The sequence below is a fragment of the Mesocricetus auratus genome, unplaced genomic scaffold, assembly GCF_017639785.1.
Source record: "Mesocricetus auratus isolate SY011 unplaced genomic scaffold, BCM_Maur_2.0 Super-Scaffold_6730, whole genome shotgun sequence".
In the NCBI taxonomy this organism is placed as follows: domain Eukaryota; kingdom Metazoa; phylum Chordata; class Mammalia; order Rodentia; family Cricetidae; genus Mesocricetus; species Mesocricetus auratus.
The window spans coordinates 110,060,455-110,204,633 of NW_024429184.1; the positions used below are offsets into that span (position 1 = coordinate 110,060,455).

Below are 144,179 nucleotides of genomic sequence, written 5' to 3' on the forward strand. Positions count from 1 at the left end.
ACTCAAGGAGATTCCTCTAAAATCAAGAACAAGACAAGGCTGTCCGCTTTCTTCATATCTCTTCAATACTGTACTTGAAGTCCTAGCTAGACCAATAAGTCAGGGGGATACACATTGGAAAGGAAGAAGTCAAACCTTCACTATTTGCAGATGATATGATAGTTTACATAAGTGACCCAAAAAACTCTACATGGGAACTCCTACAGATGATAAACACCTTCAGCAAAATAGCAGAATACTCAAAGATTAACTCAAAAAAACAAGTAGTCCAACTATATACAAATGATAAATGGGCTGAGAAAGAAATCAGAGAAACATCACCTTTTATAATAGCCACAAACAGAATAAAATATCTTGGGGTAACACTAACCAAACAAGTGAAAGATCTGTATAGCAAGAACTTTGAGTATTTAAAGAAAGAAATTAAAGAAGATACTAGAAAATGGAAAGATCCCCCATGCTCTTGGATCAACATAGTAAAAATGGCAATCTTACCAAAAACAATCTACAAATTCAATGGAATCTCCATCAAAATATCATCACAATTCTTCATAGACCCTGAAAGAAGAATAATTAACTTTATATGGAAAAGCAAAAGACCAAGGATAGCCAAAACAAACCTGTACAATAAAGGAGCTTCTGGAGGCATCATCCTCCCTGACTTCAAGCTCTATTATAGAGTTATAGTCCTGAAAACACCTTGATATTGGCACAAAAGTAGACAGGTAGACCAACAGAATTGAATTGAAAGCCCTAATATTAACCCACATGCCTACAAACATTTTTGACAAAGAAGCTAAAATTATACAATGGAGAAAAGAAATCATCTTCAACAAATATTACTGGCATAACTGGATGCTGGTGTGTAGAAGACTGGAGATAGATCCATATCTATCGCCATGAACAAATGGATCAAAGACCTCGACATCAATTCAGCCACACTGAACCTCTTAGAAGAGAAAGTAGGAGGTAACCTTGAATGAATTCATACAGGAGACTGCTTCCTGAACATAATACCAGTAGCACAGACACTGAGATCGACAATTAATAAATGGGACCTCCTGAAACCATGAAGGACACAGTCAACAAGACAAAAAAGCAGCCCACAGATTGGGAAAAGATATTCACTAACACCACATCTGACAGGGCGCTGATCTCCAAAATTTACAAAGAACTCAAGAAGCAAGTCTCCAAAACATCAAAGGATCCAATTAAAAAGTGGGGTACAGAACTAAATAGAAAATTCTCAGTAGAGGAGTCTAAAATGGCTGATAGACAATTAACAAAGTGTTTAGCATCCTTAGCCATCAGGGAAATGCAAATCAAAACAATTCAAATCAAAACAAAAATGGCAAGATCACCATTTTTACTATGTTGATCCTACCTATCCAAGAGCATGGGAAATCTTTTCATTTTCTGGTATCTTCCTTAATTTCTTTCTTGTTTCTCATTTGAATAAAAAGTTTTTAAAAGAAAGAGAAAAAAGGAAAACAAAACTGACAAAAACACATAGGAAGACACACAGAGATACATACAAAGAGAGACACACAGTAAAGACAACCAGGGGTGGCTATCACACATTCATACTCCTGAGCAGACAAGGAATCCAGTGACCTCCTATGTGTCCAAAAAGAATATACCTTAACCAGACTTACCTCCAGAGGTGACAGACCAGGTGACTTTCTAATTTGTTTCCTTTTTGGTGTGGTGGCGCCAGATCCCTTTGAAGTCTTAGGCAGCAGTTGACTATAGGACACCTTGGGAACCTGGAATATCTCATTTTGTGCACCTCCTAGGAGTCCCCTGACTACTGCATTCTTCCTTGATCCAAGGGGCTCTGTGGCATCCAGTGTCTGGTCTCTGGGATCTCAGCAGGGTCTCCAGAAATGTGGGTTATTCACTGGAGAAGACTGCTCAGACATAGGTTTAATGATAGAAAGTCTTCGTTGGCCAGCTGGCGACTACAGTGGGTGTTCAGGATCCCACTGTAACCCCAAAGCTTTCTCAAGATGAGCTTTTAACCACAAAAACCATGTCCTAGATAGACATACTCAAGTTAACAGGAACAGCTAACTGGCAGCCAGAAAGCAAGGTTAGTACATTCAGAGACTTTCCCAGAACTGTGGGCTTTGATGGATTAGGACTTTGTTTTAGATTTTGTTGTATACACATTTGAGTTTTGCAGCTTGAATAGTACTTCTATCCTGGAGTCAGTTGTGCTAAGGTCTCAGGCACTGCTAAGGTTTGAGGTCCTGTTACAGCCAACCAAGTATGAACATTGGGCATAATACAAGTAAATCTAAGCTGTATACCTTCAATAGGCTAAATAAAGAGACAAAGTAATAGTGAAAAGCATACAAGGAAATATATTCAATATGACTTCATTGACCAGAAGACTAAAGAGGTCCATCTTTAGGGTTTTCACATGAGAGGAAGGCTTAACTAGAGGACAAGTGTCTTAGTTGGGGTTTCTAATGCCATGAAGAGACACCATGACCATGGTAACTCTTGCAAAGAAAAAAATTTAATTGGGTGGCTTACATTTTCAGATGTTTAGTCCATTACTATCACGGTGTAATATGGCAGTGTGCAGGCAGACATGGTGCTGTAGAAGTAGCTGAGAGTCCTTACATCTTGACTTGCAGGCAACAGGAAGTGATCTGAGACACTGGGTATAGCTTGCGTATATGTGAGACCTCAAAGTCCTCCCCCACAATGACACACTTCCTCCAATAAAACCACACCTACTTCAGTAAAACCACACCTCCTAATATGGCACTCTCTTTGGGGTCATTTTCTTTCAAACCACAACAAGGATATAAATAACCAAACAGCCTTTTTAGAGGTCTAGTCCTACCAATCACTGTTGTCTCCACTGTAGTCTCTCCCTCTCTCCCGTAAGATATCTGTCAAACTGTCAGAACTGTGGGAACTCTGTTTCTGGACGATTGAAGACAACTCACTCCTTTGGCTGGCATTAGATTTCAGCCAATTCCTTCTCTCATTGTGGGATTCTTAGAAAATTCCAATATCTTGAGCTACATTGTCTGAATTGTCAGACAACCAAAGAGAGGAACCTATTTCAGAGAATTTCCCAATGGGGTGACAGGTTTCTAGGATGTGTGGAAAGAATGTTGAGAGACTTGAGAATGAATCATTTTTTTCTTCTGATTCTGCACAGTTATTGAAAGGAATCAATTCCCCATCTCTGTCTTTGCTTGAAGGTATTGTCACAGTTCTAGAAAAGGTGGGATCTGGGACAATGGAGCCAATGCATGAGGCCGACTAAAGTCTCATGTAATAACCAGTTTTAAAGCATCAGAAAATTTATGCTTTGAGAGTTAAGAAAGTACATATGAGTAAATTTCACATGAGTTCAGGCTGTAAACATTCTGAATAACAATAGCAAGCCTAAGTGGGTAATCTAAAGCAACCCCACTCCTACCTGCTACACCTGGGAGAGGCACAGAAACACATTCCAAGAACAAATTCGAGTTTGGGAGGAACTGAAGTCACAAGATTCTTTCCTTGTTTTCTTACAGTGTTCTCACTAGCACTCAGAATTCCCCTCACACAGCTCTATTCCTGGATCATGTTATGACGGTGACCAACCCAGTCCCTAGACCGCTTCTACCCCAGGATGAAGCTTAGTCCTCATGGATAACTGTCTTCCTCTAGGGCAGTTGCTTTCAACCTGTGGGTCATGACCCCACGAGGTGTCAAATGATCCTTTCACAGGGGTCATCTAAGACCTTCAGAAAACACAGATGTTTACATTATGATACACAACAGTAGCAAAATTAGTTATGAAGTAGCAATGAAAATAATTTTACGATTGGGGGTCATCACAACATGAGGAACTATATTAAAGGGTCGCAGAATTAGGAAGGTTGAGGACCTCTGGTTTAGAGGGTGGTATATTCTGGAGGCACTGCTGTTCTGAGACTCCAAGATGACTAAATAGGAAGCATTAAGGACAATAACTTGTCTGTTTCCTCGACCAAACTAAAAAAGACAGAAACAAGATGGAGGTAGTAATATCAGGCTCTCATTCTGCTTTTAGGTACTGTGTGGGTCCAAGTGAGGAGCCAATGTAGTTGTGCTAAGATAGCTTCCAAGCGCCTGATTCTGTCATTATGTCATGCTCATATCAGTTGAAACTTCTAAGTGTTGACATTATTCCAGATAGAAAATCAGCTCATCGGTACATCAAGGGTTGATTATCCGTGGTGCTGATAGCTATTGTCAACTAGACTAAGGCTCATTTGACATTAGCCTTCATTCACCACATTTGGGGAAATGATTCATATTTTCAAGAAGCAAACTTCCCATAAACTCAGTATGAAAGATGGACCAACGGTCTCTTCCCCTCAAACTCACTCATCCTGAACAACTGGAACCACTTGTGGGAACACCAGACCTTGAGCAGAGACCCACTTCCCCTTCTGCCTGGGAGTAGGCAGCTGTAAGACAATGTTTAGTAAAAACATGTTTACTAAAAATGATGCAATAAGTTCCTGGCCACTTCCCCTTCTGCCTGGGAGTAGGCAGCTGTAAGACAATGTTTAGTAAAAACATGTTTACTAAAAACGATACAATAAGTTCCTGGGAAAGGCCTTCCCACGGAAACCGCCCTGACCTCGACCTTGTCCAAAGACTAACTGCACCTTCAAAAACCCACACACATCCACCTCTGGGTCAGAGCAGAACCAGCCAGGGTAGAGGAGAGAGCAGAAGCTTCTCTGGTGGGAGCTTTTCTTAGGAGGTTTTCTTGAACCTTTTTGGAGCCTGTTTAAGGTTTTCTTTATATCATTGAACGAGTCTCTGTGTTTTCAATACCCGACACCCTCCGCACGTTCTCGGACACAGGCCGCGCAGCAGACGTGACAACCACTGAGTTCAGTCATGTTCTCCAGTCAGGTACACTGAGGGATGATGCTGAGGGTTTATACAACAAAACCTCATGATACCCAGCTGTACCTTCCAAAGGCACAGACAACACCAAAAGGCTGCTCTCTAACCACATGGGGGCTACAGATGTACTTAGCCTCCCTCAGTACTTTACTCCATGTGATTACCAAGGCTGTTTGGTGTTTTTAATTAGTTAAGAAGAAAACTGTTCAACCTGCCTTTAAGCTTTAAATAAATCCTCGTGGGGTGGGATCCTATTTAGTTCTCTTTCCTTTATTTCTTCTTCTCTTTCTTTTTCTAATTAACCATTTTTTTTAAATCTGCTTTTTCTTTCCAAAGGGATAGTTTGTCAATAAGCTTTGGGAGGAGACTCAAGGATTGGAGGGGACCTCTAAGGCTAATGTTTTCTAAGGACTTTTAAACACATGGTGGGGGAGAAGTCCCTGATAGCCTGGAGCTGTAGGATTAATTAGCTCAGGTGACGGGGTTTTCCCTCTGGCTGCCTGAATTCCATGCAGGAGACTGCCCTGTAATTACAGCCCTCTGATTTTCATCCAGAGATTCCCATCGATTTTCTAAAAGCTGAAATGCTAATTTTAGCACTTAGAAACAATTGTGTTAGAACATTTTATCCACAGGCAGGTAGGGGTGTAAGGTGAGGTGGGGGGTTCTTTCTCAGTTAATGTGCGTGCACACACACACACACACACACACACACACACACACACACACACACACCAGTAACAACAGAGAAACCAAGGTGGCTTTCCTGCAACAACAACAGCAAAATTAAGATAGCTCTCCTGAACCAGAAATAAAATAAAAATGGAAGTCTGTGGTTACCCTGGTTACCTGGCAACCCGGCCTATGGTTTGCTTCTGTTCACAACCTAATGTCCCCAGCATGAAAGAGCAATGAGAAGGGGTACCATTTATGTGAAGCCTCTTGACTCCTGTCCATTCATTCATTGCCAATTATCTGGTTTCCTGGTCGGTGACCCAGACTTCTACAAGCTGTAATTCTTGTCTCTGCAAGGGAAGGCAGCTTCCACTGGGGTATTTACTATAACATCTTGTATTAATCCATCCATATTTTGCAACCTCCCTGGGGAAAGTTGTGCAAAGAGAAAAGGAGCTAGGGAGAGCTCCTCAAGGCACCCTTCAGTCTTTCCCTATAGGCCCAGGAAATCTGCAATTCCATACATGTATCTCATGGCCTGAGGCTTCACAGGGAATTCATTGTTGGTCACACTGCAAATTCATCTACAGTCCTTCCAAACTGACAATTGACTGGAATAAGAGACAGAGACAGATGCTCCAGACCTTTGCTCCAGCATCCTGAGGCTCCAGCCCCACACTGCACACAAGGTCAGGCCACTCTTACTATTTTTAGTTCCTTATATTACTGGAACTAGAAATTGAATTCTAGGCTCTGTTGCTGCTGCTGCTGCTACTTCTGCTGCCATTTCAAATTGATGGCCTTTAGAAATGCCTTGAAAACCATGTAAGAACTAAGCACTCGATTCTGAACTAGAAACCCTTTTTCTCGATTTAACATGTTGTTCTTTGGAAGGAAATACTGTGTTTTTGCCATCGGTTTTTAGGTTTGAAAGACCCCAATAGGGATACTTTCACGGAAGGGAGACCCGAACCCAAGGAACAACGAGACCACGAGCTTGGATGCAACAGCAAGAGGCTTTATTGGTAACACACGGGTACCCGGGCGTCTCAGTCTCGGGAACTGAGAGCCCCGAGCTGGGGACTCAGGGGTTCTTTTATAGCAAAAAGCGCAGTACAGAAGTGAGAAGCCTAGTAACAGGACCCTGATTGGGCAATTTAAATGAGGCTAGGGCTCAGAGGGCGGGCAATTGAGGTTTTTCTTGGAACTCAAGTCTTGGCCTTGGCCCTATCTGAGGAACAATTGGTCTCTGTGTTTGCTCAACCCTGCTGAGCTAGCCATCCGGTCGCCTGCAGCCTGTGTCCTTGGGCTGAGCTCCCTTCTGATAGGCAATGACTATGCGGCTGTGGGGGAACGGAATTTTTCCATAAGCCTCAGCTGCCTGTTAGGCTGGGCCAGGGTCTTTCAGGTTAAAATATCAATGGTTCTTAATGGTGGTTCTATTCAAGCTTCACTAATGTGAATGAAAAGGAAGAAGAAGGAAAAGCAACATGGATGGTCCTGGGTTTCGGCACCAAATGAATGAAAAAAGAAGGGAAAAGGAAAGGACATGACTCTCCTAGGTATGGTGGAGGAGAGGGTTTATTATAGATACGTGGGAGAACACAGTCAGAGGCAAGGACGTCTGAGAGAGTTCAGAGTGGGCATGACCCTGAGCCATGAGAGGAGCTTGGGCATCAGAAGGGAGACACAAGAGAGGGGAGCCAGGTGCCACAGCCAGGAGGCCCAAGAGTAGATGAAAAAGGCCAGGTGACCAAGATGGTTGAATTGTATAGAGAAGGGCAGCTGGGAGAAGGGCTGGAGAAGTTTAGGGTGGGAGGCAGGGTATGCCAGCAAGGAGGGCCCTGCAACAGTTAGGGACTGTGGGATGTTGGGAGAACCTGGAGGCCAGGGCCCACTTTGATATCTTAAATGGGCATCTCAGCCATTTGTCCCAGGTTTGAAATCTAACATAACAAAAACAAGTTTTGCTGTTGTGTCTTTAAAAACTAATTTCTCAAGGATCTTGTCTCATTGCAATTCATTTGTATTTGCAATAGTCATTAGTGCCTCTGAAACTTCAATGACTATCAACTTTAAAAGTCTTTCCTATTTGGTAATCATTGTCAAAATGATTTGTGAATTTGTGAAGGATTTATAACATAGGAAGAAGAGTTAATTCCCTGTAAACTTCACCCACTCAGCAAATCAGATTGAGAAGCATATATATATATATTATATATATCTATATCATATACATATATATGATGTTCTACTTGTATATCTGTTCTTCTTCAGAAGAAAAAAATGTCTGAAGTGTCACACAACTCTGTACTGCTACCTGTAGCAGTCTAAGCTCTCTGTTCAGAGTGTCTACTCATGTGAAATTGTCATTCTTGACTACACAGGAAAGAATTTCAAGATGAGCTAATATGAAGCAAAATTGGAGCTTTTTTTAAAGGAAGATATTTTTCAACCCAGACTTGTATATGAGAGTCAATAGAAAGACAGGTATTCTTTGAAATGCTGACACACCCAAGAATGTAGCTTCCAGAGCCTTACTTGGGTTAAGTGCCTTAGCAGTAGCTTCATACAAGAGTCTGGAGACTTCTGGAATCTTGTTGCTTGGAGGATTTTTAAGGGACATTCCCCTTATCTCTTTTTACTTTTTCAATAAGGCAATTAAAGGGTGGTTCTTGAGGTTCCTGTATTGTAATCTGGTAAGATAAAACCAGGGGTAGTAAAGCTTACTGATGTGGTTAGGGCATGCCTTTCTTTTCCTTTACATAGGTGTTCCTATAACAGCCCTAGAAATCACAAATTTAGAAATAGGAAAGAAGAAAGGCTATATTCAAAGGTCATGTATGCTCACATTACTAGAGGGACCTTAGGGTATCCCATGATGTGGTGTCTGTCTTAGTTACTGTTCTAATTGCTGTGACAAAACACCATGACCAGGAAACAGTCTAGTGACAGATGGAAGCAGAGGCTGACACCCACAGCTAAACACTGAACTGAATTCCTGGAACCCAGTGACAGAGAGGTTGGACTGATGAGCAAAGGGGTCAAGACAGGGCTGGTTTAACCCACAGAAACAGCTGACCTGAACAAGGGGTAGCTCTTGAACCCCAGACTGATGCCTGGGAATCCAGCATGGCACTGATCCAGACCCACTGAATATGAATGTCAGTGAGAAGGCCTAGACAATCTATGGGGCCTTGGGTAGTAGATCAGTATTTATCCCTGGCATACAAATGGACTTTGGGTGCCCATCCCACAATGAGGAATGTTCTCTCAGCCTGGACTCTTGGGGAAGCGCCTAGGCCCTGCCCTGAATGAAATGACAGACTCTAGATATCCCCCATAGAGGGCCTCACCCTCCCTGGGGAACAGAATGGGGCTGGGGGGATCTAAGGGGGCTGGGGTGGGGGAGAAGGGGAGGGAGAGGGAGCTAGAATTGACATGTGAAGCAAGCATGTTTCCAATTCAAATAAAAAAATCTAAAAAAAAACAAAACAAAAACAAAAACACCATGACCAAGGCATATTATAAAAGAAAGCATTGAATTATGGGCTTGCTTACAATTTCAGAGGGTTAGTCCATGATCATCAGGGCAGGGAGCATGACCGCAGGTAGGCAGGCATGGTACTAGAATGGAAGCTAAGAGCTTACATCCTGATCCACAGGCAGTAGACAGAGAAAGAGATGGAGACAGCGTCAGAGATGGAGAAACCGGGTCTGATATGGGCTTTTGAATCCTCAAACGCACTTCCAGTGACATACCACCTTGTCTTAGGGTTTCTACTGCTGTGAAGAGACACCATGACCACAGCAACTCTCATAAAGAAAACATTTAATTGACATGGCTTGCTTACAGTTTGGAGGTTTAGTCCATTATCTTCATGAAGGGAAGCCTGGTGGCATACAGGCAGACAGAAATCGTGCTGGAATAATTACTGAAGTCCTGTATCTTGTAGGCAACATGAAGTTGACGAAGACACTGGTCGGTATCCTGAGAATAGGAAATCTCAAAGCCCACCCACACAGTGACACACTTCCTCCAATAAAGCCATACCCACTCCAGCAAAGCCATACCTCCTAATAGAATCATTCCCAATGAAATTATAAGGCCAAATCCATTCAAGCCACCACACACCTCTAACAAGGAAGTCACATCTCCTAACCCTTCCTAAAGAGACCGCCAAATTTATGAGCCCACAGGGGTCATTATCATTCAAATCACTACAGTGTCCAGATTCTTGGCACCTCAAACAACAGATTGGACAAGACCTAGAGTACTATTCACAGAATGAGAGTGAGCTTCAGAAAACAGGTGGCTCAAGCATCCTGAGTGCTGCGGGAATGGGGTCACCATGAGTTTATGTGGAGACGATACTGCCCAGAGACAGAAATGAGATGGTGTTTTACCCTGATTGACAGATGGAATATTACATAACTCTGGATGATCTATCTGTGTGTGCATAATGCTAAGCATATGTATACTCCACCATGCATACACATGAGATCGTAAATAGATGTTTTCCCCTGGCAGGTGGCTTCAAGGACAGATTTTCCCTCTGAGACAAGACAAATCTGTTGCACTTGTGCCCAGTACTGATTTAAGTCTCTACTAGGAAGTAAGGTTGACTTTTAAACTCCATGTGGATGTACAATACACGTGCACGCACACACACACACACCCCACATACACACCACACGCACACACACACACCCCACATACACACCACACACACACACACAATAAGCCTAAGTATGAGCTCCATAAAGAAGCAGCCAAGAGGACCACCAACCAGCGCCAGCCACACTGTGCTGCTTATCCTGAGACAGGGTGAGGGCTAGGAGTGCTTGCCCCTTCTGGAAGCATGCACTGGCAGAAGAGAAAGCTGGGGATACACACTGACTTAGCTGTGGAGAATACAACCAAATGATTGCATTCTGACAATAAAGTTTGTTTTGAATCAGAGGGTGGAGCTAGTCACTAGCTGAACCAAATTAACCATAGATGCTTGGGAGGACTAAGGGCAGATAGAGAGATAGGAAATAGTAAGGTGGGGGGCTTAGAGAGGGGACAGGGGCTCAGGGGCTCAGGGGTGGCTTCTCACCACTTCTCTGATCATCCAGGTTCTGCTATCTGACTCCCGATTTTTTATTGATAGAGAATAATTAGATAAACACATAAACCAAGTTTGGGATGCACCGTCTGAGGAAAGCTAGACACGGCCATGCAGGTAGGTGGCATAGAGGAAGACGTGTGGCACAGGAGCCTGAAGCTGAGATTCTATGCCGTGCCCAGGAATGAACGCCCTGAGGAAGCACCACCCCTACCACTGTTGGGTGATGGGCAGTAGGAAAACTGGAAAAGTGCAATGCTGAACGGACCTCAGTTTCCCCAAATGGTTAGGGCCACCCAGTAACAAAGGCAAACAAAAGCAGATGGTGGTCTTCCATAATCAATCACAGCCTCAGTCACGGGAAACCACAAATAAGGAAAGACTGATGTCCAAAACACCGGAGATGGTATTATAATTGATGGAATGGGGAGGAAGTGGATTCCCATGCTGAAATACTCCTCAGCAGGAAGGACATACTAACTTAACAAGATGAGTCACAGAGACTAGCAGATCTCTCCCAAGAGCTTCTCAAGAGAACCATGGTTTAGTGTCACGGCAGCAGCGCGATAGAGGATTTGCAAGACTTGCTTTACCACAAAAATCAGGCTTGGATATGTCAGTGCTACTGTAGCTCACTAAAAATGAGCCAAGTCAGAAGGCCACTGTGAAATACAATTAAGAATTCACAGGAGGAGGTCACCAGGGAATCCACATAAGCGCCTGAAAACTACCACAGCAGCAAAACTAGACAGAGGCACCAGGAGTCTGCACGAACTGGCTGGCTGCTGGAGAGCTTAGTCAAGGCGTATCCAAAAGTGAAATCATGTGGTCTGTTTCATTAAGAACCCAACAGAAGGTGAGGCTTGGATGCAAAAGGTATTTCTACCCAGATGGCTGGAAAACAGGTGTTGTTATTTTGTGACAGCTGTCACACAAACTCACTGCGGCTAACGTACTGACAGGAAGCCAGGACATCAGGTACCGCAATGACTCGCTAGGTGATCAGAATTGCTGAAAACCATTTGCCAAGCATTTTCCAATTTTGCTGGTCAAAGGGTCATTGAAGATAGGCAGAAGGCAAGCGTATTTAACTGCTGGCTCTTCACCAAGCACTTCACTGCCATTACACGTTAATTATGCTGTATCCAAAAGGCAGATGTACCTGAAGAGGTGTAGGCTTACATGCGATGTTTCTGGTGTTTCAATGTCATTACACACATGAGTTTCTCACTAGAAAGACTCCAACATTTCCCTGACTTTTAGTAGTTGAAGAGTTCAAGCCCTTACCCAGCCCCCTGCTTGACAGACATGACAGGCTGTAGAAAAGAACAAGCAAGATGTAGGCCCTGAGCCGCCCCAACACCTTGCCCAGCCTTGCCCTAATTACTGGGAAGAAACTGCCAGATACCCTCCATGTGGTAAAGAACCAATTAGAAGTTAGCTGGCTGACTTTGAATGTGTTTTACAGATAGTAGCAGAATGCAAAAAGTAAAAACAGCCCTGGGAGGGCCTCCAAGCACAGCAACCTTCCCTGCAGCTGCAGCTGACTAATCAACTCAGGGCAGGTTCCCCATCTGGGAGGTGCACCAATTCTGAGACTGTTACTATGTGGCTAGCAGGCCCCCTTGCTCTATCCCCAACATATGCCCTGCCCCACTGCTGCTTGGGATCCCTCCTACTCCACCCATTGTGTCGGACAGACAGAGGACCCAAGTTAACTTGTAAATAAACACTCCTTAGGATCCAGACTTTGGGCACAATACTAGTCATCTGCTAAGAAATATGGCAGAATTTTGGGAAAGACAGAATTGCAAGGATTTGGAACTTCTCCCGGGAGAAATTAAGAAAGAGGCTCACCAAAAATCATTACCAAGGACAAACAGAAAAGACTTAAGCAAATAAACATGGCATTGTGGTTTCTCTCCACAACTAATAAAAGCTTAGTTGCAGAATTCTTCTGTTTTCTCTGGGAGGAAAAAAGAGCTAAAACAATTACATATTAAACAAAATGCAAATGTAAGCCCCATGAATCAATGGCCTATCATTTTCAAATCCTCACAAATGGGACAAGAGGTCAAATTCACTTTGTGAAAGCTCCCTTTCTCAAGTTCACATCATTGGAATGCCAGTGTCCTATTTTACTTTTCTGTTGCTGTGATAAAACACTGAGAAAATGCAATGTCGGGAAGAAAAGGGTTTATTTGGCTTGTACATTATAGTTCATTATTTAGGGAAGCCAAGGCAGGAAGTCAAAGCAGAAGTCTGAAGCAGAAACACTGCTTACTAGATTAATCAGCTACTTTTCTTTATATGGCCCAGACCCAGCAGTCCTGTGAGACCACCCACAATGCAGGGCAGGCACTGCCTACATCAGTTAGCAACCAATAAAATACCCCTGCAGACCTGCCCACAGGCAAATGCGGCAGAGGCAATTCCTCAATTGTGGCTCCCTCTTTCCTGGTGTGTCAAGTTGATAACCAAGTTCAGCCATCACACCGACATATGGAAGTAGATTTCCTTGTGTAAAGAAACTAACAAAATGAAGATCTGGATTTCTTTTTTCAATAACTTAAAAAAACTCTCACCCTCTTTTATCTTTTTTTTAGCACTGTACTAATAAATACCTATAACCACCAACTCATGAAGAAACATTCATGTAGCTCAGTTTAAACTCTTGGTGCAAGATCGGTTGGCACTGTTGATTTGGGACCTGTCATGAGGCAAGGCACTGTGTCAGAAGTATTTGGTCCAGCAAGCCTGCTCACTTCATGGCCAGGTGTGAAAGAGAAAGGCAAGGAACAGATGTGGTTGCAGGGAGATAAGGACATTCAATCTTTATTTGGTCTGTGGGGTGGGAAATGTCAGGAAACACATTTCCCTTACGGTACACATTCTGGGACACTTAGAAATCATCAATCAAAACCCACAATATGGTTACTGTGCGAGCAGTTCCATAGTGGTAGCATGACAAGAATACGTTCATTTTAGCATAACAAGAATACGTACATGTTGATACTCCTGTTCCTTCATACCACACCCATGCACATATGGGCATAGTTGGACTCAATAGGTTATGAGAGAAAAAGAGGGGAGGGAGGCAGAGAGGAAGGGAGGGAAAGAGGGAGGGAGGGAGGGACGGACGGACAGAGGGAGGGAGGGAGGGAAGAAGAAAAAAAAGCATGAAGTTCTAGAAAAGTGGATGAGGGAGCCTGGAGGGATTTGGAGGCAGGGAATATGGATGGCTATGATCAAGATACATGGTGCACATGCATGAGATTTTCAAAGGCTAAAATTTTAAAAAGAAACACTAGCAGAATATGTAAGTTCTGTGTCTTTTCATCTTCCATCCAGGCCCAGAGTTTCTCTCCTTTAGAAAAGCTAAGTTACACACCTGGAGGATGTCGGCAGTACCTGTAGGAAGACCAACACCAGTTCTGCAGTCAGACTTTATCCATGAGAGACCATGGTTTCCCTCTGTGTGATTTTCAACAGAGAGTAGGGAGGAGACTTGCTGGAGAATGGCAGCAGTGTCCAGTCTACCCCGAAGCCTGTAAGCTGTGAATCCTCTAGGTCAAATGGGCTACATGGAAGTCGTCTAGGCTGAAGGTGTGAGGCTGGGGACTGACAACTGTGCAGTTGGAGAACTGGCATTACATGCCTGTCCTATAGAAGGTGTGGTCAGGAGTGGAAGAAATACAGCATTTTTATATAGGAGGTATCTGCCTTTCCCCTAACCACCCCAACCCTAATATAACTCCAAAAAGAAAACTCCCAAGGAACAGCAGGAAGGAAGAGAAACAGCGAGCGGGACTCCAGCCACCACAGTCGCTTCACAGCAGACACTTCCTCCACCACAGTCCCTCACAGATGCAGGTGCTGTGCACCCAGGCTTCCTGGGGAAAACCTTTTTTTCTATTGGATATGAAACAGTGCAGAATTTCATGACCCCAAATGTCCACAAAGCAGTGAAATTTGCCCAAAATATTCCCAAGGTACAAAATATTTGTCAAAAGTTCATAGTTACAAAAAAAAGAAAAATACACATATCTACTTTATATTTGTATCACCAAATTTTGTTTAGTAAGAAGCAAATAATTTCTCTGCATCAAATCATCAAGACAATTTCTATACATTGGTGGAAACACTTCAAAATTAACAAGCTAGTTAAAAAATACTTAGTACTTAAAGATATCTCCATGGTCAACAACTGGAAAAAACAAACAGATTTTAGCTCTTGCAAGCAAATAGTGAATTTACAGGAGAATATAGCAGGCTCATAGTGTTGGCTCATTCAGAAAGTACTTATCAAGTGTTCTTCTGGGTCAGGTATCAGGATGAACACGAGATAAATTAGCTTCTAAGCTCGTCACTTAATGAGAAAGTAGACAAAACCAAATAAGAAAAGTATACACTGCAGCAGATGCCATGCTTAAGGAAAAATCAAAGCATAAGAGTTGGGAAGACTGCAAAGAGCACTCTGTAAATAAGAATAACGAGGGAAGTTGGCATTTAAACACAGTCACAGAGATGGAAGTGTGGAGCAGTTCTGCCAGTACATGCTCTGTCTCCACCACTAAACCTGCTGCCTCTGCAGATAGTCACTGCAGAGGCCCATGACTCCAGCACAGGGAAACCCTGCTATCCTCATCTCCCTCCTCATACTTCAGAGAGAACATCTACATAGCCAAGCCAGGGTTACGTGTACTTCTGCCCTGATTCCTGAAAGTGGACCGAGGGAGTGATGCCTTGCAATTATACTTTCTGGGAGTTCTCTAAATAAGAAGGGGTGACTGCCTGTCTCACTGCTGTTTGAGGAAACTTTCTCTAAGGCTTTAACTCACCGAGGAGCAGTCCTGGCTTTGTGGGAGTAAACTGCTGATGTAACAATGCAGAGTGGAACTAGTCTCAGCTGTCTCCGAGTCAAAGAGATCTGTTTCCCTCTTGTTCAATTGCCAGTGTGCATTAGAGGAAGGCACGAATTGTCCCCACGTATCCTAGGTTGTTTTCTGTTGCTGTGATAAAACAAAGCAACTTGGGGGGAAAAGAGGCTAAGTGGCTTATACTTCCAGGTCACCATCTGTCTCTAAGGAAAGGCAGGGCAGGAGCCATGGAGGAGTGCAGCCTACAGGAGTGCTTTCTGTCTTCCTCAGCTAGGTTTCTTTATTTCTTTATTCATTTGTTGACTAATTTATTTATTATGTACACAACATTATGCCTCCACATATGCCTCATACTAGAAGAGAGCACCATTACAGATGGCTGTGAGCCACCATGTGCTTACTGGGAATTGAACTCAGAACCTCTGGAAGAGCAGTGAGCACTCTTAACCTCTGAGCCATCTCCCTAGCCTCCTCAGCTAGGTTGCTTATCTGCCTGTCTAGGGATGGTGCTGCCCACAGTGGACTGGGCCTTCTCATATCAATCACCAGTCAAGAAGGTTCCCCACAGTCATGGCCACAGTGTCAATGACCCCAGTTGAGACTCCCTCAGATGACTCTGGGCCAAGTCAAGCTGGCAGCTGAAACTAACTAGGACACTTAGGGCCCTGTCAACTACAGGCTCCTTGAGAGTATTTCACATTAAGTCTCCTGATCTTCTCTCTCACTGTAGGCATTCCCTTCAGCTTTCCTTCCGTGCTTGTCTGGCAAGCAGACATTTCCTAATCCAGCCCAGTGGGTACATTGGCCCTATAGGTTGGTGTTTCTCAAAATGTGGTCTTCAAATGATACATGAGCATCCCTGGGGACATGTTAGAAATGTAAAACCTCAAATTCCACACACACTAAATCAGGAAGTACAGGAAGAAAGTTTCCCCTAAGTAGGCCTCCCTCATAACTCTGATGAAGGCTTCTTTCTATTTGAGGATGCTGCTGTCAATTGTCCAGCTGTTCTGGATGCTATGCTGCCTCAACATGGTTCCAGACATCTGGAATTGCTATCATTTTGCCTCTTAGCAAACCCTAATCACATGCCATGGATAGCCCAGAGCCTTCAGGGTGTAATTTCAGTCCCTACACAGGGATAGCCCTGCCTTAAAAAACCTTTAAAAACCTGACTTTGCTTATGATGTTTGTATCAAAACTATAAAGCCATAAGAGAATGAAATAAACATGCTCACCAACGCAAAGTGCACATAAGTTCATAGGCATGTGGGTATACAGACACAAAGTGCACATAAGTTCATAGGCATGTGGGTATACAGACACGTTGTGTTTGACAACAAAAGGAGCAAGGCAGCCCACACCTGGATCTGTGAGGCAACAGAAGGAAACACAAGCCATTTCCTACAAGGCACTCAAGGTAATAGGCAGCAGCGGGTGCTTAAATGCTGTCCACTGTCAGGACAGCTGGATCCTGAGCTCTGTGTGTTACTGAGTAACTCCACACCGTGGGCTCTTGGGTTCAGAAGTGACCCACAGCACAATGAAAGCCGCAGGATGGCAAGATGTCTAGAAGTAACGCTTTGCTGACATTTTTATAAATGCAGATTCATGCCACTGGAAATGAACAAAGCTTCACATTGTTCTTTTTTTCCACCGAAGCAAAATGAGACTCCTCAGTTTCCATGGATTTATGATTCTCGTGGGTCCTGAAAAAAAATTCTAGTCTTCTTCCTCAAATTAGATTTTACCTCCTAATACTTAGTAATATAACTTTTTTTTTACTTTTCTCTGAATAGCTCCCCTGTGTCTTTTGATAGGTAACTTTCTTTATTAATAACATTAAATTTTTCTTATTATAAAAAGCATATATTAATTCTAAAACAACAAATTAAACTCGAGTATTTGGTATTTTCTTAATTTTATAATTAGTAGTATTTATCAAAATACTGGAGCCATTTTTACAGCTACAAGCAAGAAAGCACTTCTGGGCTCTCTCTAATGCTAAATAGTAGTGTCTATCAATCTGCTTAAAATATATTGACTACCAGTATTTGATACCAGTGTGTTTCAGTGAAAGAGGAGTAGACAACTTAAAACAGGTTGTTTTTCTTTTCATTAGAGATTCTGTGTAGCTCTCTGAGAGGCCATCTTCCTACTCACCACTTCCTTCTACTCCTGCAGTTTTCTTTCCTGCTAAGAGAACATCATCTCACTCCCTACAGGAGCCATAAGTACACTCACAATCTATTCTATACAACATAGCCAAGCCATAGGGTTTCTTATAGCTGTGTGTTTTGTATTCAGATAAAGAAAATGTATACATGAGATCACATAATCTAGGTAGGTCTAAACATGTTTTTGCTATGCATAGCATATCATAATTTATTGCATCATGAAGGTACCACTAAATTTCCAAGAAAGAAAAAAATTCCTTAAAGATTTTAAGTCTTTAAATAAATATTTGTATTAATTCTTTAAGAACTTTTTGTCTTGGATTTTAATCATATTCAAGCCCAACTTCTCTCCTTAGCTCCTTCTAAATAGACTCTACTCCTTTGCCCCCACAACTTTGTGGGTTTTTTTTTATTTAATTTAGTAACCCATCAACTCCAGTTTGTTCTGTTCATATATCTCTTGTTTTCAGGTCATCCACTGGAGTGTTGTCAACCTACTAGAGATCACACCTTTAAGAAAACCAACTCTCCCACCCCATCAACTATAGTTCCTCAATTAGGGTGGGGCTCATGAAGGCCCCCCTGCCTCCATTTATTTTTGGCAAGTACAGAATGTTTGCTGCAGAGAATATAATGAATAACCACGTATGTCAGCTAAAGGGTAGCTGGTGGGAGGCTGAGGCCACCTATGCCCAGAAGTCTCAGTCAGCTGCAGAGATTTCTCTGAAGTAATCTCAGGAGCACAAATGGGCCTTTAGTGACCAGCATGGCTTTGGGTGGAAAATACAATATGGAAAGGGGAGTTGCTCTTAATGATAACTTAGCAAATAGGGAGCTAGGGTTTTTACAGAAAATAATGGGTGTTTCATTTCCTGCTGTCAGCCATGGGGTGTGACCCACAACCCCCACTTCTCTGTGTTGACACTCTTGTGAAATGTCTTTGTGCATGGATGAGCCTTATGATGGGATGCCACCCCCACGGCTATGTTACATAACACTCCAGCTCAGCAAACAGAAGAGAGATAATGGTTGGCAGCATTTCAAGCCTAGTTAATATAGATTTTCTTATAAAATATACAGAAAATAAAATAGTTTAAAAAATAACCAAAAGCTAAGGGAGCAGTTCCTATTGTGAAAATGCTTTGTGATTCATTCATTTGAAAAGAAGTCAATGAATTCCTTTTACTACTATTGTTTCTTAAATAAATCCTCATGTGTTTATTTTATAGAACAGGCTAGAGAGTATGCCTGATTGCATTCAGTAACCTGAGTCTAGTCTTCTCATTATGATAAGTCAATCATGGGTCACTTTAAACCACTAAGTTGTGATAACTTGTTAAGCATGTTGGAAAGCTCACATATGGAATCAATAAATATACTGTAACAGCTAGAACATTTTTTCACTTTGAAACAATCAACAGTAAGGATGTGATGATTGCAGTTCCCCAATCTAAGAAACATGGTACTTCTGCCTAGGTTTCTTTCTTTCTTTTTTTCACTTTCAAAAAGCCCATAGTTTCAACTTAATTCCTGAAGATTCTTTTTTTTTTAAGATTTTTTAATTTAAATTGGAAACAAGGTTGTTTCACATATCAATCCCAGTTCCCTCTCCCTTCCCTCCTCCCATCCCCCCGCAAGCCCCCCCAGCCCCATCCCCCACCCCCCGCCCAATCTCCACTCTGTTCTCCAGGGAGAGTGAGGCCCTCCATGGGGGATATCCAGAGTCTGTCATTTCATTCAGGGCAGGGCCTAGGCCGAGCATCCCTCGTTGTGGAATGGGCACCCAAAGTCCATTTGTATGCCAGGGATAAATACTGTTCTACTACCCAAGGCCCCATAGATTGCCTAGGCCTCCTCACTGACACCCACATTCAGGGGGTCTGGATCAGTCCCAGTCTGGGGTCCAAGAGCTCCCCCTTGCTCAGGTCAGCTGTTTCTGTGGGTTAAACCAGCCCAGTCTTGACCCTTTGTTCATCATTCCTCCCTCTCTGTCACTGGGTTCCAGGAGTTCAGTTCAGTGTTTAGCTGTGGATGTCTGCGTCTGCTTTCATCAGTCATTGGTCTAGGATGGCATATAAGGAAGTAGTTGAACTCATTATCAGGTAGGGGCATTTAAGGTAGTCTCTCCACTATTGCTTAGTTTTCCAGTTAGTGTCATCCTTGTAGATCTCTGGAAATCTCACTAGTGCCAGATCTCTCCTCAAACCTATAACTCTTCAGTTGAGGGGCATCTAGGTTGCTTCCAGGTTCTGGCTATTACAAATAATGCTGCTATGAATATAGTATAACAGATGTCCTTGTTGTATGAATGGGCATCTTTTGGGTATATGCCTAAGAGTGGAATTGTTGAGTCTTGTGGTAGACTGATTCCCATTCTCCTGAGGAATCTCCATACTGATTTCCATAGTAGCTGTATGAGTTGGCACTCCCACCAGCAGTGGAGGGGTGTTCCCCTTTCTCTACGTCCTCGTTGGTGTTTTTGATTTTAACCATTCTGACAGGAGTAAGATGGTATCTCAGAGTTGTTTTGATTTGCATTTCCCTGATGGCTAGGGATATTGAGCACTTTCTTAAGTGTCTCTCTGCCATTTTAGACTCCTCTGTTGAGAATTCTCTAGTTCTGTACCCCACTTTTTAATTGGACCCTTTGGTGTTTTGGAGACTAGCTTCTTGAGTTCTTTGTAAATTTTGGAGATCAGCCCTCTGTCAGATGTGGAGTTAGTGAATATCTTTTCCCACTCTTTGGGCTGCCTGGTGATTCTTGTCCATCCTTTCAGACTAAAGACTAGTCATTGCGGAAAGATAATTAAAGTGAGTCGGTAAATACAACTCTACGTACATGGCAGCCTTGTGACTAAAAATCAAGAACTAGGAAAGGTATATTAGTTTCATGAATAATACGGGAAAGAAAACGAGTAAGGAAGGACGACTGAGCTTCTAACTCCTGGTGTGTGCGACTCTCTCTCTCTCTCTCTCTCTCTCTCTCTCTCTCTCTCTCTCTCTCTCTCTCTCTCTCTCTCTCTCTCTCTCTCTCTCTCTCCTCTCTCTGGTAAATAAATATATTGTTTTCCATATATAACATCAAATATCGTTATATATGTAGAGGGCCTAGGTCGGTCCCACGCAGGTTTCCTAGCTAGCACTCCAGAGCCTGTGATCTCCTATGAGCCCAGGTTAGTTGTTTCTGTGGATTTCCTTGTCATGATCTTGACACACACACCCCTCCCCCGCCGGCTCATATATTAATTTAATACAGCACAATCTAACGTTGACTAATGAATCATGTTAGAACTTGGTTCGGTCTCTGAAACATGTTGCTCTCTTTCCATTTAACATAGCTCCCACCCTGAGCATCCCTCAGTGTGCTACAGCATCAGAGGGATGCTGGTACAGATGAGGTCCTCTGACAGCACACGGAAAGCCTCTATCCTCTCCCAGGTCAAGCCTCCTCCATCCTTCCCAGTAGCTCCCCCTGGATTTCTTTTCAAAAGGAAACAGTCTTACTAAAGTTTAGGTACAAAGGTACTCACACAGAAGTACAGAGCGAAGGGTCTCATCACCGTGATGAATAGTAGTAGTTCAGGGGCCTACACCCTGGCCAAGGACTCATTTCCTTTCCTGTAGGTTCTTCAAAGGACTTAACCCCTTTGGAATGTTTTGAACACTGAGCAGATCAAAACATAGATTATTAAGATGAAATACTATATCACTTTACATTGCTATCTATGGAAGGCTGGGGAATTATTGCCTGTTCCCACAAAGACGATTCAAATTGCAATGAAAGTCAGTGGTCTCTTCTGCTAGAATTTACTGTGATCTATTACTTCAAGGCTTCAATGCCAAAGACTCTGGAAATCATCCAGTTTAAATAATTACAATTTTTTAAACGAGAGAACGCCCTTTAGTCATTACGGCAGCTTCCAGACACTGTGAGAAGCAGCAGCACCCTTTGATTTTAGTGTTTACTTTGTTCTATCATTTCACTTTGAGAAAGAAAGAAGCAGTGGCGTCGGAGGCAGGAGGACTGGAAAGCGCCTCCCTGTCATGAGAATGAACCACAGCCCCTTCTTCCTCCAAATCTCAGGTCACCTCTGACAGCTCCTGTGACACGGTGGTAGAAGGATTGCTGCCAGGGCCCATTACTAATGCCACACACTGTGAGACTGAGCTGCCTGCAGCCTGGCCTTCCCTCCTTCAAAGTGAGAATTAAATCAAATTGAACTTGCTTTCCGCAAGATAAAATAATACAGTAGGCCTCTGTCCCTCCTCCATTATTTTGGAAGGTCATGATTCTGTGTAAAGTATAATGAGAGGAAAATTACTTAAATTAAACCTCTGTTATCTACACTGTAGGCTAATTACAAAATTAGCGACCCCCACCCTCCGCCCCCTGCACTGCCAGCACCCTACAATCCTTACGGTGATAGAGCTCCATCTAGTGGTAACGTCCTCATGTGCATTCAAAAGCAGGTAAGCAGAACCTTAAAAGGAAAGGAGTCAAGTCAAATCAACCACTCCAAGTGTTCTCGGGCGGTGGTGGCGCATGCCTTTAATCCCAGCACTCGGGAGGCAGAGGCAGGCGGATCTCTGTGAGTTCGAGGCCAGCCTGGTCTACAGAGCGAGTTCCAGGACAGCCTCCAAAGCCACAGAGAAACCCTGTCTCGAAAAACCAAAAGAAAAAAAATACAAGTGTGTACTCAATAGCATTCGTCTAGCTTTCTTCCTAACTCTGGAGAAACCTTCCAAAACATGAAGTGCTCTAGGTTTGGAGGAAATCATCTTCATTGTCAGAGGAAGAAAGAAGCACTCTTTAGTTGGTTGGAAATTTTGCCAGTAACTTATGTGGGGCTATTTAGCATTTATATCACATTGGTTTTATCCAAACCACTTTGTAGAACCTTTCAGGCTAATTCCCCAGCATTTCTGCTGAGTAGTTATTATGTTGCCCTATGGCATTCATCATGAAAGTTATGATGGCCGCTGCCATTGATTGTGACTGAATGGAATTAGCTGGAGAAAATTCCCCCAAAGATCTGTGCCAGAACAACTACCTTAGTAAACCTTTATTCTCCTTTTACAAAGAAACAAAGGCTTATAATCAAATGGCAACACAACACCCCTTCCTATTTAAAGAGAAGAATGTCCACAAGGAAAATATTGTGGCATCAGTGCACGATGTTCCCTTATTCTCTGCTTACTGTTCCACACAAAACACTCTCCCCTGAAATCACAGTCCTGTGTCCTCAAAGTACAGAGAACCTAGGAGGTCAGTGAGACGGGAGGAACTCTTTAGAACTGGAGTGCATTTAGGAACTGATGCTATTTGAGCATCCATTGTGTCTAATTTAGGCAACTTTCACTAACTATATACTTATGCAACACTCATCTTAGTGAGTGAAAACAGTAGAGTGTCATTTCAGTAAGCCACATTCACATTGGCCCCTACACAATGTGAGTGTGAAGACTATGACTTGAGTCTCCTCTTTTTGAAAATAAAACAGTAGCCACATATGGTGATATGAACCTGTAACCTCAATACTTAGGAGGCTGAGGCAGGAGGACATCCATGAGTTCCAAGCCAGACTAAGCTACCAAAGCAAACCCTTTCTCAGCCAAAGAAAGAAAACAGTTTTAAAATGACATGTTCAGGCCATAAAGCTTGTTCACCATGCCATTCCCACACTCTCTGACAAGTTATGAGGGTGTCAACAGGAAAGAGCTACATCGAGATGTATCCTCTGGGGGAAAAGAGAAAAAGGAAGCCAAGCCGGCAGAAGAGGCTGGAACCTGAACAGAGTACAGCGGCCGGGCTGCACTGCAGCAAAGCACAGCCACACGGTGCTGGGGGCGGCTTTTCTACCATCTTTCTCTGGCGACATTAACAAGAGACACATGACAAGCATTTCATAATTGACATTTGATGACTGGGAAGAATTTTGACATTAGCGATAATCATCCGTTTTCTTCAGCTTTAAACATTTTTAAGGAATATTCCATGGCATGTGGGAAGCAACGAGTTGGAATTAATACTTCACACGTCATCTCCTAAGCCCTCTCTGCAGACCGAGATGTTTTTAGTGGTATTGCATTGCCAGCTTTTGAAAAAACAATCTCTAGTTATAGCCACTTTATATAAGGAGACTCATCAACATTCTGTTATCTAAAGTATTTTCATATATTTTAGGATTCAGGAAAAGAAGATATGTGAACTAAAAATACATACGTAATAAGCATATTCATTAGGCCCGATTATTTCAGAGCTTAAAAGAAATCCCACGGTGAGAACACTGAACCTTATAATTTCTATAAAAAATATTTTATTTTGGGTTGTTGTGGAAGTAAAGGTGGTTCCTGTTCTTGGAGCTGGGCTTTCAGGAGAACAAGGAGGTCTGTAATGGAGAAGGTGCCACTGACATTAGGAAACCTTCAAAAGCATCCGCTGCCTTGGAAATGAAAAGGAAACCCCTGGGCTGGGAGAGGGGCAGAGCCTCTCCTTAGACCACAGTCTGATGCGGCCAGGAAGCTGCATTTCCCTTAATCATCTTCCTCACGAAGTCCTGATAGTTTTGATTTGCAATTACTAGTATTTTCATCTTTTCTATTTAAGGCAGATTAAATGATGAGATAAATAAATAGATACTCTGTCTACTCGGAGTTAGCTTTATCTAGTATTTAGTTTTGGGACTCTCTTTGAGACGACTAGATGCTTTTTTGCCTATTGTTTAGTTTTTTTAATTTTGCTCTCTCAAAACCTACTTTCCCTGAACTATCCAGTGTCTCTGAAATGAAACTTACTCTGACATCCTGGACAAGGCAGAAGGAAGACCTTTGACCTTAATAGCACCCCCTGGCCACTGATGCTTGCTACAGAGCGACAAGACTGACTGAAGTACCAAGGCCCATGTCTGGCTCTTTGAAGGGGATGTGAGAATACCCCACTCTGGGACTGTGGTCCTATTCATTAGCTCCAAGGCTACAGAAGGCAGGGGTAACTCCAGCAAAAGTTTGTGTTCCAATTCAAGCCCACATCACAGTCGGCAACACAACACTTTCATGGAGCAAATGAGAATTACTCTTCATCACCCAAATCCATGACCAACCAGAAGGCTGCCACAGGGCTGTTTGCACAATTCTCCCTCTCCATGTTGTTGGTCACCACAGGTCGTTGTCATGTTAGTCAGGCACATGTATTCAGACAGCTCAAGTCCTACATTCCCTATTCTCACTAATCCCTGGAAATCCCCTGCCTCTGCTTCTCATCCTTATGGCAAACGTAAAATGTGATGATTATCCCACATAATTGGGTTAAACTTGAAAGTATGTTTGGACATCTTATACATGGCTTATTGAATAACTTACTAACTTATGTACAGCGTGAACTTATTGAAGGGACTCTGGCCAGACCGAGCATGGTGAACGTGGCTGTGGCAGGCCTTGCCCTTCCCCCAACCCCCTCTGCCTTACATTAGATTACACCCCTAAAGCTAGCCACCAAAGTCTATTCCATTATTTGGACACTTCTTCATTCTGGGGCTGACTACCAAGGTCCAGCTATCAAAGCTGTGAAGTCCAGCAATCAGAAGCCCCCTTTGGCTCACCTAAATAACATGTCCAATTAAAATTAAACAGCGCATCCTAACACAGGTCTTCCCATTGTACCTTTATAAACCACCATTTTGCTATGGGTCATATCTGTCCCCTCTCTATCCAGTGACAGTCCTTTGTCCTCCTAGACAAATACCCCTGCCCCTCTCCCTTGTTCCCTTCCCCTCCACCCTCATCCTCCTTCTCCTGACTTTTACCCTTATCCCTTATCTTGATGAGGGATGTCCTTCCGTATATATGTTTCTCTTATTGGTTGACGAATAAAACACTGATTTTCTAGTAGCCAGACAGGCAGTATATGTGGGGCTACCAGATGAGGAGAATTCTGAGGAGAGAAGACAGAGAGGAGCCGCCAGGGAGATGCCATGTAGCTACTGGAAAGATAGGATCCCCAGGCATCTTCAGTAAGCCCAGACCATGTAGAAATACTTAGATTAATAGAAATGGGTTAAAAATTAAGAGAGAGTTAGCCAATAAGAAGCCTAAGTCACTGGCCAAATAATTTATGATTAATATAAGCTTCAGTGTGTGTTTATTTAGGTCAAAACGGCTGAACGATGGGACCAGGCAGAGCAGAAACTGCCTACAAAATCTCCTTTGGTCTTAGAGGTCCTGAACTAATACTTTTCCCTTCATTTACAATAAATATGATGAGAACCACCACTTTCTGAATTTGGATAAAACATACAAGGTATATTTCATTCTTTCAGTCTTCAGTCTGCATTCTTAATGAATAAGCAGGGGCTAGAAATATGGTTCCATGGTTAAGATCGCCTGTTGTTCTTGGGGAGGACCCAGATTCAGTTTCCAGAACCCACAGGGTAGATCATAGCTGTGTGATGCCCTCTTTTGATCTCTGAGGGCATGAAGCATACAGGTGGTGCACAGACATACATGCAGGCAAAACACCTTTTCACACAAAATCTACAAGAAAATTTAAGTAGGCATAAGCAATTCCTAATTGTAATGGGTTTGCTTGTTGACACGGATTGGTTAAAACAATGTCTAGACAGTCTCTCCCAAGTATGTTGGGGGTACAGAAAACATAAATAGCACCAATAGCAAAGGGGTAGTGAACCTGCCTTTGTACTCTGAAGAATACCTAAGTATTAACCATCCTGCACCTGTGGTTATCAAGTAGACTACTGGAGTTTCATTCTAAGAAGTAGCCATAACCTAGCTCCCTGTAGTCTTCACACACAAATGTTGCCAATTTAAGCAATGTTCATTCATTGAGCAGACTTCATGCAGCCCCTTTGCTCTTGCCTGCCATTCTGCTTAGGAAACCCTTCCTTTCCTGTCTTCATATGCTCATTTTTAACTATGTATTTCTTTCCAAACACATCTCCTGCTGAGTCTCTTCATGGTATTTACTCACTCTCACTCCTCAAAATTCTTGGGGTATTTGCATAGCTCTTTTATACTGCTCTACCTTGTGAATCGTGAAGGTTTATCTTCTTTTTTGTTTTTGTTTTTTGAGACAGGGTTTCTCTGTGTAGTTTGGAGCCTGTCCCAGAACTTGCTCTGTAGACCAGACTGGCCTCCAACTCACAGAGATTTGCCTGCCTCTGCTTCCCAAGTGCTAGGATTAAAGATGGGCAACACCACCACCCAGCTAAGAGTTGTCTTCTTACATAGATTTTCATAAGCTGTTTGACCATAGGGACGACATCATATCCTGTTCACATGTATGCCCAGTCAATACTCACAGACTTGAGTTTAAAATAATAAGGGGCACCCCCTGAACTAGAAATAGGTTTAGTAACAGCAACATATACAACAAAGTAATAGTAATTGAAATACAAAACAAAATTAGCAGAGAGAAGCAGTTAGCACTACCATCTGCACCTCAAAGAGTTCTCGTTCTGCTTTGGGACCTTTACCCCAGAAGACTCAAAATCTTCAGTCATGGCAAAGAAAAGATTTTCCAAGTTGGTCATAGATGGCAAATCTATTTTCTTTAGATCTAGATTCAGAATTTAGTCCCTAATTCTATAGTTAACTGTTTTAACTTCCTCTTTATTTATTCTTTGTGTCTTTCACATCATGCATCTTGATCCTATTCATTTCCCCATCCCTTAATATCTGCCCTCTGCCCTTGCAACACCCACCCAACAGAATAAATTTTAAATGAAAAATCTTCATCACTGAAGCTGTAATATGACATAGTGAGTCCTGCAGTAAGTCCTTTTATCCATATATCTTTACTTGCAAGTGTTCATTGCAAAGAGTCATCTCTTATGATATGCCTGTTCACAGAATATAAACCATTCTGTCTCTCTCTCTCCCATTCACACCATACACTTAATCCATCTGCCTGGTACTGCAAGGTGGACATATTTTCTCTGTGGAGCACGAGCAGGACCACCCCAGGCCTGCTTGTCCTTCTCCTTGATCTGCTCAGTCCATCATTGCACTGGGAAAGATTATGCTTCCTCGTCACAAAGAGATCATAACAGTGCCCTACCTCTCTGTGCCTCTGGGTGGGCTCCTGGTTGGTGCAGAGATGTTGGTGGAGTCCTCTCATGGCCAGAGTCTAGAAAGTCCGGGCTGTCTTTGAGTTTCACTGCCCCAGTGTGCATGGTGAGGGTATGAGCTGTTGGTGAAGTTCGTTCACAGGTCTGGACTAGAAAAGTATAGTTAACTCCTATTGACTGCATTTTGGCTAGACTTGACTAAGATGAGAACCTGGAAGAATTTCTCTTATAAAAGACTCAATAACTCAACAATTCTGAATAAGAGGGAAGATTAGAAGCTGCATCTGTCACACTAGGTGAAGGTGAAGAATCAACATTACAAAACAATAATAATGTCTACCCCTACGAAAGAAATCATGACAAGAGAAGAAACATGGATAAAATTTCTACTAAGAAGGAGTTGATTTCTCTGAGTACCATCTCACTCCTCTCCTGTCAGAATGGCTAAAATCAAAAACACCAATGACAATTTATGCTGGAGAGGATGTGGTGAAAGGGGAACACTCCTCCACTGCTGGTGGGAGTGCCAACTGGTTCAGACACTTTGGAAATCAGTATGGAGATTCCTCAGAAAAATGGGAATAAACCTACCACAAGACCCAGCAACTCCACTCTTAGGCATATATCTAAAAGATGCACATTCGTACAACAAGGATGTCCGTTCCACTATGTTCATAGCAGCATTATTTGTAATAGCCAAAAACTGGAAGCAACCTAGATGCCCCTCAACTGAAGAGTGGATAGAGAAAATGTGGTACATTTACACAATCAAGTACTACTCAGCGGAAAAAAACAATGGAATCTTGAAATTTGCAGGTAAATGGATGGCACTAGAAGAAACCATCCTGAGCGAGGTAAACCAGTCACAAAAAGAGAAACATGGCATGTACTCTCTCATATATGGATTTTAGACATAGATCTGGGGAGTGCCAGCCTACAATCCCATGGCCAGAGAGTCTGGGAAACAGACCTTTCATTCAGTGGCTGATGGAAGCAGAGACAGACTCCCACGGCTAAGCACTGAGCTGAACTCAAGAAATCCAGTGACAGAGAAGAAGGACTGATGACCAAAGGGGTTAAGAGTGGGCTGGTTTAACCCCCAGAAACAGCTGACCTGACAAGGGTTAGCTCTTGAATCCCAGACTGATGGCTGGGAATCCAACATGGGACTGATCAAGACCCCTCGAATGCAGGTGTCAGTGAGGAGGCCTAGGGAATCTATTGAGCCTTGGGTAGTAGATCAGTATGTATCCTGGGTATACAAATGGACTTTGGACTCCCACAATGAGAGATGCACTCTCACCCTGAACTCTTGGGGGAGGGTCTAGGCCCTGCCCTGGATGAAATGACAGACTATGGACACCCCCATGGAGGGCCTCACCCTCCCTGGAGAAATGAGGGGATATTGGAGGGGTTGGTAGGAGAGCATGGGAGGAGGGGAGGGAAACGGAGAGGGACCTGGAATTGACATGTGAAGCAACCTTGTTTCTAATTTAAATTTAAATTTAAAAATAATATATATATATAAAGGGGTTGATTTGATTGCGAAAGTGGTATGTCCTTGAAAGTATGGGGGAGGGGGAACCTGTTTAGCCTCAGTGGATTGTAGGGCAAATTTTGTGGGCCAGAGTTACAGAAAAATTAATGGCTGTCAAAGATCTTTTCATAGCCTCTGAGTTCTTGATTTGAGAATTTGAAGAATGAAACTCATGGACCAGAGAATCCTGAGTTTGAGAAGAGAGCTTTGTTCTAGAATTATAGATAGGAACTTAAGAGACTGAGACAAATACCCCATATAGCAGGAGTGGGACCTTGGAAATGAGATGGCACTAAACTGTTACCCAGAGGTCTTTAGAAGACACAGAAACTGGGATGAGGCAAGCTATGGAGGTATGAGGTAGTATGTCCAGCTAGCCCACCATGAGGAACCCAGATGCTCAATGTCAATCAAATCTTCATGCATGGATTCATCAGTATGCATCTCTCCTTACATTGGCTCTAAGTTCCCTGCCGTAGTCCAAAGTCATTGCATAATCTAACAGACTGGGAAAATTAGAACACAGTAAATATTTACCTAAAGAACAATTTTCTATTGGTTATCAACTTCTCAAACTGATGTTTCCCTACAGTATAAGTCTGATACAAGTAGTGAGCTATTACAGGCATAGCTCATGTGAACATATATTATACTAGGCTGATGAGACTTTTTATAGTCTACTTTAAGATGTGCTGAGAACTTTAATAAACACCATAGAATTTGTTTACTGTGCTCCAAGAACTCACAGCCAAGGGACACAGGAAGCTCATTTTAAACATGAACACCCATTTTGTGTAATGCAGTTTTTTAGTAGTGGGATGTCAAGGAGATCAACATCGTTCATGGGTGGAGATTAACCAAGTCCTGAGAGATGGGCAAGGAAGTTTCTAACCAATAAAATCAGTCGGAGAAAAGAACACATATAAAAGTATTGCTGCAGCAGCATATATCTGCCAATTGTTTGCTTTGCTTTTTGGTAATCACATCTCAACTTCCTTTGGTAATCCATTCTTCTTTGTTCTTCACATGCTACAGCTTAGGGATCCTGAAAAAGACATTAAAATCCTGGGTTAATAGACAAACCAGTTCCTTATAGCAAGAGGTATTTCACAGAGTGCACATTTCCTTGTGCCAGTGCTAAACCCCACTTCCCCCCAAACGCAACAACAACAGAACCTAGTAGTACATGGTGTGTTACAAGAACCAAATATTTTACAGCGATCAGTGGGCATGGCTGGGAAAGAAGACCTGTTTGTGGATTATGCAATCAGCCACCTGGACCTGCATATACCAAAACAGCAATAACCATAAATAGGAAAAGTCAGATCTCTATCTGGTACTACATAACCATACCTTAGAAAGAAATCACAGGCACTTTGCTGAGAAGTTTTATCCTGAACTTTAAATCTGAGAAAGAGCCAGATCTCTGGAGAGGGAGCATTCATTTCAGCAATAAGCAGTCCTTCACTGGAGTAGAACGCACGATGTCTTCTGCCTGCTCTAAATCATTTATTCATGTGTCAGGTCACTTTCAAGCCATCTCACCTACAAGGTGAGTGTGCATCACCAGCATCAAAGTATCCTTTGCTTTATTTCCTGTGTCTGATTAAACAGCAAAGGGTAGCACTTGCATCTAAAAGGGGTACCTAAAGAATAAATAATACAATTTCTTGTTGGCAATGTGGACGACAAGTTGAGAGAGCTCATTACCTTTAGGAGATGAATCATTCGAGTGAAGTTTTTTCAAAGTCTTGGTCAAATTCATGAATGAGAAATGTCTCGGCCAAGGATACCATAAAAAAAGAAAAAGAAAAAGCCCAAGGCTGGGTAGCTTAAATGTCTGAAATGTAGCTCTCTCCATTCTTGACATTGGCAGTCTGAGACCAAAATGCCAGAGTGGTTAGGTTCTGACAACAGTCCATTTCCTGCCTTGCAGGTAGGTGACATCTTTTGCATGCTTATGTGATAGTAAACCCCTCACTCTTCCCCCAGACAGGTAGACAAAGCATATGTACAGATTGTTACAAGGTGTCTTACAACTCTTCTGGTCCTGTGCATAAGCACTGTCTTAGTCACTGTTCTATAGCTACAAAGAGACACCAGGACCAAGGTAATGCTTACAAAAGAGAGTATTTAACTGGGTGCTTGTTTACAGTTTCAGAGGGCCAGACTATTATTATCATGGTGGGGAGTATGGTGGCAAGAATGGCACTGGACAGTAGCTGAGAGCTACATCCTGCTCTGCCAGCAAGGGGGGGAGGGAGGGAGAGAGGAGGGGAGGGAGAGAGGGAGAGAGGGGGAGGGGGGAGGGAGGGAAAGAAAGAGAGGGGGAGGGAGAGAGAAGGGGAGGGAGAGAGAAGGGGGAGGGGGGAGAGAGGGGGAGAGGGGAAGGGAGGAGAGAGAGGGAGGGAGAGGAAGGGAGAGGGAGGGGGAGAGGGAGGGAGAGGAAGGGAGAGGGAGGGAGGGAGAGAGGGGGGAGAAGGAGGGAGGGAGAGAGGGGGAGAGGGAGGGAGGGAGAGAGGGGGAGGGAGGGAAAGAAAGAGACAGAAAGAGAGGGGGGAAGGAGGAAGAGAGGAGGGGAGGGAGGGAGGGAGAGGGAGGGAGGGGGAGGGAGAGAGAGAAAGAGGAGGGACGGGGAGGGAGGGAGAGAGAGGGAGGGAGAGAGAGAGAGAGAGAGAGAGAGAGAGAGAGAGAGAGAGAGAGAGAGAGAGAGAGAGACTGGGCTTGGCACTGAGCTTTTGAAACTTCAAAGCCCACTCCCAGTGACACGCTTTCTCCAACAAAGCCACGCCTCCTAGTTTTTTTAATCCTTTTTAAACAGTGTCACTCACTGATGACTAAGCATTCAAATATATGAGCCATGGGGGCCATTCTCATTCAAACCACCACAGACCCCCCACCAACTAGCTGCATTTAATTCAATCTACTGCTCTGTCTGCCATCAGACTTGTCTCTTTTTGAAGGCTGCAAGGCAGAGTTCCAAACAAATATCATATAAGAGACAGATGTAGCCAAATTCCTAAGAAGTGTTCAGAATATACACTGTACCCAGGATGTTCAGGCTCCTTCCCTTGCCCTCAGTGGCTAGATTAGTGTGGAACAGGAATAAGCTCATCGTAGAATGCTTGGAATCTGGTGAGTCCTCTGGTTTCTCTGACCTCTCCATCGATTTCTATGGAGCAGCTGGCTCTTTCTCCTTGTGCGAGTATTTACACTTACCCTTGCACTGTAAGCTGCATGTGGGCTTGAACTGGAGGCCTAGGAGCCCCATCAGCTTCCCCAATCCCAGTCCTTTGCAGCCTTAGATTCCACTGTGGATTTCCTCCTTCCAAACCCCACAGCCACAGCAAATGCCTCTGCTAATCCTTACCAAATGCTATGCTCTTCCTTAAAAGGACCCTGGAAAACGTTGACTCTTGTCTGGGCTACCAATTAACAGGCTGCATGTGTCTCTTAGATTAGAAAAGTAGAAAATACAGAATGCATAGAAAGTTAAATGAGAAAAGTACCTCAATTCTATTTGTATTTAACTTTGTACAAAGTATGTGACAATTATTTATTAACTGGGGGACAGAGAGGCATGTACATTCCACAGCACATGTGTGGATGTCAGAGGACAATGTGTGATAGTCAAGTCTCTCCTTCCACCATATGGGTCTCGAGGATCAAATGAGATCATCAGGCTTGGTGGAGTAATTTTACTCCCTGGACTATCTTACCAGCTCCTATTTAATATTTTTAACTTTGTTTTCCAATTCACTTTTCTTTTTAATTTTGACTGGCATATTAATATATAAAGAGTACCATGTGATGTTTCAACAAATGTATAGACTGTGTAATATTCAAATCAGAGTAAAGAATATCTGTCTTCAAACATCATTTCTCTTTTTTTTACCAAATGATTTATTTTATCTTTTAATTTAAATTAGAAACAATGTTGTTTCACATGTCAATCCCAGCTCCCTCTCCCTCCCCTCCTCCCATGCCACCAAGCTACCCCCCAGTCCCCCACCCAATCCCCGTAGATCAGTATTTATCCCTGGTCTACAAATGGACTTTGGGTGCCCATCACACAATGAGGGATGCTCTCTCAGTCTGGACTCTTGGCCTGGACCCTGCCCTGAATGAAATGATAAACATCATTTCTTTATGGTGAGAATTTCAAAATTCTTCCTTCTGGCCTTAAAAAAACTACATTATCATTATCCATCATCTGTGAAGTAGAACACAGAAGTTCTTGTGCCCATCTGATCTTAACTTAGTACTTTTTAAGTTGCCTTTCCCTATCTCTCTCTTCCCCAGTGATCACCTTAGCATCTGGTCATCAGTATTCTATCTGGCTGAAATGAACTGTTTTAAATGCCATGCAGGAGAGCATCCACTAAATTCTTCTATGCCTGACTTATTTAACTTACGCAGTGTATACCATCCCATCTGTGCTGTCAAGAACTGTGGGTAGAAGAGGAAGCCTTGAGTGAATGTATAAAGATTGGATGAAGTCATGAGTGAACAGGTATTGTTGACATGGGCACAGAATGTCAAAGACCAATGCTTCGGGCCATGGGAAATTGACAAAGGGTCAGGCTTGGCAAGGCAAAGTTGGGCTAGTCCAAGTATGAGGGCTATGAAAGATAGACCAGCAACTGCTGCTTCTTTTACATATACTCAATAAAACTTAATTAGCCATAAAGATGAATGAACTTACATAATTTTCAAGAAGAGGATATAACTGGAGATCATCGTGTTATGTGAAAACCAAGTCAGACTCAGAAAGACAAACGTCTCCTTTAATCCGTCATCTATATGGAGCCTAGATTTTAAAACATACATAAGAAATGAAGGCAGAAGAGACTATTTAGGAGAATAATTGGAGGGGACAGAAGACAAGAGAAATTAAATAAGGGTTAAGATGAGAACAGTATAGGCTGGACGTGGTGGCGCACACCTTTAACTCCAGCACTGGGAAGGCAGAGGCAGGCAGATCTCTGTGTGTTTGAGGTCAGTCTGGTCTACAAAGAGAGTTCCAAGACAGTTAGGGATGTCTCAGAAAGAAAAAAGATGCGAGCAGTATAATGTGTATGAAATGTTCTAACAAAACTCATCATTTTCATGGTGGTTTGAAAGAAAATGGCCCCCCAATGGAGTGGCACTATTAACTGTGGCCTTGTTGGAGTAGGTGTGGCCTTGTTGGAGGAAGTGTATCACTGTGGAGGTGGGCTTTGAGGTCTCATATATGCTCAAGCCACACCCAGTGAGATAGACCACTTCCTGTTGTCTGTGAGTCAAGATGTAGAACTCTCAGCTCCTTCTCCTGCACCATGTCTACCTGCATGCTGCCTTGCTTCTTGCCATGATGATAACGGATTAAACCTCTGAACTGTAAGCCAGTCCCAGTTAAATGTTTTTCATTATAGAGTTGACATGCTCATAGTGTCTATTCACAGCAATAGAAACCATAAGTCAATTTTGCAAACTAAAAAATTAACAAAAGTAAATGAGCAAATAAATAAAAGGCCTTTTCAGTACAAATCTTCCCTTAAATTTTAGGGACTTATGCTGTGGATCTGTAGAACAGATTTCTGAAAATTCTCTTATATCCAAAATGATATTAAGAATATGCCTTTCAAGGGAGCCTTTTCAATTCCTATCAAAAAAGCTAAGAGAATATATGAAAATGCATGCAACAGCACCATCTAGTGAGCAGAAGATGGTTACACTATCAACAATTAATCAAGGCAAATGCTAAGTTGAACTTCCCAAGTACTATTCTTCAACTTTTTATAAATTGTGAACTCAATGAAGAATCCCACAAATGTTATGGATCCTGTCATCTTCTGAACTGTCAAAGACACACAAACAATGTTTCTCCCCATGGTTTGGGAAATTACTGACCTGCACAGCTCCCCTTATGCAGCTGTGGGCCAATTAAAAACCTTCTGTGGAATACATGATTTCAATCACTGGGCAAATGAGAAGGATCCTAGAATCATGCACATCCTGTCTAATGCCTGTTTAAAGAAAGCTCACCAGAATCCAAAGCCTCTCTGTTTCAGGGTTACCACTGCATTAGAAAGGGTGCCAGCTTCCATGGCAGAAGAGGCCAGCTCCTGCTTTTCTAACTACTTGCAAATAAGGGTGCCAGCTTGATCGTACATTTATTCTTGTGAGCTGTTGTTTTTTAAGAAAGTGTGGCAAAGGCATATAAAAACAAGAAATGGTTGAACAGAGAGGAATAGCACTAGCAGGTATGGAGAAGATGCTGGGCTAACCCTCTATCACTTCAAATTCCATCTTCACAAACACCCATCCAGTTACTACCTGGCTGTGCAGTCTCACTCTGAACTGCTTAACGTGCTTCCAGTAGACCTCTCTACTGCTTAAATCAGAATGTGCAGTTACAACTGAACGACAGGAGAGCTACTGATTGGCATGTGCATCAAATATCTATTTGTTGTTTATTTATTTGCTAAGTTTTATTTTTTTATTATTTTTGACACAGGGTTTTTCTGTATAACCCCAGTTGTTGTGGAACTTGCTTGGTAGACCAGGCTGACATACAGAGATTCACCTGCCTCTGCCTTCTGAGTGCTAGGATTAAAGGCCCGCACCACCACACCTAGCTACTGTTCTAGTTTGCTTGCTGTTGCTGTGATGAAACACTGACCAAAAGCAACTGGTAGAGAGAGACGAAAGATTTACCCGGTCTACGGGTTATAGTCCTTCATGGGAGAATTCAGGGCAAGGAGCTGGGGGCAGGAGATGAAGTAGAGAGCATAGACGCATGCTGCTTGCCTCTCCCTCCCATCCTGATCTTGTTTAGCTTGCTTCCTTACACAGCCCATGCCTACCTGCCAGGAATGACATCAATTAGGGCCTCCTTCATCAGTCAGCAATCAAGAAAACACCCCCACCGACTCTCCCACATGCTAATATGATAGAAGCATTTCTTCAATCAAGGTTTGCTCCTTCCAGTGCTGTCAAATGGATAACCATCACAAAGAGATCTAATTGAATAAAACATACTTTATAGCTTAGAGAGATGTCTCAACAGTTAAGAACAACTATTGCCCTTGCAAGAAGACCTAGGCTCTATTTCCTACACTCACATAGTAGCTCAAAACCATTCATAACTCCAGTTCCTGGGGATCCATTCCTTCTCCTGACTAACCTGGGCAACAGGCACACATATGGCACATATACATATATGTGGGCAAAATACTCACACACAGAAAACAAATAAATCTAAAAGTACATGACATATTTTATCATTTACTTAAAAGCATGTTAGAGTAAACAATTAAAATCCCCAGAAGCCACTTGTCTGAAAATGAGAGCACAGGGGGCACACTGGCACAGAATCCGGCCTCCTTTTCCATGCTAAACTTATACCCCACATCTCAATGTCTAGAGATCCTTGTCTCATTATCTCCCCCTCCATATCACACCTGAATTATTCACTACAATCCCACCCTTCATGGAATGCAATACTTTATATTTGCATATCAGTATGGGGTCCAATTATTAACCAAGGTATATTATATAAATACATAAAACATGTCTTGTAAAAAGGAAGTTCTAGGACTGAGTAGATGGCTTGATGGATGAAAGTACTTACTAATAAGTCTGTAGCATGTGTACAAGCCACATACAGTAGGGATCACAACACTCCAATGGCGAGATGGGTGGAAGGGACAGGACAGTCTTTCAGAGACACAGTGGCCAGCTGTCCTTGCATGTAGAGCTAAGCAGCAAACATGGTGGAAAACAAAGGCTGACACAGAGGTTGTCCCCTCTCTTTGGCATGCATGCCATGTTGCCACGACTCCAATATGCACAGCAACATATACACACAACAACTAACTAGAAAAGTAAGTTCCTAAGCAAGATCAGTGCAATGCTAACACCAGTGAGCATGCCAACATAGATGGGGAAGTCTCACAACGATCTATCAATAGATGAGGAACCACAGGAAATGAATGAGTTTTGAGAGTCAGTCTTCTCCAGGTATGTGCCCCTTGATAGGCTTCCAGTCCCAAGTGGTTGTCCCTGAGCATATCTACATAAAAGCAACAGACTCAGCAAGTCATAGTCAAATACACATACACATATACTTGACAATAACAACTGAAGAACACAGCATGGATTTGCGAGGTATCTGAAGGAACACAGGAGGAGTTACAGGGGGAGAGGGAGAAATGGAAAGGATGTAAATACAGTACTCATGTATAAGTTCTCCAACAAACCTTATTAAATGAAATGAAAAATAAGTCTTTCTGGGTGGTGGTGGTGCAGGCCTTTAATCCCAGCACTCGGGAGGCAGAGACAAATGGATCTCTGTGAGTTTGAGGACACACTGATCTACAAAATGAGTTCCAGGACACTCAGAGGATACACAGAAAAATCCTATTTTGAAAAACCAAACAAAAAAAGAAGAAAGAAAGGAAAAGAATGAATGAAAAAGTCTTAACAGTAGGATTTTTAAAAGTGAATTACAATACGAAAGAAAAAAACCTTGAAACATGATGTCTGCCTTCCAGTGTCTGAGGACTGCCTGGGGACTGACACAGAGCCTCCCCTCCTGCCAGGAGTCTATGCACCCCAGAATCCTGGTTATCTTTTCCACCAAGGGGACCAGGAAATTCAGGGTTTGTTTCTGGGCCAGTGATCTACTGCCTGGAGACTGCCACTGAGTCTCCCCTCCCAGTGGGAGCCTATGAACCCCAGATACCCAGTCTTCTTCTCCACCCACAGGACCAGGACTAGGACCAGGAAGAGGATAAATATCAGAGTATTGGACTTGCATGCATCCACCGAAAGGTAATTCTGGTCCTCTAAAAATCAGGCCAGGAAGAGGCTCTTTCTGCACCCACTAGAAGAAGGGATGGGAAGGAGACAATACAAAAACACACCCAGCAACAGAAAAACAAATATGACACCGCCAGATTCTCAAGACTCCACACCAGCAAAACTCCAGCATTCCAATGCAAATGAAGCAGAAGAGAATGACCTTAAAAACAACTTCATGAAAATGATAGAAGCCCTCAAACAGGATATGGGAAAATCCCTCAAAGAAATGGAAGAAAAATCAAATTAAAAAAAAAAAACAAGAAATGGAAGAAAAAGCAAACCAAAAAACCAAAAAAAAATGCAACAAATGAAAGAAAAGACAAAGCAAAAATTGCAAGAAACAATACAAACAGTGCAAGGGTGGAAAACTGAAACAGAGACAATAAAAAAACCACAATCTGAAGGAATGCTGGAAATAGAAAAGCTGGACAAAGGTCAGGTACTACAGATGGAAGCATAACCAACAGAATACAGGAAATGGAAGAAAGAATCTTAGGTGTTGAAGATACACTAGAGGAAATAAATTCATCAACCAAAGAAAATCTTAAGTTTAACAAATACCTAACACAAAATGCCAGGAAATATGGGACACCATGAAAAGACCAAACCTAAGAATAATAGGTATAGAAGAAGGTGAAGAAAACCACCTCAAAGGGGCAGAAAATATACTCAACACAATCATAGAAGAAAACTTTCCCAACCTAAAGAAAGACATGCTAATGAAGGTACAAGAAGCTTACAGAACACCAAATAGAGTGGACCACAAAAAAGTCCCCTCACCACATAATAATCAAGACCCCAAATATACAGAATAAAGAAATAATATTAAGAGCAGCTAAGGAAAAAGGTCAAGTAGCATATAAAGGCAACCCTATCAGAATTACACCTGACTTCTCCATGGAAACTCTGAAAACCAGAAGGTCCTGGATAGATATTGTACCAATACTAAGAGACCATGAATGCCGGCCCAGACTACTATACCCAACAAAGCTTTCAATCAACATAGATGGAGAAAACAAGATATTCCATGACAAAACTAGATTCAAACAATACATATCCAGTACCCCAGCCCTACAGAAAATTCTGGAAGGAAAACTCCAACCCAAGGAAGTTAACTACAACCAGAAAAACATAAGCATTAGAGAATCCCTCTCTACCAACAGCCAAAAGAACAAAGGGGTGAAATTCCACACATAATTCCACCACCAACAACCATTCCAAATCAAAGATGAATGAGCAATCATTGGTCATTAATGTCCCTCAATATTAATGGTCTTAACTCACCCATAAAAAGACACAGGCTAACAGAATGGATTCCAAGACAGAACCCATCCTTCTGCTCCATACAAGAAACACACCTCACCCTCAAAGACAGATATTACCTCAGAATTAAATGTTGGGAGAAGATTTTCCAATCAAATGGATGCAAGAAACAAGTGGGGGTAGCAATCCTAATATCTAACAAATTAGACTTTAAAATAAAATCAATCAAAAGAGATGAAGGAGATCATTACATAGATGAAGTTCAATTCTGAACATCTATGCCCCAAATACAAAGGCATCCACGTTTGTAAAAGAAACATTACTAAAATTCAAATCACATACAAAGCCACACACACTTATAGTGGGAGAGTTTAAATCCTACTCTCATCACTATACAGGAATACCAGACAGAAACTTAACAAAGAAGCCAAGGGACTAATAGAAGTTATGACCCAATTGGCATTAACAGACATCTATAGAACATTCCATCCAAATAAAGAAGAATATACCTTCTTCTCAGTACCACATGGAACCTTCTCAAAAATCGACCACATGCTTTGCAACATATCAAACCTCAACAGGTACAAAAACATTGGAATAGCTCCATGCATCTTATCAGACCACCATGTGTTAAAATTAGAATTCAACAACAACACAAATTGCAGAAACCCTACAAACTCATGGAATTGAATAATGGACAACTGCACCATTCCTGGGGAAAAGAAGAAATAAAAAAAATTAAAGACTTCTTAGAATTCAATGAGAATGAAGACACAACATACCCAAGCCTATGGGCCACCTTGAAAGCAGTGCTATGAGGGAAATTCATAGCAATAAGTGCCCACATGAAGAAACTGGACAATAGTTACATTAGAGAATTAACAGCACAGCTGAAAGCTCTAGGACACAAAGAAGCAAACTTGCCCAGGAGGAGTAGACTGCAGGAAATAATCAAACTGAGGGCTGAAATCAATAAAGTAGAAACTAGGGAAACAATACAAAGAATCAATGCAACGAAGAGTTGATTCTTTGAGAAAATCAACAAGATAGACAAGCTTTATCCAAACATATCAAATGGCAGAGTGCGACCATGCAAATTAACAAAATCAGGAACACAAAGGGGGACATAACAACGGATACTGAGGAAATCCAGAGAATCATCAGGTCATACTTTGAAAACCTGTACTCCACAAAATTCGAAAATTTAAAGGAAATGGGCAATTTTCTGGACAGCTATCCCTTGCCAAAATTAAATCAAGAACAGATAAGCAATTTAAATAGACCTATAACACCTATGGAAATAGAAGCAGTCATCAAAAGTCTTCCAACCAAAAAAAGCCCAGGTCCAGAAGGCCTCAGTACAGAATTCTACCAGAAATTCAAAGAAAAGCTTATATCAATTCTTCTCAAAGCATTCCCCACAATAGAAGCAGAAGGGTCTTTGCCAAACTCTTTCTACGAGGCTTCAATAACCTTGATCCCCAAGCCACACAAAGACACAACTAAGAAAGAGAACTTCAGACCAATATCCCTCATGAACACTGATGCAAAAATACTCAGTAAAATACTGGCAAATCGGATCCAAGGACACATCAAAACAATTTTTCACCACGATCAAGTAGGTTTCATCCCAGGGATGCAAGGATGGTTCAACATGAAAATCCATCAATGTAATCCACCATATAAACAAGCTGAGAAACAAAAATCACATGATCATCTCACTAGATGCTGAAAAAGCCTTTGACAAATCCAACACCCTTTATGATAAAGGTCTTGGAGAGATCCAGGATAACAGGAACATAATAAAAGCTATATACAGCAAACCAACAGCCAACATCAAACTAACTGGATGAAAACTCAATGCGATTCTGCTAAAATCAGGAACAATACAAGGCTGTCCACTCTCTCTATACCTTTTCAATACTGTACTTGAAGTTCTAGCTAGAGCAATATGACAACAAAAGGAGATCAAGGGGATACAAATTGGAAAGGAAGAGGTCAAACTTTCACTATTTGCAGATGATATGATAGTTTACACAAGTGATCTAAAAAACTCTACCAGAGAACTCCTACAGCTGATAAATACTTTCAGCTAAGTGGCAGGATACATGATCAACTCAAGAAAATCAGTAGCCCTACTATATACAGATGATAAAAGGGCTGAGAAAGAAATCAGAGAAACATCACCCTTTACAATTGCCACAAACAACATAAAATGCCTTGTGGTAATGCTAACGAAACAAGTGAAAGACCCTCAGAAAATGGAAAGATTTTCCATGCTCTTGGATAAGTAGGATCAACATAGTAAAAATGGCAATCCTGCCAAAAGCAATCTACAGATTCAATGAAATCCCCATTAAAATACTGGCACAATTCTTCACAGACCTTGAAAGAACAATAATCAATTTTGTATGGAAAAACAAAAGTGCCAGGATAGCCAAAACAATCTTATTCAACAAAGCAACATCTGGAGGCATCACCATCCCTGACTTCAAGCTATATTATAGAGCTGTAGTCATGAAAACACTTGGTATTGGCACAAAAATAGACAGGAAGACCAATTGAATCAAATTGAACACCCTGATATTAACCCATACATGTATGAACATCTGATCTTCGACAATGAAGCCAAAAATATACAATGTAAAAAAGAAAGCATCTTCAACAAATGGTGCTGGCATAACTGGATGCTGGCAAGTAGAAGAATGCGGATAGATCCATGTCTATTGCCAAGCACAAAACTTAAGTCCAAATGGATCAAAGACCTCAACATAAATCCAGCCAAACTGAAACTCTTAGAAGAGAAAATGGGAGGTTCCCTTGAACGAATTGGTACAGGAGACTGCTTCCTGAACATAACACCACTAGCACAGACAGTGAGGTCAACAATTAATACATGGGACTTCCTGAAACTGAAAAACTTTTGTAAGGCAAAGGACACAGTCAACAAGACAAAAAGGCAGCCCACAGAATGGGAAAAGATATTCAATAACCCCACATCTGACATCTTTGTTAATCCAAAATTTACAAAAAACTCAAGAAGCAAGTCTCCAAAACACCAAAGGATCCAATTAAAAAGTGGGCTACAGAACTAAATACAGAATTCTCAATAGATGAGTCCAAAATGGCTGAGAGGTACTTGAGAAAGTGCTCAACATCCCTAGCCATCAGGGAAATGCAAATCAAAACAACTCTGAGATGCCATCTCACTCCTGTCAGAATGGCTAAAATCAAAAACACTAATGACAGTTTATGCTGGAGAAAATGTGGAGAAAGGGGAACACTCCTCCACTGCCGGTGGGAGTGCCAACTCGTACAGCCACTTTGGAAATCAGTATGGAGATTCCTCAGGAAAATGGGAATCAGTCTACCACAAGACCCAGCAATTCCACTCTTAGGCATATATCCAAAAGATGCCCATTCATACAAGGACATCTCTCCCACTATGTTCATAGCTGCATTATTTGTAATAGCCAGAACTTGGAAGCAACCTAGATGCCTCTCAACTGAAGAGTAGATAGAGAAAATGTGGTACATTTACACAATGGAGTACTATTCAGTGGAAAAAAAACAATGGAATTCTGAAATTTGCAGGCAAATGGATAGCACTGGAAGAAACCATCCTGAGTGAGTTAACCCAGTCACAAAAAGACAAACATCGTATGTACTCTCTCATATATGGATTTTAGACATAGATCTGGGGAGTAGCAGAGTACAATCACACAGCCAGAGAGTCTGGAAAACAGAACCTTTATCCAATGACTGATGGAAGCAGAGGAAGACTGCCACAGCTAAACACTGAGCTGAACTCAGGAATCCAGTAACATAGAGGGAGGACTGATGAGCAAAGGGGTTAAGACTGGGCTGGTTTGACCCCCAGAAACAGCTGACCTGAACAAGGGGTAGCTCTTAAATCCCAGACCGATGGCTGGGAATCCAGCATGGGACTGATCAAGACCCCCTGAATGCGGGTGTCAGTGAGGAGGCCTAGGCAATCTATGGGGCCTTGGGTAGTAGATCAGTATTCATCCGTGGCATACAAATGATCTTTGGGTGCCCATACCACAATGAGAGAGATGCATTCTCACCCTGGACTCTTGGGGGAGGATCTAGGCCATGCCCTGGATGAATGACATACTATGGACACCCCCATGGAGGGCCTCACCGTCCATGGGGAAAGGAGGGTGTATTGGGGGGGGTTGGTAGGAAGGTGTGGGGGGAGGGGAGGGAAATGGAGAGGGACCTGGGATTGACATGTGAAGCACCCTTGTTTCTAATTTAAATTTAAAATAAAAAAACATGATATCTTTTTTTAAAACCCAATTTCCCTGAACAAAAACCATTTCAGGATCTGAATCTTATGTCAAAGCTGAGAATGTTGATTGTACAGAAGAAAAATAGTAAAGATTAGAGACCAGGATAGAAATGAAAAGGGAGGCCTGCAAAGAAGTACTGACGCTGACTAGTGTTTCCCCAACTTGATATAAGCTAGAATCATCTGCCAAAAGAAAACCTCAATGTAGAAAAATGCCTCCATAGGATTGTCCTGTGGCAAGTAGGTGGGGACATGTTCTTCATGAATGAATGGTGTGGGATGGTCTGGCCCATTGCAGGTGATACCACTCCTGGGCAGACAGCTCTGGGTGCATGTAAAGCAAGCTAGTGAACCATGGGAGCAAGCCAGTGAGCAGCATTCATCTGTGGCCGCTGCCTGAGTCCCTATTTCCAGGTCTGTCCGAGTTCCTGCTGGACTTCTCTGAATGGTGGGTTATGATTAGGAAGCACAAGCCAAATAAGCCCTTTCCTCTCTGAACTACTTTAGGTCATTACTCTCATGGCAGAAATATAGAGCCATTAGGACAGCAACTTGTAACCAGTTCTTGAGTTGTTGCAATGACAGGCGTGACTATGTTGTGTTTGGGAGGACTGTGAAAGGATTTTGGAACTTTGGGCTGGGAAAGCCATCGAGTGCTCAAAGTTAAAGGGACTGCTAAGGGGAGATACAGATGCTGAGAACAATGCTCATGATCAAGGCCTGTGTTTCAGAAGAGAAGCAAAGAGCACACTTACATGGTTAAGAACTTGTGGGTTTGGGTTGCTGGGGTTGAACATTCAGTTGTAATTAATTGGTCTTGGCTTTTTTGGGGAGTGGAGTGGGGAGTTTGAGACAGTGTTTCTTTGAGTAACCTTGGCTCGCCTTGAACTCACAGAGATCTGCCTGCCTCTTTCCCTGAAGCACTGGGATTAAAGGCATGTGTCACCACTGCCCTGGCACAGGTTTTGGCTTTTGGATAGATCACTATCAGTACAGATTTTAAAAGAATGTAATTAAACCATACATGTAATTTTATATAGACTTATGTACACTGTAGTTTTTTGTTTGTTTGTTTGTTTTTGGTAGTTAATATGATTTCTAATGGCTTTTTCAGAAACCCTTGCTGTTATTTTACCCTCTTTCCTCTGTACTTGTCTCCATCCCCTCTCTAGTTAGAGCCCTCTTTCCCATTTCCCTGATCAGATCACTTATACCCTGCTGTTACCCTATTTATGGCTCCTCCACACCTTATCCTAGAAATGATCCCTTTTTAATTTCCTTGTTTCTACAGTTTCTCCAGGCTATGTACTCATATATAAAGATTTGGAGCTAGAAAAATCAAATGAACATGCAATATTTGTTTTTTGGCATGTGAATTATATTACTGGATATGACCTTTCCCTAGTTTCATCCATTTACCTGCAAAGTTTATGATTTAATTTTTCTTTACAGCTAAATAGTATTCTATAGTGTGTGTGCCATATTTCTTTATTTTAAGAACATTTAGGTTGTTCTCATTTCCTAGCTATTGTGAATATAGCAGGCTGAGCAAGTATCTGTGGAGTTGGATGACAAGTTATTTGGGTATATGCCAAGGAGTGATATAGCTGGGTCATGTGTAGATTTATTTTTAGCTTTTGGAGAATTCTTCACTCTGACTTCCATAGTGGCTCCACAATTTTTAATCCCCCCCATTGGTGACTAAATTTCAAAGTTGTTTTGATTTGCATTTTCCTAATTGCTAGAGATAATAAACATTTGTGTGTGTGTGTGAGAGAGATCCTTCTTAGCCATTTGTTTTCCTTCATTTTGGAAATCTCTGTTGAGTTCCTGAGTCCATTTTTAAAAATGGACTATCTGATTTTTAATTCTTTTTTGTTTTATATATATATATATTCTGATGCATTTTAATTTTATGTAGTCCTGCTTGTCAACCATTGGCCTTAATTCTTGTGCAAATGAGTCCTGTTGAGAGAGTCCTTTCCTATTGTATCAGGTAGGGTACTGCCTATGTTTTTTTCTAGCAGTTCGAGTGTTTCCCAATTCACATTTAGGTCTTTGGTGCATTTGTTGGAGCTGCTTTCTTTTCTCCAGCTTATGTTTTTGAAATATTTATGAAATATTAACTGGTTAAAGGTATGTGTACTCATGCTTACTTCTTCCGTTTTGGTTCATTGGTTTACACACCTGTTTTTGTGCCAGTACTATATTGTTTTTACTATTGCTCTGTAATATATCTTAGGATCTGGAATACTAACCCCTATAGCACTGTTCTTTCTGTCCAGGAGCCCCCCCCCACTTATCTGGAGTCTTTTGAGTTTCCATATGAATTTTAGGAGGATTTTTTTCTATTTTTGTGAAGAACAAGATGAGTATTTTGATTGGAATTGCACTGAATCTGTAAATAGATTTTGGTTAAATGGTCATTTTCACAATATAAATTCTGCCAATCCATGAGCACAGGCGGTCTTTCCATTTTCTTGTGTCTTTCTTTATCTCATTCTTCAGAAGTTTATTTTTCATGTTAGAGGCTCTTTACTTCCTTGGTTAGGGCTATTTCTATACATATACATACATACATACATACATACATACATACATACATACATACATACTTACATACACACACACATAATTTTCAGGCCTTTGTGAATGGGAGCATGTCCATGATCTTTCTCTGTAGGTTTTTGTTACTGTATAGACAAGCTTTTCATATGTAGCTTTTATTATATTGTGGTATGTTCCATTTGTCCTGCATTCTCTGGGACTTTCGTCATGGAAGCATGTTGGGATTTACTAAGGACTTTTTCTGCAGCTACAGAAATAATCATGCCATCTTATGTTTTCAAGTCAATTTGTGTGGTTTATTACATTTATTGACATGTGTATGTTAAACTATCTCTTAATTTGAGGGATAAAGCCAATTTGATCATCGTGCTTAACCTTTTTGATTTATGTATCTGTTCACAAGTATTTTACTGAGAGTTTTTGAGTCTATGTTCATCAGCAATATTGAACTCTAGTTTTCTTTTTATCTTTACCTAGTTTTTGGTATTAGAAGATACTGCCTTCTGGGAGTGCTCCTTCTGCTTCTATTTTATTTTGAATAGTTTAAGGAGGATTGGCTGCAAATCTTCATTGAAAGTTTGGTAGAATTCTGCTGTTAATCCATTTGGCCCTGGACTTTTTAGCTGGAAGGCTTTTAATTACCATTTCAATCCTAATTTGTTATGGATCTGTTTAGGTGGTTGACTTCTTGGGTTTTTTTTGTTTGTTTGTTTGTTTTGTTTTGTTTTTTGTTTTTTTGAGACAGGGTTTCTTTGTATTGTTTTGGAGGCTGTCCTGAAACTTGCTCTGTAGACAAGGCTGGCTTTGAACTCACAGAGATCCACCTGCCTCTGCCTCCGAGTGCTGGGACTAAAGGCTTGCCACCAACACCTGGCCTGACTTTTTGTTTTATTTATGGTTTGATTGAATCTAAAAATTCATCCCTCTTTTTTAGATTTCCCAGATTAATAGAGTGTAGGTTTAAAAGCATTTCCTTATAATAGTCTGATTTTCTTTGGCATCTGTTGGAATGCTTCCCTGTTAATTTCTGACACTGTTAATTTGGGTCACCTTGCTCTTTCTTTTGGTTAAGCCAAGAGACTGACAATTGTATTCATCTTCTAAAGATCCAACTTTTCGATTCATTGATTCTTCATATTGTTTTGTTTCTATTTCATTAACTTCTGCTCTGATTTTCACTATATTTTGCTGTTTGCTCTTTTTGTTGTTTTTAGATGGGGTCTCCCCTCATAGTTCTTGCTGTCTTGGAGTTCATTATATAGATCAGGCTGGCTTCCAACTCACAGAGGTCAGCCTGCCTCTGTCTCCTGAGTGCTGGAGTTAAAGACATGTACTATCACACCTGGCTTCAACCTGGGTTTGGATTTGGTTTAATTTTTTCATGGTAGCTCACATTTCTTGTATCATCCTTTCCTGTACATTGTTTCTTTCTTTTCTTTCTTTTTTTCCATATTATTTGGTTTAGATTCCCTATTTTCAAACCCTGATAGAATTCTGGTTGGTTCATTCGGCTTGTAAGCTTTAGGTTTCTAGTTATTAGATTTTTCAATTCCATCTTCATCTCAGCCTGAGTCCTGTTTGTAGAGTATAGCCTTCCCCGCCATCTGCCTGGGCCCTGCCACAGTTGCAGTCCCCAAATAACACAGGACACTATATTAATTATGAAGCTGTTGGCCGTTTGCTTGTTTCTTATTGGCCAGCTCTGACTTAAGTATTTAACCCATAATTGTTAATCTAAGTATTTCTCTTACCAGAGAAAAGGGTCCAGACCTCTTACTCCTCTGGAGGCTACATCGTAACTCTCTGTGTCTCTCTTTCCCAGAATCCTCCTCAACTCCTAGTCCCAACTATCTTGCTTCCCTATTGGTCAACAGTGCTTTTTTCAAACCAATCAGACACATTTTTACAGAATGACATCTCCCAACACCTCTTCAGTGTTTTTAATCTCCTTACTAAATTCTGTTCTCATGCCTTTATTTTCCTTAAGTTCTCTGTCCTTAATTTTACTGAGCTGTTTCTTTGTGTCTTCTTTAATTTCCTGCATTCTTATGTGTCCTGGGGTTCAGAGGGTTAGTTTTCTTTGGCAAATATTTTGACAGGACTGGTGGGTTTTAAAGAAGATACTGGCTCAGTCTTTAATATTATTTGTATTTTTGCAATGAGATTCGGACATGTGGACTTTTGTTAGTTCTAAGATTGATATTAATCAGGCAGGTTAGGGCAGGAGAGGATTTGTGGGTGGGTTGTTGGAAATGACTTGAGTGAAATAAAGTCATGTAGACAGAGGGAACTGGGATGGTGATGTATAGGATGTGTCTTCTGGTCTAAGCCAGAAAGGGTGCGGGTAGATTGGACTAGATAGTGAGATTGGATGTAGCACAGACAGGGACAGCAAGTCTAGGAAAAGGCAGGGGCATTAGATATGAGGCCAGAGCTACATTTGGTAAGTTGGGGGAGGGTCAGAGAGACTCACTGGTCTAGACCCTGGAAAAAGATGCAGGAGATCTGGCTAGAACGAGATACTGAATGTGGTATGGAAGGGCCTTGGAAGTTATGACAGATAAGGAGGATCTTGGCAAAAGCCTAGACTTTTTTTTTTCTTTTACAGCACAGGCAGGAATAGCCAAACAAAGCCAGGACAGGAATGTGGATAGAGTAAGATAGATGTGTTGGATTGGACAGGATGCAGGGAAGGGAGTGTCAGGGAAATTCACCAGTCTAGACCCTGGAGAAAGATATGGGAAATCTAGCTGGGTGAAGAGATTTCTTTGTATTGTGTTATTTTGTTTCATTGATCTCAGCCTTGAGTTTGATTATTTTGTCCAATCTACTATTTTTATTACTCCTTCTTTTCTAGGGTTTTCATGTATGTCAGTAAGTTACTAATGTGAGATCTCTCTAGTATTTTGTTGTTGTTGTTTTGATGCTGGCACTTAGTGCTATGAACTTGCATTTTATAAATGCCTTCATTGTGTCTCATAGGCTTGGGTATATTTCCATTTTCATTCAATTCTAAAATGTTTTTAAATTACTTCTTGATCTGTCATCATCCAGTTTTCACTCAGTAATGAGTTATTTTTCATGATTTTGTTTCTGCTGTTGGTATCCAGCCTTAACCCATGGTGATCAGATAGGATGCAGGGTGTTGTTTCAATTTTCTTGTATCTGTTAAGACTTGCTTTGTGCAACCAATATGTGATCAATGAGCTGCCGAGAAGAAAGTACATCATTTAATGTTTAGATGTAATGTTGTGTATAAGTCTACTAGGTCCATTTGTTATATATTTAACTTCATTTAGTTTTTGTCTGAATAACCTGTTGGTGGGATAGGGGTACTAAAGTCCTCCACCATCACTAAGTGAGGGTCAATATGTGACTTGGGTGACTTTGTGTTTGATGCATGTTTAGAATTATAACATCCTCTTGGTAGATTTTTCCCTTTAAGGAGTATGTAATGTCCCTATCTCTTTAAATTAGTTTAGAAGTCTACTTTGTTGGATACTAAAATAGCTACACTCACTTGCTTCTTGTGCCCAGTTTTTTTTAAGAATACTATTTTCCATTCTTTTACCCTCAAATGATGTCTGTCTTTGATGATGATTCCTGTTACACTTTTATGGTATGGACATGTCCCATCCCCTCTCTTTGATTGACTGGTATTATTTGTTCCTTGTGTCCTCTTGAGTGTAGTTAACATCTTCAAACTAAAGTTTGCCTCTCAGTGCCTTTTGTAAAGCAGAATTGGTGAACAGAAATTATATTTGGTGTTTTCACTTTTTTTGTCAATTGTGATTGATAATTTTGCTGTATATAGAAGTCTGTGCTCGCCATCTGTGGTCTCTCAAAGATTGTAGCACATCCATCCAGGATCTTCTGGTTTTCAGTCTCCATTGAGAAGTCAGGTGTTATTCTAAAGGGCCTGCCTTATATGTGACTTGCTCTTTTCCCTTGCAACTTTTAACACCTTTTCTTTGTTCTGTACATTTAGTGTCTTGACTATATATCCTAGAGAATTCTTTTTTGGTCCTGTCTATTTGGTGTTCTGTATGCTTTGTGTGCCCTGATAGACATCCCCGTTAGATTCAGAAAGTTTTCTTGTAGTTCTATTAAAAAATACTGTCTGTGCCTTTGACCTGTATTTATTTTCCTTACTCTATTCCTATTATTCATAGGTTTGGTCTTTTCCTGATATCTCATTTTTCCTCAATGTTTTATGCCTAGATATTTTTTAGATTTAATGTTTTCTTTGACTGAACCATCCTTCTTCTACTTTGCCTTCAAGAAAGACCTGAAACTATCCCTTTCAAGTCTTTTAATTGATTAGTGAGGCTTACCTATGAAGTTTTTGTTTGATATCCTGAAGTTTACATTTCCAGTTGGTTTTTTGTTTTTTTGTTTTGTTTTGTTTTGTTTTTGGTGTACGGGGGTACTTTAATGACTATTTTGTTGTTAAATTCTAGTTTCACATCATAAATTGCTTTCATTACTGCATTCCACTATAAGGTCCTTGAACACATTCTTAATTGCTGTTCTGTGTCAGAAGTCAAATTGCTTCTCTCAGGGCTTACTGCAAAATGTTAGCTGGCTTCAGGAGGTGACTTATTGTCTTGATTGTTAATGGTTGTTGTTTCTGCACTATTATTTAGGCACCTGGAGTAATATTTGGTCTTGTTTTGTTGGGTTCCATAGGGGATGGAGGAAAGCTAGTGTATTTATAGTTTTTTTAAAAGTGTCATTTGATCCTTCCTGTTCTCCTGTGAGATACTGGAAATGTTATTTTCATTCTTCACACATAAAAATCTGAGTCAAGAAACTTTAAACAATTTGCTGTTTTCATACTGTCTTGGTACCTGTCCTCAAATGCAAGCACTTTAATTCAAATCTAAAGTTCTTTTCTGATGTAAAATGGCACTTTTTCTATCAAGGTATTCATCAAATACCTTTAATGTGAATATTCCAGGCTGATGTCATACAAACTTTAAAGCATATATCCAAAAGAGTATCTTTGGCTGTACTGGTTTGATTCAGCAAAACACACAGTTTATCTGAATCAACAATGTCTGAGGCATCTACTGAAATTAAATTCTTGAGCTCTACTAAAAAACTATTGATCTTTGGTGCATGCCTTTAATCCCAGCACTCGGGAGGCAGAGGCAGGCAGACCTCTGTGAACTCGAGGCCAGCCTGGCCTACAGAGCGAGTTCCAGGACAACCTCCAAAACAATACAGAACAGAAAAACCCTGTCTCAAAAAACCAAAAAGTATATATATATATATATATATATATATATATATATATATATATATTGATCTGTCAACCAGAATCTGTGTGAAGGTCAAAAAAGTCTTTTTACAGGTATACAGGTATCTCTATTTGTATATCAAGTTCAAAATTTTCTAGGTTGATTTACCATTTCTCATCTTTTTTCTTTAAACAAACCTATTTCACCTAAAGTTCTTACCTAACATTTTAGCAGGTAGTAATTATAAGTTATAAACTCCCGAAAATACCTTGCTCTTTCCCAACTTACCACTACAGTTTCAATTATCTTTCCCAATTATTTTCAAAATCTATCAGTTCTTAAAAGGACTCAAATATAGGGAGCAGAGAAGTGGCTCAGAGGCCCGGAATGCTTTCTGATTTTCCTGAGGATCTGGATTTGCTTCCCACATCCCCACTGGATGTCTCACAACTGTCTGTAACTCCAACTCCAAGGAATATAATACCCTCCTCTGGACTTCACAGATATCTGCACTTACATGGCATACTAAAAATTTAAAAATAAAGACTTTAATAATTAATTTTTCTGTAGCCATCTTTCTGTAATGCCTTAACACTTTGTCTATATTAACTTAATTATGCTACACTACACAAAACAAAATTGCCACCTTCAAGCAATTTTTAGGCAGGAAGAACTGTAGCTGATGTATCTTAGTATTCCATTATACAGTATACTAAATATTATCAATAAACGCTCCTGAATTTGCTTCCAGTGAATCAGTAATAACAAATTTAAAATTCAAAGATTAAAGGACTGATAGAAGTCAAATTTCTCAGGTACTACTACTTTTCTACAAAGATATAGGCAAATGATGTCTAGCAAACAGCAAGTGTTCCTATTTGCTAGATAGAAAACTACTAGCATTTGAAGACAAGATACTCTTTGCAACGTGCAAAAAAATGTTTCAATGTGGTATAAATCCCCACTTTTCAACAGCTAATTAGTAGTTAACCGATTTCATGCTAAAGTATTTTTAAAGGTTTTATACTAAACACTTCTTGAGAATTTTGTCATTGGAAGAGGGTTGCTGATAGTATGAATCTTCTTCAAGGTAAATGAAATTCATTAATATCAGAAAGTATTATCAATTATGGCAACTTTAGTCTTAGTATCAGATATGTGTCTAAAGCAAGCTTCAAACAAAACAATAATAGATACATAATGACTGTGGTAAATGCTACATGGGAGAGAGGAAGGATATGGTACACAAGTTCTGAATAACTTCATAGAATTTCATTTAATAAGTATATTTAAAATTCATTTCTCCAAAAGAGAGCATTTTAATTACATTCAAATTATATTCACTACCAACAAACACATCATTTATTTACAAGGCTAGATATTACAAAACAGATGAAAATTTAAACAAGTTTTATGTTTTAAAAGTTCTTTCAAATTTGGAATCTTGAAAACGTCTACATATACACCTAAAAAAAGTATACATTATCAGGAAAACTATAATTTTTTGAATAGGAAAAGAAATGTAATACACATACAATGAAGCATAATTCACTTTGGCTCAGCTTACAGGTATGTCTCCAAGTGTGTGAGTGAGTGGGTGGATAAATGAGTGTGTGTGTGCACATGTATGCATTCATATATTACATATTCATCTATACATATCACAATTTCTAGTACAGGCAAGTCACATCGGATATCTTAAAGCAATGCACCAATACGTTTTCTCAGAGAAAGTAGAAGAGTTCTCAAGACTTCATGCTGATCCATGATTTTTCAAATCTTTGTTCTCAAATATAGAACCAGACTTTTGTTTTCTTTTCAACTTTAAATTCATTTTATAACAATGACTCAAATGCCATGAAAAGTACTGTCAAGTCTGCTCTATTTAAAGCTCAGTAACACAGACATGTCTATTGTTTCTGTCCTGTACTTCTACTCTCTAAAAAGTCTGTAAGGAAACCTTTAACTAGTGATGGGAAAGACATCAAACAGTTACTCTGAGATGGTAAAGAAACACGAGGCTTGGCATTCACACAGACTTACAAAGATAAATGCCCCATTTATATAAAACATAGGAAAGGAAAAAAGACTGAAAACTAAATGGAAGAAGACATTAAGAATTGTGGTTCTTGTGAGCTTTAGTTTCAAAGATAATACAGCAACCAAGCTACGATAACTGCTGAACATTAAAAAAAAACTGTATGAATTTCCATAAATTTCAGTGTTTCTAAATTAGGTTTCTATAACAAAACAAAGAGGTCATAATAGTAATAGCTATGTGAAGGTTGTCTCATGGGAATAAAAAAAGAATGGGTATAATGTACATCAGTTAAAAGAGGCAGGACCAGGAATAAAATTAAGCACTGGTCTGATCAAAGGCAGAGAGAAACTACCTTCCTTCAGATTTTATCTCATTCTGTAATCAGAGAAAAATAGCATTCCTTCTGTTTTTCTTTACTATGTCTCAGGTTAAAATAACAAAATGTACAGCCCTTATAAATACACTAATACACTAGTTCTTCAAGAGATAACTTAAACTTTTAGACTTTTAGGTTTTTGTTTGGTTTGGTTGCTTAATGATAAACCTAAAAGCAGACTCTTCTAGAATAGTGTTTAGATGTACTGATATATCCATGCCTTTCCCAAATTAAATAGTCAGCAATAAGAGTTTGGCATCACTGGGAGGTGGTGGCATAAGCCTTTAATCCCAGCATTCAGGGAGCAGCAGCAGGCGGATCTCTGAGTTCCAGGCCTGCTGGTCTACAGAGCTACTTCCAGGACAGCCAAGGCTACACAAAGAAATCCTGTCTGGAAAAGCAAAAACAAACAAAAAAACCAAACAAATCCAAAAAGTCTGTCATCATCAACAGAATGTTTTAAAGAAATGTTGCAAATTAAGTGCTGTTGTATCAAACATCAAAATTGCTATTTTGTCCATCAAAAACATATAATTAACATTATATAATCACTGCCTACAATCATTACAAAAATGTAAATGATCTTTTCCTCTATATGAAAATGATGATTCGGAAGTAACACTCTAAGATACAAAACCCACTCATGACACACAACACCTCACCAACGTTTAAACAAGTCAGTGCATTCAGTAGTTACAACACACATAATGCTCTTCCACAGCCAGGAGTTCTGAAAAAAAAAAAAAAAAGGTAAATAACCTGAAAGTCATTCCAATGAGAACAAATTATGTGAATAGTGCCCAAGTCAAATATTGTATAACCTGAATGTCAATGTCAATCAGCTGGAGTTTTTTCTCCCAATGGAAGGCGTTCCCATAATTGGAGCAACTGTTCACCAACCTGAGGCTCTAGCTCCTAGATAAGCCAAAAGATAAAATAAACATTAAAAAGACCTTGGCTGAATATTTTTTAATCATTAAAATATATGTGAAAAAAACACTTTAAATTTCACATTTAAAAAAATCAGATCATGCTAATATCAAATGGTATACACTATTTCTAATTTTCTGTTTTTATAGAGTTGACATTCAGATTTAAAATTCTACTTAGGGTGAATCTCTTGCACTTTTTGTGATGAACTGACAACAAATTTCCATGAAATAAATTGGTATTTTGTCTAGATGAAAATAATGCATTATTTTAAGTGGAGACTCAATAGAAACTTGATTTGGACTTCCGAAGTTTGAAACCTAGAAGCTTTGAGACTTTCTACCCAAGAAAGCATCTTTTTTTTTTTTTTTTTTTGGTTTTTACAAGACAGGGTTTCTCTGTATTGTTTTGGAGGCTGTCGGTCCAGCCTGGCCTCGAACTCACAGAGATCCGCCTGCCTCTGCCTCCCGAGTGCTGGGATTAAAGGTGTGCACCACCACCGCCCGGCCCAAGAAAGCATCTTAAGTGACTAATATTCTTACCTTAGAAATTACTTAATTTAAATCAAAATTAATGAATTAAAATGTCATGACATGAATAAAAAGAATGTCACCTTTCTGTCTTCCAGTGGCATGGATGATACTTCTAAAGAGTACATAGAAAGAACTTAACACTTTCCCCAGGGTGGTCTGAAGTAAGCCACAATGCTCCACATAAACTACTGGATGTAATTTTTGGTAAAAACTAACCTCTGAATCTACTTTTTCCCATGTAGGCCGGGACCAATAGCTCCCTATACTGTTAGTAATAAGAGATTACATGATGCAGCTAGCATAGTATTTTGCCACTATTCATTAATTCTCATCATGTTACTAACTTAAATGCACAGGGACAACATCAAAAAAAAAAAAAGGAAAGGAGACAGAATTAAAGTAAGCCACTAGAATTAAAAGGCTACAAAATGTGCTTAAACTACAAGGAAGCTGAGCTGACGGTGCTGTCAGCGTGAGACTTCAGTCACATTACCTCACGATGGTACTCTGCTTTGGTCACATGTCTCATTAATAAGACAATAGAAACCTCCAGGAAGTGACTTATGAAAGATTCCATATGGCAAGAAACAAGACTTAACAAAATGTTTTAAAGGATGTATAAGACATTTGTAAGCTTTTATACTCTTTTTCTTTTTCCCCCTTAAAAAGCTGTTTATTGGTAGTGGGTTGGGAGGGATGGCAGAATTAGCATTCACAAACAACACCACACTCCAGTCACAAGGGCAGCAAGAAAGATGGGACAGAGTCTGAAGGCCCCCTCTTGAATAGCAAGTGGGTAGGCCGGGGCCTGGAGTGTTGGTGGGGCAGCCAGCCTTAGATCACCTCTGGTTAGTAGGCATAGTTAGAGATGAAGAGAGATTCACTGGCTGCGGCTCCAGACTGACCCACTTGGGGCGTACTTTCCTTGACAAGCGAGGCTGTTGGTCAGGGCTTGCTTAATGTACTCCTCTTGGGCAGCCTTCAGGTTCTCCTTCTTCCCACCACAGGCCTTCAGAGCAGAGGTCTTCAGGGCTCAGCGATAAGAGAAAGGCAAGGCCCATGCTTCAGCATTGGGCACTTGTTGACAGCACTGGGGTTGATGGATGCCTCTTCCTCACTCTGTGCTCCAGACAGGAAAGTGACCCCAGGAACAGCAGAGGGCACTGTGCAATGAAGTGCTGTGACAGTTGCCATGGCAATCTCCTCATTGGAAAATTTCTGGGTACAGGCATGGCCCGGGGTGACCATGTTGGGCTTCAGCAATGTGCCTTCCAGATAGACATGGTGGTCACTCAGAGCCTTGTAGACAGCAGCCAGTACCTTCTCAGTTACATACTTGTAACACTTTAAAGTCATGGTTCCCATCAGGGAGGATTTCAGGCTCCACAATGGGTACAATACCATTCTTGTGGCAGATGCTTGCATAACTGGCCAGAACACTGGCATTTTCCATGATGGCAAGGACTGAGGGAATATGTTCCCCAATCTTCAGAACACAACACCACTTAGCAAAGTCAGTTCCATCCTTCCCATACTAGGCACATCATTCAGACAGCCCATCCAGCCCTTGAATGGTGGTCTCACCATTGGTTCCTGCCAGGGGCAGCACGCCTTTGTCTACCTTAATGCCCACAACACCGCCCTTGGACTTGATAACTTGGGGGAAGTGATGTCTATCATCCACCTTCTGGTACAGTGTTTCATGGAAGAGGATCACCCCCCCCCCCAAAGCAGGGGTTCACGCGGTCATCAGCAGTTACGCCTGTTCTCTTCGGTGTTCTCAGTGCCAATAAGACTGCAGGCACTTGGCAATGCTTCTAGGAAACTCACTCATCTGCAGCCAGGATGCCCTTTTCTGGGGCCACAATTCGATGAGCGATGTCAGATGGCAACTTTTTCAGCTCCAAGGTCAGTGCTGGATATAGGTAGGGCATGGTGCTGGTGACAGCATGTTCCTGGCACAGAAGGGGTGGGTCTGCCGGATAAGGAGGTGGTAGGAGAAAGGACAGAGGAACGAACACAGCTAGTCACCAGAACCCCATTCTGCAGGGCATTCCAAAAGAACTCAGCCTGTTCAACTGGGCAAGTTTTTATACTCTTTATAAGTCAAAACCACTGTTGTTCATGTGTATTCGGTATACGCAATTTTTATTTATACATCTTTTTCCTTTGAGCAGTAACAAAGAAAACAAAATCAAAAGAAAAAACTTAAGATGCCAATACATACCTGCCCGTCTCTGCTTATCTGTACTTTCTTGTTGTCATTCCAAGGATTGAGTAAATGGTGTGCAAACTGAAAGGGTAGGCTTTCTTTGCGTATCCACTCCACTTTAAATACTCCGCCTAGTCCAGCTGACCCCCAGTCCTGGCTCTTCTCCCTTCCTATCTCAGAAGACATCCTAGAGAATCCCTGTATAAAAAAAATTAAGGGAAGAGAAGGAAGCAAAGATGATATTAAAATTTCTATATCTATCCAATAGTTAATTACAATTTTATAGGAATTTTCAATAAAAAGATACAATATTAAAATAATATTAATTTATCAAGAACCAAAGTTTCTTTATCAAATTTTGAAAGATAAACCAATTCTAGCTTAACATAATTTCAAATATTAATAATTACTAAATAATGTATCAACAATTGTAAGTCAGCATTTATTACATAAAATAATCATCAAGCTTGTAATTTTTATCTATGAATACTATAAATATGAAATAATTCAATAGTTTAATTCAATGGTTTGAAAGTTAAGTCAAAGGCAGTTAAGAAACCATCTCAGAGATAGAGATGGCTTAATAGAGAAGTGCATTAGCTACTCTTCCAGAGGACCTGGGTTCGATTCCCACCACCCATTTGATGGCTCATGACCAACCTCTTCTGGCCACTACAGGTACTGTATGCATGTGGTGCACATACAGACATTCAGGCAAAACAACCATATAATATAACATAATTTTGAAATTTCTTTTAAAAAGAAGCATGGTCTATTAATTGTCAATAGCTTTTCCAGTCCACACAAACATTTTACACAGGCAAAGCTTCATGGTATTTCATCCATTAACAGATTCAAAGCTGCTGTCAGAAGAAAGAATGACTCATTCGAAACACTCTGGAAATTCAAGGTAAAAGCACAGTTCTACTACCCACTTGCAGAAATGTGAAATCTACTTCACTCCCAGGCACTACAGACAATTTTATTGCACCCAATACAATAAAAATTTAGGGCTTGGTTTTGTTTTTCTCTGAATTTGAGAGTGTAACCTACAGGCAAAACCAAGCCCATCTTATTGATTCAGGATGGCTCACCTGGAAATGTCCAGATCCTTGAACAGAAAATACCAAGTAAACCATGCTGCTCTCCCAAAAGGCTCGGTTTAGCTTCCGCTCATTACTAGGGGTTGTAGACCAGATACCCTTCTGTTGAGAAATTTCAAGGTTTCTCAGATTGCTACTCTTCATTATGAAGTATCGAATAGGCATGTTTGGTCTTGGTGAAGGAGATTTTGAGCCCTATGAAAGAATGCATATGTTCTTGAAAGGGAATTTGACCTTTCAACGCCAGCAGGCTCTCACAAACATCTTCAAAACCACATAAACTTTACCAAATATTCAACAAATGTAAACAGTTGTCATACATTGAAACCTTTACAATCCTTAATCAAAAAGCCAAAAAGTAGCACTTATTTCCAAAGAATTGAAAATGCCTTGGACCAAGAAAGGAACTTTATTAGTTTTAATTTACACTAGAATCAATTTTCAGAAAATGTTTTTAAAAACTTTCAATGATGGAAACAAAACCAAAATTGCTTCAGTTTACTACCTCGAGGCAGTTTCAAGATGACAAAGGAAACAGTCCAGCACTCTCACTGAAGCTCAGACACCAAGTGACTAAAAGGGGCACAGCAATGTAAAAAGGCATTGAACAAATATCTCCAGAGAAACTGCAGAAGGCCCCCCAAAAGTGGCTGGCTAGGCGCTGACCTGACCAAGAATTCAAACAAAGAATGTGCTGAGAGTAGGCAAAGGATGGAAGGAAAGCAGTACACTAAATAATTGCCATGTCTCCCGCACGGTTGGGAATCCTTGCTACCCTCAGCCAGAGCAGACAACTTGTCAAACACAGTGCACCTGCCCTTAGAGGGCTGAACCTAAATAATGGAAGGAAACTAAGACCAGAACAAAGACTGCTCAGGACCTACTGGAACACTTCTTTTAATCAAACCTCAAAAGGATTAAATTGGCAAGATAGCTCAGCAAGAAAACATGAAGACCTGAGTTTGATCTCTAGGGCCTGTGGTGGAAGAAGAGAACTGCCTCCTGAAAATTCTCTTGGCATGTGAATGCACACATGCACATATATTTACACGAACACATACATACACACAATTTTCATAAGTTAAAAAGTATTAAAGTAATTGTAACTTACCTAGATAACAGAACAAAATCTAACACTATTCAAGGGAACATAACAAAAATCTAGCAGTCAATCAAATTTACAAGAAATGCAAACAAAATAAAGGATCCATAACCAGGAAAAAAAATCAATACATGAAGACTCACATTGCAGATTTTAAAGATAGTAGACGAGAATGGTAAAGCACCTATTATAAATTGTGTGAATGATATTGAAGATTAAAAAAATTAATACTATAAAGAGGTATTTTTTAAAAGATTGTTTTTATTTAAATTAGAAACAAGCTTGCTTCACATGTCAATCCCAGCTCCCTCTCCCTCTTCTCCTCCCCCCCATGACTCCCCCCTCTCCTACCCCCTACCCAATCCCTACTCAGTTCCCCAGGGAGGGTGAGGCCCTCCATGGGGGATCTCCAGAGTCTGTCACTTTGTTCAGGGCAGGGCCTAGGACCTCCCCCAAGAGTCCAGGCTGAGAGAGCATCCCTCATTGTGGGATGGGCACCCAAAGTCCATTTGTGTGTCAGGGATAAATACTGATCCACTACCCAAGGCCCCATAGATTGCCTAGGACTCCTCACTGACACCCACATTCAGGGGGTCTGGATCAGTCCCATGCTAGCCTCCCAGCCATCAGCCTGGGGTCCAAGAGCTCCCTTAAAAGAGGTATTTTTAAATAGCAGGATATATTAAAGGCACACGGGGAACCCTGAGACAAAATAGTAACTGCAAATAATGACATTACAAAAAAAAAAACACAAATAGTTTATACTCAAATATGTCACCAAATGAAGAGATGGAAATAAAATTTTATAAAAATAAAGCCAAGAGGGAGAAATGATTAGAAAAAAAAGTATCACACTATGAAATATTGAGTGGTCTTATATATACAACACAGATATAAAATATACATACAGATATTTAGCAAGAATTCCAGAAAAGAGGGGAGAAAGGGTAGATAAGAGAAATAATAGAGATTATATAGACTTAGATTTTCTAAGAACTGATGAAATTATAGATATACAAATTGAAAAACAAAGAGGATCAGAGGAAGCACTATCAAAATTCAGTTCCTCAAAAACCAGTGATTGATGACTACCTTAATTGTTATAGAACCTTCATTCAGCAAATGATGGAAGTAGCTGCTAGATGAAGGAGAATCAGTTTTCTTCAAGGACCAAGTCCCTGATAGGTTATGTAATCCCAAGTGATGAAATTTAGCACAGTAATGTGTGTGTGTATGTGTGTGTGTGTGTAGGTAGGTATATGTGTTCATATGTGTATCAATAATCAGAGAAGCAAAGATCATGAATGTGAGAGAGAATAGGGTAGGCACAGGAATTGTCAGAGCAGGGAGTGTTAGGGGTAGAAATGATGTAAACAGAGTACTCATGTATGAAATTCTCAAAAATAATTATATTTTAAAATGGCTTTACTAGTGAGTTCTACCACAAACATATGCAAGAAACAATACCAACTCTAAACATGTATTTCAAAATGCTGAAAGTGAGTATTTCACAGCTAATCTCATAAGAACAGCATTAACCAGGTGTCTTATTATTTTTCTATTGCTGTGAATAGACACCATGACCAAGGCAAGTCTTACAAAAGAAAGCATTTAATTGGGGATTTACTTAAAATTCAGAGGGTTAGTCCTTTAAAATCATGGTGGGGAGCATGGTAACAGGCAGGCATGGTGATGAAGTAGAGGTTAACATCTTGACCCAAAGGGAGCAGGTGAAGGGGGAGGGAGGGGAGAGGGGTGGGAGGCATGGAGGGAGGGAGGGAGGGAGGAAGGGCAGGAAGGAAGGAGGGAGGGAGGGAGGACTGGGTTTGGTGTGGTCTTTTGCAATATCTGAGTCCACCCCCAAGAACACACTTCCTCCAATAAGGCCACACCAAGTATTCTTCTAATCTTTCTCAAACAGTCCACCAAGTGGTGCTAAGAATACAAAGATAAGAGCCTCCATGAGAGGTCATTCTCATTCAAAACATTACACCTGCTTTCAAAATTCTACAAAAATAACAAGAAAAAAAAAAGAGTACCGAACAATTACCCTCATGAACAGCACTGACAACAAAAATTTTGATTCAACAAAGTCAAATACAGCAATATACAAAAGGCTAGCATGCCTGAAGCACTGTGGTGGTTTGAATATGAGTGATCCCCATAGCTTCATAGGTTTGAATGCTTGGTCATTAGGGAAGAGAAACACTTGACAGTGATTAGGAGGTGTGACTTTGTTGGAGCAGGAGGAAGCATGTTACTAGGGGTGGGTGGGCTTTGGGGTTTCAAAACCTCAGGCCTGGCCCAGTGTGTATGTGTCTGTCTGCTGCCGGTGGATCCAGACGCAGAACTCTCAGGTACCATGTGGGCCTGTGTGCCACCATGCTCCCCACCATGAGGAAAATGTACTAACCCTCTGAACTGCAAGCCAGCTCCAATTAAATGCTTTCCTTTTATAAGACTTGCTATGGTTATGGTGTCTCTTCACAGCAAGAGAACAACTGACCAGGACAAGTAAAAGTGTCAGAAAATGAACAAAATCTATTATCTACAGACAAATAATTCAGACAGAATAGGTAGAAAGAACACTGAACTTAAATTCTGACTCATAATAAAGCCAAGAAATTAGATCCAAAGGAAATGTTTATAGTTACAGTACATCAAATGGTGAAACACTTGACAGCTTCCTGCTAAGGCCAAGGCAATGGTTACTTTTCTCAGTTTTCACACAGCATTTTACTAAAGGCCCTAGACAGAGAAAAAAAGGAGTAGAGGAATAAACAAAAATCAGATTGGGAAGGAAAAAATGTGGAAAGTAAAAGTAAGAATTAGTGGAAAGTATAATTACATGTATAGACAGAAGTCAAGAAAGGCATGGAGATGCACACCTATAGTTACAGCTGTTTAGAAGAAAAGGTGACAGGTCAGAAATCAAACACTGACTGCAAGTCTCATTATAGTCTATATAATCAAGTCAGTGTAATACTGACCAAAACAGAAAAACACTTATCAGTGAAACTCAATAGAGTCCAATAAAAAGATCAAACATTTATGATCAAAATATGCCAGAGTAAGTAATGGGAGGGCAATCTTTTTGGAAATTGATACTAGAACAATTGCATAGATAAGAAAAAAATTTTTATCTATACGATAAAAACTAATTTGAAATAGTATCACATACCTAAATGTAAGACCTCTAACTGTAAAATTTCTAGAAGAAATTTTATATTGGATTATGCAAAAATTTCTCAGTATACAAAACGTACACGTCATTAAGTGGAAAAGAAAACCTGATGAAATAGATCCAATCAAAACTAGATACAGATGGGAATGGTAACATATAACTTTAACCCCAATACTAGCAGTCTGATCTCTGTGAGATCAAGAACAGCCTAGTCTGCATAGCAACTTGAAGGCCAGCCAGGACTACAGTGAGAACCTATCTCAAAGCAAACCAAAAAAAGCTATAAAGAATTGTTCTTTAACTTCTTTTTTTAAGGACTCAAAGTTCTTGTTATATAGGTCTTTCACTTGTTTGGTTAGAGTTACCGCAAGATATTTTAGATCTTCCATGCTCTTGGATAGATAGGATCAACGCAATAAAAATGGCAATCTTAACAAAAGCAATCTCCAGATTCAATGCAATCCCTATCAAAATATCAGCACAATTTTTCACCAATCTCGAAAGGACAATCCTTAACTTTATATGGAAAAACAAAAGACCCAGGATAGCCAAGGCAACCCTATACAATAAAGGAACCTCCGGAGGCATCACCATCCCTGACTTCAAGCTCTATTATAGAGCTATAGTCCTGAAACAGCTTGGTATTGGCACAAAAGCAGACAGGTAGACCAATGGAATCGAATCAAAGACCCTGATGTCAATCCACACACCTTTGAACACCTGATCTTTGACAAAGAAGCTAAAATTATACAATGGAAAAAAGAAAGCATCTTCAACAAATGGTGCTGGAGTAACTGGATGCAGGCATGTAAAAGACAACAGATAGATCCATAGCTATCATCATGCACAAAACTTAAGTCTAAATGGATCAAAGACCTCAACATCAATCCAGCCACATTGAATCTTAGAGGAGAAAGTGGGAAGTACCATTGAACAAATTGGTACAGGAGACCGCTTCCTGAATATAATAACACCAGTAGCACAGACACTGAGATCGACAATTAATAAATGGGACCTCTTGAAACTGAGGAGCTTCTTCAGGGCAAATGACACAGTCAACAAGACAAAACGACAGTCCACAGAATGGGAAAAGATATTCACAAACCCCACATCTGACAGAGGGCTGATCTCCAAAATTTACAAAGAACTCAAGAAGCAAGACTCCAGAACACCAAATGATCCAATTAAAAAATGGGGTACAGAACTAAATAGAGAATTCTCAATAGAGGAGTCCAAAATGGCCAAGAGACACTTGAGAAAGTACTCAACATCTCTTTAGCCATTAGGGAAATGCAAATCAAAACAACTCTGAGATACCACCTCACTCCCATCAGAATGGGTAAAATCAAAAACACTAATGACAGTTTATGCTGGAGAGAATGTGGAGAAAGGGAAACACCTCTCCACTGCTGGTGGGAATGCCAACTAGTGCAGCCACTTTGGAGATCAGTATGAAGATTCCTCAGAAAAATGGAAATCAGTCTACCACAAGACCCAGAAATTACACTCTTAGGCATATACCCAAAAGATGTACCCTCATACAATATGGACATCTGCTCAACTATGTTCATAGCAACATTATTTGTAATTGCCAGAACCTGGAAAGAACCTAGATGCCCCTCAACTGAAGAGTGGATAGAGAAAATGTGATACATCTACACAATGGAGTACTACTCAGCAGAAAAAAAATAGAATCTTGAAATTTACAGGCAAATGGGTGGCACTGGAAGAAACCATCCTGAGTGAGGTAAACCAGTCACAAAAACTCAAGCATAGTATATACCCACTCATATATGGATTTTAGACATGGAGCAGGGAATTGCCAGCCCACAAGCCCACTGCCAGAGAGTCTGGGGTGCAGGGAGGACCCTAAAAGAGATATATATGGTAACCCGGAGAAGGGTTAGGGGATACGTTCTCCTAATTGGATTGGGGGGGTAGAAGGGAAGGGTAGAAGGAGATGGGAGAGAGAGAGAAAAGAGGAGGGGAGAGGAGGACAAGGGAGAGCAGGAAGGTTGAGCCAGGTTATAGGGGAGAAAAGGATGGGAGATACCAGAAAAGAGGGAGCCAGTATAAGTTGGAGGAGAGATCTGGCACTAGTGAAATTTTCACAGATCTACAAGAATGACACTAACTGGCATTAAGACTACTTTAAATGCCCTCCCATGATCATTAGAATGATGACCTTACATGCCATCCTAGAACTCTCATCCAATGGCTGATGGAGACAGAGGCAGATACCCAAAGCTGTGAACTTAATTGAACTCCTATAACCCAGTTGCAAAGAGGAGTGATAACCAAAGGAATCAAGATCAGGCTGGCAAAACCACAGAGGCAGCTGACCTAAACAAGGGGGGAAACACATGGACCTCAGACTGATGACTGAGGGGCCAGCATAGGACTGATCCAGACATCCTCCCACTGAACCTGGGTGACAGAGAGGAGGCCTTGGAAATCTGTGGGACCTGGGAGAGTGAAGCAGTATTTATTCCTGGCACACAGAAGGACTCTGGGAACCCATACCACATGGAGGGATGCTCTCTCAGCCTGGACACATGAGGAAGAATCTGGGCCCTTCCCGTGATGATGTGACACACCCTGAAAATTCCTCATGGAGGCTTTTGACCTTCCTGGGGAGTGGAGGGGGGGTGGAATGGGGATGATGGGTTGGGAAGATTGGGTATGGGGGAGGAGGGGAGGGAGAGAGAACTGAAAGTGACATGGGTATAAAGTTAAATCAAAAATATATGAAAAAATAGAGTTGTTCTTCAGAGGAAGGTTTAAAAAAAAACATACTGTAGGTTAGGGAAGAAAAGCTGCAAAGCATGTTAGAACAATTGCTCTAAGTATATAGAAAATTCTTGTAATTTATTTTTTAAAAGATATTCAATAAAGAACAGCATAAAATAAACAAAATTTGAATAGATAATTCACAAAAGACCATACACAGAATGGTATGTGAGCACAAGAAAAGATGCTGAATATCAACAGACACTAGGGAGATAAAAATTAAAACAATAAGGAACTATGAATATATAATCCACTAGAATGACTAAATTATAAAATGAAAAGTTTCATCAATATGGAACAAAACAAATTCTTACAGATTGTTGCAGAAAATCGGAACTAGTTCGGTCATTTTTAAAAGCAGTAGAGGAGTTTCTTTTAAAGCTAAACAAGCATTTACAATACGACCTACAATCCCACTCCTAGGTGTGTATCCAACACCAAATACAAAACATCTACATACAAAGGCTCCATTCATATATTATAGCACTTCTAGTACAAATACAAAGTAGAATAGCCCAAATGTCTACATCAACTGGTAAGTGGGTAAACAAACTATGGCATATCCATACAACGGAATACTATTCAGAGAAAGGTGTGAGTTGTTACATTCAGCAGCATAGGTGAATTTCAAACCAATGCATGAAGTAAAATAAACTAGACACAAAAATGCATGATTCTACTTATAAGACATTTAGGAAAAATAAGCAGTGCTTACTGGGGTACGAAGGTAAAAGAAATGTTCTGCCCAGCACTCGGGAAGCAGAGGCAGGCGGATCTCTGTGAGTTCGAGGCCGGGCTGGACCGACAGCCTCCAAAACAATACAGAGAAACCCTGTCTCGTAAACCCCCCCCAAAAAAAGTTCTGTATATGACTATGGTATCATAACAATTATATACATTTAACAAAATTCACCTAAGTTGTTCAGTTCAAGCTGCTAACCTTTCTGTTCATACATTTCTTTGTGTGTAGGGAGGGGTATGTTCATGACAGTACATTCATGTGGGAGTAGGAAGACAACCTTCAGGACTCCACTCTCTCCTTCCACCATCTGGGTTCCAAGAATCCAACTCAGGTCGTAGGGATTGGTAGAGAGCACTTTTACTCACTGAGCAATCTCAGTGGCCCATAGACTAGCAAGTTCTTTGAACAAAGTATACCTTAATAAAGGGGTTTAAAATAAGCCCCCAATAAAATGTAAGAATAAAAATGTATTCTCTTCTTACTTAGCAAATGTTCAGCAGACATTGTTCACCAAGCACAAGTAACTCACAATCAAATACTTCCTTATCCATGCACTAGTAACACAAGTAAAAAAAAATAACAATTTCTATATATGTGAAACCACTCACATTTTAAAGTTTTCAATTCTATATAAAAATTTCCATCTTACATTTTTAATTTTTATGTGTTTAAAACACTCATTGAGCCACAGAAAACACTTGAAAGAGTTATAAACCAAAATTATTATCAAGGTAGCAGTTTTGCTGCAACCAAAAAAGTTTTATAGAAATAAAGAAGAAAAAAATGAGCTGCATGGTTATCTGCCATCAATAAATAATCACATTTCGATTACACTAAATGGCAGTCATTAGAACACAGGCCAAAAGTACAAGTTAAATTGTATAACTACACACGAGATGTGCTGTGAATCCAGCTCCTTACTACACAGACTGGATGCCCTACCTTCCCTGAGGACGGAGGAGAGGGACTAGCACAAGGACTTGGGTAACTGCTGCTGTCTGTAGATTTCACAGATGATTGATCTGATCGGTCATCAGTGCTCCGTTTAGGATGTAAAATTCCTCTGTCTTTGTACTTCTGAGGTGGATGTAAGGCTGGAGATGGAGATTTCATCAGTACTCTTGAGCAAGAAGAAGCACAAGTCAGTTACACGTGAGTTTATAATACAAAGGGAATGCTATTTCATACCAAAATCTCAATGACATACAATGTATGGAATACTTTTAAGGGAATTTCATTTTTCTATTTACATTAGTAAAAAAGAAAGAATGGGCTGGAGGTGTACCTTACTTAGTGATATAAAACATACCTAGTATGCCTCAAGCTCTGGGTTTGATCCCCAGCACACCAACAAACAAGTAAGCAAATATGTAAGTAAATACACATATAAGAAACAGTTGAGGGGTGGAAGATGGCTCAGATAGTGAAGTGCTTACTGCATGCTGTGGTTTGAATGTAAAATGTCCCATAGGCTCTTCTGTCTGACTATTGGTACCCAGTCCTATTCAGGAAGATTATAGATACTTGAAGAGCTAAGCCTTACTACACTTCTTGTTCTTTGATGAAATAAGACCAGCTAACTTCCTGCTCCTAAGTCCATGCCTGCCATGCCTTTCCTCCCTGATGCCATGTCTTCCCCACCATGATGGACTCAATCCATCATGGAAATGTAAGTCAAAGTAAGCCCTTCCTCTCTAAGTTCTCCTTGTCAAGTATTTTATCACAGCAACACAAAAGAAACTAATGTAGCATGCAATTACGAGGATCTGATCTCAATCCCCAGTACAAACATAAAAGCTGTTTCTGTAATCTCAGAACTAGGGTGCCAAAGAGAGGCTAATCCCTGGATATCACTCCCCAGCCAGCCAAATCAATGAGGTCTAAGTTCATTGAGAGACCTTGTCTCAAAAGTGAAGGTGGAAAGTACTAAAGAAGACACCCAATATCAATTTCTGACATTGGCACACTCATATGCATTTGTGTGTATACAAACACATACACACACCAAAACAACAACAAACAACTGCAGACTGTAGGATACATTTAAAAATAGGTAAAACCACATTCAGAAAAATGAAGTGGTATTGTGTAAAATAGACTTAAAAATGATAGTATGCTAACATGGAAAGAATACTGCACTAGAGAGAGGAGACTGAAATCTATATACGAGAACAACATTAAATGAACATATATAACCCTAGCATGACACTGAACTTTAATTTGTTAAATTAAAGTTATCTTAATGAACTCTAAGAGTCTTCTAAAATTCTATAAATACTATGAACATATCATTTAAGATTTTTTTTAATTTTTAAAAAAATGTACTGCATGTACTCTGTGGTATAATCAGATAATATATTCTGGTTTCCAATACCATCTAAAAATAATCTTGCTAAAACAAGGGATATAAGCAAACCTTGAAAGCTAATCACTCATTTTCACAGAATAGAGTAGAAGATTTAATGATGTTAGCTGAAAACAGACAAGTTCAATATGTTGAGCATCTCATAGTAACACTGACCTAATTTCTTCCAAAAGGTAAGAGGAAATACTCCATATGTTAATATGTTAAAAAAATTTAACACCCTACCTCATACAAACCCTGAATTCAAATAAATCTATAATTTATAGCAAGTGGTAAATTTTCAATTTTGCTAGGATAGAGAAAAAATACTTTTTTTCACTGTTGTCCTCACCTCGAACAGGCGTCGTCCAGTGCATCACTGAACAGCAGCACGCTTTTCTGTGGCACTGCTACCCAGCAGTACTGATAGCAGGGGGTAGGATACGAAAACTGCTCCTTAAAGAGCACTGCCAGGGTGCCCTATGCAGTGTCTAAGAAAAATGTCATTTGACATGTATCCACTAAAATGGATCATTTTAGAATTTATTATCTTCCAAAGAGACCTTAAATTTATGAATTCTGGATATACAATATTCTCAGTTTTTTCTTGGAAGAATGGCCTTACTATATCATAAGCGCCCACCTTAAAAATCATTCATATTCCCTTAGTACTTACAAGAAATATCTTAAACAAACTCCGCTTTATTGTGGCCTTTTACATACACTCCATTACATGTGATTATGAAACAGTATAAACAGCTCACTGTCCTGGAGAAATTTTACCCATCTAAGTAAAATGCCAGATTCACCTTTCTGCAGTAGTGGATCCATCAGCAAACTCCGTGTCTGCTGAACTCTTCCTACTATTATTGGATCTCCAAGAGGAAGCCAAAGGAAGTTCTTCTGAAGACATGGGTCTTGGCCTCTGGCCAATTCCAGATGGTTGCTGTAAACCTGCAGACTGCTCTTCAGTGCTTAAAACAGCTATAATTGCTCGTATGGTAGCTTCATCAACTTGAGACCAAGGTTTAGATGGAGCTCTCATTCGGCGTAAAAACAAGCTATGCCACTTCTGTCTCAGCTGCAGCAATAAACTGGCAGCCTGTAATCAAAGCATCCTCAGTTAAAATATAAGCCAAATGTGTATTGTATATGTAAGAAGGTCCTTGACATTAGTTATGGGTCTATAACTCTGTATCAAGAACTATCTTACATTCAATATAATGTTCTATTCATTTCATTCATTCTGTTGCATAAATGAAATTTTTATACAACATATTCTAGGCACTAGAGACACAGAAGGAAACAAAACAACTATTAAAGGAAACAGTAAACACTGAAGGTAGTATGTGGTTAATATTGAAAAGGAGGAATCTAGAGATAGATTCAAGAGACATAAGTGCCGTCATTTCTAAATCTACAGAGAAATAAAGTTAGCAGAAATTATGAAGAGCCAAAGTGAAGAAAAAAGTAAGGCATTCTGAAGTAAAAATTTATTATTATTATTATTATTTTGGTTTTTCAAGACAGGGTTTCTCTATAGCTTTGGAACCTGTCATGGAACTATCTCTGTAGACCACGCTGACTCCAAACTCATAGACATCAGCCTGTCTCTGCCTCCCAAGTGCTGGGATTAAAGGCGCTTGCCACCACCACTGAACTACAAAATCGTTTTAAGGCACAAGTACCTACAACTAAAAGCAAAGCACACATGTAAAAAGAAATGACTACAAAAGAAGAAAAATGGAAAGGGACTGACTTTATGTGAGACAGAGAATTTGGAGTAGGGTTCAAGAGGGAAAAAATGGAGAGGAGCAATATTAAAGGGGGAAGCAGTACACAACAGTGCCAAGGAGTAGAGCAGGTTACCAAAGACAGACCGGCAGATCCAGTGAAGTACAGGGTTGATGTGACTGGGAATGAGACTGCAGTATGTTCATATGATAGACACATGAATAAATAGTGATAGTTAAGAGTCAAGCTAGCCAGTGCTGACCACTGACAGCTCAGCTGTGCCCCCAAATGGACAGAGAATGACAAAACAAAAAACAAAACAAACAAAAAGACTGGAATGTTAAGAAAATCTTAGATTTGAAAAACAAAAATTTACTTCTCCCAATTCAGTTATGAAAACAAATGCTGTCATATCTTTCTCTAAGAAGTGACAAAAATAAATGGTGTTCTGTACTCAGTAGTTTACATATCCAGAAATACTAAAATTTACTACTGTGGCTTAGATGGCTTTGGTCCCACTAAAAATTTACTGTGACACTTAATTCCCAATGCAACAGTATTGGAAGATGTGATCTTCAGAAAATGACAATGACTAGACATCCTTCCAAAGCTCTCCATCATGTATGGACACACCATTCTCCTCTATTGAGAACACAGGGTTTAAATTGTCATCTGGTTAACCCTCATCAGCACCCTGACCTTAGACTGAGGAATTTCTGGTTTTTAAAAATCGCTCAGCCTATAGTACTGTGCTATAGAAGCACAGACAGAGCAAGATAATAGTTATACATAAATGCTAGGCTACAACTATGTTGTTTTGAGTCCTCTGGCAGAAGAAAAGCAAACTGTGGCAGAGAATGTATGAGGACTCTATGAAAACTGAAAAACAAGCCATAGGTATTTTCTAATATTATGGGGTCAATATTGAAGATAAAAATTTTAACATGCTATTTTATAATTCATAGTAACTAAAAAATGATGTCATATTAAAATGCAACTTACCTCTGGCTCTAGTTTGAAATTAAGCCACTCATCAAGTTTCAAAGCAGCCAAATTAGCAGTAGCTCTGTCCTCCATCTCACTGTCACTACTGTCATTGGGAATGCCATCCGCTGTTACAACACACAGGAAAAAACGTTAATCACTCTACCTTCCTATAAAATAGCAGAGCGGTGAAACAGATATTCTTATACGCAAAGCTCCTTTTTACAGTGTAGCAATCCATTTAGTAAGTTCATCTAATCAGATTGTAAACTTACTCTAAATACATAAAATAAGGGCCAATAAGATGGCTCAGTGCTCCACAGGCTTGACATGTTGTTTGACGTCCAGAACCCATAGTGAAAGAAAAGAACAGACTCTAGAAATATGCCCAATCTTTACAAAAGTTACCAAGAGTGTACTACTAAACCTAATATACAGCACTGTTTAATAAAATAGACTGAACTTCTTGAAAAAAAAAACGTAAAAAAAAAGAGCTGTTGAATTCAGAAAGGAGTACAAGAAGACAACAAGCAAATTTTAAAAACTGGGATAATTATCAAAGATAACTTTAGTAATATTAAAGCAGCAAAGAGTTACAGTCCTTCATTAACAGATAATGAATTATTGGTAAACAAAAATACTAAATGAGTGTCCAGTGTAATTACAGAATATAATTAATTAATAGTCACATTAAGGAAAGATAAAAATATATACAGAGCTTTCATAAAGATTCCAAATTTAATAGGCATCTTTAAGCATTAAAGAAAATGATACACAAGTACTATTTAATAAGTGATGTGGATAGGGGAGAAACACTCCCCAATGTGGAGGGGGAATAAATTAAATCAAATCTACCTCCTTGAGAAAAATCAAATTACAAAAAAATCAAATAACAGAAAATAAAAAGAATATTCATAATAGCAATGGAAAAATTACATTTCCTCACCTCTGAAAGTACGTAGTATAAGATTAATCAATCTGAATATACAGCGATTCAAACAACTTAAAGTGAGATAGAAAAAGGCTAATATCTTTAAAGCTATATAGCCATATTCCTAGGTTGGCAAGATTAATACTGTGAAAATCCCTCTACTATTAAAAGCAATCTACAGATTTCAGTGCAGTCTCTATCAAACTCTCAAGGATATTCTTCACAAAACTAAAGAAAAATATACTAAAATTCATATAGAAACACAAAAAACTATGGACACAAAAGAAGCTTTAAGCAAAAAGAGCACAGCAGAAATCTCAACCCCATTCAACCTCACATTATACTATGGAGCCATAATGATAGCGACAGCATTTACTCACAAAGACAGACCTCTAGCAATTGACCTATGGAATGGAACAGAGATAAACCCAAACAATTCTGGTCACCTAACTTTTGACAAAGGTTACAACTACCAAAAACCACTGGAAAACAGAAAGCCTTTGCAACAAATTTTACTTACAAAACTTGGTTATCTACTTGCAGAATGAAATTAGATATGTATCTCTCATTCTGAACAAAAATCAACTTAAGCAAAACAAAACAACAACAACAACAACAACAAAAAACACTTAGAATGTTTAACAAAGAAAAACCACAAGGAAAACAAGTCAAGACATTTGCCAATTCCTGGACAGAAACCCCACAACACAGAAAAAAAGCCTCAGCAACTGACAAATATGATTACATAAAAGTAAAGCTTCTTCATGGCAAAACAAATTATCAGTATTAACAGACAGCCTTCAAAAGGGGTTACCGGAGGCCTAGGTGATCTATTGAGCCTTGGGCAGTAGATCAGTACTCATCCTGAGTATACACACGGACTTTGGACTCCCATCCAACAATGTGAGATGCACTCTCACCCTGAACTCTTGGGGGAGGGTCTAGGCCCTGCCCTGTATGAAATGACAGATTATGGACACCCCCATGGAGGGACTCACCCTCCCTGGGGAAAAGAGGGGATAACGGGGGGAGTTGGGGGGAGGGCATGGGAGGAGGGGAGGGATAGGGAGAGGGACCTGGAACTGACTTGTGAAGCAACCTTGTTTCTAATCTAAATTTAAACTTAAAAATAAATAATAATAAAAAAGAAGAAAAAACTGCAAAAATTAAACAAAATACTCCTGCCAATCAATATTGGTCAATAATCTAAACAAAGTTTTCAAAAGAAGCAACACAAACAAGCACTAAACAGTTTTAAACATGTTCAATACCAAGCCATCAGAGAAATGCAAATTAAAACTACATTGAGAAATCAGTATGGTGGCAGTTCAAAAGCTACTATAGAATTAGTATATGCCCAACTATACTAACCGTATGCACATACCCGAATGTTCCATGCATTCTTCTGTAGAGATGTGTTTACACTATTCTTTTCACAAGAGCTACCAGATTGTAAATAAGTTAAAGGTATGAGAATGTTTTTAGAGAAGAGGAAGAACATACTGAAAGTAAAGATGTTTTAAGAAGGAAATGGTTGGCTCTGCTAACTATTACTTTGAATGGAAATATATAAACTAAAAATTGTAAGTTGGGTTTGGCAATATGGCATGTATCAATGGTCTTGTCAAGAATAGTTTCAGTGACATGATTGGCTCAGAGGAGATTGAGTTTCATAGTGAGAGATCCGGTGTGGTAGCATATACCCTTGTAATTCCAGTCCTTGGGTAGCAGAAGCAGCAGGACAATTTTAAGTTCAAGGCCAGTCTGGTTAACACAGTGTGTTCTTGTCAGGACTACACAATGAGATACTATTTCAAAAAACTTCAAACAAACAAACACACACAAAAAAATCATGGCAGGTAACTACTAAGAGAGTTGCTATGGCAGGAGTTTGGGTTCATTGACATTTCATTCATTTAATAATTTCCTTGGCTTAAAATTTATCAAGTAATAACTTGATAAAAACATGTAAATGTTATTTATGGCTCTTCCTTATACCCAGGCCATCCAGAGTAAATGACTCTTTTCTTGCAGTTGTTATCCTTAGGTGCTAGTATTTAGAATGCTATCTAAAAATGAAAGATTTCATTTCTGAAATGTCTACTTCCCATTCTCTCTTTTCTGAACTCCAAGAGATACAGATAGCCAAATGCCTTCTAAAAACACTTCACTTAGGGTGTCCTAAACATCTCCGCCTTAAGCATATATAAAAAGACCTCTTGACTTTCAACCTACATAGCTTCTAGGTTTAATCTACTCCTAGCAGCAGGGGCTGGAGAGACAGCTGTAGGCAGTAGGACCACAGTACAAACCTGGTACATGAGCTAGCTTGTTGGAGCCCACTCCCTATGGTGGGATGCCATGCTCAACATTAACGCATGGGAGAGGGGACTGGCCCTACCCCAAACTATTGTGCCAGACTATGTTGACTCCTCATGGGAACCCTTACACATGAGGAGGAGTGGACTGGGGCTGGGCTGGGAGGGGAGGTAAGAAGGGGTGGGGGGAGGCAAGAGGGGCTGGAGGAGGTGTGGGAGGGAGAACTGTGGTTGGAATGTAAAATGAAATTAAAAATAAAAAATTTAGGAAAAAAAGAATGTTTGATGCACCATCACAATGACAAAGTTAGGATGCCAGCACACATATAAGATGTCAGGTGTTCTAGTCACACACAAGAGAATCACAGGGCCTTCCTTGGTGGCTTCCAGCCTAGCTGAGAAAGCATAAGCCTCAGGCTCAGGGAGAGAGAGCCTGCCTCAAATTACTAGGCAGAGTGAACACCTATGCCATCTTCTGACAGTCCCCAAAACTTGCATATTTTTGCATTCTTATGGCCCACCAAGACACAAAATAAATAAAAATGGGCATCATTATCAGCAACCTACTATAACCAGAAGCCTGGGAAGGTACAAAAAATAGCACTAAAAATCATTAAAATATGTAAGTAGAAAAAGCATAATATTAAAAAGTACTTATATAAGGATAAGAATATCAGTTATTTTTAAATATTATCTTTATTTATATCATCATTTACACTGAAGCAGAAAGCAAGCATCTTATCATCAGTAGGATTAATAAAAATAAACCAACAATGTGTTAATTGAAAGTCAATTTCGGGGCTGGAGAGATGGCTCAAAAGTTAAGAGCACTGACTGCTCTTCCAGAGGTCCTGAGATTAATTTCCACCAACTACATGGTGGCTCACAACCATCTATAATGAGATTTGTTGCCTTCTTCTGGTATGCAGGAATACATGCAGGCAGAATGTTGTATACATAATAAGTTAATAAACCTTAAAAATATAAAATTATTTAAATAAAAAAGAAAGTCAATTTCAACAAAAGTGGTATGTATATCTTACAAGTATTTCCTACTTGTCTCACATTATCAACTATATCTTAGTACTCCCTAACTATCTCATTATACCATATCAAATATAACTCAGTATTTTCTGTCTCATGTTATAAACCACACAAGTTTTTTTATGTTATTAGTTTATTTCAAATATATTTTACTTCTTTATACTATACTCACCTCTAAAGGATGAAGGTTCCTGAAGAGCATTACTGGCCAGCCTTGCTGGTCCACAAAACACCACAACAGTAACGGATGTCACTGCTGAACAACACCTGATATTAGCAATTCTATGGGCTCTGGTCATTTCATCATAAATAAGCCAATCTGTGGGCAATGCCTGAATTGCTGCAGCCTGACCATTGGCTGGAGGAATCTATTAAGATAGTTAAAAAAAGTGTTAATTTATTGGCAATACTTTTAAGTTTTTAGTAAAACAGATGATGTACAATGGTATTCAAAAATTAAAGCAAGCCATTGCTCTTCTGGTTTATCAGATTCTTCACTACTTTTCCAATGTTACCTCTGCAATTTCTAGTATTTAACGTTTCATTACACATATTTTGCAAATTAATTTTCTAAAACAGAGATAGCTGGAATATTTTTTATCTTCAACTATCTAAATTTGATTCACCACAAGGTCTAAGAGCATTAAAAATGTTTTACCTTTTTGTACTGAGGCTGGCTGAGAACTGAAGTGGGATGAAATCGTACTTTTTTTTCCTTTGGCCCTGTCAATACTACATTCTCTCTGTCCACATGGACTAAATTAGGATACATGCCTGCTACCAATGCAGCTTTAACAACGGCCCAGTTCTCGGAGTTTGTGTTAACATCTCGAATATCACCACCACCTCGTGCTCTAACAAAACCTGGATAGACAAAAAGAGCACACCATTCTTCTGTTTTGCAAAAGGCACTTTAAAATTTGTGTATATCTGATGACAAGAACTGTCACCTCCTATAAATTTAACAATATCCAACTCCATGATTAACACAATTCATTCTAACAAGTGTGAAGTATAAAGCTAATGGAGCAAAGTTTAGACGTGTTCAGGCTAGATTAAGTACAGTATTTACTGGGACAAGATCTCATTATGTAATTCCAACTGGCCCTCAATTGATTCTCCTGTTTCAACCTCCTGAACATTTGGGATGTCAGTGGATAGCTATTATGCCTGGCTGTATATGCACATTCTTCATTAAGTTCATTCATCAGTTGTTGTGTTGGCTAGTTTTTTCTCAACCTAACAAAAGCTAGTCATCTAAGAGGAGGGAACCTCAACTGAGAACATGCCCCCATCAGACTGGCCTGTAGGCAAGTTTGCTGGCATTTTCTTGATTGCTGATTGGCCCAGAAGAGGCCAGCCCACTGTAGGCAGTGCCAGCCCTGGCAGGTAATCCTGGATGTTGTATGAAGGAAAGCTAAGCAAGCAATGAAGAACAAGTCAGTCAGCAACATTCTTCCATAGCTTATATTTAGTTCCTACCTGACTTCCTTTGGTGATTAACAACTGTAAACTGAAATAAGTCCCCAAATTGCTTTTGATCATGGTCTTTATCACAGCAAAAGAAACCAAACTAAGACAGTTCTATTAGAAACATTCTCCAAGTTCACAACTTGAAAACCAAACCATTCTTTTTACTTGTATGCTTTCATCAAATGTAGACATATAGTTAAGTACAAACGCTATATATGTTTAAATTTCAAAAATCCTTCCTAATTCCCCATATTTAAAACAAACCTAAATTCTCAATTCTCCAGTTTCCTTGAATACTTCAGCTAACTGTAATCCAGATTCTGATACTATTGACTATCACTTTAGTTAACAATGTTATTAAGAAAAAACAAAAAACAAAACTAACAACAAAAAATACCTTCAAAGGAATAATTCTCATAGAAAACAGTAACATTAGAATCTTCTCAAAAAAGAATGCAGTACCTTCAAGTTGTTATCAACCATTTCAGTGTTCTACAACTATACACACTGTTGGCCATATCAATCTACTTAAATTCTTGTAATTCCTATTCTATAGAGTTAAGTAATTTCTGGTTGGTACAGGCAAAAGTAAAAATAACATTAAACCTAAATTGATCTTTAACAAAAAATATAAATTGCTCACTATCAACAATATCAAAAGGGTTTACATACTATGTCCATATAGTTTACTACTACAGCCTGTGTAATGTTTTATTTCATCAGTAAGCAAAAGTCCAGAAGATAGAGAAGAGTACACATCAGCTCAAGAATACAGACACATATTATGATATACAAACCACAGAAACTGGCATCACTTTAAGTCCAGAATCATGAAGGATAAGCAGGTGTTCTACACAGGAAACCTTACCTGATGCTCTAAGCTGACCAAGCAACTGTGTTCTCATGCCTATAATAATTTCCATCGTGGCTTGTGAGAGAAAATTCTTTTCACAAAAGGCTCGCTCCCAGCCATCACTTCGTGCTTTCTGCCATGCCTGCAAAAACAGTATATGTACAAGATGTATTTACCAATTACGCTTTAGTGAGGTAACAAAGTAATGCCACTATATCAATCACTGAAGGTCAAGTATTATTCTGATAATTTATAAAACGTCTAAGATTCTATAATCAAATTAGACTTGTAGAACTGAACATCAAGTGGCTCAAATGACCAACTCTGTAAGAATTATCCTTATAGGCATAGTTTTTAGCTGGTATAGGTAGCCAGTTTTATTACACTTAAGTGAGAGGCTTTCCAGTTATATTTTCCATTAAAATGCTTTTAGATCTAGAATTCTGAAATTCCTAATAATAGTAATAGCAATAATAACAACAACCCCTGTGTTACTCTCTCAACAGACTGGAAATAGAAAGTGGGATTTTGAGGCCTGGAAAGATGGCTCAGTGGTTGAGAGCACTGACTGCTCTTCCAGAGGTCCTGAGTTCAATTCCCAGCAACCACTGATAGCCCAGAATCATCTTTAGTGGGATTTGATGCCCTCTTCTATCATAAAGTTATACAAGCAGATAGAGCACCCACATACATAAGATAAATAAAATGTTTTTTAAAGGGGAATTTCTAAAAATCATACATAGATAAAACATATAAATCTGGCCTTTGAAAATATGCTATCCTGACTTAGAACATAATTAAAAGAAAGCTGCATCCTATCTCATCACCTTTTCAAAGAGCTAGAAAGAACACAATGCAGGGATTCTCCTCCAGACTATTACTTAATATATAAGATAGTATAACATATACTGATATCTGAATTGAACAATCCATCATCCAATAATAATCATAAAGGAGCTTGTAATTATTTAAATTACATATGTTGAAAAAATATTGAATACCTGAATGAGTGCTTTCCACTGAGAAATGTAAGACTATAGAAAGAGGCACAACCTCTAGTCAAGAAATTTAAAGAATTAAAGATATTTGTAAGAAATAATATATCCTTCCCTACATAATTGAATTGCTAAATTACATTGCATTTCTCTTTTCAGAGGCTACTTCAATCTTACCATTTTCTTTACTCAATATCTCACTATTTTTAAAATTAAATTATTGGAATGGTGCCCTGAGTGCAAAAGGAAAAAAAAAATACTGTAAAAATAAGAATTTTACAAAAACTAAATTGAAGATAATATTCTTCCAATCTTTGTTCTATATCTTCCCTCTACATAGCACACAGACATCCTAAATAATTTTAGAGTATTTCTCGGTCAAGTCATTCATATATACATATATACACATATACAGTCTAATTAGGAGTAAATAATGGTAACAAAATAGAGATAAATTGGTCATGTTAAACTATAAGGAGCAATCAGTTTTTTTAAAATATTTTTCTTTTTTTGATATTATAATACAGTTACATCACTTCTTTTGTTCCTTTTTGTCCCCCAAACTCTCCCATACTACTCTTCTTGCTCTCTTTCAAATTCTACATGCATATATGCATTCATAAATATTACCTGCTCTGTCTGTCTGTATAATGTTACTTGTATGTGTGTTTTCAGGGATGACAATTTGGTACTATAATCAATTAGTATGTTCTTCCCTAGGGAAGAATATTTCTCCCACCTCAGTATTTCTTATTTGCCTGTAGTTCTTTATGTAGGATTATGGCTCATGGTCTTTTCCCTATCTACTTCTGCTCTATTGATAAAATGTGACCTCTGAGACTAGAGAGACACCTCAGTAGTTAAGAGCATTTGTTGCTCTTGTAGAGGACACAGGTTCAGTTTTAAGCACTGACACGGTGGTTCATAGTACTCTGTAACTCTAGTTCCAGGGAATCAACCCTTCTTCTGATGTTCACAGATACCAGGTACACACATAATGCACACACATACATGCAGGGAAAACACATAAAAATAAATAAATCTTAAATATAAATAGATAAAATGTGGCTTCCTGAGTAAAACAAAATTAACAGAATGTTATGTAGTTTTTTATTTAATTTTTACTAGCGCAGAATGTATTGAATGCAGCATGTTTAGCAATAAGCAAAAGTAACGGTACCTGGAATGCTCTGAGCAGTGCCATGTGGTCACTGAAAGTCCCTGCAGTGAAGCGTTTCCTACAAAGCATAGCCGCCCGTTTTTGAGAGGCCTGGGTAGGCAGTACAAAAGGGTCACGATAAGCTAGAGTGCAGGCAATTGTAAGGATGGGGTCCAGACATTTTAAGACAACAGCACACAGGACCATTTTTCCAAGATGTGGTTCTACTGGCAAATCAGCCAAATGATACCCAAGCTCAGTCAGATCTTCCCACGCATCCATTGCATCTATTGTCTAAGTAAAAGGAGAAAAAAAAAATTGGCATAACCCAAAATGATACTTAAACTAAAAACTCACTAAGTATAAAATAATGCAAATAATTCTTTTGCTGTCACATTGCATAAAAATATATTTTATTAAATATATATAAGAACTATATCTACTATCATAAATTAAAGTACTCTTCAATTAACAGTTTTAAAAGAATAAAATCACTAAACATATATGCTCATTTAGCTTTAATTTCCCATTGAAGATAAAAACAAGTAAAATAATTAAAATACCAACCTTAAGCATCTGAACAGCATTTCTTACAATTAAGGCTGGAGGCGGTTCAGGAGCTTTCATAAGGAAGTCAGCAATGGTACAATTAACTGGGGCCAACAGTTTAGTATGTAAACAAAGCTCCTGTAAACCACAAGAGCAAAAGATTGAAGAAAGTAAAAATCTAGTACTGACTTCTATTTTAAAGAAACCATGAGGATGGTTTCCCAGTCTCAGTCTAGCAAAGTCTCAGAGTCAAAGGAATAGGAGGAACATCTTCAATCAAACAGGCTTGTAACACTCTCAATCAACGTATATCAAAATGACCACTGCTCCCTCTAGCAGTATTTTCTCATATAGCTTTTACCCATAAAACTTAAGAGTCACTACCCAAACAGTAAGTCATCTTCCTCCTATTATGCTCACTTCATTCTATCATCTTTTTCCATTCAACAAATAGTCAACTAACAGGCAGGCACTATGCCACAAGTCAGAGAAAGAGAGGACAGTACCTGCTCTTTTGAAGTTTACAGAAGGGAAAAACAGACCTTACACAATTTAGCAAGTTACTTAATTATAATTGTGATAAGTGCTATGAAGGATACTAGGTGCCATTGAGGGTGGGGGCTGGGATAAATTATAATCAAGTTCCATCAAGAGCAGAAGTCAAAGAGTTTCCTAAAAGAAGCAACACCTACACTAAGATGTAAAGACTAGGAGTAGAAATTTACCATAAAAGAAATAAAGGAATTTGGAAATGGGTTAGCACAGTAAAGCAAAAGTTATACAGAAAAGAAATAAATGTAACTTGAAAAACCCCACTAAATCTGGTATGAGAAGAAACATGAGGATGGGGGATTGGAAACACCTGAAGAGTTTATTTAGTAATTTAGGTTCTAAGAATTTTTAGTTATATATAAAAGGAACAGAAAATCTTGCAAAGACACTGGGAATAGGAAATCGTCATAGGATATGGATATCAAAAACATGATTCTATATCCCTTGAATGATTGGAAGCAAGCATCTAGCTAAGAGACTAAAGAATCGAAGTGGGGGGGGGACTGGAGAGATGGTGCTGTGTTAAGAGCCCTTGACGCATTGCAGTGTCAAAGGTCATGTTCCTAGCACTCACATCAGGTAGTAGGCATGCTTATACACAAACACACAAACATGCATATAAAGTAAAAATAAAGTAAGTAAATCTTTTAAAATACAGAATCAAACTGATTTTCTTCTAGCAGTTTTGCATGAAGTTAGAAAACTCAAAGAAAAATAATAAAAGTTTGGAAATCTCAGTGAATGCACTTTCAAAATTATCAGCATCCTACACTGATGTTGGCATTACTTGTTACAACTTAAATAATTTGAAAATTAAATAATTCCTATCCAGAATTTCCAAAATTCATACTATGTATTTGAAATAAAATGCTACAATTAAACACACACACACACACACACACACACACACAGAGAGCGCTTCATAATTAAAAAGTATGCCTGTAACTTTAATATCTGAAGGTTTATTAAGATTTGTATAAGGAAAAGTCTTTTTTATGGATATATCCCCCTTCATAAAATTTAACTTAAGATTTTATTTTGAAAAGTGACTAATTCAAGCCCAGTCTGTAGAAACTGAAATGTCAGCTGTCCCCTCACCCACAGACAAAGCCTTATAGCTGTAGGTCTACCTGCAATGGCATTCTCAAGAGCTCTGGCGTCTGAAATTCCAGCATGTTCTGAAATCGGAGTCTACTAAACAGACGGAAACAAATTCCAGGTCTACATCGTCCAGCTCTTAAAAATAAAACACAAAATTCAGACTCAGATAAGGAAAACAATAATGGAACGATAGACTAATATGATGTAGAAGCCGAAAAACTAATCAAGATCAAGACATCTGAGTTCTAATCCTTTTCATCCTCTTCAAATACTTTTAGAAGACATTTTGTGCTCTGGGGCTCAACGTTATCATTTTATAGAGCTAGATTAAAAAACAATACCTTCTACAGTTGTAGCTAAAAAAATCAAAATTAGTAACATAAATTCGAAATCAAGTGAAATTCAAAGCATGAATGTTTAGTAATTAAAATTTAATCAATTTCAATGAAATGTCATTAAGCTCTATGCTCAGTCCCATTGATTAGAGTTGTACAAATTATAACACATAGACTGCATTCATCACAATGTCATACAGTTTCTTGGAAAGTATCAGAAAATATGACATAGTCTCCTCTTAATTCTTCTTATCAGGGAAATAGCTAATGTCCAGGATGAATGACAGAGATATGTCCAACCTTATGGCACTCATAACCCAAAATCGATAAAGAGGGAGGGAGGCGGGGAGCGAGTTCCCCCTACCTCCATTCCTCCCAGTCCTTGCCCCCCACCAGACCTCTCCTCTCCTCCTCCATTTCCACAAAAAAAAAAAAAAGAGCAGGTTTCCCAACCAAACATATCATAACAAATAACAACAAGGCTAGGCACAACCCTCCTAACAAGGCTGGCAGAGGCGACCCAGTAGGAGGAAAAGGGTCCCAAGCACAGGCAAAAGCATCAGAGATAGCTCCCACTCGCACTGTTAGGAGCCCCACAGAATACCAAGCTATACAACCATAACATATATATGCAGAGGACCTTGCTCAGACCCATACAGGCTCTAGACCACTCCTTTCTTCATCAATTACCTTCCAATTTCCTATCCAATCAGCCGCCTCTGGAATTTTTATCCTTTGCTCACACCTTAAATGCTGATGTCTCTCTAAGGCTGGACCACAGTCCTCTGGTTTTCATACACTATCATCATCTGAGTGATCTTAACTGTCCTCTAGCTTCAACTTCCATCCATCCTAAATTTCCTGATGGTAATTATTTATAGGCCTACACTTCAGAAATTTCTACAGTTCTACCTAGATTTTCTAGTCAACTAAATCTCAAGATAACCAAAAGCTAATTCTTTTCAACAGAAGAACCCATACCAACTTCTCTATCTGCCAGCAGCAGCAGCAGCAATGTCATTTTCTAAAACAGAACACTCTCTCTCTCTCTCTCTCTCTCTCTCTCTCTCTCTCAGAATCCTAGGTAACTTCAACTTTTTATTCTCTCTCTCTTCCTCCCTCCCTCCCTCCCTTTACCCCCCTCTGTGTGTGTGCGTGTGTGTGCGTGTGTGTGCGTGCGTGTGCGTGTGTGTGTGTGTTTTCACCCCACTACAACAATGTCTGTCTCTTATGGAAGTGAAAGTATTAATGAGCCCTTTCTCCAAAGAGCTGAAAAGGATGCTATAACCATAACACCACCTTTTTTAAGAGCATGAGGGTTGGAAAGATGGCTCAGCAGCTGAGTGAATACTGATTGTGTACAGGACCCACGTTCTCCCATATAACTCCAGCTCCAGGAGGTCAGCCCTTCTGGCCTCCACAGGCACCTACGCAACAGGCATGCACACACTTCTTTAAAAAGAGAGAAAAATAAAACGGTCCTTAAGGACTTGTTCCAAACTTTCAGCCTAGTTTTCACCATCTTCTTCCAAACTAAACTATATAAACAACCTTCCTGCTCATTTTGTCCCACAGTTCTGTTTCTTAACCTCTCAGAAGTACTTTCCATGGTTTCTCTTTTTCCTTTTTTTTAATTTTTAAAAATTATTTTTATTTAGAAACAATCATTTTACATATCAATCCCCCATTCCCTCTCACTCCCATCCTCTCTACTAACCCCCCAACCTACCCCTCACCCACTCCCCACGGACAGTGAGGCCTTCTATGGGGGCATCATCAAAATCTGTCACATCATTTGGGGGAGGGCCTAGGCCCTGCGCCGTGTATCTGGACTGAAATAGTATCCCTCTCCTTCTTTCCTTTCTTAAATTACTCACTCCTCTAAAACCATAACCCAGTTAAAGCAAATAGTAGGACTCACACTTCAACAGGGATTATAGCGTTTATTTCATCTTAAAATTAACCTACTCTACTCAGTCCTTACTCTTAACCCAATACTTTACAACAAAGGCTACCAACTGATATGCATGGAAAACACAACAATGAGGTTTACTCTGATTTATGACCTATAACAATATACAACTAATATAAATCAGCTCAATGTATCAAGAACATTTTGTTATAAAGAGAACAGCCTGGCATAATTATAACAGTGTCTGACTCTATGGCGTTAAAGCCTTTCGTATACAAGTTATCTTTTCTTTTGGTATTTCTGAGTCAGGACACACTACATAGCTCAGTTTGTCCTTGAGCTAGCAATCTTTTTATCTCTATCTCCCAGCTGCTGTCATTGCAGGAGAGACCATGTAATTATGCCTGAAAAGTTCACTATTAATGGATACTACCAAGTTCCCAGATCTTTAATTATAATGTTGGAAGAACAATCTCAAAAACATCTTCACCTACAAGTAATAAGTAAAATTAAGATACATTGTAAGGCTTGGATTGCATAGTAAAACAGAGACTTAGAAACATTTTTAATTTAGCCTCTGAAGAACTCATACCAATATACATTCCCATTAGAAAAATATCTGAGCCAATATTTTGCCTTTATGTTCTAAATTCTATAAAAACAAGTTCATTAGTCTCAGACTGATAAGAAAAATAACAGTAGTTCCTTAATTTGCATTTATTTTGATATATATGAGGTAAAAATGTTTTTGAGACTGTTCTTTGCAATATTGTAACAAAAGATCTGGGAACTGGGTAGTCTCCATCAATAGTGAAATGTTTAGCACAATTACATGTCCACTCTTGTAATGGTAGCAGCTGGGAGACAGAGAAAAAAGGATCGAGCTCAAGGACAGTATGTGAAACAATGCATTAGCAGGACACTCTAATGTACACTCTTTATTTGGATAAACTACTTTGACCTTTACTAGAAGTATTTTGATTATAAGGATTTTATTTGTATACTAAAGAAATTATCCCTTTGACCTATATTTTAAATGTTCAGAATTTTTGCTTCATTGAAATGTTTTTTATCAGCATGAATTATAATACAGTTTCAATTTTTGTTTTAAATTTTATTAGTTCCTTAGGAGTTTCATTTGTTTTGACTACACACACACAAATACACACACACACACACACACACACATATATATCCAATGTTCCCAGGTCCATACCCACACACACACCACACACACACACACACACACACACACACACACACACACACACACACACACACACACACACATCCAATGTTCCCAGATCCATACCCACTTCCCTGACTACCCAACCTTGTTTAAAAAACTTCAAGACCAATTTGTGCTGTCCAAATAGTCTCAGATGTCTCATCTTTCACCAACACATGGTCAACTTACCAGAAGCTACAACTCTGTCTCTCCCTCTCCAAGAAGCTAACACAAGACGATGTGCTTAACTCCCTTCCTCTCCCTCCATGCCGGGATTTGGTCTTATGAGGGCTTGCAAAATAGCCTAAATTTAACTTTTAAAAAAGGACCCCAAGAAAGGAGAGTGAGATGGTCCAGGGGTTAAAGGCACTTGTCACTAAGCCCAAAACCTTAGTTCTATTCTCAGGAAGTACATGGTAGAAGGGGAAAACCAATTCTTGAAAGGTATCCTTTGAATGGCACATATGTGCCATAGCCTCCCCACTACACACACACACACACACACACACACACACACGCCGACACACACACACACAATAAATAAGTGTAATTTAAATCCTTTTAGTTAATTATCTTAAAGTACCAAAACAGTTTGCTTGGCAAAGACAGTATAAAATTAAGACTAATGTGAAACTAATATATAAAAGAAAGAATATACTATAAATATATAACACATATGATAATATTACTGTGACACAGGCAATTAAATGAATATATATTATGCATTTAATTATAACATAAAATGTACATTACCTGCCTTTCCGCTGTATGGCACTAGCTTTGGAAATCCATACCATTTTTAACATTGTAACAAAATTTAGTGCATCAAAGGATTTCTGTAATACATAAATCATGTTTATGTTAAAACATGATTGGTACTAAAGAGGAAATAGATATTATCAACATAATATGCCAAAATCTCCCTCTTGATTCATTGAAAGAAACTGATTCTTTTTTGTTTGTTTTTACTTATTTTTTTAATTTTCCTATTTTTAAATCCTAACCAAAGTTTCCCTTCCCTCCCGTCTTCCCAATCTCCTCACCTCTTCTCCCCACCCCATCCACCCCTCCTCTGCTGAAGAAAATGATTCTCAAAAACTCAGATTTGTTGGTTATTAACACTGTCCTTTGTGGAGCTGTCTGCAGTTCTCTCCTACAGTTTAATAACAACTGATTCTCAGAAGACACCAAACTCTATCATGACATGAATATGGTGCCTTGACATGACCAGAGAAAGGGTGATACCAATGGACTTCCTAACATGGGAGAGGCAAAGCTTGCAGGGCTTCAACCCTAGACAAAGAACTACAGGCAGCTGGGGATGCTAAGAGCAGGAGAAATAGTCTTTCTCAAGTAAAATACTCCAGTTAGTTACCCAATATCAAGTGGTCAGCCCTGAGATCAACTGGGTACACGTTACATTATACACACTGAGCAGGCTGAATTTATATATTTAGTAATGTATATAAATAAATAACAAAGAAAAAGAGGCCATGGATTTTTAAATAGCAAGGGAGAAACAAAGGAGCAGAAGGAGAAAAGAGAGGGAACGACGCTATTGCCCTGTCAAAAAGTAAAAATTATTATTTAAAAAAAAACCACACAGTATACAATGCAAAAATAGGATTCTCTGGTAATTATTTCTATCACATTCACATCATTCTAAGAACTAGTAATGACTAGACAAAAAAAACTTTTCCCGTAATATTTCTCAAGGAGTAAAGCTCTGGAAGAGAGTAACAATTACCAAATTAAACACCTCAAAGTAAAGTATTTTTAGCCCTTGCTACTTAACATCCTGCTAAGTTACCAAGAAATTAACCTTTCCTGAATGTCTCATAGAAAAATACAGCCATTACTAACACCAGACTTCTTCAAACGGCCTAAAGTGGCAATCTGTTGTAGGAGAAATGGTTTTAAATACATTTCTAAGAACACATACTTCAAGCATTCAGTGTCCTTGCTTTGTCTTGCGTAAAATTAATTACATAGAGCACTTATAAATATATTCTCTAATAGGTGTGATCAAGAAATTTTAGACAGTATGCTGCTTAGCTTATAATTTTTATCTTATTTGTTAGTTTCTTATGTATAATAACTTCTGATACTATCACTTTGCTTTAAGTCATGATTTGATAATACTTGAAAGAATTAATTTCTAAAATACTCAAAACCTACTCCATTCAGCCTTAAATAATTTAAGAGCAATAAATCTGCACTTTTTGCTTTTTTCCTTTTTGAAACAGGTTCTCGCTATGCAACCCAAGCTAGCCGTGAAATTCTGATCCTCCTGTCTCAGTGTCCCCAGGACAGGTATACAGCACATCTAGAAAAGCTTGATATTTAAAGGTTCATCACTTAGTTTTAGTAACACTATTAGAGCAGAAACAGTTTATCCTTTTTCTATGATGAATTTGATCAAAACCTATAATAATTTCTTTCTCTGTACGATAATCCTAAAATTACATTGAAAACATGAGTTTTCACACTAAAAATTACTTATATCAATTTTATCATTTCTTTCTTAAGAAAACAATTACCTTTATCATTTTATCTACCAAACGTTAATGGCACTGGGAATTATTATCATGTTGATACTAAAAGGAAACAATGCTATCACTCATTTGTCAAAGAAAAAAAGTTTTGCAAAGGGCCGAGTAGTAAATAGCTTATGCTTTGTGGTCTCTGCTGCAATTTATGAAAGGCTACAGTTGTATGAAAGCATCAATGGACAGTAGGTAAAAGAGTAAGAAAAAAATCTTTTTTTGCACAAAGCCAGGTAGTAATTTGCATTGTGGTGAGGAAAACATACAATGTGTAATCAAATTGCCACAATGTGACAAGTGTTTATTGTGCATTATTTAAACTCTTTACTTTCTTACTACTAGTTAGTAAATAGAAGTGAATCTTCTTGTCTAATTTGTTGGAACACCAAAATATATTCCACATACTAAATATAAGGTAGAACAGTTTAGTAAAACAAAAGTTATTGTGCTAAATTCATCTATAAAGAAATTTGCAACTAAAATGACATCTTCTATTATAGGAGCTTTTGGAATGGAACTTAATCTTCCTCATTTGGTACATATATAGCTTATTCAGACATACCTCTTTTACTTTACCAGAATCAATAACAAAGACAACATCATTGACAGTGATGCTTGTTTCAGCAATATTGGTAGAAAGAATCTGCAATGGAATGTTATTTTATGATTAATAAAATGAAAATAGATCAATGAATAATAAAAATAGAACATAAAAGATCTTTATGATGCTTACTATTTTTCGAACACCTGCAGGTGGATTTTTTAGTACCTTCTTTTGATCAGATGTCTGCATATTTGAATGAAGCATAAAGACTTGATATCTGTTTATAATTGAAAAGAGAAAATGAACTATAGAACCTGTCTGCTAGCTTAAGCAGCAAGTACAAAGTTTTATAATTTACCTATGTGTATTGTCAGCAAATCGCTTGTCATCAAACAGGATACGATCTCTCAAACCAACAATTTCATCATATCCAGGCAGAAAAATTAATATTGCACCTTGGAGAAAATATTTTTAGTATTTAATCTTGTGAAATCAGACACAATCAACAAAACTGATTACAAAAAATAATATGATATGATTTCACACATTGGTACATGATAAAAGAACTACTACTCACACTTTAGTATCAATTGAATTACAGAAAAATCTGACAACTAAACACTAATTTTTCAACAAAGTTTACTCCAATTCTTTCAGACAGTACTTACCAGCATCACAGCTATGGCAGATATTGTATAGAAGATGCATGATCAAATCCAAGTCAACTTTTTCATCATCAAAACTATGATGATACGCTTTCAACAGCTCTCTGTCTTCTGCACTGAGGTCATTTCCGTTTGTTTGAACCAAAGAACTTTCATCTAGATTTCCAAATTCTAATGAAGCACTAAGAAAAATACCAAATCAGTTTCTATTAGAAAGAGGAACACTTAAAGACTAAGTGTTTATTTCCTCTAAATTTCCAATATGTCCTAAGGAAAGTATCCCTTAATGTATAATCTACAGCTAACTTTTGTGTTGGTTAGAAGCATCTTTTTAAAGTTAAAATTTGAAAAGTGATAAATTTCGTGAGACAAAACCAAAAGTGTCTTTGGTAAAGACACTTTACCAAAAAATCCACTAACAACTTATAAATACATCAAAATACTTAGCATCATCTGTCACTAAGGAAATACATATCAAAACCACAATGGTACTACTCCACAATCAAAGTCAAAAGCACAGTTAGGTGATAGGGATGGTGACCATTCCTGGAATGAATGCAAACTTGCACAGCAATCTTGGGACACTGTGGCAGTTCTCTAAAGGATAAACAGTGTTTCCTTCATCCCCTAGCAATTCTACTCCTAGGTCCAGATGGAAGAGAACTGGAAGTGGATGGATGGGTAGATAGATAAGCAGATAAATGGGTGGACAGACAGACAGTTAGATAACTATATTACTGTCAATTTAAAGATCTATGTTCATATTCATAATAGCCAAGGGTGAAAATAACCCAAACATTGACAAACTGACAAATGAATAAACTGTGCCACAACAACAGAAGGGAGTATTGGTTGGAAATAAAACAGATGAACTTTGAAATAAATAAAAGAAAAAAGAAAGTTACAAAAGACTATATATCCTATGGCACTATAACATAAAATGCCCAGAATAGGCAAAGCTACAGAAAGAGGTAATAAAGTAATAGCTAGCCTAAGAACCGGGAGAGTTAAATGAAAAAGGAAGTAAATGCTGATGGGCACCATTTTTTGTATGGGATAAAAAATGTCCTAATATTGATCGTGATGACACTATGAACATTAAAATAATGTGCTCAAATGTGAGTCATGTTGCATATGCAATATTTCAATAAAACTTTATTTTACAAAAGTATTATTTATATTTTTCCTAATAGATTATTTATAATTGCTAAGTATTATAAACAATGATGCTGATAACAATAATACCTCTATGTATAATTCTATACTTAAAAGCATATTGCTTATGTGGTTTTTCTAAAGTCAAAATCAGGATAAATGACTGAAATAATTTACTCCTTCAGTATATGTATAAAAATATTAACAATAGCTATCATTAAAAATTATTGCTGAGACTTCTAGGAAGTTCAATTCTGCCCAGTTTTCTGCAGTGCAGCACTCAAGGGCCCACCAAAGGGGAAAAGCAAACAAACGAGATTGTTTCCAATAGGAGAAATATAACACTTTTTAAGTGAAGGATTTTGAATCTCCAGTTTTGTTTCAAACTGTTTTATTGCTTCAAGTCAACAAGTAAATGAACACATTTTTGTTTAAAAACGTAAGACTTAACTAATAGTTTCAGTAATCTAGCAAACATAATAAAACTTCAATATATATGGCTTCCTTGTAAGGAACCCTTGTAAGGGTTCTAATGCTCAAAGTCAGGTCCTCATTCTTACCAGTGACCACATTACTAACTGAGCCATCTCCCATCTCAACATACCACATTTAAGTTTTCAAAATTGCACCCTTCCAAGTTTTCAAAATTGCTAAATAAGGTAAACATAATACAATGTGTCTTATTAACAATCTGAAGAAAACTATTTTATAATTACTAAGGTTTTACCTGTAAGATTCTAGAAGATCCACAATTTCAGTTTGTCCAAAGTGCTTAGCCCAATCTAAAGCCATCCTGTAAAATTAAATATATCAAACTGAGGAATAATTTATAAATTTGAAATTATAAATTTTCAAATTACAAATTTTTCAAAATTACATAACTAGTCATTCAAAATTATTAATTTACTCATTAGAGATGTACTAGCAATTATTATATAAGATTTTAAAACAGGGGTAATCATAAGAATTTTTAAAAGGTATGTACAACTATATCATGACATACAAAGAATGGATATGATCTAAAATTACCAGCCATTTGATGCTTTACTGTGGACATTGGCTCCCATACTAATTAACTGTTCTACTTGGCTTGTAAAACCCCGTCCCGCAGCAACCATCAGAGCTGTTGCACTGGTCTCACTATGCCTATAATCAACTAAAAGAAGAAAAAGATGAAATGTTAAGTGTCCAAATTTTAAAGACCTTCATTGTTTCAGTTAAGCAGTAGAACTAGCATAACTAACCTGGGACTTGTTCCTTCATTCTAAATGACAGCAATATTATATAATCTTTAACTATCCCATTCACAAAAAGATCCAAGATGTTCTTGCACAAACAGGGTAGAATAAAGACTATCTTTGGAGGGATAAGAAGAAATTGTATAAGGTTTACTTCTATAATTAAGGAAAAAAGAAAGCTATTGGGTTGCAGAATTTTTAATGATTTTTTAAAATCTGCATGTTGCCATTTCACTCAGTAACAAAATACATAATTTAAAAATTAATTTTTCAGCAATAACTAGCTATAAGTGTTTTAAAACTTCAAGGAAAGTTCTTGAAATTTTTCTTCACATGACAGAAGACACTGTAATGCTGAACTCAAAGAAATAAAAACTCAGAGATAAACACTACACACTTGGATGACCATTATCAAAATTACCTAGTAATCAACAGAGAAACCAAGGAAGACAGTCAAGAGTCATAGTTAAGTATTTAAAATACTTTATTGATAGTTTAAAGCAGGTTTTAAATCTATAAATTTTCATATAAGACTACTAAATTATGCAGAATGAATAATGGAAAAAATCCTAGAAAACAGCATCAAAAATTATGTCTGCTTCAAAACAAAATATTACTCCCCCAAATAAATTTTAGAAACATGGTGAACTTTAAAAATGTATATCAATAGAGGCCAAAAACATCTACAATGAATAAGAAATCCTAAAAGATCATTTTTATGAAGAGCTCTGTTGACTAGCAGATGTACAGGATTATGACTTAATAACCATACCTAAATATTAAAAATTCTGCTACCACAATAGTTGACCCAGCCTCACTAAATTAGTAAACCAAGAAAGCTCATAACATAAGGAACAGAAGTTTTTAAAAATTGTTTTTAAAACAGCAGGACAAATCTACTTAGAAGATGAAATCCTTGAGTAATAAAAGGAATTCTTTACACTTAAAATAATGCAAAACAACAAATACAAAACAGAAGTAAATATAATGAATTTCCATGTTTAAGACATGAACTAAAATTTTCAGAAACAATATGAATCAGCAAGACTGTAGTAGACAGAGTGATATACCAGCAATAGTAAAAATAGTAATATTAGGGGCTAGAGAGATGGCTCAGCGGTTAAGAGTACTGACTGCTCTTCCAGAGGACCATAGTTCAATTCCCAGCACCCACATGGCAGCTCACAACTGTCTGTAACTCCAAGATCTGACACTCTCACACATAGACATACATCAGGCAAAACGCCATTGCACATAAATAAAAATAAATTATTTAAGAAAAAATAGTAGCCAGGCATTGGTGGCCCACGCCTTTAATCCCAGCACTCCGGAGGCAGAGGCAGGCAGATCTCTGTCAGTTAGAGGCCGACATGGTCTACAGAGTGAGTTCCAGGACAGGCTCCAAAGCAATACAGAGAAACCCTGTCTTGAAAACAAAACAAAACAAAACAAAACAAAAAATAGTCATTTTAAAAAGAGACACTTATAAGCTCAGAACCAGAGACTAGGCATTTAAATTTATTCACTTATTTATTGAGGAACACATGACATGGCATCAGTATGAAGGTCAGAGGATAACATGGGAGGATTCAGTTCTCTCCTTGTGGGCTCAGGATCAAACTCACATCCTCCAGGTTTACAGCAAGGTTCTTTATCCCCAGCCCCTGCTAACTTCTTGAAAGGGTTCACAAACTAAAATATATCCAAAAGTGGTGGAACTAAAGGACTAGATGGCATGTCATGTTAGAAAACAAACAACAAAGAAAAGGTGGTGAAATAAAGCAAGTATGGTCGGGTGAAAAAAAGCATAAAAGGAAAAACTGTCTTCACAATATATAAAGTCTGTTAGACATAAACTAAATCTCTTATCACACCAGAAGCAGAAAAAGACAGAATGTATATATGTGAGAAACATGTTGACTCAACACATTAACAGACAATTGAAAAAAACACCCTCAGGTAAGGATGCTGCAAGGTGTGGTATGTCCATATTTAATTCCAGAACTTAGGAAGCTAAGGCAGGAAGGTGCTGAGTGTAAAGCCAGCATGGGTTAGAAAGCCAGATCCTCTCCAATAAGCAAACACACATACACAAGAAAAGAGGCGAAAGGAAAGAGAGAGGCAAGAAGCTTCCTGTCACCTTCCACATTAGACATGACCTTCTGGTAAAAATGCTTAAAGGTAGGATCATTGAACAAATATTTGATCACCTATCATGAACCCAGAGAGGAGTAAAACAGACAAGGCTTCTGCCCTTACAATACTTGCATTCCAGTGTAAGATGGGCAGTGAACAGCAGCAGCAGAAGCAGCAATAAATGACAAATGATCAAAATCAATTAAAAAATAACAAAATAGTAAGAAAAGGGTACAGTTTATTTATTTACTTATCAGAAAAGGCCTCTATGAGAGGCAATAACTAACCAGAGGCCTAGATGAATGAGGCCATTGTCAGATTCTGAAGTCAGGATTCCAGGTAAAACTAAAAAAATTAAAAGCTGAAAGACAGGAATGGTTCAGTACATACAAGGAAATCAGGTGCAGCAACAGATTAGCAGGGAAAGACAATTGCCCACCTGGCCTGAACTGATAACTAAGTTCCATCCCTACAAGTCACATGGAGGAAGGAAAGAACCAACTCCTGCAAGTCGTTTTTGACCTTCACACATAACCCAGGGCATGTGTGCCCCCAAATGCATACACAAACACACTACATAAAATGTAGTAAATATTAACAAGAAAGGCAACTCATGTGGCTAAAGAACAGGGGACAAAAAGAAGAGTGGTGGGAAATAAGATTGCGAAGGCAGCAGAAGGCTCTGAGTCAGCTACTTTTCACTTGCTATGATGCAGTGCCTGACAAGGAGCCAGTTAAGGGAACAGAGGTTTACCCTGGTTCAAGGCTTGTGAGTTTATAGTGCATCCTGGAGGTGAGACCATGACAGCGGCAGTGATTGATGGGTGTGGTGGCAGGAGCATGAGATGAGACCACTTGCTCACACTTTACAGATCAGAAAGCAGCACTACAGGAGGCAGGGCTGGGCTATAAAAGCCCCCTCCAGCAAGTTCTGCCTCCTAAAGCTTCCACTGTCTCAAGCACAGCCACCAGCGGGAACCAAGTGTTGAAATGCATGGGCCTACAGGGAACATTTCACATTTAAAGCCACCACAGATCCAGTCATGGAAAGGAGTTTTTCCCCTTCACAGTATAATCGGAAGCAAGGGAAAAGTAGGTCAGTGGGAATTTTGTATACATTAATCTGATCCCTCTAAGGAAAACAGAACACACTGACCAAAGTCACGAGACATCATTAAAAAAATTTTTTTTAATTAGGGGTCATTTAAAATGGATGCTTAAAGCCACTGTTATAGCTTTAGTTCTGTTGCTATGATATACTGACAAACAGGAAATGTAGGGGAAGAAGGGGTTTTATTCAGCTTACAATTAATAGAGTGAAAAAAGAAAAAAACTCCAAGTCGAAACATAGAAGCTGAAGAAAATGTTAAAAAACAAATGGTCAATAATCATAACAGTAACAGTGCTAAGGGTTTAAGTAATGAGGTAAGAATATGTGACTTCTAAAGACTCCCTAGTGCTGTTTTCCTATGACCATTCTGCCTGATGACCAGAGGCCTACAGAACTATAAACATGCCTGGCTGTCACTATCCATGAAAGTCAGCTAGTACAACAGGTAACTCATTAGTGAAGGTATATCACATGAAATCAAGTATGTAAGTGTATGTAGATCAGAACCTAAGCACATGCAATAAAGGTAACAAAAGTCATCATTTAATAGATGACTCTAAGAATCCCAAAGTTATTACCCATTTTTCATCCATTTTTTTTTCAATAGCAAACCTCTTTGAAACCCTAATATTTTTTCCTACAGCAGAGTCAAGGACCAGATTACATGGATGTACACAACACAAATATAGAAATGATTACATGGATGCATTACAACAAAAATATATAAAAGCATTTTTGTAAGTAACTGTCATATCAGTGAGGCCTTTAGGAAATCATTCTGGAGATATTAACAAATTTGAAACAACATAAAGCACTTCAAAATAAAATTAATGACAGTAAAGAAAATGTTTCGTGTATACTTTTAAAATTAGACTCTATTTGTACCACAAATAGTGTCAAGAGAAATTTTTAATTTAAATAAACTCACCACTAACATTTTCAGTTAAAATGAGGTGAAAGACTTGAGCAAAGGCGTCAACGTCTTTATGCAGCCATATGTCAGAAAGGCAAGCATCCATTTCCTTGATTAACCATGGTTCAAGGCAGTTCACATCTTTTTCTGTCTTTTAAAAACAAAAAGGCAAAGATTACAAATTATCTAATTGCTTAATATTTGCTTAACACAGAATGTCCACTATCATCACAAGGACTAAAAAGCATATAATATACATATACTATTCAAAAGTCTCAAATTTCATCTTATAAACATTATCTTTCATAATACTGTATTCTGATATTACAGTCACCTTTTCTCTGAAAGTGAGCTTGTCAGCCAAGCATTAGCCACACGATCTAGCCACGTGAACTAATTACGCTTCTGATAGTAAATGTACCTATATACCACGTGGCTCTTTTCCAGCTGTGTCAGACAAAGCATTACCCTACAGTCTCTGTTCTATATCAAGTACATCAGCATCTCTATTGGCATGGAGGCTCTCACCTATAATCCCAGCATCTCAGGAAATTGAGGCAGGAGAATACAAATTTCAAACCCACCCTGTGCTATATACCAAGTTCCAGATCTGAGTTGTCTCAAAAATCCAAGAATTCTTTTCCTACACTAGCTCCCCCAAAGAAGCTCTGCTAGCAGGGAAACAGATTACACCAGGTTTTAGAAGCTTCTCTTATATAAAATGTTCAACTCGGTTCTTAAAACCACCAGTTTACATAGTCAAAATGATAATTATGAACTGGAGAGATTGCTCAGCCATTAAAGGCTAGGCTCACTGTCAAAATGCTGATCACTAACTCAAAACGGATCTTTCCTATACTAAACAGTTTTGGGTTTTTTTTGTTTTTGTTTGGTTGGGTTTTTTGGTTTTTCGAGACACGGTTTCTCTGTGGCTTTGGAGCCTGTCCTGGAATTCGCTCCGTAGACCAGGCTGGTCTCGAACTCACAGAGATCCGCCTGCTTCTGCCTCCCGAGTGCTGGGATTAAAGGCGTGCGCCACCCCCCCCCCCAGCCTACTAAACAGTTTTAAAGCATCCTTCGGAACCCTCTTTAAAACTCAGTAATATTTCTTCCAGATATATCAGAACTTAAACACTACTATAGAATGTGAGCATCCATGAATCTTATGCAAAAAAAAAAAAAAAGGAAAAGAAAAGAAAGTAAGCTAAATTCAGTTAAGAGCACTTGCTGCCTTTGCAGAGAACCCACATTTGGTTCCTGGCAGCAATTACGTGGTAACTCATAATTACCTGTAACTCTAGTTCCAGAGGACCCCATTCCCTCTTCTGGGCTCTGAGGGTTATCTGCACTGATGCGCACACACATACATCAGGCAAAACATTCACACACCTAAAAATATATAAACCTTTAAAGATAGCTAAATTCTTCTAAAGACAAAGTTTGGAACCATGAGTATAGCTCAGGAGTAAAGTGTTTACAAGGCCCTAAATTTAATCATCAACCCTTTAAAAAGAGGTAGATTATTCTGAAAATACATTGTAGAGTAAAATAAACTAGGAAAATTAACCCCTACTAACAAAGTAAAAAAAGTACTATTAACTCATTAAAGTTGTTTAACCTCCAAAACTTTTGCTCAAAATATCATTATGAACCAGTATATTAAAATATCTTATCTTATCTTACCAGCTGACTGAATACAGCATCACCGCCATCATCCAATAAATCATACTCTTCAGACACACTTGCAACAGCCCGCTGTCTCTGCGACTCCGGCTTGAAAGTATTCTCTTGAGCTGAGTACCATTCTGTGAGTGTGGTCTGCTGTTTCTCCTCTAAATTAAAAAGGGAAAAAATAAGTAGACAAGTCCTTTCCTTTTGATAATGTGTTCATTTGTTTAAAACATAAGAAAACCAAAAGCCTAAGTGAATCTCCTATCACTTGAGAGTTGGCTTTACTTTAGAGTCACTCTTAAAGAATATACTGGGTCTTTCATAAGGATGTGCAACATAAAAACATATGAAGCTACATAAAAACGTTCATTACTCTACTGGTATGAAGTCTGCTTCTAACCCAGAGTTTCAGGAAGAGCATCTTTCCCTATAATATACCTACTGTTTAAATCAATGACTAATATTCATATGGCACTTTGTAGAAAATTATTAAATGTATCATCTCAATTGTTTCAGATACAAAAAGTCAAAAGTTTCAAATTTTTCAATATCTACATTTTATAATTTACATATAAGCAATGATGTACTTTGCAGTGACATAGGAATCACTTATTACATATTCAAGTAGAGAATCAATAATTGTATGTCCATAACATAAACAGTAAAGAAATAAATAAAATTACAACTAAGTATACTATAGAAAGGAAAAGGGGATAAAATTCTAATTCATACACTGAAATACAGTATGCCACTATAAGAATTTCTTAAAGCAATACTGATAAAATGGAAGTAAAGACAAAACTAAATAATAGCAGCAGGTTTGGAAATTTTGCTGGGAATACAAAACATGATGTAATCCTAGTATTCACTAGGCAGAGGGAAAAGATTAAGCAAATTCAGGCCAATGTGAGTTACACAGTGAGATCATGTCTCAGAAAATAAAAAATTGGAAAATGATATTTTTAAGAAAGATAAGCCTGTTGTCATCAATCAAGACACTCCTTCCACTCCTCCCATCAACTTCTTAATTCTACCTAATGAGGTAACCTGTGGGGAGCCAACACATACCTCACTGCTTTCTTAAAACACTGACTAAGCCTGTGGATTCAGACACACTCAACCTCCTCAATTCCAGCATGTACTTTAATTGCTTTCAACAGATTATAACTTCTGGATATAAACCAGAATGCAAAAGTATATCCCAGGGGCTAGAAAGATGGCTCAGCAGTTCAGAACACTGGCTGTCCTTCCAGAGGACCTGAGTTCTATTCTCTGGAACCATGTGGTGGCCCATAGTCGCCTGCAACTCCAGTTCCAGAGGCTCCTATAATCCCTTCTGGTCTCTGGAGGCACAGCATGGATATGGTACACAGACATATATGCATGCAAAGCACCCATACAAATTTAATAAAATAAATAAATCTTCCTTTAAAAATTATATTTACGGCAACAGTATCACATAATTTTATCTAATTATATACAAGAGAAAAATGTTTTCAAGTGTCCTTGTTCTTCTGTAAGCTAAAACTACAGCATTATAAGAATAATTCTTAACAGAAATTTCTTTGTTAAAAACCTCACCTCGTTGCTTTTCTTTTTTGTATTTCAACATTTCTTTGTTGGTATAGCCAGTAGTTCTTAAAATATCTTCCAGAAACATTTCTTTTACTTCAAATGGTCTTCCCTGTACTAAAGAATAAAAATGTTTTAATAGCCACTTTGCATAATTCACAAAAAGTAGGATTTCCCACATTGAATGAAGCATGTTATAATATGCAAAAGCTGTTTCAAAACTCGAGAGACTCTCCCGATACTTCCCAGCAACTGTAACATAGCACTATAGACATCTGCCTTCATATGCTAGACAAGTGCTCCCATGCTTTCCCCCTAGTGTTTACTATCTACTTGCCACGTGTGTAGCATCACATTAGGGACTTGGAATACTTCCTAAGTACAAACAGTGCCAATTCCGACTTCCATGAGGCACACGAAGCAGGGAAGATCCGTAACATGAAAAAAGAATGTAAACAGAAAGCTGTGCAAAGTCCGATGAGAAAGTGCTATAAGAAAGAAGTATGGGATGTCATGGCAGTACCTCAGGGAAGTGATGGTATCGAGAAAAGATATTTACTGATACACTGGAGAACAAGGACATAAAGTAGCTACACTCCACAGAAAGGACACAGTATGTGAAGAAGATACAACATGCACACCGACACTGCGGTGGGACCAAAGTGAGGCTGTTTTCAAGAAACTAAAAGGAAAGTAGGAGAATAGGGGAGGCAAGAAAAGTTAAAGCCAGAGAAACAAATGAAGTCATATCAGGGGTCTTTGTCTTGAAATAAAGGTCATTCAAAATTAAGAGAGTGGTCAGAATTTGACTTCAGAAAGGACCACCCTGGAAACAATATGAAAAGTGGATATTTAAAAATAGAAGAATAGAACCAGACAAAGCAGTGACATGTATAATTCAGGAACAGATGAGAACAAGTTATATAACAATAGTGAGAGTGAAGATTAAAAAGCAAAAGAAAGCAAAAATGTAGATGGATTATTAAAACAAAGTAAAATAGAGAAATCATAGCTATATTTGTTATGAAGATATTTTTTAATCTGTTGTAATACCTGGTTATCTGGCTGTTTCTCTGAGTAACAAGGAAAGCTAAAGAGAAATATGTTGGTCAGTGACAGTTGAGCTTTCCTTTGATGCTTATCAAAGGTGACAAGCAAACTTTCAATTGCACACATATCAATTTTATGTGCCAAATCATCCAAGAAACTATTATTAATATTGTAAGATACATGTACAAGTTTAAGACTTAGGAGACTCTAGATATCACCCAAAATACACAAGACAAAAAGAAAACCATAATTTATGGATTAAACATTCAGTTTAGGACATATTAGAGGTGATGCACCCATAAAATCTCTACATTCAAAACTCTGGAGAACAATCATCAATATACAACAGAAAGTAGGAACCAAAGGGAAATTAAATGCACATCTACAATATCTAGTAGAGTTTCTAACAAGGACAGGAAGAGAGAAGGAAAGAAGAGTGAACAGAAACAGAAAGGAAAGAAATTTAGGGAATAAAGGCAAAAAATATCAATATATCAGTACATGCCCATGAAGAAAAGTCCAGAGAGAAAAGTAAAAAACAAATGCTTTAATCTAGACCAAGACTCAAGAAACAATGATCCCAAACTGAAATATGAGAATCACAAACACACGTGCGCACACACACACACACACACAGGCTAATCATGAGATGTAACATAGAATACATATAACTTTTGCCTAATATCTAAATATTGGGCTTAGTAATTAAATCACTAACAAAATAATATTGCCAAGAATTCCTAAATGGGGCCCACATGACAGGAAAGAACCAATTCCTACAAGCTGTCCTGTAACCTCCACTGAAGTACAATGGCATCTATGCATATGCATGCATGCAAGTATGCACACACACACACACATACACACACAGAGAGAATAAAATGTAACTTCAAATAAACATGCTAAGTGAACAGGTCTTAACAATTGAAAAATGTAAATCAATCATCCTTTAGAAAAACTTATATAGTAAATCTTAATAAAATAATGATGAGGGGACCTCGGGATATGATGGCAAATTAGAAGCTGCCTTCCTGTGACCCAGTGAAGGACAAGTACCAAGATAAGAAAATCAAATGATGAAGGGCTTGGGAAACATACAGAGAGTTGTAGTATGGATGAAAAGTGCAGGGAAACAAAACAGAAAATAAGCAAAAGGAATGCATAGTTTTCTAGTATATGGAAGGGAAGCAGAAGTCTCCCCCAGAAGGTAAACTAGGCAGCCGAGGAGAAAAGAGGCTGCAGTATCTCCACAGAACTCAGATCCAGCTGTAGCTATTGCTAAGACAACTGACTTCTCAAGCAGAATAGGTTAGGAATGGACAAGGGCCCCCCAGCTTAGAGGTGGTGGGTCATACTAAGAGAAAATCTATTGTTTAAAACTGATATGCATTGGGGTCCTGAGACCAAAAATACTCAACAAGTCAGGGAAACTAAATTCAAGTTGTCATAGTCTCAGGGTTAAAGACAACGTAAAGAGGTAGCTGGCCTGGACTTCAACCAGCCAAAACATGAAGATATAATAACTCAAGCAGGATGTGTACAGGGAAAGGAAGCCTAATGTCACAACATTAGGAATAGACCTCACTAACCAAGAGTAAGTCTGGAGTTTGACAGCCTCCAGCCTGGGGTCAGCAAGTGGATAAACACGACAGTACAGGTGACTGTCCCCAGGGATCAGGCAATAAAGTACAGAAGCTACAGAACAGTGTTTGAAGAGAAACACAGGACAAAAAGAAGCTCATTTCTTTTTAAAATTAGATAACTGGATTTGCTACACATATCTGAAGCTACTGAAGCAAAAGAGAGGTCAAAATAGAGACAGACCTCTATGAAGTTTGTCTCAGGAGAAACATAAATGAATATCCTCTACTTCAGAGTATCTCCCAAATTCTGTTTAAATAAATAAATACAATCTAGCCACACTTCAAGGAAATTATAAAGGTAACTGGTAGCCGTACTATATATCACTGGACAACTTCCAAAATATCTGATGAAGAGGTTCACATCCAAGGCAGCACTAGAAAGGATTAGTTTCAAAGTGGGGTGTTTTTGCAACAAATCTCTTAACTTTGTAAGTAAAAAATCACTGAATCGATCCCTTTCATGAACTTCATCCTGCAATGAATAGAAACAGAAGTGAAACCATGGATCAGGTAAAACTCTGTGGACAACTCAGTCTTTAAAAGAAAGACACTGCTAAACTTACATTGCTCAAACTAAATAAGGAAAAGCGAATCAATACCACAGAACATTTACAGTATGTACAATTCAGAAATCATACATTAACAACTTACTGTAGATGACAAAGTATTGTCCCTTTTCATACAGAATGAAAAACAACAAACAAAAATTCTAAATTATCTCAGTCTATTAAATAAATGTAGTTTTAATATAAACAAAATCAACACACACACACACACACACACAGTAGTACATTCTCGTAATCTCAGCTACTCAGGAGGCTGAAGCAAGAAGACAGCAAGCTGGAGACAAGTAAGATCCAAGCTCAAAACCAAACCCATGTGTGTGTATTTGTTAGCACCAGGGATCAAGTGAATCCTTTGGTTAGACAAGGCCTCTAGAAGCCACTTATTAAACACTACAACAACTTTATTTTTTTTTTCTGCTAGAAACTAGAAAAAAGCTTAGAATGTTTTAATAAGAGGGTAGTTCCCACTTCACAAGTAGCTAATTAATTCAGAACTTAACCACAAATTTAAATGACTACAAAGTATAGTTGTAATTAGGAAATATGTGACACTAAAGGAGTAATTAGAAAGCTTACTGAAGCTGGACAGTGGTGGCACACATCTTTAATCCAAGCACTCTGAAGGAAGAGGCAGGCAGATTTCTTGAGTTCTAGGCCAGCCTGGTCTACAGAGTGAGTTCCAGGGCAGGCTCCAAAAGCTACACAGAGACACTCTGTCATGAAAAAGCAAAAGAAAGAAAGGAAGAAAGGAAGAAAGGAAGAAAGGAAGGAAGGAAGGAAGGAAGGAAGGAAGGAAGGAAGGAAGGAAGGAAGGAAAGAAGGAAGGAAGGAAGGAAGGAAGGAGGAAAAGAAAGCTTAGTGACTAAAGGAAAGTTTTTACCATTTCTAGAAAATTCTACATTTTGGTTGTGAGCCTAGTCTTTAATGGCTGAGCCTCCAGCCCTAGAAAATTCTAAATACATGCATCATTTTCATAGATGAAAACTTATTTAAAAAAAAAAACTTGTTTATTTTTCCATGACACCCAATGGTGACAACACTTTTATGTAATATAAGATATAGTCCTAATAGTTACACCACCAAATTACCTTGAATAGAATGCACTAAAGACAACAATTCATTCTCATCTTATCCTATTCTAAAATTATCATTATGTAATTAAATGCTAAGCTATCTCAGTAATATATGGCAAACTCAACAGCAGTCTTACCACAATGACATGGGTCACAGTTGACAATGTACTATCGCCTGCCATCAATGTACGAAGCAATACCCCATTAGTGCAAAATGTCAGAAGTGTCTTTGGAGAAACCCTTTTTAAAAATCAAAATAAAATGCACAATTACAAATCTTTTGCATAATTAAAATACAATTACTTTAAATGTCCACCATATATACTTTAGCAAATATTAATATATATTGCACATTATTATGAATATTAATGTTCTACTATATGTGGCTTGTTAGAAAAGTTATATAAAACATATATATATACTGCCTGACAATCAAAAATTTCATCAATAATAGCTTTTAATTAAGTAAGTTATATACTTTGTTAAAGAATTTAAGTAAGTTAAAAAACAACCTTTAAAAATTTAGTTTGGTTAAAAAATTATATTACAAGTGAAAAAACTTTTCTAGTCATTGCTACAAACCAAGAAATACTAACACTTGTCAAGAAGGTATTAGTAGTATTCCATCAGGCTAAGCAACCTTTGTCTGGAAATTCAAACGCCCAAGTGTCTAGCTTCAAATTTCAGAACATTCTGTATGCTCAACCAATAAAGTTGTAAACAATCCCAAGGGATACCCAATTGTACATTATCACTAAAACTGAATGACTATCATTACTGAGTTCCTATCCAAACTTCCCAGTAGATCAATATTCTAGACTTTAGATGGTATAGTAACTCATTTTATAAAACAAAGTCTCAGCAAGGTGAAACAGCTTTTAGTTGATCATGACACTATAACAGGATTTATACCTATGGCTCTGCTGTTCAACTCCTCGCTAAGTTTAAATATGGTATCAATTTCTGAGTATAGATTTACCAGGAGCAAAATTACCACAATTGTGATTTTTAGTGAATTTTTTTACATTTTCCAATAAAATATAAGTAAATCACTCCCCCCACCATTTCCTCCCTCCACCAGTCCTTCCCATGTACCCTCATATTCTCAAGTGATGCCCTTTTTCTTTTTTATTGTTACATATATGTATACAAATAGCTAAATTCAACCTGCTAAGTACAGTTTTGTTGCTCATGTGTTCATAGTTTCAGAGCTGACCACTTAACCCTCCCTCTCTCCAGTCATTTGCTGCCGTGTTCTTTGACTAGGAATGGGACTCTTGAGACTTTACCCCTTCCACTTACCATGACCAATTAATCCTCTATTTTTAGTCAAATGTGCATATTTAGCCAGCTCTAAGCATGTTGAATGGTAGGAAGACTGTCTTTACCTGCTTTCTAATCGGATCTGATAACCAATTGTTTGGCCAATTCTTTCCCTTCTCTCTGCAGCAACTCTTTCAGCCACAGCAATAGCAGCTAATCGTCTTGGTTGAGTACAAAATATTCGGCAGGGGATGCCATTTTTAAAGCAGTCATCTAATAGGAACTGAGGAATCTAAAACAAACATTTTAAAGTACTATGAGATAGCATTCACTTTGCATGCCTAGAAATATCAAACAAATCAAATTTCAAAGTCCCATAACATGTCAAGGTAATTAATTAACTAATCTTCAAAACAGTAAGTCTCATATGACTGCCAATAATCAATGAGAAAGTGCATACAAACAGATTTTGTTTACAATGAGAACTAAAACCAAATATTTTAAATCAAATCTAACAAGAAATATTCAAGGTAAAGAAGACTTTCAAATAGTTCTGAAAACCAAAAATGACCAGAATATACTGAGAAATGACTCCTGAATGGTAACAATCACTACCATAATGTTAACTTTCCTCAAAATTATCCTATAAAAATAATGAAATGACAAAGTCCTACTGTGATCTCAAATTATCAGAAAACAAAAATACCCTACAATCCTATAATTATAAATACTGTCCCATACTAAAATTCAGGAGGATCATAAATATCTAAAATAAGTCTTATTGGAGCAGTGAGATGGCTCAGTAATTAGGAGTACTCATTCAATTCCCAACACCCACATGACAGCTCACAACTATCTGTAACTCCACTCCCAGGGAATCTGAGACCTTCTTCTGGTCTCTGTTAGTACTGCAATCATGCAATACACAATGATACTGAGATAACCCAAACCCAGAAAGACAAGTGCTATAAATTCTCTGTCATACATGTATGCTAGCTAAAGTACGTTTAAATTGAAATACCAAAGAAGGGAGGAAACTAAGGGCAATGACGGTGGGTAATTTCAAGGGGAATGAGGTAGAATACAGGGGAAAGGGGAATAAAGTAATAGAGTTGAACTGCTGTAGGGGAGCAGAAGACAAGGTAAAGAAAGGAGAGAGCACAAAAAGAAATAACTAATGCTAAAGACCTCTAAAATACCACATGGAAACCTACTATTGTAGGAGTTTCCTAAAATACATACACATTATATAAAAGGGAGTTTAAGTGGAGTTGCCCTATAATGGGGAACAATGCTTCTCCCAGACTATCAGATAAAAGACCAGTAGGATTACATCTTTTTGAGTTGCTGTTGGTCAGTGGGGTCCCATAGGCCCACACAAACATACAGACTATTGCCACTCTTCTTGGTTACCCTTCAGAACTTAGCAGGAGCCTACTGTTGAAGACACCACACACTTGAGTCACAGGCATGAAAATCAAGCTGATAAGAACCTGGAAGCATATTCCCTACTGACTAGCTTCCACAGTGCTGAAGGCACTATACACACTACTAGGGAAGAAAAATAACAGTCTTAACCAGATGTGAGCCCTGTGAGATATAATAGCAAATGACCTACAAAGATATACCACTTGAACAACTGTGGTATGAATATCCATTTCTGACTGGATTTAAAGCCTGCTCCACAAGATATAATTCATACCTGGTACTGTTAACTGGGCCAAAACCGTGAAGCTGGCTAGGTCATAGGCCCTGGGTGATAGTACTGAATAGTATTATTCTGTTCAATGGATATAGTAATAAATTCCTCCTATTCTTATCTTTAGACTCATAGATCAGTACATCTCTAAACCCTCATTGGAGAAGCTTCTTTACACAGTAGAGGGTGATTAATCCAGAGGCCTACAACTGGCCAATATGCTGAGGATAAGACACTATGCTCAGCTCTAAATGGCAGAGCAATATCACAGCCATTCCAAGGCTTGGGAATCATAAACAGAACAGAAAGGCTGCTAGAGCCATAGACAGTAGATGTCTGCAGGAAAACAGTGTTTGCTAAACATGGCAGTGCCACTGTACACATGAACTCACAGTAACTGTGACTGCTTGCACAGGATCTGCACAAAATCCCAACAAGGATAAGAGAAGGGGTCATGAAGCTCCACCACTAGCTGAGGAGCTATCAGCAATCGATGGCTGTGGGTGAAGAAAAAGTCAATTTTCTTCAGGAATGTAGCCCCTATAGATTTTTCTGTATGCACTCAGTAACAACTTGTGTATGAAGTAACTATCAGTAGAATAACCACTGGCTTGTTTTTAAACATGTAGTAGAAATTTGATATGAGACTATAAAATAGAATAAATTATATCTTCTTCAATAAATAACAAAGAAAAAAACAAACCTGTGTGGTCTTTCCAGAACCAGTTTCTCCTACAATCAAAACTACTTTATTTTCCTTTATTATTTTAACAATTTCTTCTTGTTTCTCAAAAACTGGTAAAGATTGCCTGAATGAATCAAATTCGGATTCTCCCCTCTTCACAGGGACTTGCGGTATGCCATTGTTGAGTCGCCCACTTGTCTTGCTCATTTCTCGGTTTTCTTCAAAAATGAATAAGCAGAAAATAAGCTTAGGATCTACAGTCAAATGACACATTGAAAATGAAACTATATAATTTCAGATGCTTCTTTTGCATTTTTCTTCTCTACCCAGTGCCTTAACTATTGCCCTTCTATACATGTCATTTTATAGGCTACAAGTGGCATCAATTACACAGCAAGTCTTTTTCAAAAGTGTTTCCAATGCATAACAAATAAAAGCCAATAAAAATTAATTACTCCACAATCAGTAAAACAAAACATAATCTTAATCACATAAATTATTTTCAGGTTTTCCATAAGTTTCTATCAGTAATGTCAAAGAAAATTAAAATTTTAAGCAGGAAATAATGTACATTATAAAATCTGTTGCAGATAATGTAACATTGCGAAAAAGGAATATAGTCTACATGTTTAAGATGACACATATACAATTAAATGATTCGTAGAATAATATTTGTAAACACAAGGTTCTAATGCCTAACAAATTTTACAACAGAGCATTTCAGCCAAGATCCACATATACTTAAGCAGGTGCAATAAAAAATGTATTCTCCAAACAGCTCAAACTACTTCTATGTGTCCATACTTAAGACACTTTTTTTAGGGTTTGGGTTACACATTAATGGTAGTGTGCCTGCATACCGCCCATGAGTCTCACAGTGTGGAAAACAATGAAAATTTTAAAGATACGTAAAACAAGCTTTTGATATCTAGGACCATGTATGTCCTATGAGTTGTAGACCCACTCCTTAGACAACAATAACTATGCAAAGTCTACAGTAGGCAGCTAGATAACTTTCTCACTTTGAAAGCTATTTTTCTGAATAAAATTATGACTTCACTTTATAACTAATATACCAACTGTCTTTGAATAATTTAACATACTGAAGATTCTTCCCCAGCCCTTAGCAGAAGCTAAAGTCCCAGTTTAAACTCTTACCTACTAACACATCAAGGCAGTGATAGAGAAAAGGCCCAGACTTTGGAGTGGACACTCAGCAGTGCTAACTGGCTAGCTGAGTAACATAAAGGAATCATTTCACCCTTCTGAACTCCAGCTTCTCCACTGCTCAGTCTTACCTCTCCAAGGTTGCTACTGTGAGGCTATAAGGAGTGAGGATACCATCAAGTGCATGGTAATTATTCAGTGAACAGTAGCTATTACTACAATCTTTAAAAATCTTGGTTCAATTGCATGACAAGCTTTAATACTTTATTCCAAACTTTTCATAAGTCTTAATCATCTCTAATTCAATATTAAAACAAGAAAAATAAAAAACCTTGCACCATATTAGTTCTAAAAAACAAATTTAAGGTAGAAAAGAAAATCACCAAATAATACAGTAAATAAGGAAGCTCCCAGAAAATACATACCAGCTTCAACTGCAAACACATTTCCTCTTTCTGTTTTAGGTAGAAGTTCAGTACGCTCTTTATTGGTGACAGGAAATCTCTGAATTAGGCTCCTAACAGCATGTTTTGTATTATGAGTCAAATTACAGGTCATCATTGCATGAGCTGTTTCTGATCCATCTTTCTTCTTCACAGTTAGGTATCTATTTGCTCCCTTTCTGAATAGTAATAGAAATCATTTATTTATTATATATAGTCACCTTGTTCACCTATGACATATGCCTATTTAGAAAGTAAATCTCAAGCAAAACAATGAAAAACTAAAAATTCTTTGAGATATTAAAATTCTCCCCCAAAAAACAACAAAGAGAAATTAAGCAGTCACAAGAGTATCTTCAATTAAACTATTGAAATGCTACAAACCCAATTTTAAATAAACAATAACAAAAGAAAAAGCCTAATATATCCATACATGTTAAAATTTGAATTTAGCAGACTGTGGTAGATAAACCACCACCAGTTAACACATACTGGGAAGAATATAAAAATGGGGGAAATCAGAAGAAAAGAACTTAATACTGAAAAGGTGATGGCTGACTACTCGTGTTAGCACATCCCACAGCAGGCTTTGAGAATGTTATAGCAATGTTTCATTCCCAAGAGAGCCTATTAAAAGAACCACTTTTAATAGGGGAGCCCAAACTGTGCAACACAGCAATACCAATAATGACTTCAAGCACATACTTTAGAAATGGAAAGATTTTTCCCAAAGCTTCTTCAACTCTGTAACAGCTATAACTCCAGGATAATAATACCTACTTTGAAGGACTATTCATATGATTAACAAGATAGATGTGAACTAGAGCATCTATCACACAGCAGAGCTTAAATGAAAGCCATTACAATGAGAAAAAAAATCATTTCTCAAAGTTACCCAAAATAACATTTTCATTTGCTTATACAGCTATCATATAAAAATGAATAAGAGAACCACAAATATGGTGAAATGACATTATTTTATATTTTTCCCAATTCTAATTACATTTTAAAACTGTCAACAATATCTTCTTCATAAGAACATTAAACTGGGGCCAGACTCATCAACCCTGACAACCTGAGTTCAATCCTGGGAATCTGCATAATGGATGGAGAGGGTCAACTCTGTAAGTTGTCACCTGACCACAAATGCTTAGCATGTGTGTGCATGCTTATGCCCTCAAATGCATGACTACGTAAATATAAAGAACTATAGTTATAGCTGTGTCTATGTGCAGCTCTTACTTTACCAACATTTAAACATCTGCATTTCCTTACTGAATACCATAGTGAATGGTAAGTTCTCAAAGCTGCTGTCTACTCTCTAAGTGCTTAGTAATGCCTTAATTAATGGGATAAACAACTGTCCAGATTAGCTGGGTGTAGTGACACACGCCTGTATTCCCAGCACTTGGGAGGTGAAAGCCTGATAATCATGGAGTTCAAGGCCAGCCTAGGCTACCTGAGACTCTGAATCAGGGGAAAAACAGAATGATTAAGATATAGCCTGGTCTAGAAATTTATATTATTTCCACAGTGAACTGGAATTACTAAATTCTAAGCATGCTCTCCATAGTAGGTTCTTTTCCTTGTGTTGCTCTGCAATGCTGGAAACTTCACTTGGTACAGAAGCAACTACTCATTCTCCTGTGCTGCTCTTTGCATAAATTTTTAACTGTGGAGTGATGTGGGATGTCCTTCTGTATGCTGCGGATATGTGTTGCTTTTATTAGTTGATGAATAAAGCTGTTTTGGCCAATGAACAAGCAGAATACAACTAAGTGGGAAATGTGAACAAGCAGACAGAGTAGAGAAATGTCATGTAGCCGCCAGGGAGGCAAGATGCCAGAGCATCACTAGTAAGTCACAGCCATGCAGTGACATACAGATTAGTAGAAATCGTTTAACTTATAAAAGAGAGAGATAGCCAGTAAGAAGCCTACCTTTGGCCAAACAATGATATACTAAGTCTCTAAGTGGCTATCTTATAAGTGGCTGCAGGGATCCCATAGACAGAGAGAAGCCAGTCAAGTAGGACCAGGCTACTTAGAGAAAAACCTTCCATTTACAACAGAGGGTAAAAATAATTCTGAAATGAAATGAGCATGAGAGAAGTCTGGAAGTTAATGTTCATTCTGTACTACTTTCAATTAATTATCTGACCAAAAGCACATCATTTTAGTTCTCTAACTCTGTATGCTGGTTAATCTCTAAGGTATCTGTGCTATCAAGCCACTTTCATTTTCTTTAAAAATTGTCTCAGCAAGGTTTGTCATGTTTTCCTTTAACTAATTTTCTCTCTGAAATTACTCATAATTCATAAATACATGCCAGACACTATGGTAAACCTGTGATACAAAAGGAAGTAAAATATACTACTCTTTCCTGAAGCCCACAACCAAACCAACAGATCAAACTAAAACTTCCCTAACACAGGCTATCTCTGTGTATTAAATAAGTTAAATTAAGTAGTTCAAATTTAAATTACCATTGAAAATTTAGTTTCAGTATATATAATAGAAAAATAATAACTTGATAAAGATTTTAACTTTGGCAATTAACATTCATGCTTATAAATTAAGCATGACAAAGATAATGATATCTACATGATATTTGGGATAAAATATTCATATCATCTTTGTGAGAATGAGAATATGAAGTAGAGATTTGAATTAGTATTAAAACTAAAACACTGGGATCCCCTCATCATGTATCTACTCCAATGTAACTGACGCTATCTATAGCTTTGATAAAACACAAAAGTGCCCTTTCCTGAACAAAATTAGAAACTAGCTGTATAGGCAGTGCTGCTAGATAAGTGGGTTGCCTAAGAAAGTTTTAATGTTTAATCCCAATTATTAAACATAAAAATAAAAAGATGGCTCAGTGAATAAAAAGAAGCCATGCTGCCCAAGTTTGAGAAACTGACTACAACCCCAGGAACCCAGAGTAGAAGGAAAGAACTAAGAATGGACTCCTGAAAGTTGTCCTCTAACATCTACATTCACAGCCATGGCATGCACATGCAAATATAAACATATACATTATAATTTAATTTAAGTCAATGTTAGGAGAGGAGGGAAGTGAAGACATTCATCAACATGCACAAAATTAGTTGGGAGAAGTAAATCTGGTGCTCATTGCTCAATACCAACTACTGTTAACAATAAGGTGTTTTTAAATAGCTAAAAGAGGATCCTAAATGTTCTCATCATAAAGAAAGAACTATGTGAGGCAACAGATGTGCTAATTACCCCCTGTCCCTAATGTACACATGTAGTAAGGAATCACATAGACTGGTACATATGTACATGTATATGTATGTATATATATGTATATATAAAAATAAATAAAATTATTGTCAGTTAAAAACTAAAATTAAAAGGGCTGGAAAGACAGCTCTATGGTTAAGAGCACTTGTTGTTCTTGCAGAGGACTGGGGTTTAGTTCTTAGCACTGATGTGGTAGTTCATAACCATCTGTAACTCCAGCTCTAAAAGATCCAACACCCTCTTCTGACCTCTGCAGGTAATACAGGCACAGGGTGCACAGGTATACAGACAGACAAAACAACCATAGCATACAATAAAAATACCTCTTTAAAGGAAAAAGAAACTTCATTGACTCACAAAGCTAGACTTCAGTGCAATCTTTACTTTAGTCTGTCCTAAATTCTTTCTCTGAGTGAATAAATGTGTGTTATATCACCCCATGAAAAATCTGTCACTCAACACTCATTACCAAGAACACCAACATAACTCAATTGCAGAGACTACTCTAAACTTAACCTAGAAAGAGTACCAGAGGAGCCCACATAACAAAACTTGCTAAAAAGAAAGAAACACCTGTATCTTCTCACAGTTAGATCCATTGTTCCCTTCCCATAATTTGCAACTTTTTGTTCAAGGATCTTTCCTTTGTCAAGTGTTCATTAAGTTCTACATGCATATGTGCAATGCATTTTTAAAGAAATCAATCCCTTTCTCACAGCCAGATGTATTGGCACATACCTATAATCCCAGCACTTGGGAGACAGAGGCAGGCAGATCTGAGTTTAACGCCAGCCTGGTCTACAGAGTGAGTCCTAGGATAGCGAAGGCTACACAGAGAAACCTTGTCTTAAAATAAGTAGATTGTTAATCCACCATTTACCAGTCTAATGGTAAAGAAGCTAAGATGAATAATGGAAGTGATATTCACTTTTAAACTTTTCCAAACAATTTATGAGTGCATACAAATGTAGGGCTTCACTTGGATGTCATTGGACAGCTATCTAGAGTTCATTCTCTCTTTTCACCTCGTTAAGGTTGGCTCTCGCTTGCGATTCTACCACTGTGCTAGTTTGGGGCCCATTCTGCAGTCTCCTGCTCCCATTTCATCATGAGGATACACAGTTGTCATTGTTTTAACCAGAGTCACCTTTACTTAAGTTTTTTTCTACGGTGGGTTCTGGGGATGGAATTCAGATCATCAGGGTTACACAGAAGCTGTCCCCCAGATAAGCTATCTCCCTGGCCCTAACAAAAACCTGACCTTGGTACAGGCCTAAATGAGTTTATACATATTAAGAACATGGAAGTTAAAACAAAAATAATGATTAAAATGTAGTCAGACATATTTATTCTCTTTCATAGTAAATAACTTTGTAAAAATAAGAAAAGCTGTAAACTTACCCTTTACTTTTAGAAACTAAACCAAGAGACTGACTCAGGCGGTGGATAAAGGCTCTTTCCGTACTGGTCAAAGAAGAAGGAAATTCCATTTCTACACAGGAAAAAAGGTTCCATTTAAAGACAATTATAGGTATAAAATATGAAAAATACATGTAAGTATACACTCAAGTTAGACAGTCATGTGAAAGTATGTTAATTCAGTAACTCACATCTAATAGGATATTAATCTTAATATTTATTTAATCATGTGTGTGGCTGAGTGTATATGTACACCATTTGTGTGCAGTGTCCACAGGTCAGAAAAGGCATTTGATCCCCTGGAAGTGAGTTATGGATGGTTTTAAGTCACCTTGAGAGTGTTGAAAATCAAACCCGAGTCTTCTGCAGAAGCAGCCAGTGCTCTCTAACTACTGAGCCATCTTTCCAGCCCAAAACTCTGATACGAATTTTTAAGCTACACATAAAACCTAAAGATGATAAAGGACTGTGAAACTCACCAGAGATTATGCATCTGTGTTGAAATCTTGAATTGGAATAATAACTATGGACGTATTTTACTAATTCAGCGTATTCCTGTTTTGCTTAACAAAATTGTATTTCCTTCCAAAGTGGGGTATGCTCAAGCATTATGAATTCTAAAGTTGAAACTCTTATGTTTCTGTTCTGAAAATTGCATAGCATTCCTATTCACTATTTCTGGATTTGTTTTGACATTTTGCCAAGGCGTTGCTTCTGTCAAATATATGTTCAAAATCATTTCGTTTACCCCTTTGAATCATTAAGCCTCATCAGCAAGGGGTCTCCTATCCAAGCCAGCAAAGCGGGATGAGCTTATGCAGACACTATGAATGCTGTATTAAGAGGACCGTAGCAAATTCGTCTCTAACCCGTTAAGGCGTGAAACGCGCTTAGAATACCAAAACAAGTTTAATTTGTGTTTGATATGATGCTTTTAGAATTTCAAAAAAAAAGTCCTTAGTATTGGCCAGGGTTTTTACTTATCTGTTTCATTTCCTCCCGCTCCTTTCAAGATTTTGCAGCTTAAAGTAAGGCTACACCTTCTTTTCAATAATAACCAGGAGGAGGAGGTGGACGTTGGTGATGGTAGGGGCTTACCAACTCCTTGAAAAATAATGTCGACTTAGCAGCCTAGGGCTGCAGAAAACCACCCGGGAGAGGAAAAAAAAAAAAAATCCCACCTGGGAGCAACCTAACCTTTTCACCTTCTGTCGCGCGGCCCCTGCTCCACGAGTCCCGTCCCCCCGGGCACCCCACGCCACCAGCGGCGGTCGTCACGCGACAGGCGCGGGTTTCCCTCTGCGGCCCGGCCCTGGGTTCCTCTACCCAGCTCGGGGCGGGCCTGGGGGCGGGTGTCACCGGCCAGGACCCCCGTCGGGAGCCTCACCTCGCTGGTCACCGTATCGGAAGCGCTCCAGAGCGATGTTGACGGCGATCTTCACCTCCTCGTCGATACGAATGTCTTTGAGCCCCTTGGCCCGGCCACCGCCTCCTCCGGGACCACACGAAGCCGGGCCGCCGCCGCCACCGCCACCGCCGCCGCCGCCGCCGCCTCCGGTGCCGCCTCCGCCGGGAGCCGGAGGACGCGGCGAGACGCTGCTCGGCCTGGACATGGCCCTGAGGAGAAGCTCGCTCCGCGTGGGAGCGGCCAGGCCTGCTGCCGGAGAGCAGTGACAGACACCGAGAGAGCCTGTGGGACCACGGCCGACCTACCGTAGCTCGGCGGGCAGCACCGCGGGCGGCGAGCCGGAGGCAGGAGCTCCCCTTCACAGCGCCGCGGGAAGCGAAAGCGCCCGGCACCGCTGAAGCGCAGAGCGGCCCTGGCGCGCGCGGTGACGTCACCGGGGGCGCGACGCGCGTGACCCCGGGACGCCCGGCCGCTGGGGCCCGCGCGGTAGGGGACGCGGTCCCCGGCGGGGTGATGCGGTCCTCGCGCCCCTGAGGCTTTGGTTTAGTTGGAGGACCCTGTTGCTCAGCTATGCGCTCGTTCCGTTCCTCTTTAATGATTCACTCCTTTCTTCAGAACGGGCTTCCTGCCCGCCACCGCTACACTCACAAAACCCGAAGAATGCACTGGAAACTAATGTTTTCCCGCCTTTCTGGGGTTCGTGGTCTAGTGCCCACAGATTAAGCACAATAAGTACACCAACTGGCTTAATTCTGAATAACGAATAGCTTCTCAGTATGTATCTTTCGTTCTGAGACACAGGAAAAGCTGGTTGTCTGAAATGAGGATACACCTGTGTTTGCCTGGGCAACCCTAAATGGGAATGACAGTACTAAAAGAAGAGGTTAAGTGCTCACAGCTTCAAGGAGCAGCCCATCGTGGAGGCAGGACGCTTAGTAATGAGAACGGCAGTGTATTTGTGGCAAGAATAAATGTAGAGAAAGGATCTTCTCAAGAGTTGCAAAGACTATGAGAACTCCCATTGACTCTAATAGCATCCTGCTAACGTGAATCTAATTCCAATTATCTAAATTGCTTCCACTCTGGTGTTAACTATTATCATTCTCCAGAGAGCAACCAAAGTGATCTTTTCCAGGTTTTCAAAATAGAGAGTAGTAGCATTAGTTGCTCTCCACTGCAGCTAGAACAAACCGTAACTTTCTCTCTGTAGCCCTCAAGACCCTCTGTGATACAACCTGTGCCAACACTTTCACCGTCGTTTTGCTCAGATGCACTTAAGTTTGTTCTGTTTGGCTTTTCTTTGCATTGATGTTTTTTGTCATGGAGAAGGCAGTCTTCCTCTGAGAATTTCACAAGGATGCCTCTGTACCATGATTTAAAACATGATTCTGTCCCTTACATAGACATGCTCTCTAATCTTGTGTATCATTTGCCACATTTGAAAGTGTTTTACTTGCTCTTGCCAAAAATTATAAGGTAAGGTCCTAACAACACGAAGGTTACCTTGTTTGTCCCATCACCACACACAAGAATTTTTCAAATCTAGGGTTAAAAATGGCATCTCTGCTCCCAGAAATTATTCACTATTGTCCTTGAGAAACCTTTCTCTTTGATTGACTACTAGAAACAGCTTTAGGCAAGTAGAGGCGGGTCTGTAGTATGTCTGTTCCCTTCCAAAACAAGTAACTAGCTTTGACGGTAGACCAAGCTAATTTCCAGAAGCTATAGTACAAACTTTGTTTTGAAAAAAAAAAACAAAATATACCACAGAGACCAATTCTCTACTTCACCAACAAAGAAAAGACCATGATAACCCTGTGCATCTATACAGAATTAGAACAGAGTTCCCCGTCAGTCATTCCAGTGTAGGTTCTCTCCAGATAGTCTGCATTTTCACTGAATGGATCCTTTAATAGATGGGATATTTCCCTAAGGACACCTTCCTTATATCCCAGTGTAAGGTGGAAGGTTTAAAGTTCTAGTCTCTGTCACAATTACAGCTGTTTTCTCCATGCCTGCCTTACATGCAACTTTAAACTGACTTACACTCCTTTCCTCACCAAACTTTACGCATCTCACATCCGTTTGTTGGTCTCACTCTCTCACATATGCTATAGATCTAGATAAGAGCAGTAAACAATAACTACAGCCTGAATGCTATCCTGTTATTAAATTTCCTCCTCCAAACAAATTAGTCCATGTGGGCAGTACGAAGCCAGATTCCTTGTCAGATTATAATGCAAAGGATCTTTAGCCCAGCTCTTAACCAAATTCTTGCTCTCTTCTGAAAGCTCATGCACCAGGCCTCTACTGTTCACATTTCTCTTAGCATTCCCATTTCTAGATTCCTACCAGCATGACCCAGTAAGCTGTTAGCAGCATTCTAGGATTTCTCTAGCCTAGCTCCAAATTTTTCCTCATTCCTCCTTTCAAAGGCCTAAGAACTGAATGGTCATGGTTACTTTAACAGCAACCTCACCCAATAGCAAACCATTGTATTGCTTTTCTCATTGCTGTGATAAAATTAACAGCAAAAGCAACTTAAGGAAGTAAGAGTGAGTTTCAGCTCAAACTTTGAGGGAACAGTCCACCATGCCAGAGGGAGGCATAGTGGTAAGAACTGGAAGGAACCATGTGACTTCTTCAGGGGACAAGGCCTGAGAATAGCATGAATGGCTCTTCTTGTGGCAAGACCGTGGAGATTCTGACCCACTTGACAAAGACCTGTGGACAGTTCGATGTATGAATCCCAGGAGTGTATATGCTACATGCTCCCCTTGCTTTAGCGAAAGCTAGCCATACTGTTGGCCTGAATGAGTCACAGTAGGTCATGAAGTTTAATATGACATATTTGCATAACTGTTCTGGAAAGGATGACTTTAACAACAAGAGCTTTGAGAACTATTAATGCATAGGTGGTATCAGCAGTTAGCAACAGGGAATGAAGCAGAATCATAGAAGCCCGCAGTTCCCTCATTTCTAATAACTGTGCCAATGCCCCAAGAAGTTAAGAGCGACAGACACAAGGATGAGGAATTAAACAGTGCCACCTATTAAGAGTAACTCTCCAAGTCATGTTGCCTATAGATGAATGGGAAAGCCTGGTATATTCCCAGAGGAGATGGAGTAGTACTGAATGTAGAATGGATTGATCCAGCTTTGGCTGGTGAGCAGATTGTCAGAAGCTACACCCGATCAGATATAAATCTTAACCATTAGAGACTAAACTGCCTCTCCCCCTGCATGACACTGTAACGGCAAATGCTGCCAACTGGACACACTGTTCTACCTGTAGGTGTGCCTAGCTAGAAAAGTTCCTTTGTAGCTTGCAAGACTTGCAAGGCTGCTTATGCTTCTAACAGGAGAGATATAAATCAAAGAGGTAATGGCTACTAGTGGGAGACTTAGAAGAAGGAAGCGGAGAGAAGCAAGGAACAAACTGGCAATTGTTGTAACCATTGTTAGAAATTTGGGAAGTAAACGCTGATTGTAAACGTGTTCATGCAAACCACTGAAAGTGTATAAAGAAAGACAGCCGAGGCTATCCAGGGCCACTTGTTTGAATAACAGGTGATCACAGTCTCTTCTTGGCGCCTTCTTTCCAACTTCACACGTCCATCCCAGGTCATCTGACTATCTGGGGCAAGGCTTCCAACACAGACCAGCTCTGCTTTTGTGACTGGAGTGGGAAGCAGCTGGTCACATGTGCATCCACAGTCAGGAAGGAGAGAGATGAGTGCTGCCACTAGACTCACATTCTCCTTCTGTAGCAGCGTAGCTGAATCCCGGAGTGTGTGAGCCTTCACAGATCTGCCCAGAAGATTGTCTCCCAGGGCAATGTAAATCCTGTCACTGTTAACTATCAAGCACAGCAAAAGTCCTCTTACATGTCTGCTCAGAGTGTTACAGAAGCCTATGGACCAGTGAGTACTTACTCTGTCTAAAGTTCCTCCCTTTCTTAAATAGGAAATCTTAATACAGGTATTCTAGCTCTGCTTATCATTTTATGTACAGCACATGGGTGGGGACATAGTGTACATATTTACACATTACATAACTTGCCTGACTGTGAGGTAAGACATTTGGACTTGGTCAGAGGACTGTGACTCAACACCAGATCCTGGTTGTGGTGACTAAGTAGAACTATGGACTTCTCGGTCAGGGAGTATGTGTGTTCTTATGTAGAGCGGTCTAACCTCAAACTCACAACCCTCCATCTTAACCGCCTGATTGCTAGGATTGTAGACATACCCGTGTCTGCTGCTTCTTTTTGTTTGCTTATTGACTGGTGGATTTAGGGAAAGATTAGAGAAAATTTTGTCAGGCCAGCTGAAACAAGTCTGCTTGGGAAAATTGATGACCAGCTCTCTCACTCCCCACCTCTGCTTTTCCTCCTCCTTCCCGATCCCCACCTCCCCTTCCCTTCCCTCTTTGACTCTCTCTCCTATCCCCTACTTAGGATTTCTCAGAAAACCAGAGAACAACTTAGTTTGAGTTAGGTGGCATATGACTTTATTTGGGCTTTATTTCTAGTTTGTTGGATTCTGGTGCAAGAATTTAGTCCAAAACCATATTTTTGGTTTTGGTTTAGTTTGAGTTGGGCTTTAATTTTCATTTGGCATTGTTAACCAGGTCAACAAATTGCAGTGCTCACCAATAAATACGTTCATTTTCTTTTGGACATTTTATTAGTCCCATCTCCCTTGCAGTTAGCTGTAAGCCACATGGCTAAGTGCTATCCATTGGAATGTTGCTGGAAGCAACATACACTACTTCTGAACATTTCTTCCATCATTCCTCCATTTTCTGCTTTTACTGGTCAGCTAAAAGTTCTTAGACAGTGATAGAGACTCTATATAAAAAGATGCTGCTTTCTGTGACAATTGTGATAGAGTCAGTTCCCGTACCAACCAAGTTTGATCTGAGTGAGAAATAATACTTAACTGTGGGAGCCACTGAGGTTGTTGGGAGTGTTTGTTTATAACTCTGTACAGTTGTTGGTGAATTGCTCCTGATGAATCACACTTCCTTGTACTCATATCTTTATATACTTACACTGACTCTGTCCTTCAGCCATGGACTTACCTTTCACCATCGTGACATCAATGGACAGAGGTTTGGACAATACTCACAAATTCACATTTAAGCTCCTTTACTGTGAGGCATTCTGCTTCCACCATGTAAAGGAGCTGATGCTAGCCCACAAAGGCTATGGACACACCATTGATCAACACCAAGAGCTAGACATATGATATATTGGAAAACTATAGCATCCAGCAAGTTGCAGAGACAGAAGAGGGGAATGCAGTCCATATATGATGCAAAGTAAGATCAAAACACTCTCCTGACCACATATCCCAAGTTTGTTGCTCACAGAATACATGGACAAGTCAAAGGCACATTACACTGAGCAGTAAATTTTAGGTTTTGATTTGTTATACAGCAATAGCTAAGATATAAAAAGTTAACTTATTCTGCTCTGGGAAGTGGCATACACCTGTAATCCTAGCATTTGATAGGTAAAGGCAGGAGAATCAGGAGTTCAAGACCAGTTTCAGCTACATAAAGCGTTTGAGGCCAGACTAGACTTCATGAGACCTTTTATTTTTAAAAAAAAGTGTATGTTCTGACTATTACAGAGAAACACAGATAAGGGTTATCTTGTCCAGAAGCAACTGGGCCAAGAAAACTGACTGGAACAGCTTCAGTCTCTACCCATCTGCCCAAGCACTGGTGGTGTCAGCCCTTTGACATGCTTACAAACAACTCATGGCATACCAGCATGCTACAGCAGAGAGCTCTGGAAAGTTCTCCAAATGGTTCTCTTCTGTCTGTGGAATTATCCTGTTGGAGTAAAAAGGCTCTTAAGATAGAACCACCCTGCTTTTGTTATTGATTTTACAGATATTTTTTCTACCACTATAACCCCTTCTTGTTTAGGTAGGCCATTTGGTCTTTTATTTCAAGGATTGTTGTCTTAGGCTGATTTTGGCTCCCTAAAACTTGAAGGAGAAAAGTCACATACCACTAGACAAGTGAGTTATTAAAAAGGATCCTTATCAAAGTCCCATTAGGAAAAGCAACAACAAAAAATTTTGAAGGACTTGGGAGGCCAAAAACCAATGTAGAAGCTGATACGGACATGCTGCTGTTATGGTTTGGGCATGCGTCATCACCACTAAAACTCATGATGAAGTTTTGTCTTCATTTTGAGCTATTAAGACAATAGAAACATGATCCATCTGTAGTATTCAGGGGTTAGGCCTTACAGGTGGTTAGGATTAGGTAAGGTCACAAGAGAGAGATGCCCAAGGTTGACTGATGATGGCTTTACAGGGGTGTAGGAGTGGACATGCATTAGTTATTTTATTTTTCTCTTTGGAAGATAGAAGTACTACAGCCAAAAGCAACATAGGGAAGTGTTTATTCTGGCTTGTACTTCCAGAGGGTTAGATAGCCATAATGGCAGGAGGAGGAAAATGAGAAATTATATCTCAACCTCATGCAGGAAGCAGAGAGAGACAGAGAAACAGAGCAGGAAGTGGAGACAATGCTATAAACCCTCAAAGACTGCACCCCAAGTGATGCACTTCCTCCAGCAAAGCTTTATCTCCTAAAGGGGATCTGCGGACCAAGTTTTCAAATACATGAGTCTGTAGGGAATGCTTTTTCATTGTAACCACAATAGGGCAGGAGGAGGTTTAAGCATACATGTGGACTCCCTTTTTTCTTTTTTCTTTCTTTTTATTTATTCTTTGTGTCTTGATCCCATTCATTTCCCCATCCCTTCATATCTTCCCTCTGCCCTTACAGCTCCCCTCCAAAATAAAACAAAACTTAATAGAGTAAAAGAAAAAGAGAAATATCTCATAATGGAAGCTGTAATGTGACACAGTGAGCCCCACAGTAAACCCTTTTGTCCATTATCTTTACTTGCAAGTGTTCATTGCAAAGAGTCATTGGTCTGGCTCGAGGCTCTGGTTTCTACTACATTACTGATGATGAGTCCTCACTGGGACTTCTCTTGGATATCCTGTTGTTGCCATGAGTTGTGGAGATCCTGCAGCTTTGGGTCTGCAGGACTGGCCCCTTCACATGCTCCCACAGATCATAGATGGGGTGGATGTTGGGGTGGGCTAACTCACAACCCAGGTTCTGGGCCTGGGTAGTTGCAGGGTTGGTCAGCCTGCCGGCTCTCCCCTGTTCTCACCACCAGGGTGAGCTCTTCGGCATTGGCCGGGCTAGTTCATCCCTTGTAGCAATGAACAAGGGGCAAAGCCCTCAGGTTTGATTCTCCCAGAGACACACCACAGAGCCATCTCTACTGTGTTGCCCAGGCAAGGTGCAGGGACCACTCTCCCAAGTGGTGAGGGGCAGGGACAACTCTCCTACTCTTATGATCTCAGGACTAGTTCTCTCACCTGCCACAGGCAGGCAGGGGCAGACTGCCTGTTTCTTGCCATGTGATTCTCTGCATTGCCTATGGACTTGGCCATCTACAATACCCCATATAATTTGGTCCCCTGGCCCTAGACAGCAACTTTGAGCCAAAAGAAATTCCTTTTCTTTGTGACAGATCCAATATTTCAGTCTTGTATCATGAATAGAAAGAAGAACTAAAACAGATGCTCTCATAAGTAGACTCTAGGGAAGAATAATGATGGGATATGTGTAGGCAAATGGGACTCATTGTGATAAACATCAGTAGAGGGGTCTAGAATTGGCAAAGACAGATACCAGGAAAGAAGCAATGAGTGACTTGGAATAACCCATATAGACATCAAAGGATCAGAAGCACACTATCTAATGCTCTGATAGGTAATAACCCCTCTCAAAGTTGGAAGTAAGTCTAAGTATGAGCTGAAGGACTCTGAAATAATCTCAACTTAAATTAATTGCAGAGAAATTAAGCCAGGCCTTCCTTATTTAAATCTGATGTAAATTTTCTCATTGCCCAAGGCTTAAGCAACTGTTAAAATCACCTCTAACTCTTTTATTTGATGCATGTATAAAGATAGACACATCAAAATGTATATGTTGCTGCACAAATATTTACCAACTCTTCTATCTTTAAGGCAAGGAACCTAAAAATAGGCATTCATGGGTCTACCACAAGGTGGTAGTAGAAAGCTATCTTTTGCTTTTAGTTAGGGTTTGTGTTGCTGTGAAGAGACACATGACCACAGCAACTTTTTTTGCTGTATCTTTATGTATTTTGTTTTTTATTTAATTTCTTTCCACCAAATGATACAACCAGGAAACATAATCTTCATGGAACATCAGAGTTCCTTCTCCATGTTCCTCTAAGGAATTTGCTCTACTCATTAGTGTATCATGTACAATACCAATAAATAGGTTTGAACCAGATAGAACTGAGTTTTCAAAGTGTATGTGTGACCCAGACTATCCCAAGAAGTTCAGGTGAGAGACAGACTATGTGGACCACAGCAACTCTTATGAAGGAAAACATTTAGTTGAGATGCTCACTTAAGGTTCAGAGGTTTCGTCCGTTATCATCAAGGTACAACCTGGTGACACGCATGCAAGCAAGGTGCTGGAGAAGTAGCCAAGTATCCTGCATCGCGACTTGCAGGCAACAGGAAGTGTTCTGAGTGTCACATTGAGTGACGATTGAGCCAAGGAGAGCTCAAAGCTCACCCCCACGGTGACATACTTCCTCCAAGAAGACCACACCCATTCCAACAAAACCACACCTCCCAATAGTGCTACTCCCTTTTGGGGGCATTTTCTTTCAAACCACCACATAAGACATAACATTATTTAGCTAGGGAATGACCTGAATTCAACTAACATAACACATCTGCCAGTAGTTCACAGCTAGCCCAACATGCCAGAGTAGAGGTGGAGAGGGCTGGAAAGCCAGCCATCATGAGGAGTACTAAGAAAGTGGTGATGATGACTAGGCATGAACATTCAGCCCATTTCACATATCCCCTGTGGTGGTTGCCACGGAAGAAACCACTTCCCACATCTGAGGCTGGGAATAAGACTAGAAACCATCAGTGTGCAAAGATAGCTCAGCAATTTTCAAAGCACTCTTTTCGGAGGACCAAGGTATGGTCACCAGCACCCACATGATGGCTAACAATTATCTCTAAATCCATCCATTTATTTGTTAATTTTCTATCGCTGTGATAAAACACCATAGGCTAAGAAACATATAAAAGAAAGAGTTTATTTGGGCTTACAGTTCCAGAGGGTTAGAGTCAGTGACAGCAGAATAAAGGCATGGTGGTAGGAGCAGGAAGCTGAAGGCTCGCATCTTGTTCTGCAGGATGAAGCAGGCAGAACACACTGGGAATGGTGCTAGGCTCAAAACCTGCCCATAATGATGCACTTTCTCCAGCAAGGCCACACCTCCTAAACTTACCCAAAGAGTCTACTAATTGGGAACCAAGTGTTTAAAGGCTTGAGACTGTGGGCAAATCTCATTCAAACCACAATACTCCAGGTCCAGGAAGCACCCCCTTCTGCCATCTAAGGGCATGACATGCACATGGTACACAGACAACACACACTCACACACACACACACACACACACACACACACACACACACTACATTTTAAAAGAATAGAAAACGTTTTAAAAGACAGCATCTGATGACACCTGGTCTCAAACATTAAAAGTCATGAAAAATGTGATACACAAGCTGATCTAGTTTTCAAATAAAACTCATGATATATGAATTCCACTGGGCTCTTTCTAGTGATGAAATGTGGTTTAGAGGAATAATTTACAAACCCCTATGAAATAAGTGATATTGTAATCTCTGTTTTACAGACATGTACACCAAACCAGCCTAGATCAGATGTATTTTGAAATACATTTGAATAGAAATTGTCCACCAAAAGGAGTTTTTGATGGTTATCAATGGAAAAAGAAACATATGCCATCGTTTGATGTTGCACGGGCATGCGTGTAGGTGTGTATGGGGAGGGGGCTTCTAGGTTGTTCATAGCTTTCCACATGCATTGCTAGAACTGGGGAGTTTGTTCTTAGCACATGTGTGTGATGTTCTAAGGTTTCCAAGTGTGTTGTTAGAAGGAGGGTTGTGTATAGCCTAAGCCAAGTGGAATTCTGGTTGCTAAACTATTCCCTACACTTTCTTGCCTTGATACTTGATGAAGATGATAAATTATCTCACAGGACATGGACTATACCATGAACCAAAAGCCTTAGCTTGTCCTGTGTCCTCAAAATGAAGGCTGCATTGGTCTGTAATCCAGAAGTTTGAAACAGGAGTGATCACTTCTACCTTACACTCCCATTATTTGTTTGATAAACGTGTGCCTCCTATCACTAAAATTCTGGGTTTGGGGTTAGATGTCCTGATGTCCAAATCACTAACATTCCAGCCAGGATACAGCAAGAGTTGCAGATACCCCCTGAGTGCTTTAGGTTCCTTATGTCCCTAGGCCATCAGTCATGTAGAGTTGTCATCCTGGCTGGGGAAGTAAGCCTAATCACGAAGAAGAACAGAGCTATAGTCAAGAGCAAACAGAGTCAAAGAGGAACACATGTAGAGTCCAGGTGACTGATGTGGGTGACTCTTGGTACTCACTCACTTGTCCAGTTCTAAGAGTAGATGAGTATATGCAGCAACCCCAGCCTCAGCAGAGATGAGATCACATGTGCCAGTTGGCAAGTAGCCTGAGTCAGCTCTGTGAGAGTGAGGTGAGTCAAGACTCACTAGTGTAGGAGGAAAACAGCGAGGTTCAGTCAGGTCCCCAGTATCTGAAGCAATGATAACAAAGACTGTAATTCTTCTGTCACTACACTTCCTCTTTGAAGATTTCCAAAAAGGGTGTGGAATGTAGCATGGCGTTAGGGTGAGTACATGCTTGGCATATATAAGTCTTGGGTTCAACATTCAACATTTTTAAAAACTCCCAGGAGTTGGGGAGATGGCTCAGTCCTTAAGAGCACTTGTGATTCTTACAGAGAACCTGAATTCAGTTCTCAGAACCCATGTGTCAGCTCACAACCATCTATAACTCCAGTTCTAGGGTATGCAATTCCCTATTCTGGTCTCTCTGGAGACCAGGTGTACATGTAGTGCACATACATACATGCAGATACATGAAAGAAAAAATTTTAATGTTAAAAAATTTCTCCCAGGGGGAAAAAAAGCTCTACAAAATCTAACCTGAAGTGAGCCCACATAGCTTAGTGGTTATCTTAGTTAGGGTTTCTATTGCTATAAAGAGGCACCATGTCAGGGATAAATGGTGATCTGAGGCCCCAAAGAATGCTGAGGCCTCCTCACCAACACCCACGTTCAGGGGGTCTGATCAGTCCCATGCTGGCCTCTCAGCTATCAGTTTGGGGTCCATGATCTCCCACTTGTTCAGGTCAGCTATTTCTGTGGATTTCACCCAGTCTTGACCCCCTTTGCTCATCATTCTTCTCTCTGTGTCACTGGATTCCAGGAGTTCAATTCAGTGTTTAGCTGTGGGTGTCTGCCTCTGCTTCGTTCAGCCACTGGATGAAGACTCTAGGATGGCATACAAGGAAGGCATCCAGATGGACTTTGGGAGCCCATTCCACATGGAGGGATATAGTCTCAGCCTGGACACATGGGGGAGGGCCTAGACCCTGCCCCAGATGATATGACAGACTTTGGAGATACCCCATGAAGGGCCTCACCTTCCCTGGAGAGTGGAGTGGGGATTGGGTGGGGAATTGGGGGGTGAGGGAGGAGAGGAGGGAGAGGCATCTGGGATTGACATGTGAAGCAAGTTTGTTTCCAATTTAAATAAAAAATAAAACACACTCCTTAACTCCAAAGAGATTATTACTTCTAAAACAATCCTTTCTGTTTATCTACCTACACACCTATTTACTTACCTGCTGTCTATCTTTCAATAATCTATCATATCTTTCTATCATCTAGCTATCTATCAATCATCTATCTATCATGTCTTTCTATCATCTATCTATCCTTCTATCTATCTATCTATCTATCTATCTAAAAGAATAAAAGAGGCACCATGTCCATGACAACCCTTATATAAGGATACATTTAATTGGGGGTGGCTTACGGTTTCAGAGGTTTAGTTCATTGTCATCATGATGGGAAGTATGGCAGTGCACAGCAAACATGGTTCTGGAAAAGGAACCAAGAAGACTGTGTGTCACACTGGGCATAACTTGAGCATATAACACCTCAAAGCCCATACCCACAGTGACAAGCTTTCCAAAAAGGTCACACCTACTCCAACAAGCCATGCCTCCAAATAGTGCTACTCCCTGTGGGCCAAGCATTCAAAAGCATGAGTATGTGGGTGCCTTTCCTATTCAAACCCCCACAAAAGTGGACTGTGGGGGTATGTACTACTTAGCTCTCCCTTCAGGAAAGGACCTGTGTCTCAGCTGTTAGAAGGTCCCTTACTTGCTAGTCCCTTGGGAACCCTGCTTCACCCTTCCTGCATTGTAGATATAATGTCTTGGTGATCTCTGTCTATTGATCACTTGATGTATGTATTTAAAGTCCTAGCCATGCCATGTTAGTGGAGAACAATCTGGTAGATTTAGGCAGACTGGTGCAGTCTCTGCCATCTCCATCCTAAATCCTGGAATCTATGAAAATACCTACATGGTAAAACTGCAGATAGAATCGGTTGCTAAGCAGTATACATAATCCTCATTGATCTGGGTGAGATCAGTATTCATAGGGCTATTTAATCTGTAAGAGGAAGAAAGTGAATCACATTTGAAAAGTCAGTTGTCTTTGACAATGGTAGCACTCAAAGACAGACAGCCTGCAACTGCTGGAAAAGAAATGGCTCTCTCCAGGCGGTGGTGGCGTAAGCCTTTAATCCCAGCACTCAGGAGGCAGAGGCAGGTGGACCTTTGTGAGTTCGAGACCAGCCTGGCCTACCAGAGCAAGTTCCAGGACAGCCTCCAAAGCCACAGAGAAACCCTGTCTTGAAAAACAAACAAACAAACAAAAAATAACAAACAAAAAAAAATGGCTCTCTGCCTCAGCTTCCAGAAGGAACACTTTGATTTTAGCTCGATGACACTCATTTCAGACTTTTGGCCTTCCTAATTGGAAAATAAGAAATATGCCATTTAAAGGTAATAAAACTGTGCTCTGGAAATTTGTTGTATCAGCAACCATAGAACACCAATCCAAACTATCTTAGAATTCTCTTCAAAGAGATGGAGAGATGTTTCAGTGGTTCAGAGCACTTGTTTCTCACCAAAGGACCTGGGTTCAGTTCTTAACAATCACTTGGCGGCTCATGACCAGGTGTAATTATAATCTCAGGACATTCAAAGTCTCTTCAGCCCAGTGTGGCAACCAGGCATAGTATAGTACGTGTGTGTGTGTGTGTGTGTGTGTGTGTGTGTGTGTGGCAGAACACTCATACATATAAAATACGGTAAGGTAATCTAAAATACAGAAGATTCTCTGTTGTATCAGATAGGGGTGCTCTGAGGCTGGCATCACAGTACATCTCCTCCCTTGGTCTCTTCCGGCTTCCTATGCTTTTTCCAATGGCTGGACTGGAGCACCTAGGACACTTACTTCTTCGAAACTTACAGCTGAAACTCTCTCCGCCTTGGTTTTGACTGGTGTTTATGAGCTCAGCTCCAGCGGCTTCCTTAACTTTGCATCTAATGTAGCTGGTTGGGATTGCATTACTCTTTCACCTCCCACATACGCTGCTACCTCCCACACAGTCAGATGGCCAAAGCCCAAGCCCACTACATAGTGTTAAGGAAGCTTCAAAGGGTATCAGTAACTGTGATAAGAACTCCATAAAGGGGCTGGAGAGATGGCTCAGAGGTTAAGAGCACTGACTGCTATTCCAGAGGTCCTGAGTTCAATTCCCAGCAACCACATGGTGGCTCACAGCCATCTATGATGAGATCTGGTGCCCTCTTCTGGTGTGCAGAGAGACATGGAGGCAGGATGTTGTATTCATAATAAATAAATAAATAAGTAAATGAATGAATGAATCTTTACACTTAGCTGCCTTAGCTTTACCTCAGTATTTTCTCTCAGATATTTGTAGCCATTTAATAATAGTTGACACGAAGGGGCAAGAGAGGCAGGGAGACAGCTCACAATTTCACCATAGGATCCTTACTTAAAAACTGAGTGCTTCAAGCTAAGAAAGCCCTGGAAGACTGAGGTGACTTCTCAAAGGCTATGGGAATTTAGCAGGGTTTATAAATAACACTCTACAGAGAAGGTGGACAGATGGCTCCAGGGAGCCCTACTCCAACATTTGCAGGTAGTCTTAGTTCATTTAAATAGTTGGGAAGCATAAGCAGCAGATAATTAGATTTGCAAAGTGTTTTGTTTGCTTTCTTTAGCTTGTAACTTCAGAAAAATGAGTCAATGTGTATAGCAAGATATATTAAAATGTTCACATAAATATGAAAGGAAATTATAACCCAGACAAATCTGAGAAGGAAAACAGAACTAGAGAAGGAAAAGGCGTTGAGCTATGCACCCATTTCAGATAAATACATAGAGCCTCTGAAATTATGACATAAACAGCACTGTTAGATTTATGACCATGCCTATTGCTCTCGTTCCAAGTTCCTACCTTATATTTATCATCTTTATATTCCTGTGACATCTCTATTTTCGGTATCTTACAAATATCACCCTCTCTCATAACCTTTTCAGCATACATTTTGAATGCTTGTGTAAACTCAGAAACAAATTCTTCTCTGAAAAGTTGAACCTTTTTCTTTTAACCATTTCTAAGTTACCCAAGCATGGGAAAATAGTGTTAAGGAAATTTGTCAGGATTCACTTTTAGAGTATTCAGATTTAATACAAAAGTACTTAAATGTAAACCTCAAGAACTATTGTGTACATTCTCTAACAAGAAAAACATTTTCTTAGAAATATCATCATCTTATAAATATCATTTCTTAAAAATAAAGTTGATTTTTAAACCTCCACTTTCTGTAGACGTGAAATTATAGAAAGACCCACTCAAATCTTGAGAAAATCTCTAGGTTTACAAGTTCCTTTATACATTTTATACTTAGGAAAAAATGTTTTAAAATCTCAAGTTACAGCGTCAAGGTGGGTATAAGGGTGAACAATTCCTGTTCTGATAACAAAAGTTTTATTCTAAGAAAGTGGAAATGCAAAAAGTTTAAATTTTATATAATATAAGCATGGGCTTGCCCTAAGAATGTTTATGATGTTGGTAGCATCTTTTAAGCAAATATTATTGAGTATATTTGCAAAATTTTTCTAAAGAGATTCCGTTTGTGAGAACTATTAAAAAATATGCTGTCTTTTATATCAAAGTGTTACATGAGGCAACGGGAGCTACATCTGTAAAGACATCTGTAAAGATGTCATCTGGCAGAAACTCTTGTCTAAGATCAAATACGTGCTCAAGGCTGCCTCCTGTTCTCAAAGTTGCACTTCAGTTATCAGCTGTGGCGATGTAGGAGGTCAACCTCTGACCACTCGTGGTGAGGCACTGGACTCCTTTGCATTAGGAGTGAAAACCCAGGGGAACACTTGCTGGGTGTGCCTGCATCCTTTTGCAGAGGTAAAACTTAAAACGTGTTTGTTCTGTGTGTTTGAGTGTTTTGCTTGCATGCTATCAATGTGCACTGTGTGCATGGCTGATGCCCACAGAGACCAGAGGATACTAGATTCCATGGAGCTGTATTCAAGCAGTTTTGTAAGCTGCCCTGTGGCTGAATAAACACACCACCCTAAAATTCAGTTATTTAAAACTACAACCGTCCTTTTATGGTTATCATAGCTCTGGAGTGATGGCTGAGCTCTGATAGGGCCTGGTTTTCCTTATGGACTACCAATATCTAGAGAAAGCATCATATCTCGCTCATGTCTGGCCCCAGGCCTGAGATGGCTCAAACATCTGGAGGCTGGTTGACAGCTCTCTTTGCATGCTCTCTCTGCATGATTCTCTTTGCATGATTATCCAGCACAGCAGCTTCTGGGCAGCCAAACTTCTTTCAGAGCAGATTGTAGCATCCAAGGTTCTCGTCCCAAAAGAGAGCCAGGTAGAGTCTGCTCCCATTTTAAAGCTAGCTTCAGAAGTTGAGACAGTCACTTTGAACCAGACAAGTTGGAAAGGACACAGCACACTCCACCTTCTGATGAATCTTTGGGCATGTTTTTAAACCGCCACAGGACTCATGGACCTCTGACAGAAAGGCTCAACAGAATAATGAGTCATTCACTAAACCACAAATTGTTTCATTGTGCTTCTTTGCCTTTTGCTATGTGTTTGTTAGATGGGTGTTTAAGGATTCCTGATCTGCAATTAAGATTGCCTAGGCTTGCCTCTGCTCTGACATAAGGCTTGGGACCTGGAGCAAGCCTTAGTACCTCGGCAGTCCTACCTGCAGATCAGGGGTAGTATCCATCGAGTCTGTGGCTGAAGCTATGTATTGCCCTATTTATGCAATACATCCTTTACCCATAAGATAACCCCATAACCCATGGAGTCCCTATCTACTGGTGAAAAAAGAGGGATGGTCTAGATCTGTAGGGTGGATCAGACCATCTATTATGTTCAGTGTTGATGTGATTCAAGCGGTTGGGATAAGGGCTAGTGCAGCCACCCAGCAGAGTACTGTTATTAAAAAGTGACCCAAAGTGCAGACGGTCATGCTGATTGCTCCAGTGGAAGACACATGTGGGTTGTAAAATATAAAAATGCCATCCTTTCTGGGTCTCTTTCCGGGCGATGGAGTCAGGAATCCAGCGCGTTATGGAAAGGAGGATCACAGGCAGAGTCCCCACCGGTCCCCCCTCTCCCCGAAAAGGAATTCTCTACTCTGTGCACAAGTGCTAGAACTCCCCGATTCTGCGTGAACAGTCAGTCCTCATGTGTCAGGAGACCTGGAGCCTTCTCTGCGGTCCAGGGAGGCACCCTGGGATCCCTGATTCCTACAGTCACCCTCGTTCGCAGGTGCCAGTTGGGCGATTCCGGAGCACCCATCTTCCCAGTCCGGGCAAAACCCGGAGAGGTGGAGTCGGTCTCCGGGAGCTCCAGGGCGGTCACTGGGCATGCTCTGTCGTCGAGCAGGTTCGGGGCTGCCAGCGGAGGTGCGTAGTGTTGGTCCTGCCGTTCCTCCCCAGGACTGGCGCGCGATGGCGGCTGCGAGCGCCTGCGACAGCAGCGGTGGCAGCAGCGACACGTCTAGCACAGGCGAGGAGGAGCGGATGCGGCGGCTCTTCCAGACCTGCGACGGTGACGGCGATGGGTACATCAGCAGGTAGGCGACCTTCCGCCCGACTCCAGAAAGTTGTTTTTGCGCTCACCTGGAAAGTTGGTAGTTTTCTGGGAGCTGGTCTTCGGTTGGGCCACAGGGACCAGGGCGGCTCTGGCTATTTTCCGGAGATACCTGTAGGAGGCGCTGCTCTCCTAGGGCTGCTGAGATACGGCAGGGGCCAGTGAGCAGCGGTGGACAGGTGGACGGCCTGGGACAGGGATGCTATCAGTGACAGACACCTCTAGGAAACTAGTTCAGGAAAGCGCCTGAATCCCAGACTTAAGGGTCCAGAGAGAAGGCAGAATTTGTCTCCCAGAATCGATCTAGAACACACTGTCCTGGGAAGAAGGAAGCCACAAGGAGAGAAATGGGTTTTGAAGATGAATCTAGAATGTAGACCCTGCTCCCCAACCTCCTTCAACGCGTGTGCACCTCTATTCATCCTTCTGGAGTTGACTTCCAAATTCAGGTCTGGTGGTGTGGCTTTAGCCCATAGCACTGGGCCAAATGATGAGTAGTGGCCACGTTTGTAAACCTTAGGAGCTGAAGGTAAAGTGCGGACGCGTAAAGTTGCAGTGTGCTTTTATGAAAGGTTGATGTCTGGGAACGAAGAAGTACCGGACAGATTTTGAATCGCCTTCAATAAAACAGGCAGCCTAACTTTTGTATACTCTGTTTCTTTAGACTTTTTCTTGGGGAATCTCAATATCCTTTCTGTAAAATCGAGGTTGCCTGCTTACTGTTTGTCTTTGATTACATAAAAGAAATGGGAATCCAGGAATGTTTTCCCCAAGTTGTTCAAAAGCTCTCTGAAATAGATCATTTAGCCTGTGACAATTTGGCGGGTGCAAAAACAACCATTTATTTGAGACTTATTCAGTTATAAGTTCGGCGAATTATTATTTTTCAAAGTTTCATTGAGAAAGACCAAAAATTATGGGATAATTCTGTTCTGAAATGAAAACAGTACTTAATTCTTGTAGATCCCGCATAGATTTTTTTTTTACTTTGCAGTCAGTGTTGTGACTTTTTTAAGTTTGTGGTTTAGGGGTTTGCCTATGTGAAAGGCTGTTCTCTTATTGCAATAATAATAAAAGCAATCTATATTCGAGTTGTGATGCAAAAGGAATTTAATTTCATACAAGCAAGAATGTATATTGGAAATTAGCAACATTCTTATCTTTCCGCTCCTAATTCGGTCTTCTAATATGTTGCTTTATCTGAACTACAAATAACTGTGTAAATGCTCATTTTAGTTTCAATAATGGATCCATTTGCCAGGGAGTGTAATGATTTCTCTAAGAAAAACTTGAGGGCTTTGTTTTGGAGACAGAAAATCTATCCTTTTATTAAACAAGAGAGTTGTACTGTCTATACTGAAACCTTAACCTTCTCAGGTTCCTCAAAAGACATTAAGAAAACTAAGCACAGCCAAATAAAGACTAGCTTTATTATATTGTAGACATGTGACAATGGGCTATCCAGGCCTGGGTGGAAGTTTCATAGCAACATCAGTGCCAAAATTCATTCTTCCCTTCTCCAGCACAATTCTTCATATAGAACATCGGTAATTATCTCACAACACAAGAGTAATTGCCCTAACTTGCACTCCTTCCTAGGGTTCCAGGGCAAGAAGTAAAAGAGAGTTGAAGTATGTATGGCCTATATCATTATAACAAGATATATCAAACCACCTTATTGTTCAAATTATAACCCTTTGCCACCTCTGTTTGCAACAGAGTGTGGGGGAAATTGTAATTCAGCTAGGTACAGTGCTCCCTAAACAAAATCTGAGTTCTGTCACTACGAGTAAGCAGTAGCTATGGGATGCAAACATAGTAATCAATCCATATAACAAAGCCCTCCTCCTCCCCCTCACTGTGATAATTTTCACTTGACTATATTGCCTCTAATCATCTACCTAGCACTTATACTAAACTGGAGTGAGTTAGCAATCTCATGTCTGCAGGAAAAAATAAATAAAAGAGAGAAGTAGTTGGGGTGAATGTGAACAAGGGGGAACTCTTGGATCACACATTGATGGCTGTGTGGAAAGCATGGGACTGACCCAGACCCCCTAAATGTGGGTGTCAGTGAAGAGGCCTAGGTAATCTATGGGACCTTGGGTAGTATTTATCCCTGGCGTACAAATAGGCTTTTAGTGCCCATCCCACAATGAGGGATACTCTCTTAGCCTGGACTCTTGAAGGAGGGCCTAGACCCTACCCTAGATGAAATGACAGACTCTGGAGATCCACCATGGAGGGCCTCACTCTACCTGGGGATCGGAGTGGAGATTGGGTGGGGGACTGGGGGGCCTGGTGGGGAGGAGGGGAGGGAGAGGGAGCTGGGATTGACATGTGAAACAAAGTTGTTTCTAACTTAAAGGAAAAAAAAAAGATGGGGTTTCATGCCTTCAATATTCTCTTGGCTAGTCTTCCCACCAGGAAAAGGATTTGACCAGCTAAAGATTACTGGATTTGTCGATTCTGACAAGAAGCTTCTAAACTGTAAGAAGGATGCCAAGCCATACTCATTCAGTAGTTGAGATGGTTCACAAAACTATCATCAAGTTTCCTATCCTGGGACAGGATGGGGTTTAGGTTGTACAATGACACCACAGCAGGCTTTAATACATTTCATTAGCCTTATAATGACAACCCCATATTTCACAATAGTGAATTCTGGACCCCATATATCATACTATAGGAAGTAGTAGGGATTAGGTTTTGTCACTTCAGTGAAAAGCAAGGTGAAGCTGCTTCTGTGTGCATATGTAGGTGTTTATGTCAGTGTGTGCCTATGTGTGCTTCTATATACATGGAAGCCAGAGGTTGGCATCAGGTATGTTTCTTGATCACTCACCACTTACTTTTTAAAACTTTTTATTTTATTATTTTTACATGTATGTGTATGTGCGTATGTGCATGAGTTCAAATGCCTGCAAAGTTCATAAGTGTTAGAACACCTGACGTGGGTGCTAGGAATTGAACTCAAGTCCTCTGGAACAGCAGTGTGTGCTCTTAACTACTGAGCCTTTCCTCTGGCCTCTCCTGTCCATTTATCTATTTATCTAACATTTATTTATTTATTTATTGGAGGCAGGATCTGTCACTGATCCTGGAGCTTATTGGTTTACTAAACTGGCAGGACAGTGTGATGTGCGGATCCTGGTTTCTCCATGCCTTCAAACCTGGGATTATATATACATGCACTTCAATGAGGAGATGTTTATGTGGGTGCTGGAGACCCAAACACAAGGCCCTGTGCTTGCATCATGAACATTCTCCCAACCTAGCCATCTCTCTAGTCAATGAAGATGTGTACTTAGAGTATATCTTTGACAAATAACTAAAGCCTAACACTGGCATCTTTAACCTTCACCCTAAATCTCAGCTCAAACTTTGATGCAATAAAAGCCAAACAAACCAAAACCTGTTCTCTTTGACTCTCATTTCTCTATCCTTCCCTTTCCTCCCAAACTTAGAGCCACTAATCAGTCCTATGTCTCTTTTCTGGATATTTTGTGTAAATGGAATTATATACGCTCTTCTGTGTAGTTTCAGTTAGTTTATGCTTTCAAGGTTCATCCTGTTTTAGTGTATATCAATGCTTCCTTCCTTCTTATGCCTGAATCACAGTCTGTTGTAAGGATACAACATATGTTGCTTGTTCAACAGATAAGGAGCATTCGAACATCTATATCTTTTGACTACTGTGAGTAATGCTGCTGTGAATATTCATGTACAAATCCTTGTGTTGTACATATTCTCTCTTATTCCTAGATATATTTCTAGTAGAATTCCTGAGTGTCCAGGGAGTTCTGTGCTTAAGTCTTTGAAGAACTAATAGATGGCTTTTCAAGTAACTTTACCATTTCTCATCCCTTTAAGCAGTTCTGACCCCTCTGCATCTTCGCAAGCACCCACTGTTTATAGCCACACAGAACCTCCTGTGTATACAGTGGTACCTCACTGCAGCTTTGATTTGCATTTTCCTAATGGCCAATGATGTTGAACATCTTATTGTGTGCTTGTTAGCTATTTATACATATTCTTTGGTGAAATGTCCATTCTGTTTTAAAGCTCTTTTATTTGATTTTTATTATTGAGTTATAGGACTGCAACCCCCAAAAGATAATCTTTTAAAAAGAAAGCAGTTTTCTTATAATAAAATGTGTTCAGTCTATCTTACTGGGATATCTATCATAGTACCAAACTTTGTTTTCCAAAACATTCTTGTCACCTTGCATGACAACTTACTACTTTGATTGTTACTATTTATTATTTTACCACTGGCTTGCATAAGGGCAATAAACTCCATGTTTTGTTAAAACTCATGCCTACCATAGTGGTGATGGTATAGCACACACTCAACAAATTCCAATGAAGATACAATAAAGAATGATACGTTTTTGTATATTGAAAAGTCGTCTGGACAATTTTATTTTCAAACATCTTTCATCATCATACTTGATGAAACGATGCCTTCCTTTAAAATGACTTATTTTGATGTATTCCTGTTGAAAATTTGAAAAATATAGAAATGTATAAAAACAAAATCAAAATTATCCATGATTCTATTACCAAGGAATATTATTTATTTTCCCAGTGGCATATGTATCATGCTGTTCCTCTAGTACATTAAAAATGATTAGATAGTTGGAAAGCACCCAATCTATGTTCGTGGACAGGAAAACAGTATTGTTAAGATGGCTAATTGCACAAAGTAGTGTGAGAATTCAACTTTATGAATATAGTGAAAAATGAGCTGTACACTTTAATGGGATGAATATTCTAGTAGGTGAGTCATTGTTCAACAAAACCATCTCCTTGTCCTCATTTTGTCTGGTTTGAACATGTGCAGATCTTGTGTGTGCTGTCACAGTCTCTTGAGTTCATATGTGTATCAGTCTTGCTGTGTGTGGAAAAACACTGTTTTCTTGGTGTCACCCACCTCATCTGACTCTTACAACCTTTCTGCCTCCTCTTCTACATAGACTCCTGAGCCTTGAGAGGAGGGAGGGTTTTGATAAACACATACTGCTTAGGGCTGAGCTCTCCAAAGTCTCTCACTCTGTCCATTTTCCAGCTGTGGGTCTCTGTGTTAATTTCTATCTGTCCCAATTAGAAACTTCTCTAATGAGGGTTGAGTGATGCGCTGATCTATGGTTGTAACAATGTCACATTGTTACAGTTTTATTGCTATGTACCTGTAGCAGAATAATAGTAGTGAGTTTTGTCCTAGGGCCCAGGACCCTTCTGGTTTTCAGGTTCTTGGGCACTTTAGGAGTATTCAGTTTCATCTGAAGGAGTGGGCTCTAAATCCAATCAAAAATGGTCATGTGTGTGTGTGTGTGTGTGTGTGCGTGTGCGTGTGTGTGCGTGTGTGTGTGTGTGTGTGCGTGTCACTACTGAGCACTTAGCACTAAGATTCACCTCCGGCTTGTTAGTCTAATATACTTACGGTGTGTTTATACAAGGCAGAGTTGACTCACTCCATCCTCTGTGTATTCCTTGAAGCAGGAATTAATGTCTCCTCTTTGAATTGAGACACAAAGGCAGCTAAAGCTTTTTGAGGGCCTTTTCTATCACATACGCTATCCAGAAAATACAAGCAAACTTGTTTTCTTCTACAACCTTTAAGATCTTTACTTTTTAATTACTCGCCATCTATGGTAAGAATGACTCTATGTTCTAACTGCTTCTTGGCATCGGTAGGAATGCCATTTACAATCTTGGTGCAGGCATTTGCATTCTAAATGAAATTACATAGGGATCTCAGCTGGAGAGAGTCTCTGTTATTTAGTAAATCAAAAATCTCTTCACATCTGAGTCCCAAAGTGGAAGGCATTTGGAGGGGAAAGGGTATTTCCTTGGAGAACAGTTAATTGACAGCCTCTCATTGTCATTTCAAAATGCCAGTTTAAATATGTAAATGAGCCTTTACCAAACTCAAGCCATTGATTATTGATGACTCTTACAAAAAGACGTGTATCTTAACATGAATTTATTTCATAGTAGATGAAAATTGCGTGAGAACATATTTGGTGGGGCATTCACTTTTATAAACAGCATGTTGGCAGATTTATATGTATTATAGGCAGGAGGTAACAATAATGGGGTTCATCCCCTTCTTCGCGTCTTGATTTCTTAAACTTTGTCTCTCTAAGCAGCTATAATTCTAACTCACTGGCTTGCCCTTCCCAGGTAACTCGATGACACTGAAGTTGTTTTGTGTAACATGAAATCAAACAGGCATCTCTTTTTTTTTTTTTTGGTTTTTCGAGACAGGGTTTCTCTGTGGCTTTGGAGGCTGTCCTGGAACTCGCTTAGTAGTCCAGGCTGGTCTCGAACTCAAAGAGATCCGCCTGCCTCTGCCTCCAGAGTGCTGGGATTAAAAGCGTGCGCCACCAACGCCCGGCTCAAACAGGCATCTCTTAAAATCATTAGCCTTTGCCTGTTCTTTACAGGTAAGCTCAGATTCCTTCTTGGAGCATTTAATTTAAGGTCTTTTGCCTATTGCAATAGTGACCGAAAACTATCAACCCGCCCATTCCTCTCACACTCCAGCCTTCTGTGTGGTCAGGCTGCTCCAAGCACCAAGCTCAGCACATGAGGCCAGGGCCCTTCTTCCGACCTGGCTACTTGATAAGTAATAGCTCATTTTTTCTGAACTCAGTTTCCGTGGATCTTTCCTGTTTGACCACTTTGCCAATGCCAGCTCCTTTGAACTCCTGAGCCAGCAGAGCTCATTCTGCTTCATTTCCTTTGTTGCTGCTGTTGTTGCTGTCCTGGAACTCGCTCTGTAGACCAGGCTGCTTCCGAACTCACAGAGATCCGCCTGCCTCTGCCTCCCTGCTGTTTCATTTCCTTTCTCCATGTGCTCAGAATAGAGATTTATACTCTTAATGCCACATGGAAACTTCCTGTGAATCAAACAAAAGATGTTTCATTGTGTAATGGTCATTTCAAATATTTGAGAACTTTTGGAAAAATGATTGATTTTTTAAAAAATTTCAATTTAGAAGATGTTGTATTACTTATATTTAAAAATACATGCGTGTATTTTTATCTATCCCAAAATACTATGATAATAAAATCAGTTTTCCTGCTACAAAATCATCATGTGTCTTTAATCAGATACAAACAATTTTCTAATCTTCTCCTAGGGCTTTTTATATCACATTTTCAGGACCAAATACTTTGATTTGATGAGCTATCAATAACAACTCAGGATTTTAGTGGTAGCATATTCTTATAAGAAGTCATACTGTTTCAGTTAGTCTCCATTGGATACTATGGTATATGGTCATGACTTAACCTTGATAAATCCATACATTCTCTGTACCAGCCTTAGAATTGACAGCAAAGAGTGTTTTCAAGAGTATTGAGTTACTGCTGACTAGAATTTCTTTCAGTTAATACCTAAAAAACAGTTTATGAGATAGAGAAGGCTCTAAAACTACTCCTAGCTTTGTTTCTAGTTATCAGAATTTGATAGTTGCCCATATCATTTAGAGTATATGAAGTACAAAGAAAATTCTCAAATCAACATTTTTACCTGACCTTTCATAGACTATCTTCTGATATATTGAATAGTCACAGTATATTTGAAATTATTTACCTTTATTTTATGTACATTATTATTTTGCCTGTGGGTATGTTTGTATGAGGGTATCAGATTCTCTGGATTAGGAGTCACAGACAGTTGTGAGTTGGTAAGTGGGCACTAGGATTTGAACTTAGGCCCCCTGGAAGAGCAGCACTGAGTCATCTCTCCAGCCCCTTCGCAGTACATTTTAATGTAACAAGTTAATGTAATTATAGAATAAAGGAACTTGCCCAATACTAATTTGTAGTGTCTCAGCCTCTACTTAGCTTTTCCCCCCTACTAGCATGTAAGATACATGAATATATAATAGTGTCTTGGTATTTTTCACACCTGAAACCATCCCTGTGCATAGATGGACTTACTCTTCAGTTACTGTAATCATGGGGCTCCCTACATGGTTGCCTGATGATATAGGGGAAACTGGAGTTCTAAGTCTATTATATAAAATATTTAAGAATAAACTCAAATGCAAGCTCAAGGGTAATTTTATTAGAGCTTGTTGGGGAAGTCCTGTGCATTTGTCAATAAAGTACTGTCTGGCCAATAGGGAATCTAGATAGGAGGGACTAGGAGTCCAGGAGGATTCTGGGAAGGAGAAACAGGAGAGTCAACATGTAACGCCATGGGGGTAGGAAGCCTGGAACTATTCTCCGGTAAGAAACATACTTAGATTAACAATTATGGGGTAATTACTTAAGTCAGAGCTAGCCAGTAAGAGACAAGCAAGGCCAACAGCTTCATAATTAATATAGCCTCCTGTGTGTTTATTTGGGACTGATACGGCTCTAGAACCAGGCTGGCGGGAAAGCGGCTCTGGAACCAGGCTGGCGGAATGGCTCCTTCTCAAGGAAAAAGCTTCTCTTAACAGAGCTTAAAAGAAAAGCCCAGGAAAGGCTGTCTGCAGATCTCAGCAGCCGCTTGGAGGAGGCAAACGGTGGGAGGAAAAGCTAGGTTATTTGAATTACTGCATGGAGGCCCACTGAAAAGCAGGGAGGGGGGCATTTAGGGAGTAGTAAAGCCCAAAGTACCAGAAAAAGCACACTTAGGGTCCTTCCAGCATCAGAAACAGAGAGAAAGAGATAGGAAAAGGGAAAGTTGTACCTTTCTGAAAGGGGTGCAGCCACAGCAGCTGTGCGCACTGATGTGCTTTGTAGTCACTGAGGGGTTTTAGCTCGCAGAGGCTGATCCTGCAGCTTGGGTGTGGGAGCCAGTTCTGGCCCCAGAGCTTTCCTGAGTGTTAAAACTGCTCTGTGTCTACAGACCACATGTTAGCAGCCCGCAAAGACAAAGGTAGCCAGCTGCACTTGTCCCAGGGGCTCTGCTGGGATTTGGCAAGCGCTATGGAAGCTGGGTTTCAATATGAACCACTCCTGTGCAGCTCTGTTGGTGCAGTGAGAGCTGATGGGGGTGCTGAGTACCCAGCAGGCTCCCACAGTCCTCGCAGAGCTGTTAATGGGTACTTATATTTTAGCTCTCCGGTGGTCGGCGGCCATGCGTGTGTATGTGCGTTCTGAGTGACTGGGGGTGGAGGCGGTGGGAGAGGAGAGAATGCTGACAAGAAAAGTCACAGAAAATGAGGTGTCAATCCAAATATTAGTTAATAGAAGAATACGTAGAAGTGGCCAAAGAGAAATGTCCTGTGGCCTCTTCCTTAGAGGATCTGAAGTGACAGAGGATAGGTCTGGGGTCTTAGGCTTGACCTACTTCCCAGCTTCTGTAGATTTTCAGCATTTCCAATGGCAAAAGAATCCTTTCTTGTAAGATTTTTCCTAAAACCACAATCACAGTTCAAAACAAACAAAAATATAAGTTACAAATACCTAGGGCATTTTGCTTCCTCAAAAAATTGTTTTGATATACTCTTTGTATATGTAGGACTCCTCTCAGCAGCTATTTAGCCTGTTGCTTCCGTTACTTCTGTATTCAGCGTTCCTTGAATATCGTGGTAACGGAGCCAAAGATTCCGATTCCAACTCAGTTTCTTGTCCTAAGCTATATACTTCTCTTCTCTCCCTTCCTCCCTTCCTCCCTTCCTCCCTCCCTCCTTCCTCCTTCTCTCCCTTCCTCCTTCCTTCCCTCCCTCCCTCCATCCTTCTTCCTCTCTCTCTCTCTCTCTCTCTCTCTCTCTCTCTCTCTCTCTCTCTGTTTCATAGTGAATGGGACTCCTTTTTGTAATGGATTATCTGAATTATCTGGTTTCCTTTGAAGCATTTGTTTGCTTTTTGATTCTCTGACCATCTTGGGGTGGCCAAGGATAGACTGTTTGAGCAGTGATAGATTTCTCAGGTAACATGTGATTGCTGGGGGCTTCTGCTCTATGGGTCTCTCAAATTATGATTCTTGTGGCCCTGAGCCTGAGTGAAACAGTATTTTTAGGTCAAATTAGAGTCAGTAAATACAGAATTACTTTTCAAAGGATTTATTTTCCTAAGCCTTTTTTCATTATTATTCATGTACACACAGACACACAACACACAGACACAGAGACACAGAAAGGGGGGAGGAGAGAGAGAGCGAGCCTGCTCCCCAAAGTTTTCCTAGTTCCACAGCATATTCAGCTCCAGCCATCACAGCCATCATCCTCCTTGGATCTCTCCTCTTGCTCATATTCTGTCAAGCAAGCTCTCTGAGAGAGGCTACTCTATGGCAAGCTCAGGGGGTGTCTAATCTCTGGATGAGGGACCACCAATCAATAACTCTGACACACAGCAACTTGCACTTTGTTATGTGAGACCTCTTTCATATCCCAGGCCTTCCATCTAGGTGAGTCAAAGACCCCTCTGGTCAGTGCCTGGAAGAGAGGTCTTACTAAAGAAGGCAGGTGGCTGTGGGTTGTGTCCTTATAAACATGAAGTTTTGTATATAACCTTTCTAACCAGAGCCCTGTGTCCTTTCTCTGTGTAACCCTTCAAGTCCTCATTTTGAATTCCTCATAACCGGCCCAGTTTATCAGTAGCCCCATGCTCCTGTTATCCTGTCTTGTACCAGAAGATACCTTAGCCCACTCTGCCCTTGACAGCGTTACATTTTGACTGGAGTGCCCTCATTCAGAACTTGCATCATTTTCTCATTTGGGATGTATATACTATCATTCTTTGTTCCATCACTCATCCCTTGATGTTACTAAAGGACTTACTTTTTCTATTTATGGAAGAGCGGTATCATACTGGTGTGGTCTTCCGAGCCTCCCCCAGAAGCTGACCACTAAGAGTCAACCTGCTAGTCAGGTGTGGTGGCTCGCTCTATCCACAAACTCAGCACTAGGGAAATTGAAGCAGGAAGATTCTAAATTTGAGGTTAGGCTAGGTATGTATGTCCTCTTTCCTTTCTCTGACAAATATTTTCTTATGTATAGCAAAAAATAAGAAAGAAAAGAAAAAGTATTTAAATAACTCCCCAAACATATATGTTCATTAATTCTCAAGTTACTTTATAGGTAGAGTATTCTTTAAATTTTCTGTCTCATAAAGCAAATATTAAACACTCCAGCTTCCTGATGATGTAGCAACATCTTTGAGATTTACATTCACTTGTAATTTTTGCTATCAGTTCTCTTTTTGAAGTGGGCTCACATGATGAAGCTTTTAAAATTGTAGGTTAAGGTAGTCTTGCTTAGAATTACTTTATGACTGACATTTAACTGAAAGATCAGCCTCTCTTCCTTAAAGCCTTGCTTCTGTGACAAATTTACAGCTTGTGTGAAAGCAAAAACAAGAAAAAATATTTGGCTTTAAAAAAGTGTTTTTCAGTGGGCAGTGGTGGTGCACGCTTTTGATCCCAGAACTCGTGAAGCAGAGCCAGGCAGATCTCTGTGAGTTGAAGGCCATCCTGTCTACAGAGTGGGTGCCAGAACAACCAGGGCTGCAAAGAGAAACCCCACATCAAAAAACCCACAAAAAGTGGTTTTTAGATTTACATATTTTTTTTATATCTA

The 144,179-nt window shown here is 39.6% G+C and overlaps 2 protein-coding genes and 1 pseudogene across 3 annotated transcripts in view; 1 reads left to right on the top strand and 2 right to left on the bottom strand.

The window, feature by feature from the left end:
• Positions 1-52,869: 52,869 nt before the first annotated feature.
• Ythdc2 (YTH domain containing 2) lies at positions 52,870-115,783 on the bottom strand. The gene is made up of 30 exons (XM_040741850.1): positions 115,353-115,783; positions 113,948-114,038; positions 109,260-109,456; positions 107,686-107,885; positions 105,409-105,575; positions 104,158-104,260; positions 102,697-102,853; positions 99,698-99,805; positions 98,129-98,277; positions 96,461-96,596; positions 92,077-92,203; positions 91,775-91,840; positions 89,896-90,074; positions 89,586-89,682; positions 89,417-89,504; positions 89,246-89,326; positions 86,891-86,973; positions 82,692-82,797; positions 81,028-81,147; positions 80,482-80,754; positions 78,322-78,448; positions 76,639-76,844; positions 76,153-76,348; positions 71,706-71,815; positions 69,779-70,071; positions 67,568-67,745; positions 58,799-59,002; positions 57,720-57,902; positions 54,851-54,944; positions 52,870-54,759 (listed from the first exon to the last, which is right to left on the bottom strand). The coding sequence occupies exons 1-29, from the start codon at positions 115,576-115,578 to the stop codon at positions 54,864-54,866; spliced, it is 4,332 nt and encodes a 1,443-aa protein (XP_040597784.1). The 5' UTR covers positions 115,579-115,783; the 3' UTR covers positions 52,870-54,759; positions 54,851-54,863.
• On the bottom strand, positions 54,986-57,681 carry LOC101835753 (annotated as a pseudogene).
• Positions 115,784-132,491: 16,708 nt separating the features above from the next.
• The window catches only part of Mcc (MCC regulator of WNT signaling pathway), a 389,841-nt gene continuing 378,153 nt past the window's right edge, over positions 132,492-144,179 (top strand). The window contains exon 1 of one of the 2 annotated variants that reach the window (XM_040741852.1): positions 132,492-132,634. In XM_040741852.1, the coding sequence (XP_040597786.1) occupies positions 132,510-132,634 (125 nt within the window). In that variant the 5' untranslated portion in view covers positions 132,492-132,509. The remainder of the gene's footprint in view (positions 132,635-144,179) is intronic. The other variant, XM_040741851.1, reaches the window with a different exon arrangement.

Bases quoted from the DNA above. Each gene is read 5' to 3' on its own strand.
- Ythdc2 (XM_040741850.1), bottom strand. From the start codon at position 115,578: ATGTCCAGGCCGAGCAGCGTCTCGCCGCGTCCTCCGGCTCCCGGCGGA. The intron at 102,854-104,157 runs GTAAGACTGCTG...TATTCATTGCAG, and splicing joins CTGTGACCCATGTCATTGTG to GATGAAGTTCATGAAAGGGA. The intron at 89,683-89,895 runs GTAAGTACTGTC...ATTTTCTCCAAG, and splicing joins CTGCCATAGCTGTGATGCTG to GTGCAATATTAATTTTTCTG.